Source organism: Panicum hallii, chromosome 5, assembly GCF_002211085.1.
Source record: "Panicum hallii strain FIL2 chromosome 5, PHallii_v3.1, whole genome shotgun sequence".
Taxonomy (NCBI): Eukaryota; Viridiplantae; Streptophyta; class Magnoliopsida; order Poales; family Poaceae; genus Panicum; species Panicum hallii.
The window spans coordinates 32,387,833-32,501,608 of NC_038046.1; the positions used below are offsets into that span (position 1 = coordinate 32,387,833).

Genomic DNA, 113,776 nt, shown 5'->3' on the forward strand with positions numbered 1-113,776 from the left:
TCGGGCTGTTTTGCATTGATTTATGTGCGGTGACGAAACGGTCGGAAAAGCACAAAAACATGAGTTCAGGGTCCAAAGGGGTGGACCGGGTGCGTTCGGTACGAAAAATTTCAACATGATTTCATTGGTCGAATTTGTCCACTAATTGCACCAGTTCGGCCCATTTTGCATCGATTTTTGTGCTGCGATGAAATGGTCCGAAACGCACCAAAACATGACTTTAGGGTCCAATGGGGTGGATCGGGTGCGTTCATTGTGAAAAATTCCAAAACAACTTCGTTGCACGAACTTGTGCACTAATTAAACCAGTTCGGCCCGTTTGCATTGATTTCTGTGCGATGATGAAATGGTCCGAAACGCATCAAAATATGAGTTTAGGGTCCAATGGGGTGGATCAGGTGCGTTCATTACAAAAAAATTCCAACGCGGCTTCATTGCACGAGCTTGTGCACAAATTGCACTAGTTCAGCCCGTTTTGCATCGGTCTTCGTGCGGTGACGAAACGGTCCAAAACGCACCAAAACATGAGTTTAGGATCCAATGGGGTGGATCGGTTTTGTTTGTTGCAAAAAATTCTGATGCGACTTCGGTGCACGAACTTGTGCACTAATTGCTCTAGTTCGGGCTATTTTGCATCGATTTACGTGCGGTGACGAAACAGTCCGAAACTTACCAAAACATGAGTTTAGGGTCAAGTGGGGTGGATCGGGTGCGTTCGTTGCGAAAAATTTCAACATGATTTCCTTGGTCGAATTTGTCCACTAATAGCACCAGTTCGGCCTATTTTGCACTGATTTCCGTGCAGTGATGAAACGGTCTCAGCCGCACCAAAACATGAGTTTAGAGTCCAATGGGGTTGATAGGGTGCGATTGTTGCGAAAATGTTTGACACGACTTCGTTGCATGAAGCTGTGCACTAATTGCACCAGTTCGGACTGTTTTGCATCGATTTTCGTGCGGTGACAAAATGTTCCGAAACGCACCGAAATTTGAGTTTAGGATCCAATAGGGTGGATCGGATGCGTTCGTTGTGAAAAAAAATCCGATGCGGCTTCGTTGCACGAGCTTGTGCACTAATTGTACAAGTTCGGCCCGTTTCGCATCGATCTTCGTGCAGTGAAGAAATGGATCAAAACGCACCAAAACATGAGTTTAGGATCCAATGGGGTGGCTCCGTTTTGTTCGTTGCGAAAAGTTTCGACGCGACTTTGTTGCACGAACTTGTGTACTAATTGCACAAGTTCGTCCCGTTTTGCATCGATCTTCATGCGGTGACAAAACGGTCCAAAACGCATGAAAACATGAGTTTAGGGTCCAATGGGTTGGATCAGGTGCGTTCGTTGCGAAAAATTTCAACATGACTTCGTTGGTAGAATTTGTCCAATCATTGCACCAGTTCGGGCCGTTTTGCACTGATTTCCATGCAGTGATGAAATGGTCTGAAACACACCAAAATATGAGTTTAGGATCCAATGGTGTTGATAGGGTGTGCTCGTTGCGAAAAAGATTGACACGACTTCGTTGCACGAAGCTGTGCACTAATTGCACCAGTTCGGCCTGTTTTGCATCGATCTTCGTACGGTGAAGAAATGGTCCGAAACGGACCAAAACATTGTCAGACCCGGGGCTACATGTCAGACCCGGGGCCATGGGACTGTGTACATAACATAGTTTAAACAGGTTTAAGAGATTAAGTCCATCTTATCTCTTATTCATCTCGTTTATCTCTTATTTATCCCGCATGAGTAGGAGATAAAACTAGTCGGTACAGAGGGAATCTACTCGAGATATGTTCTGGTACGATTCCTTGGCTAGTATCGGTTAGGATTCTTGTAACCCTGGCCTCCTGGATATATAAGGGGGGACAGGGACCCTCTCAAAACAAGATAATCAGATCATTCTACAACCAAGACAATACAAATCACCATACAGGACGTAGGATATTACGCACCTTGCGGCCCGAACCTGTCTAAGTTTTGTGTTCCTTGAACCTTTGACTTCCTGATCTCGGCGTCTCCTCACGTAAAACTTTCCACCTTGGGCATATCCCTCGGTTGGCAGCCGGTAAAACACCGACAGCTGGCGCGCCAGGTAGGGGAGCGCATCGAAGATCCACCGGCGAACTCGATGGCATCTTTCCGGTTCATCAATGATCTCGATGATTTGTCTATTCATGGGTCCGTGACGAGGATCGAGGAGGAGTCTGCTTCCAGCACGACTTCATCCGGCGCTGCAACAACTCTCCTTGGGTTGGACTTGTTCCAATCTGAGGACTCGCGTAGCCGATCATGACTCGGCCAACACGATTTGGCCACTGATCCTTAGGAGGCCAACAGCTCCGAGTCCCTCTCCATATTGGAGGAGGACTTGGATTCTCTACTCCAAAAACCTGAAGCCACCGCATGTCGGGGGGCTTCGGGTTGTTTTGGTGCCAACAATCTAATGATCACCTCCACTCCGGAGGGGCGCTTCGTGCATTGGAAGGGCATGAGCCTTTCTGATCTACTTGAAGCTGAGGGTCGACTTGTGGCACACCTCGAGCCTTTGCCTTTCCAGGAGGGCAGGCCATTGGCCACCGTGGCGGAGGAGTCGACTGAACTAGTCTGATGAGCTCGTCTCTCGCCAGGTGCTGATGGCGGAAGAAGGCGAGGACGATGGCGATTTCCCCATCGTGAACATCTTGGAGGACGACATCATCGATTGCGTCTACAACGGCATCACCGACCCAGGCATCTACAGAGACTTCGGGCGGAACAGGCCAAAAACTGTTGCGGGCCTTCGTGATATGATGCGCGACTGGTCTGAACAGGAGGAGAAGATCCGGGAGCGGTTCCTGCGGCGCCAAGATAGCAATCTGAGGCATCCAAACGACAACCGCAACAACAAAAGCCAGCGGGACTATTCAGGTCCACACCGAAAATGCAAGCCAGATGATCTCATCGCGGCTGTGGATCGTCCCTCACGCGGCAAGAAGTCGACAACGCAAGAGGAGTTCGAGAAGCTCCTGCAGAAGAAATGCCCATGGCAACCAGGTGCCAATCACGCGGCCATCGACTGTTATCACCTCCGGAGGACATGCAGCAACTCCGGTGGTGGCAAGAAGAACAAGAAGCCAGTAGACAAGGAACCCGAGGACGATGACCAAGAGGATCAAGGGCGCAACGTTAAGTTCCACGATGCTTCGAAGACCGTCAACATCATCTTCGGGGGCGATGGAGACTTCGGCTCCAGGCGGGATCAGAAGCTGCTTCTCCGGGAGATCATGTTCATGGAGCCGGCGGTACCACGACCACTCCGTTGGTCGGAGGTTCCCATCTCGTTCTCCCGCGACAATCAGTGGACGAGCTTCTCGTAGCCCGGTAAGTTCCCCCTAGTCCTGGATCCAGTGGTGGCAGAAGTCAGGCTCACCAAGGTGCTCATTGACGGTGGGAGTGGTCTCAACCTCATATTCGCCAGCACTCTGAGGAAGATGGGCCTGGACTTCACGGACATGCTGGTTCCGAGCAAGTCCCCTTTCTATGGCATCATACCAGGTAACGCGGCGCACCCACTTGGTATGGTGGTTCTTCCAGTCACCTTCGGCACGAGGGAGAACTACCGCACCGAGTTCATTAAATTCAAAGTGGCTAACTTCGAATCTTCTTATCATGCCATACTGGGCCGTACGGCACTCGCCAAATTCATGGTAGTGCCGCATTATGTTTATCTGCTTCTCAAGATGCCAGAACTAAGTGGAGTACTCACTATTCGAGGCGACTTGAAGAAGTCGTATGATTGCAATCAGGAGGCGATCCAGTATGCTTCGACTACTCGTGTGCCAGATGCTTCAGGGGAAGTACTCGCGACCGCGCAGCAGCTTTCCCAGTCCGGGCTGGAGATCCCTTCGAGAAAGGCCAGCAAGTCGAGCATTCAATCGACTGATGACATGGCCCTCAAGTCGATCCAGCTCCAGGAGGGTGACTCATCTAAGACTGTCGTCATCGGCGCAGGCTTAGGTGAGAAATAGGAACTCGCGCTTGTCTGTTTTCTTCGGGCTAACCGAGACATATTTGCGTGGAAACCAGGGGACATGCCAGGGGTGCCCAGGGAACTAATCGAGCATAGTCTGAATGTAGACCCACAGGCCGTGCCCAAAAAGCAACACCTGCGAAGGTTTGTTCACGACAAGCGTGAGGCAATTAAATGGGAAATAGCTAAACTCCTCGTGGCTAGATTCATTAAAGAAGTAATCCACCTAGAGTGGGTAGCTAATCCCGTTCTTGTAAAGAAAAAGAATAATGAATAGAGAATGTGCGTTGATTACACCGATCTCAACAAGCATTGCCCGAAGGATCACTTCGGGCTACCGCGCATTGATCAAGTCGTCGACTCGACGGCGGGATGTGTGCTCCTCTATTTCCTTGATTGTTATTCAGGTTATCACCAGATTGCGCTCAAGGAGGAAGATCAAATTAAGACCGCGTTCATCACCCCGTAAGGGACATATGCTTACAAAACTATGTCCTTCGGGTTGAAAAACGCAGGAGCTACCTATCAGCGCGCGATCCAGATGTGCTTTGCTGATCAGCTACATCGGAATGTTGAAGCCTACGAGGATGACGTGGTCATCAAGACCAGGAATTCTGACGACTTGATTGCAGACTTGGAAGAAACGTTCAGCAGCCTGTGCAGATTTCGGTGGAAGCTCAACCCAACCAAATGCATTTTCGGAGTACCATCAGGGAAATTGCTCGGGTTCATCATTAGCAACTGGGGAATTGAAGCCAATCCTGTGAAGATCACGGCCATCACTGGTATGGAGGCTCCGGCCACAATCAAAGATGTGCAGAAGCTAACAGGATGCATGGCAGCCCTGAACAGGTTCATTTCCCGACTTGGGGAGAGAGGACTACACTTCTTCAAGCTCCTGAAACACCAAGATAAGTTCCAATGGACGGAGGAGGCCGAGTGGGCCCTGCAAGATCTGAAACGTCACCTTTAGTCTCCTCCGGTCCTTACAGCACCACTGCCGGGGGAAGATCTACTACTCTACATCGCGGCAACAACTCATGTTGTCAGCAGTGCTATTGCAGTCGAGCGAGGCGACGAAGGCCATGCATTTGGAGTGCAGAGGCCTGTATATTTCATCAGTGAGGTACTCTCCGAATCCAAGGTACGGTACCCGGCAGTTCGAAAACTTTTATATGCAATTCTGATTGCCTCAAGAAAGTTGCACCATTATTTCGATGAGTACAAGATCACTATGATTACGGATTTCCCTTTGGCGGATATTCTTCATAATCAAGATGCCACGGGGCGTATATCAAAGTGGGCAGTGGAACTGGGGGCTTTGTCTATCGACTTCAAGCCATGCACTGTAATCAAGTCTCAAGCTCTAGTCGATTTTATGGCTGAGTGGAGAGAGAATCAAATTCCAACTCCAGTCGACAAGCTAGAGCATTGGACCATGTACTTCGATGGATCTCTCAAGCTCGACGGCGGCTGCGTCGGAGTTCTATTTATTTCTCCACGGGGCGAACAGTTGAAGTATGTCCTTCAGATCCTTTGGGAGGTATCCAATAATGAAGCCGAGTATGAAGCCTTGCTTCACGGGCTACGTTTGGTGATATCACTAGGGATCAAGCGACTACTTGTATATGGCGATTCTCTTCTTGTCGTTCAGCAAGTCAATAAAGAGTGGGACTGCAACAAGGAGACGATGGACGCTTATGTACAAGAAGTGCACAAGCTGGAAAATAAATTTTCCGGCCTGGAAGTTCATCATGTGGTACGGGAGCATAACGTTGGTGTGGACATACTGTCCAAGCTAGGATCCACCCGTGCATAGGTTCCAGCGGGAGTTTTCATCCAAGAGCTGAAACAGCCATCCATTAAGTCCTCAGCTCAGGTAACCACTGATGATGGCCTTCAACAGCCTGATCGGGAGGTTATGATGCTTGGGGAGGACTGGAGAGAGGCTTACATCGACTTCATCCGGGATCAAAAACTTGAAGCAGGGATGGACGCAAGAAGCGCAGAGGTAGCTCGTGTCATACGCAGAAGCAAGGGTTTTGTCCTGGTCGACAGCAAGCTCTATCGGCGTGGCGCACGATCAGGGGTACTCATGAAGTGCGTCACGAAAGAAGACGGCTATGACATATTGCAGGAGATACATGAGGGCGTTTGTGGCAACCACTCAGCTTCGAGAATGCTGGTGGGAAAAGCATACAGAGCTGGTTTCTGGTGGCCCACTGCAATGACCGATGCTGAAGACCTCGTGCGGAGATGCCAAAACTGCCAATTCTTTGGAAAGCAATCTCATATCCTGGCTCACAGTCTCATCACCATACCGCCATCTTGGCTGTTTGCTTGCTGGAGCCTAGATATGATTGGGCCCTTCACAATAGCGCTAGGTGGTTTCACCCATGTATTGGTGGCTATCGACAAGTTTACCAAGTGGATCGAGTACAAGCCGATAGCCAAGCTCACGCCAGATCGGGTTGTTGATTTTATCTCTGATATCTTGCATCGCTTCGGCTTCCTGAATACCATCATCACGGACCTGGAATCAAACTTCACAACTAGCCAGTTCTGGGAGTTTTGTGAAAATGTGTGCATCGAGGTCAAATATGTCTCTGTTGCACACCCAAGGGTCAATGGTCAAGTCGAAAGGGCGAATGGCATGATAATTGAGGGCCTCAAGAAAAGACTTTATGATGAAACAGCAAGAAAGGAGGAAAGTGGATACACGAGTTGCCACATGTTGTCTGGGGGCTCCGGACTCAGCCATCCAAAGCCACAGGACAAACTCCGTTCTTTCTCATCTACGGCTCTGAAGCCATCTTACCGGCCGACATCATGTGGAAATCCCCACGGGTTGAAATGTACAATGAAGGCGAGGCGGATGAAGCGAGGTAGTTAGAGCTCGATTCTATCGAAGAGGCTCGCTGCACCGCTCTTGTTCAGTCAGCTCAATACCTATAGGGGATTCAGCAATATCACGATCGCAACATGAGGGAACGGTCATTCAGCATAGGCCACTTGGTCCTACGTCGCATCCAAGACGAGTCCGGCCTACACAAGCTCAACTCAAGGTGGGAAGGTCCGTTCATCGTCAATCAGGTTACAAGACTGGAGCCGTATCGACTACAATATCCCGAGGGCCAAGATGTTCCGAACTCTTGGAACATTCAGAACCTGCGCAAGTTCTACCCATGAGAAAATGTTTGGTGCTAGCTGATCTCCGGGCGCTCGGGTGGTCTTTTTCTTCCGAATCAATTTGGAGGCTACGTGTCACAAGATTCGGATTGTAAATTTCTCTGTGAACATACGGAGGCTACGGCCACGTGCATGTTTTATATAAATTGACTTCTTGTCATGAGTTTCACAGAGGCTACGGCCACGGTCATGATACATCAACTTCTTGTCATGAGTTTAACAGAGGCTGCGGCCACGTCCACGCTTTGTCGACTTCTTGTCGCGAGTTTGATGGAGGCTACAGCCATGTCCATGCTCTATCGACTTCTCGCCATGACCTTTGATGGTCGTTTGCGATGATGATCGCATCTTTCCCAACAAGATCTATCCGTTCGATTGGTTTATACCTAACTTGTTGGATGGGCTCGCATAAGGAGCTATGTCGACTACACCCAGAGTCGTTGCACTCGAGGCAATTTTGACTCCTTGCCAAAAGCATGGCAACTGCGCGATGATGCTCACGTTCTTTCCCAACAAATTCGATCCGCTCGATTGGTTTCTACCTAACTTGTTGGACGCGCGCTCATGAGGAGCGATTTCGACTACACCCAAAGTCATTGCACTCGGGGTAGCTTCGTTTCTCCCTGCCATATGTACAACAATCCTGTGATGATGCTCGCGTTTTTTCCTAACTAGTTAGGCCCGCGCGATCGGGTTGTATCTAACTTGTGGGATGGTTTCCTACTCGGAGCTATGGCTACTTCCAGGGTCGCTGCACCCGGGGTAGTGTCTACTACTTAAGCTTTAAGCCTGGGTGACAATTCAGCTAAGGCACATTCAAGCAGAGACATCAAATAAAATATATACACAAGGAAACAAGTACTTGTTTTTACATCCTACTCTTGCAGTACATTTTCTACTATTTGTTCTGCTACAAGTTGGGCTTCTTGGAGGTACTCAGTGAATTGGTCTTCGGTGCACTCCACAGCCACTCCCTGAGCAAATGTCTCTAGTTGAGCCTCCGGCACAAAGGATTTTATGAAGGCGAGGGCGTGGTTGACACACGCGACTGGGGCTTCTGAGAGGAACTTGACGACCTTCTGCAGCGCTCCGCGAAGTCGCTCCAGCAAGGGCCGCTCGCCTGCTTCGCCTTCTTCTGGTGGATCCACCATGTCCACCACCTCCTAGGCGGCCCCCCTGAGGTCCTCTAGCTCTTTCTTCCGCCGCTCGTCCTTCTCGCTCAGCGTCTTGATCTGCTGAAGGCTACCGACGAATTGTTGTTCGGTGTCGACGATGACCTTCTGCAGCCTCTCGACGTCATCTGTACGGTGATACAGCATATTCTTCACATCAGTAAGCAGCTCTTTCTTATATGTTAAGATTTTCCTAAGCTCTGCGGTGAAGATGTTTTCAGAATTCAAGACAAATTGCTAAGTGGAAGTACTCGAGGGAAGAAAGGGCTTGCCTTGGTGCGCTTTCTTTTGTTCTTTGAGCTGCTCATGGTGCGCCTTCTTTTCTCCCTCAAGTTGTTCCCGGAGCTCGTAGTTGGCCTTCTCGAGGTTGCGGAGGTCGTTCTTGAGGAGCCATGTCTCCCGAGTCCGCTCCGCCTTCAGCTTGTCGAGTTCTCTCCTGAGATAGATGTTCTTCATTAGCTCCTCGGATACGCGCTTGTCCTCGGCAGCAAGCTCCTGGTGACCACTCACGACGGCTTCAGCTTCTCGGATTTCATCTGTGAGTGCGTGATCATGTTCTGCATAGAGGGGGAGATTAAGACAAGCCATTCGACAATGCATACATGCAGAGGAGTTGTCACGTCTTACCATGGCACAATTGTACAACTCCTTGTAGGCCCTCTTGAAGGTTTCTATGTTACTGGCCATCAGCGTGGGCTCCTCTCGGGCTACTGGCTTGGGGGCTGGAGTAGTGGCAGCCGGCTTCGGCTTGAGCTTCACGGCGCTTCCAGACCTAATAAAGCCGAGTCAGTTATCATACAAGTCGAAAAGAGCAGAATGTTTACTATGCAACAAGACGCAAACTTACAACGTACACTTCTTCATGACAGCCTTCTTCACCCGCATAGCCTGTCGCGGGGTACTCGGCACCGGCGGCGGGGTCACACCAGCTGATGGCGCAGTGCCCGCCACGGCAATGGTAACAGTCACAGAAGCGGGAGGACGGCAATGTCAGCATGCAACAATATTGATGTATGACAACATGGCAGCATGATTATACCTGGAGGACTCGACTTCTTGCGCTTTTCATTTGCGCACAACCCGGCGGCCCTGCGGGACCGCAGGCAGAGTGTCGGCCAACTCCACAGATGGTCCGGGGGAGTTGCCTCTACTTGCCTTCCCCTCGGCTCCCTTCTCCGCCAGGGGGCTTCCGCCTTCGGTGGACTCGCTACCGAGCAGAGCCTTGGCTACTCGAGCCCTCTTGGCTTCAGCTGTGGCGCTGGGAGGAGGTGGTCCGGCCGAGGGATGTCGGGTTTGGGCGGGTAGCTCCGGTACAATTCTGTGTGTCCCTACAGAAGGTTTTCAGTTAGCAGCGGCAAAATAGAGTTTATTTTCAACAAAAGTAGTCGAATACTTACCGGTTTCAGAGGATTCTGTGACACGAACAGCTGCAGGACATAGGGGACTGCATCCATGTCCAATAGCACCCGCTTGACTCAGAGGAGTGCGGCTTCGTCTGACAGCTCCTCTGCGCATATGCGAGACGGATCTTCAACGCCCATGTACTTGAATCCAGGTCTGTGGCGTTGTTGGATTGGCTGGACTCGGCATTTGAAGAAGGAAAACATAACGGATGCGCCGGTCACTCCCGTCAGCTTATACGCTGCTATGGTGTCTAGCAGTTCCTCAACTTGATCCATGTCCCCCCTGGAAAGCTCGATATTCCACTGCGGCCTCACAACAAGTGGACTATTTGATTTGTCTGGGAGTTGGGGGCATGATTTTCGATATATAACTAGTGATTTTTCCACCCGGGGATGTTGGAGGGGAATTTGTACGCAAGGTACTTGTCGCCGGCCTGTTGTCTAAGTTGGATGCCGGTGCCCCCTACAATAGAGGGACTCTTGGAGGTGGGTTGTAGTTTGACTCGGAAGAGGAAGTGGAAAAGATCCCAATGGGGTTCAATTCCGAGAAATGCTTCACAAAAGTGAATAAAGATGGAAATATGGCAAATGGAGTTTGGATTGAGGTGATGGAGCTCAAGCCCGTAATTGTAAAGAAGGCCACAGAAAAACGAGCAAGAGGGGAGGGCCAGACCCCATTAGGCAAAATGAGGGGCGCCAATTGACAAGATTCTTGTCTTGGAGCAACCCCTCAGAAACAAGCCTATTAAGATCGTTGAGGGAGCACTTACTGTGTGTCCACTCCCCGGATGGCGGCTGCGCCTCCTTCTTCTTCCCATCCTTCTCCGATTTCTTGGGCGCCATCTCTGGATCCACTCGCCACGAGTTGCTCGGGGGCTGCAGGGAGAGGGGCGGGGAGATTTTGGAGGATTGGGGTTCTTCAAGAGGATGAAGGCGGAGCGCGGTTCTATTTGGGGGATTTTGGCGGCTCTTGGCAAATTGCATATTGGAAGCACAGTTTTTACTCAATGTTACTGCAGGGTTAAATAACCAGCGGTTGGATGCAGTTTTACTGTTTTGAAGCTGAAGAGTCATTTCAAGGAATGTTTGGAACTTGAGGGTCATTTGATGGATTGTTTAGATAAAATATTCGATTAATCATTTTTCAGGGTTAATTGTCCTGAAAAAAGGGGTTTTTTGAATTCCAGATCTAACTTCCATCATTTGTGCCATCACACCAGTTCTTTACCATATGGACATTTTTACACTGCATGCCATGACTTTTGGATCCTTATTTTCAAACTTGAGAGATTTGGATTTAAGGCTCGAGGGCTGCAGGATACGTGGCATCGACTACTTATTTTTTCGAATTTATTTGAAAAGGTAAGTAAGGAAGATTCAAGACTAATGCGACCCTCAGCCTGATTCTCCGATTCAACCTAAGGCTCGGGGGCTACTCCATATGGAGTGCGATTTTTCAATCGCACACCATAGCAAAAGTATAATTCGGGGCATGAGCATCTCATAGCTTCGATGCAGCCAAGTGAGTACTCGAAGAAGGATTTCAAGACGGAGCTTCAAAGAAGCCGAAGACTACTTCGAAAAGTACTCGATAAGCCTGCAGTATTCAGCTATGAAGAGCTCGGGGGCTTGTCAGACCCGGGGCCACGGGACTGTGTACATAACGTAGTTTAAACAGGTTTAAAAGATTAAGTCCATCTTATCTCTTATTCATCTCGTTTATCTTTTATTTATCCCGTATGAGTAGGAGATAAAACTAGTCGGTATAGAGGGAATCTACTCAAGATATGTTCTGGTACAAATCCTTGGCTAGTATCGGTTATGATTCTTGTAACCCTGGCCTCCCGGATATATAAGGGGGGACAGGGACCCTCTCAAAACAAGATCATCAGATCATTCTACACCCAAGGCAAGACAAATCACCATACAGGACGTAGGGTATTACGCATCTTGCGGCCCGAACCTATCTAAGTTTTGTGTTCCTTGCACCTTCGAGTTCTTGATCTCGGCGTCTCCTCACCTAAAACTTACCATCTTGGGCATATCCCTCGGTGGGCAGCTGGTAAAACACCGACACTACAGGACTGTGTACATAACGTAGTTTAAACAGGATTAGGAGATAAAGCCTGTCTTATCTCTTATTTATGTTGTTCTCTACTCGTATGAGTAGGAGATAAAGCCAGGTCTCCTCTAGAGAGTTCAGTGTTCCACTCTGGCCTCACGACAGGGGGTTTACTGGATTTTTCAGGAAGCTGGGGGCATGGTTTTTGATGTAGAACAAGTGGTTCTTCCATCCAGGATTGTTGGAGGGGAATTTATAGGAAAGGTACCTATCGTCGGCTTGCTGTCTAAGCTGGATGCCGGCGCCCCCTACAACGGATTGATTTTTTGCTGTGGGTTGCGGCTTTACCCAGCAAAGGAAGCGGAAAAGATCCCAGTGGGGTTCAATTCTGAGGAAAGCTTCGCAGAAATGGATGAAGATGGCAATATGGCAAATGGAATTCAGATTGAGGTGATGGAGCTCAAGCCCGTAGAAAAAAGAAGGCCACGGAAGAAAGAGCAAGAGAGGAGGGCCAGACCCCGTTCGGCAAAATGGTAAAATGTGATGATTTCATCTACATTTTCCATGGGAAAAGGTTCATGAAAAGAGGGGCGCCAGTTGACAAGACTTTTTCTTGGAGCAAACCCTCGGAAACAAGTTTTCTAAGATCGTTGTTGGAGCACTTACTGTGAGTCCACTCCCTAGATGGCGGCTGCGACTTCTTCTTCTTTCCATCCTTCTCGTTGGACCTCTTGGGTGCCATTTCTGGATCTGCTCGTCGCGAGTTGCTCGGGGGCTGCGGAGAAAGGGGCGAAGAGATTTGGCTAGGTTGGGGCTCTCTAAGGGGGTGAAGGCGGAGTGCGGCTTTGTTTGGAGGATTTGGAAAGTTCTTGGCGGATTGACGATTGGAAGCGCAGATTTTACTTGGCGTTACCGTGAGGTTAAATAACCAGCAGCCGGATACAGTTTTACTGTTTTGAAGTTCAAGAGTCATTTTGGGGAATATTCGGAAGATGAGGGGTCGTTTGGTGGATCGTTTAGATAAAATATTTGATTAATCATTTTTTTAGGGTTAATTGTCCCAAGAAAAGGGGTTTTTCGAATTCCAGATCTAACTTCCATCATTCCTACCATCACACCAGTTATTTATCATGGAAACATTTTTTCACTGCATGCCACGACCTTTGGATCCTTATTTCCAAACCCTAAGAGATTTGGATTCAAGGCTCGGGGGCTGCGGGATATGTGGCATCGGCTACTTATTTTTTCTAATTTATTTGAAAAGTAAGTAAAGAAGATTCAAGACTAATGTGACCCTCAGCCGGGATTCTCCGATTTAACCTAAGGCTCGGGGGCTACTCCATATGTAGTGCGATTTTTCAATCGCACACCATACCAAAGAAGTAATACGGGGCATGAGTACCTCATAGCTTCAATGCAGCCAAGAAAGTACTTGAAGAAGAACTTCAGGACGAAGCTTCAAAAGAAGCCGAAGACTACTTCGAAAGTACTCAAGAAGCCTGCAGTACTCAGCTACGAAGAGCTCGGGGGCTTGTCAGACCCGGGGCTACGAGACTGCGTACATAACGTAGTTTAAACAGGATTAGAAGATAAAGCCTATCTTATCTCTTATTTATGTTGTTCTCTACTCGTATGAGTAGGAGATAAAACTAGTCAGTATAGAAGAAAACTACTCGAGCTATATTCGGGTACGATTCCTTGGCTAGTATTGGGCTAGGATTCATGTAACCCTGACCTCCCGGATATATAAGGGGGGCAGGGACCCATTCAAAATACAACATCTACACCCAAGGCAATACAAACCACCATACAGGACGTAGGGTATTACGCACCTCGCGGCCTGAACCTGTCTAAGTTTTGTGTTCCTTGCACCTTCGAGTTCCTGATCTCAGCGACTCCTTACCTAAACTTACCACCACGGGTATAACCCTCGGTGGGCAGCCGGTAAAACACCGACAAACATGAGTTTCGGGTCCAATGCGGTTGATCGGTTTGTTCGTTACTAAAAATCCTGATGCGACTTCATTGCACAAACTTGTGCACTAATTAAACCAGTTCGGCACGTTTTGCTCGATAACCGTGCGGTGACGAAAGGGTTCGAAATGCACCAAAACATGAGTTTAGGGTCCAACAGAGTGGATCGATTTTATTCATTGCGAAAAATTGCGAGGCAACTTCATTGCACGAGCTTGTGCACTAATTGCACAAGTTCGGCCCGTTTTGCATTGATTTTGGTGCGGTGATGAAATGGTCCAAAACGCACCAAAACATGAGTTTAGGGTCCAATGGGGTGGATCGGGTGCATTCGTTGCAAAAAATTCCAACATGAGTTCGTTACACAAACTTGTGCACTAATTAAACCAGTTTGGCCCATTAGCATCGAATTTTGTGCGGTTACGAAACAGTTCGAAACGCACCAAAACATGAGTTTAGGGTCCAATGGGCTGGATCGGGTGCCTTCATTGCGAAAAAATTCCAACGCTGCTTCGTTGCAGGAGCTTGTGCACTAATTGCACAAATTCGGCCCGTTTTGCATCGATCTTCATGCAATGGAGAAATAGTCCAAAATGCACCAAAACATAAGTTTAGGGTCCAATGGGGTGGATCGGTTTTGTTCGTTGTGAAAAATTCTGTGCGACTTCATTGCACGAACTTGTGCACTAATTGCTCTAGTTCGGGCAGTTTTGCATCGATTTACGTGCGGTGACGAAACGGTCCGAAAAGCACAAAAACATGTGTTTAGGGTCCGAAGAGGTGGACCGGGTGCATTCGTTGCGAAAAATTTCAACATGATTTCGTTGGTCGAATTTGTCCACTAATTGCACCAGTTCGGCCCATTTTGCACCGATTTTTGTGCAATGATGAAACGGTCCGAAAGGCACCAAAATATGAGTTTAGGGTCCAATGGAGTGGATCGGGTACATTCGTTGCGAAAATTCTGACACAACTTCGTTGAACAAACTTGTGCACTAATTAAACAAGTTCGGCCTGTCTGCATCGATTTCCATGCAGTGACGAAATGGTCCGAAACCCACCAACACATGAGTTTAGGGTCCAATACGGTGGATCGGGTGCGTGCGTTGTAAAAAAATTCCGACGCGACTTCGTTGCATGAACTTGTGCACTAATTGCACTAGTTCGCCACGTTTTGCATCGATTTTCATGCGGTGACGAAATGGTCCCAAATGCACCAAAACCTGAGTTTAGGGTCCAATGGGTTGGATCGGGTGCGTTCGTTGCGAAAAAAATCTGACACGGCTTTATTGCATGTGCTTGCGTACTAATTAAACGAGTTCGGCTCGTTTCCATCGATTTTTTTGCGGTGTTGAAACGGTCCGAAACACACCAAAACATGAGTTTAGGGTCCAATGGGGTGGCTCGGGTGCGTTCGTTGCGAAAAAAAATTCCGAGCGGCTTCGTTGCACGAGCTTTTGAACTAATTCACAAGTTCGGCCGTTTTGCATCGATCTTCGTGCGGTGACGAAACGGTCCAAAACGCACCAAAATATGAGTTTAGGGTCCAATGGGGTGGATCGGTTTTGTTCGTTGCGAAAAATTCTTACACGGCCTCATTCCAGGAACTTGTGCACTAATTGCTCCAGTTCGGGCCATTTTGCATCGATTTACGTGCGGTGACGAAATGGTTCGAAAAGCACAAAAACATGAGTTTAGGGTCCAATGGGGTGGATCGGGTGCGTTCGTTACAAAAAATTCCGACGCGGCTTCGTTGCGCGAGTTTGTGCACTAATTGCACTAGTTCGGCTCATTTTGCACCAATTTTTGTGAAGTGACGAAACGGTCCGAAACGCACCAAAATATGAGTTTAGAGTCCAATGTGGTGGATCGGGTGCGTTCGTTGTGAAAAATTTCAACATGACTTCATTGGTCGAATTTGTCCACTAGTTGCACCAGTTCGGCCCGTTTTGCACCGATTTCCGTGCAGTGATGAAACAGTCTTAAACTCAGCAAAACATGAGTTTAGAGTCCAATGGGGTTGATAGGGTGTGCTCGTTGCGAAAAAGTATGACACGACTTTGTTGCACGAAGCTGTGCACTAATTGCACCTGTTCGGCCTATTTTGCATTGATTTTCGTGCTGTAACAAAATGGTCTGAAACGCACTAAAACTTGAGTTTAGGATCTAATAGGGTGGATCGGATGTGCTCACTGTGAAAAATTCTGACACGACTTCATTGCACAAACTTGTGCACAAATTAAACCAGTTCGGCCTGTTTTGCACGATAACCATGCGGTGACAAAACGGTCTGAAACACACCAAAGTATGAGTTTAGGACCCAATGGGGTGGATCGGGTGCGTGCGTTGCGAAAAATTTTGACGCGACTTCGTTGCACGAACTTGTGCCCTAGTTGCACCAATTTGGCCCGTTTAGCATCGATTTTCATGTGGTGACGAAACGGTCCAATGGGGTGGATCCGTTGTGTTTGCTGCAAAAAATTCAACACAACTTCGTTGCACGAGCTTCTGCACTAATTGCACAAGTTCGGCCCATTTTGCATCGATATTTTTGCGGTGACGAAACGGTCCAAAACGCACCAAAACATGAGTTTAGGGTCCAATGGGGTGGATCGGTTGTGTTCATTGCAAAAAATTCCAACGCGACTTCATTGCACGAGCTTGTGCACTAATTGCATTAGTTCGGCCCGTTTTGCATCAACTTTTTTGCAGTGATGAAACAGTCTGAAACGCACAAAATTATGAGTTTAGGGTCCAATGGGGTGGATAGGTGCGTTCGTTGTGAAAAAAATCCGACGCGGCTTCGTTGCACGAGCTTGTGCCCTAATTGCACAAGTTTGGCCCGTTTTGCATCAATTTTCGTGCGGTGATGAAACGGTCCGAAACGCACCAAAACCTGAGTTTAGGGTCCAATGGGGTGGATCGGGTGTGTTCATTGCGAAAAGTTCCGACACGACTTCTTTGCACGAACTTGTGCACTAATTAAACCAGTTCGGCCCGTTTGCATCTATTTCCATGCGGTGACGAAATAGTTTAAAACGCACCAAAACATGAGTTTATGGTCCAATACGGTGGATCGGTTTTGTGCGTTGCGAAAAATTCCGACGCGACTTCATTGCATGAACTTGTGCACTAATTGCACCAGTTCAGCATGTTTTGTATCGATTTTCATGCGGTGACGAAACGGTCCGAAACGCACCAAAACATGACTTTAGGGCCCAATGGGGTGGATCGGATGCGTTCGTGCAAATGAAAGAAAAATATTCAAATGCATTTGAATTTAAATTTAAATGGAAGGCAAGCAATAGAACAATGCAATGCGGCATGAAATGCACAAGATCTATATTTCCTTATATTTCTTTTTATGGTTAAGTAAATTACTGTTAATTCACAGTAAATGCTCCAAAATCAAAATAATTTGAATAAAAACCTTATGGACCCTGAAAAGAATCTAGCAACATTTATTTAGGTTCCTAATTTGAAAATTAGGGTGTTACAAACCTACCCCCCTTAAAAGGAATGTCGTCCTCGAGATTCGGCTGGGCTAGCAAAGAACTGGGGAATTCTGCCTGTCACTCATCCTGTCGTTCCCAAGTAGCCTCTCCAATGTGTCCAGGATTTAGACCCGGTACTCTGTGTAAGTCAAATCATCCTGTACATTCAACTCCTCCAGTGGCAATTGTTCCTCTGGTATCCTCAAGCACTTTTTCAAGTGGGATATATGGAACACGTTGTGCACATCTGACAGTCGCGCAGGTAGATCTAGCTGGTAAGCTACCTTGCCTTTCCGTTCTAAGATCCTGAACGGGCCAATGTAACGAGGTGACAACTTCCCTTTGACCTTGAATCTTCGCAAACCTCTAATAGGTGACACTTTCAGATACAAAAATTCTCCTTCTGCAAAAGTCAACTCTCATCGTCAAGTATCTGCGTAACTTTTCTGCCTCGACTGAGCCACTTTTAGATGCTCACGGACAACCTGTACCTGTCGTCCGGCCTCTCTAATGACCTCAGGCCTGAACAACAAGCTTTCACCTGTCTCACTCCAATACAATGGAGTTCTGCACTTCCTGCCATACAAAGCCTCAAACGGTGCCATCTTCAAACTGGCCTGATAACTATTGTTGTAAGAGAACTCCGCAAACAGCTTATCCCAGCTCCCTCTGTGTTTTAGGGAAAAAGCCCTAAGCATATCCTCTAATACTTGATTTGTCCTTTCTGTCTGCCCATCAGTCTATGGATGATAAGCGGAGCTGAAATTCAACTTCATGTCCATTGACTCATGCAACTTCTGCCAAAATCGAGACGTGAACTGAGTACCTCTGTCTGACACTATCTTCTTAGGTACCCCATGCAAACACACAATTTGGGAGATATATAACTCTGCTAATCATGCCCCTGTGTAGGTAGTTTTCACCGGAATGAAGTGAGCTACTTCTTCAGAACCACACAGTTCCATGTTCATCTTCAGTGAAGTCAGGTGCCTTGCCTGCTTCTATCATCTCCTTTATCTCCTGACTCTTAGCATCCTCAAGCTGACCCTTCTGTATCTCCTATTAAAGAGTCGGCTCCACTTCTATAGTGATCCCTTCCGCATAGGCGACGAACCCAAGGTTGAGTTGTTCCAACTCTTTATACAATTCCTAAGGCATCCGGCTAACCATTGTCGCATTCACATAACTCTTGCGACTCAAGTCATCGGCAACCACATTTGCCTTCCCTGGATGATAGTGTATCTCCAAGTCATAGTCCTTTATGAGCTCTAACCACCGCCGTTGTTTTAGGTTGAGGTCATTCTGAGTGAAAATGTACTTCAGACTCTTGTAATCCGTGTATATCTGACATATGTGACCCAACAAATAGTGCCTCCATATCTTCAGAGCATGTACCACTGCTGCTAATTCCAGATCGTGTGTGGGATAGTTCTGCTCATGTTTCCTCAACTGACGAGATGCATATGCAATCACGTGTCCCTCTTGCATCAATACACAACCAAGACCTTGTTCAGAAGCATCACAGTAGATGTCCAAACTCTTGTGAATATCAAGCATAACCGATACTGGTGAGGTAGTCAACCTTTTTCTCAGCTCATCAAAGTTGTTCCAACATGCCTCTAACCATATAAACTTCTTTTTTTCTCTAGTAGTGATGTAAGGGGTTTCACTATCTTAGAGAAGCCCTCTATAAATCTCCTGTAATATCCTGCGAGTCCTAAGAAACTCCGGATCTCTGACACTGTTGTTGGCGGTTCCCACTTCAATACATCTCTGACCTTCCCTGTATCCACTGCAATACCTCCATCTGTGATAACATGACCAAGGAACAGGACCTCACTCAACCAGAATTCACACTTGCTGAGCTTGGCATACAACTAATTTTCTCTGAGTTTCTGCAGAACAAGCCTCAAATGTTCCTCTTGTTCCTCCTCATTCCTGGAGTACACCGAAATATCATCAATGAACACCACCACGAACTTGTCAAGATACTCCATGAACACTTTATTCATCAGATACATGAAGTAGGCTGGAGCATTGGTCAACTCGAATGATATTACGATGTATTCATAAAGTCCTATCTTGGCAATATCTGAGGGTTGTATCCTTAGCTAATGATATCCTGACCTCAAGTCAATCTTGGAGAATACTCTAGCTCCCTTCAACTGATCAAACAAGTCTTCTGTATGAGGCAACGGATACTTGTTCTTGATGGTAACCTCATTCAACACCCTATAATCAACACACATCCTCTGTGTACCATCTTTCTTTTTAGAATATCACGGGTGCTCCCCAGGGTGATGAACTAGGATGAATGAACAACTTATCTAGCAATTCTTTTAGCTGTTTCTTAAGTTCCTCTAATTCACCAACTGACATTCTATATGGTCTCTTAGCAATAGGTGATGTACCAGGTAAAAGATCTATGAGGAATTCAATGTCACGCTCAGGTGGCATACCTGGCAAATCATCGGGGAAGACGTCCGGGTATTCACACACCACTCTGATGTCCTCAATCAAATCTGCCTTCAACTAATTCACTACACAGTCTGCTGCGGGCGGAAGTGTTGCAACGAACTCAAATCGTTCACCTTCTGGGCTCGTGAGGATCACTAACATTTTGGCACACTGAATAACTGCGTCAACCTTGCTCAGCCATCCCATTTCGAGTATGATGTCTATTCCCATAGAATCCAATACTATGAAATTGGCACAAAATTTCCTACCCACAATCTTGAAACTGACACCAAGACACTAATACATGGCCTTCATATTTCCCCTAGGCAAACTAACTATCATGTGGTTTGACATAGAATGCACGGGAATAACATGTTTTATGACAAACTGAGCAGAAATAAAGGAATGCGATGCTCCAGAATTAAATAAAACTGATGCAGGGGCTGAGTTGACTAGGAACATACCGAACATAATGTCTTGAGCCTCCTGAGCGGTCTCCGTGGCCACGTGATTCACACGCCCGCGGACGTGGTTCTGCTAGCCCTTGTTGCCCTGCGCCATCTGGTTATTGTTCCTGGGTTGTTGCTGCTGTGGGATCTGCCTCTATCCACTATTGTTGAACTGGCTTGGAGTATTCTGCGCGTTCCTCTTGGGACAACCATTGGCATAGTGTCCCGTCTTGCCACATCTGAAGCACGTATTACCACCAGTGGAAACAGGGGTATTGTTCCTCACAGCTATTCCAGTTGGGGTGTTCTAGCAATTCTGCGGAAAGCTGGGATGCTGTGCTGATTGACCAGCACACTGAGCTTGCTGCTGCTGCTAGTTCTATTGGTTGGGGTGCTGATATTGATTCTGCCCGTAGTTGACACTCTGTCCTCCAGTGCGAAATAGTGTTCCTTGTGGGGGTGCGAAATGAGGGCGTGAGTTGTTGCTAAAGTGCCCTGGCGACTCAAACTTCCTCTTCTGCTCACCCATCTCCTTGCGAGCATGCTCCACCACAATGGCATTGTCCACCATCTTCTGAAAGTTTTTAAAAATGTGCACCATCAGCTGATACTTGATAGGACCAATCAGAACATCCCTGAAGTGATCCTGCTTCTCTTCGTCATCTGCTACCTCTGCGGGGGCGTAGCAAGACAGCTGGATGAACTTGTTCCAGTACTCACTCACAGACATTGCTCCCTATTTTAGTGCAAGGAACTCTTGCTTCTTAAGCTTCATCAGACCTTTGGGTATGTGTTGCTCCCTGAACTTGCTCTTGAACTCCTGCCAGGTGATGGTGTTGGGGGTGTCATGAGCTGCGGTGTAAGCATCCCACCAATCTGCGGCGGTTCCTTCCAGTCTGCCTGATGCATAAAGGACCTTCTTCCTGTCAGTACACTAGATGATGTTTAGCATCTTCTCCACCATCTTGATCTAGTCATCAGCTTGCAAAGGATCAGGTGAGTGAGAAAATGAAGGAGGTTTGTGGCTCATGAATTCCCTATGCTTGTCCCTAGTTGGCGGTGGTGGCGGTGGTGGAGCTTGGTTCATCTGGGCCTACATGTTGGCGATAGTATTCGCCATGTTGGTTAGTAGCTGAGTCTGGGTGGCGAGGATCTGCTCCATCCCTACTGGTGGTGCCTGGTGCTGTTGACTCTACTGAGGATTGGGGTTGGTATTATTGCTTGTTTCCTGACGTGGTACTACAGGCTGATCAACCCCTGATCCGGACCTGGTGTTCACCATCTGATCGGTTAGGAAAGTGAGACTCATGAAATCAATCATGGAAAGCGGATAGGAGCAAGGATAAGATAAGGATAGCAAATAAAATAGATAACCCCAAGCTTTACTAAACTATCTATCTTTATTAAAAACTTGATATAATTGTGGTCATCACTCCATAATTTATCGCAATCATTACAAAAATCCAAATCAAATTGTTCTCACAAAACTAAGCACACAAGCACATTAACTAAGATTAAACAACTATGAAGACCGTTTGAACTAGCGATTACAAAAAGACACTTAAAGACACTCCTAACTTAGACTCCTATATCTAGCATCTCTAACGGTAGCGGGTGCGGTAGCTGGTTCTCTCCGTAGTGGACGCGCTTGCGGGGAGGTGACTCTGGCAGGTAGTCGACGGACTCATCGCTGTCATGCCCCGAGGTTAACTCCTGATCTCCCCTCAGCTGAGATTCCAGAATCGCCTTCTCTCTAAGCGTCTTCCTCAACTTCCTCTTGACCTCCTGGATCTCTGCTTCGGCAGCATCCAAGTCAGTGCTGAGAGTGGTGACCAACTCCTGCATGGTGTCCATGAGCAAACTTCCTTCCTCAGGTGGTGGGATAGGAATCTACGCACTGGTGGCACCCTTCATGCGGCGTGGGAACTGCTGAAACTCGATGCCCTAGAGCTCTTCTCGATAAGCATGGCAGAGATAGTAGAGAGCCCTTCTAGCAGCTTCACTGGTCCTTGCGTCCAAAGTCTTCCTGGGCATGTCATCAAAGTGCTTAAAGTACTCCATCTGGCTGCCATACTTCTCATCCAAAATACTGATCACCACTACCACTAACCACTCCTCCTTCTGCTGAGCATTCTTGAACAAGGAGGCTTCATAACGTGGCATTAGTGGGAGCCGATTCTCTACATGGCCCTCCAGAGAAGTGCTAGGAATGGACCTTCAGCAAAATCCAGGTGATGTATTTGCGTCTCATAATGTGGCTCTGGTGGCGGTTCATCTGCTGCGTCGGCTAGCTCTAGATCATCATCTGGTCCTCGTCACCACCATCGGGTGCAGCTGGGTCATCATCACCATCTTCTGCATAGTCTCCTCCTGCGGCACCTGGATCGGCACCGTCTCCTCCTGCAGCGTCCTCATCGTTGTCGCCTGCAGCGTCTGGGTGGTCCTCAGGCAGCTCCATGGGCTCCTCCTTAGTATCAGTGTCCACCCAGCCTCCTCCGTAATAGCCGTAGTAGTCATCATCATTGTCATCGACCTCCATGAACTCGGGAAAGTCTTCTGGCTGTTTGGGCTCCTCCTGGTCGGGCACTTCCTGAGGATGCTGGATCGGATGAGGTGGTCCACGGGTGCTCTTGCGGGCGGTCTGTCTGGTTCTGGCCATTTGTAGCAAAAGCGAGGACAGTGCAAGATAGAGGATATTTAGAAAATGCTATAGATGACCTTAAAGCAAGGAGTTTGGAAATATCAACACACTTGAGGCGCAAGCATGAAGTCAAGGATGAGATAATAGTGATATAATCAAGAAATAAGCAATTTTCAAAAGCAAGCAAGCAGAAGCTAGATTACTAAGCAAGATAAATCTTAAAATTTGACCATTACTAATTAGGCTAACGTCCTACAGTCAACACTGCTCTAATACCACTTCTGTCACACCCGGTTTTGGAAAGAAACCAAATGCATCTCATATGTGCGCCAGCATTAAGTTCCACACATATGATAGACGTTACAAGTGTGTACCTGAACCAATGTCATAACGAAAGAGAGTATTATAGTACTTTATTATATGACCGAAAGTCTTAATCTTAAGCGAATAAATAAATATTTATAACTAGCAGCGGACTTCAACTTCACAGACAGATAACTAGGAGACATACGACTAGAACTCCTCAAAATCTTCAGGGAACTCTAGAAAATTATCTTGTTCTGAGCAGCATTGATTTTAATAAATCAAGCGTGAGTACACTTATGGTTTGTACTCAGCAAGTGGAGTAAATTATATAGCATGCAAGGCCAAAATCAAGAAAAAGCTGACATGGTTTGACTGCGATAAGCCTTTTTTAGTTGGCCAAATTTTATTTAGCAAGCATTAACTAAATATAAGTATATACCAACCCTTAAATAAATAAAAGAGTTAAGAACACAACAATAAATAAAGAACCTCAATTTAGATCATTTTTAGGTTTAATTATCATGTGAGGGTTCAAGCCGCTCTTAACCGTGAGCACGGCTGATATATCAGTTTTCACTCTGCAAAGGTTGTATACTTTACCCACAACTCGTGTTTCCCTTGATGCTCGGGTTTGCAAGACCCTTAAACACTTCCGAGGTGAGTGGCAGGGATTCACTACGAGGCCTTTACAAAGATTCCCTAACTTATGACAATCCGCTGAGGTTTCAAGTCGAAGCGGTCATAACCCTCCCTAATGATGAAGTGCCTTAGCCAGGGACCACAGATCATAAAGCCTCAAGAGGACTAAGCTATACCCAGATGATGCAACCCCTCTTGCCCTTTCGGTAAGATTATCATAAGCTAAAGTTTCTAATTAATTAGCTAAGATCAGAGCCATGTAGTATTGTGGTTGCACTATTTTCCTGTGTGGTTCTCCATGTTCCAATTAACGCAATGATCTTAACTATCACCATAAAGGTATTCCAGAGCATGAGTAAAACTAGTGTAGCATGATTTTCAGGTTATCCAACCAAAGTCTAAGTAAAAGCAACTAGCATAGCTACAACATAGACATAATAACCTAGGTTTAATCAAGGAAGTTCAAAAGAAACTAGGCACATTCTTAGTTTGGGATCCATCATATTATAGACACATGCATGCATATAAAGTAAATGTGTGTATTTAGAAAGTTATTAGGATCCGAATATGATCAAGGACTACTTGCCTTCATCAAAGTACTGCTGCTGCTTAGAGATGTCTTCAAAGCCTTGCGCTTGCGGACCCTCGAACTGCTCACCGTCTATCACAACACACAAGTACATACAAACAAACAAGTACAATAAATAAGAAACAGTACACCAAACAATATAAATAGAGCAAAACAACATTATAAAGCTACTGTGTACATCGCAAGTGTCGCGGAAGCACGAGAATCGATGAAACCGGAGTTAAAACGGAGATGTTATAGCTAAAACATGATTCCAGGGGCTTATTTGTAAAGGATTTAAAACTAGAAGAGCTCTGAACAAAGAAACTGAGGGCTAAAACATAATTAAACCTTAAATCTAGGGTTTAGATTGACAAACAGAGGGCTAAGGACGGCGGGTTCTATTTTAGCAAAGGACTGGGGCTTAAACAGAAGAAAAAGGATCTACTTGTGAATACTTTTGAACTGCCATGGACTGCGGGTTGATTTCGATAAAACTCGGGGGCTAAAGTGCAAAAGATCCTAGGGTTGACCGGTATCAGGTTATTTGACCCCAGTCTAGATCTAATCCAGACCGTTGGATCTGGATCGGATGGTCGGGGAGCGGCTGGCGGCTTAGGGTGGCGGCGCTGGACGCCGGTGGCGACGACAAATGGTGGCGGCGGACTCGCCGGACTTGGTCGTAAACGGCCGTCCGGGCTCGGTTTCACGCGCGGGCTGCACGGGAAGAATGCGGACGCTGCGAGGAACGCATCTAGGGGCTCGGGTTGGTGAGACGAGGGCCTGAGAGGGGCTGCACGGGAAGAACGCGGACGCTGCGAGGAACGCATCTAGGGGCAGTGTGGCAACTCCAGCGAGGAATCGCACACAAGAAGGTGGTAAAGAGAAGGGAAAAGGGCCGGCGGTGATCCTTACCACGAAGCGGGGCTTCGACGGCAGCTTGCCGTCGGGAAGGGGCGGCGGAACGGTGGGGCGACTGGGCGGTTAAGCTCGGGCGGCGAAGGTGGCAGCGCAGGCGAGGGCTGTGAGGCTTGGGGCCGTGGCTGCAGCTTTGATGGGCTCCAGGGGTGCGGGGCGGCGCCTTAAAAAGGGGCGAGGGCCGGGGCCCTTGGCTTGCGCGTCCAGGGCAGCGTGGTGCGTTGCGCCTCAGTCGGACTCGGGTTCAAACTCGAGTCTGGCTCGAGGTAGGAGATGAGCTTGATAGGCGGGGCCTGCCTGACAGCGAGAGAGAGAAGGAAGAGAGAGCTGGGCCGTTGGGCCGGGAAAGGAGAGCGACGCGGCTGGGCCGGTTGGGCTGCACGGGGAGAAAGAAAAAAAAAGGGCTGGCTGGGCTGTGCCTTGCGGGAGGAAGAAAAAGGAACGGGAGGAAGAGAGGGAAATAGGCCAGGCCAAAAGAGAAAGAGGGGGCAAAAGAAAATATACAAATACATTTAAATTTGAATTTGAAATTTAAATTTAAATGGAAGGCAAGCAATAGAACAATGAAATGCATAAGACCTGTATTTTCTTATATTTTTTTATGGTTAAGTAAATTACTGTTAATTCACGGTAAATGCTCTAAAATCAAAATAATTTGAATAAAAACCTTATAGATCCTGAAAAAATTTAGTAAAATTTATTTAGATTCCTAATTTGAAAATTAGGGTGTTATAATTTTTGTGATAATATGAGATGTTATTATATGACGTGCGTTTTACTTTCGTCGTGGCTCCTTAGGGACTGAGGGCTGCCACTGATAACCTATGACGAAACTGGGATTTTCGTTATAGACGTGCTGTTCCATAACGAAATTTCAAACCACGCGAAAAAACGTTATGGAAGCTGCTATTTCTGCTAGTGTGAACTAGCATATTAGCTGGACCAAGCATCCACCGAAAACGTTGCTAACTGAATATATGTTGCTAACTGAGCCGGTCAACAAAGCCAAGCCAACCTGCATGGCATAGGAAGCGCATGGTTCGATATTCCAGAAAAATGAATATCAGGTTTACGCTTATACATAGCCTGGAGCAAGAATTAAAACTACTGTATCAACCCACGGTATCATCGTTCAATATGTACTAGAAATTTAACCGAAAAAATATTGTTGATAGAATATGCAAGTATCTATCATGATGCCAAGTTTGAGGTCGAACAAAAAACTTATGGAACAGAAAACCAAAAAACTGAAATTACTTTGTGAATAGTAGCCTCAACTAGTACTAGTCATTGCATTATTTCTCTTCTTTCATTTTAAATAAGTTTTTGTTTAAGTTAAAATTTAGCATGCACTTAGATGATAATGTGCTTATCCATCTATAATATTTGTGGCATTTTTTTATTATGCACATTTAAGGGCGCTACCATGCATAGTAGCATCTAGCGAACCGCTGGTAGCACTTGAATTCAGAGATCCCAACGCCAATCCTTGGACCAGTTTGAACCACTCATAGAGCTTTATGGATTATACTATACATTTTGCAAAATTAGTATATGCATAAGTTTCGAAACATGCAATCCAATTCGCTTAACCAAATTAAACATTGAAGAAACAATATTGAAGGCTCGCAATGTGCAAGATTCTACACATACAAACAAATTTACCAAGTGCGTGCAAAATACAATTGATAGGTTGCTTCTTTATACAAGGGAAATCACATCGAGGACGATGTGAAACTTTTTTTTTGTATGGAGATGTAGCCAATGAAGACATGACTAACTATGAAATAGTATTTTAATTCAACTTGTTTTTCACTGCATCCAGATGCGTATCTCAAGCACATTTCTAACGTACACACTGTCAGGGAGCTTTATGTGATTTTTTCTTCCATGTAGTTCTCCCTCGCACAATCTCCTCGTGCTTATCACCTGCTTTCAGTTGCAGAAGATGCGTGTACTTGGTTGGCCATTGTTGGAGCGCACCTGCCAAGCTGTGGTGGCCACTGATGATCTCTGGCAAAAGGGAAGGCCCAGTGACCATGCTGACATGTTCCTCTGGTGGAACTGAGTCTTCGTCAGGTTGGCAAATGGACTGCACCACATCTGAGCTCCCACATTCCTTCCTGTACTCCAGGATGATGCTGCTAAGCTGGTGCTGCTGCAGGAAGTGATCAGGAAGAGTCTGCATTGCACAAATAAGCTACAGTATGTAACTAGAAGATTTATCAGAAATAGCAGCTACCGGAAGGAATACATCAAGGCAATGTCTTGATACAGTACAAAATTGATGTGTTTTACCTCAAGCATCCACCTCACGTATTTTACATTGTTGACGTGGTGGTTCATATCCAGATCACTTCGCTTCGGCTACAAATAACAGAAGCATGAGATTATCATGAACCTGCGACTGTGACAGGCCGAAGAAATTTTAAGTACTGGAAGCAGACAACTATGAACAAAACAATTTCATTTGCATTCAATGACATTGTACAGTTCGATGGTTCTACATATATACGTCCCTCTAGGAAACTAAGATGGACCACTAACTTTTGTTCGAGCAAGACAAGTTGCATTGTGTACCTATAGTGAAGTTATTAGTAAGCACTAAGCAATGCAAATTGTGCTAACCTTGAGGTCCGAGTCGACATACTTGGCGTTGCTGTCGAGCTTGATGATCTTCTCCGCGGCTTCCTCCTCGATGGCATGCCGGTCGATGAACCACGGCGCGATCTCGCCCCGGACCTCCTTCGGCATCTTTGACAGCCTCCTCGTCACCTTGTTCATCATCACCCACGTACTTCAAGATGGGAGAAAATTAACCTTATAAATCCTCTGCTCATTTTGATTGCACAGGTTGCTCCATCTATCCACTGATCATTGGGGAGGATGGCTTGCCTGGTTGCTCGCACGAAGATGTCGCCGGAGTTGCGGCCGCGGATGAGCCAGTCGCGCCGCATGCCGTTCTTCCCCGACGAGCCCACCCACGTGTCGATGTCCAGCACCTCTCCCCTGCAACGGGACCGATCCAAGCAAGCCTGTCAGATGCTGGGCCTCCGGTGGACAGACAGGATGCTGATCAGTTACCAGATCGGGTACTGATCGACTTGGACGTGCATCCTGGAGACGACCCAGATGAGGTTGTTCTTGATCATCCCGTGCGTCGCGCCGAAGCCGTCGCCCAGCAGGCCTGACATCCACACGTGGTTCAGCGCTGTCTCCTGCGTGCGCGCAAATTGTCTCGTCATCGATCAGCTGCTAAATCATCAAGCTGGCACATTCTGAAAACGTTGCAGACGCTTCCGTACCTGGAGAAGGTTGAGCACGGTCTCCATGGTGGCCGTCTTGTCGGGGCCAACCTCGTAGGACCGCACCACCAGCGTCTGCTGGTACCGCACGCCGCCCTCCACGATCAGCGCCTGCCGGAACGGGTCCACGGTCTGCTTCTCCGTCGGTATGTTCTGGCGCCGGACGCGGTCCTCGCCGCCCCCGGTGAGCGGCGGCGGCGGCGGCGTCAGCACAGGCGCGCTCAGCTCGGCCAGCGACCTGTTGATGGACGTCTCCAGCGCCGCGCCCACCTGCAACGGCGCACGGTGCGCCGCGCCGTTCACCCTGACCGCATTACTGCTGCTGCTCCGGTGCTGCCCGCCGCCCTCCGAGGCCGAGCACCTGATGGAGACGCGGGAGCAGTGGAAGGCACACGACGAGGAGCTGGCCATGCAGCTCCGCGATCAGACGACGGACTTCCTCGATCGCCTCGACTCGGCTTGCAGTCCACTAGCTAGGATGGGATCGGAGGAACCGTCAAAGATCACCAGCGCCAATGATTGGGAGATGGAAGGAACACGGCGATCATCGGGCGACGGATGCGTCTTATACGCGCCCGGCGGCGGACGGGCCAACAGAGCCCTTGTTTGGCAAACGTTCCAGACGACAAGGAGGCCGAGAGCAACGTCCTTGTACTTTGCAGCACGCCATCGAAAGAAACAAGGCAACAAGGGGAATGTCAAAAGAGCCCTTCCGACGCGAGGAGATGGAATAAACTAGAGGGGACAAACGGGGAGGCGCCAATGGGGACGAGGGTGGTGGGCTCGCGGGCACTTGTTTTTGTAGTTCTTGGAGCTAAGCTTCGCATGCGGCGGTCATCAACTTTGACGCCTATATGCTGCGGACCACCTTGTTGTTTTCGTAGTACGAGCAGTGACAGCTTAGATTCGTCGGAATGAATAGAGCAGAACAGAAAAGTCTTGGAATGATGAGCAATGCATAGATGGGTGCACGTATACTTCCTAGAATTACTTGCTACCGGGACCCTGAGAATTGAACTTTTTGCTTGTGTGCACGATTGGCGGTTTTTTACATTAGAGCCAGTAGATGAATTGGCAATTAGCACGGCGCCAAATTTAGGACTACTAGTATAATGCTCGTGCTAACGCTGTGGCAACAATATTTGGTAATGCAAATCAAAAGAAAATATATGTTTTGGTAATAAGCATAGAATGAGATAGAATTAAGTCCAGGCAATCAAAGGGGGTCAGCTCTGAAGGTCCTGCAATCTTGTGACCATCGGTATATACCTCAAGAAGTATAATTATTGTGTGATTTGAACACGTTTAATCAGTTCAACCTATCAATCACTAAATATAATAGATTGATCAACAAAAAGTCTATGATGACCCAACACGTGTCAAGAGTTCTTTCCCTAAATTAAACCTCTTATACTTGTAATCACAATATTTTTCTATAACACAATGGTGTACTTAAATGCCAATGTGCAATTTGTACAAAACTCAAATTATATAAACTGGAAAATTGGCTCCTTTCTAACCTACAGAATGATGGCACATACAGCAAGAAATAAATTAAGAGGCAATGGACATATCTAATACACATTCCTAATGCAACTGTGAGTGGACATACCTAATACACATTCCTATCTGAAACAAGTATTTCTCCTTTTTTCTACCCCAGGCTTTGCAACATTTTGAAATCGGGAAATTGCGACAGGAGCAGGAGATTTCTGGATGTGTATCTGATCAAATGTGAGTTTATGGCATATTACCATTATGGAGGACAGGAGGGAATAAGTGACCTATCCTTCTATTCTTGTGTAGCTATCTGTCTGACAAAAAATTACGTGGGCATAACAAATTCAGAGCATACAGGTAAACAGATTTTGACATAGTTAGAATGAAAGCCTTGGTAACTCTCAATATGAAGAACTCATAAATTTCAGAAGTGTGGCAGAACCTACCAAACATAAGCAATAATCTTTTTTCTCGTTTAATGTATAAAAGCAAGAACTGTAATGAGCAAGTGGCAAAATCCAGCTGTGCTATTGGTATTCTGAATCACTACAGTCAATTATTTAAAATAAAGGTAGTATCTATTTCTACCTTGATGGATCATCATCAGATTAATTGGGCATGAAACCGGCCTTGTAAATACAATCAAGGTAGGAATTTCTTATCAATCTTTTTACCTTGGTACACGTGGACGCAGTTTTTGTCAGCAGGTAACAGGCTAGCAACCAACAAAGCTACCTGCAGTAGAACACTACAAGGACGGTATAAGTTACAGAGGAGAAGACCGCTGATAGATCTAAATTGGAAGCAATTATATGGTCCAAGGAGTGTGCATTTAGAATTTTCAGGACCTGCGATTTAAATCTAGGATGTGCCGCACCGTATAAACTACCAAATCATCCTCTGGACATGGAATCTAGGCCACAACAGCACCTGCGTATCGAGCCAACTAAAACTCACCCATGAAATGTTATCTTACAATACAATTCCATATGGTAACCCAAAAGAATAAGGACTTTAGAGAAGCTTAAAATAAAGCAACGCAGCAGCTACAAAATTATGATTTGATCCTAATTTCACCAACCAAAATCGTGATCTTGGTCACATGTACAAGTCCTCTACATCTAAATCGCCACTCCAACGCACCTATCCTACCTGTTGAACTACAAAATTTGCAACCAAGAACCCACGGGCAAATTCAGCATCAATCGGCACTCAACTAGGTGGAACTCATGGCCGCAGTGCAGCCAGGCGATGGACCTCTCCCCGACACTGAAAAGCACTGCATTGAGGTAGATCAAGCAGGACACCATGGCCGCCTTCTCCCCCTTCCCACTCATAGCCTCCTCCACCGACGCCCCAACGTTGGGAATTCTTCTGCGGCCGTGCAGGTGAGGCCCCAGTGCAGCCAGATTGGAAGGAGCATTAATTATTTTATTCTAAGTTCCAAATATGGGCCATCAGTCCTGCAGTTACTGCAGGGAAGACTCACCCCATCAGTGCATGTCTGCATAAGTCGGTCAGGGTACAAGCTCCACTTAAATCTTGTATGAGAAACAACAAGAGGTGTGCTAATATTGTAACTGAGACAGGTGTACAAGGTTGCAGATTATTAGACAAATCAAAGAGAATGGATAAGCATTTCTATTATGAACAACATCCGGCTCCATGGTGTTCAGTCATTTCTCAACATCCCATACAAATACACTCCATCCTATAAGAATATTGATGTATCAGAATTCAATTTATTTTTCATGACATGGATATGCTTGGCCTTCTTAGTTCTGCAGTAAAACACTGATCCTTGGTATCTTTGGATTATGGCAAATACAATATCAAGATGCAGCACATACCAAGTAGAATGAGTCAGGTGTACTGAAGAACCACATTAAGCTGTTGCATTGGTCAAAAAACAATTGTAAATAGAGTAGGAAAACTTAGGATCACTAGCCCTTAGACATGAAAGAACACCTAGAACAGAAGCACTGGTGCTGATGAAGTCTGATCACGTCCAAGGATAGACATGAAAGAACACCTAGAACAGAAGCATTGGTGCTGATGAAGGCTGATCACGTCCAAGGATCGTATATTCGTATTGATCCTGCCATGGCCCCAGGTCATCATGAGCTCTACTCAGCAATCCCTCAATTAGACCTAATGCACATATAGAAGACAGGGTTTAAACCTATCTGCGTGTTAGTGTCATAATAGTACATGTCAATGTCACAGTCATGCATGTGTTCCCTGATACCTGTTGCGCATTGTAAATGTTGGTTCAATAAGATATTGCCACCCTCATGCACTTTGTGTGAAGCACTTCAAAGAATGTATCGACATCTTGGAGTTGCAGGTGCAGGTGCTCACCATCACATAGAAGTAAATCAGATCAGCAGGGAACTGGTACACCTTTGTTAGCTTAAATGCACCAAAATGTCACTGATGCACTCATGTTGCAGATGTGTGCGGCTATAGCTCCAATGCTCCATCCAACCTGCAGGGCGCAGGAGCCCAATATGCAAATGTTCCAACAGAAAATAAGATGGAGACCACACATTTTTGAAGAATGCAGATTTAGTCATAGGTTTGTAATACAGTAGCAGTGAATTTGGAACCTTACACTGATGAGAGGATGCAATGTCCACCAAACCAAACTCATCTTCATTCCGGAGGGCAACTAGAAAAGCAAAGCAGAAGTGAATTCTGAAAACTCCATGTCAACTCCAGGAACACTTCAGTTTTCATGCTATATACCTTTATCCTAAGATACAACAAATGTGCTTTTCATAAATTTTCCCTACCGCCAAAATGTATTAATGTTCAGAATTTCAGATACCTTCAAGACTTTTAGCAATCACAAGTTACCTTCCTTCCAAGTGTTTGATCCCTATGGCATGGACTTCAAGAGTTTCTTCCAATTCCAGTGCCATAATCTTTACACAAGCGGTGACTGAAACAAAACATCAGTTCTGTTTGCTCATGAACTTCACGAGTGAAGATTTCACCAATAGTCTCCGCAAGAGCAGCTTCCGTCGCTAAAGCAATGGAACCGGTGTGTATCTCTGACAGTGATCTCCCTGTGAGGTATAGCAGAGATGATTTTGATAGCATTATGACAATCTCCACATATCCTTAGGTTTTTCATCACAAGTATAGGTTCTCCTTCTTTTGTGTTCATTAAACCAAAGGCCACAGCAAGCTTCTCACTATGATGCCTCAGCCTCACCTCCCCTTCTTCTGTCTGATCCTTTGCCAAGGCCCATCTTACATCTGGAACCTACCCTGCAAGCCTCATTTTCTCTGACATCACCTCCAAGAATCTGTATACCTCTTTGATTCTAGGATGTGAAACTTCATTGGCAACAAATATATGAACTGTTCTTCCTAGCTCTATCCAACTGCAGCCAGGTTTTTTTTTCTAATGCCCTGATCTCTCATGAGCTTCCTTATTTTTGCAGCTTCTTCCCACTTGTCAGCACTAGCATACATATTCGAGAGCACGACAGGTGCCGATGCATTGGAAGGACTCAAATGAAGAATTTCTTTGGCTGCTCTTGCTCCAAGCTCCATGTTTCCATGTGTCCTGCATGCACCAAGCAAGGAAGTCCAGCCAACTGGGCTGAGGCTAAAAGGCATTTCGTTATAAGTTATAACACTCTAATTTTCAAATTAGCAACCTAAATAAAATTATTTACAGGATCCATAAGATTTTTATTCAATTATTTTGATTTTAGAGCATGAATTAATAGTAATTTACCTGACCCTAAAAAGAAATATAAGGAAATATAGATCTTGCATTTCATGCCATTGCATTATTTTATTGTTTGTCTTCTATTTGAATTTAAATTTTAAATTTAAATTCAAATGCATTTGAATGCAATTTTTTCCTCCATCTTTTTCTCTTTGGACCTGGCCCATTCTCTCTTTCTCCTTCCCTTCTCTCTTTTTCTTCCACACGGCCCAAGCCCAGTCAGCCTTTCTTCCTTCCCCTCCCTTCCTCCCGCATGGCCCAACTGGCCCAGCTGCTTGCGCCTCCACCGGCCTAGCTAGCCCGCGCGCCCCTCTCTCCTTCCCTCCTCTCTTGCTGACAGTCGGGACCCACCTGTCGGGGTCTTCCCTGACCTCGAGCTCGAGCCGGGCTCAGACTCGCATTGAGTTCAGCCGTGGCACGGCTTCCCCCGCCGCGCGACACCCGAGTTCCGCACACCAAGGCACCCGCAGCCGCCCTATAAAACCGCCGCCCCATGCCCTAGGACCCGCAAGACCCGCAGCCGCCACCTTTTTCTTCGCAACCCTAGCCACGCTGCCGCCTTCGCCGCCGCTCCTCGGTCGCCGTCGCCGCCTCGCCGCTTTTCTGTTGCCGCAAGCCACCACCGGAGCTTCACCTTGGGGTGAGGAATCTCGCCGGCCTCTTTTCCCTTTCTTCCCCGCCGTCCCGCCGTGAAGATTGCTCGCCGATGCTGCCGGGCCACGCCTCGCTGTCGTCCGCCTTCCTCAGCCCCCGGCGCCTCGTCTTAAACCCCTAGACACATTCCCTCCTCAATCTCTTTCTCCCCAACCAAACCCGAGTTGAAATAGTGGCGGGATTCGCGTTTACGCGATTTTCCCGACGAGCCGCTGCCGCCCGCTGCCACAAGAACTCGCCGCCGGCGCTAGCGCCACCAGCCGTTCCCCGCCGTCCGATCCAGATCCGACGGTCTAGATTAGATCTAGACCGCAGTCAAATAACCGATACCGGTCAACCCTAGGAAATTTTGCACTTTAGCCCCTGAGTTCTATCGAAATCAACCCGCAGTCCACGGCAGTTCAAAAGTATTCACAAATAGATCATTTTTCTTCTGTTTAAGCCCATGTCCTTTTCCAAAATATAACCCACCGTCCCTTGCCTCTCTGTTTTTCAATCTAAACCCTAGGTCTAAGGTTTAATTATATTCTAGCCCTCGGTTTCTTTGCCTAGAGCCCTTCTAGTTTCAAATCTTCTACAAATAATGTGGCAGAACCAACCTGAATTACACCGGCTCAAGTACGCAAGTCCTCTCTCAAGGGCTCCAATGTGCTTCAAATGGTGTAACCCCTTGGCCTGTCGGGTAGAGTCCCGATGAAACCACCTAACTTCTGGGATCGAATAAGGTTACCTCACATGAAGGTGAGTCCAGAGATACAGTGACCATCATAATTTACATCACAGGGAATTACATTACAAGAGTTTCCAAAAGTAGTACTAAGTTCCACATTTAGTAAAATTATTACAAACCGTTCTTGGCAGCGGAAAATAAACGCGACGATTTACCACACGTCGTCAAGACGGATGTCATGCTAAGCCCGGGCACGACATCACTCGGTATCATCAGTGTTGGCCGGGGATGGATCCCATTCCACGGACCAACCATCTGGAAGAGCACAGGGCCAAGACAGGGGAAGAGTAGGGTCTTCAAAGACATTACCTGAAAAACATATAACTAGCAAGACTGAGTATACTAATACTAAGCAAGGCTTATCCGGGTCATGGTATACTTAGCCATGTAGCTAGACTCATGCTGGCTTGTAATGGTTCCGTGTTTAATTTCAGCTGAAAAGCAACAAAGAGTATGATCTACTTTCATATTTTAGCTTTCAGATTCTAGTCTCATTAATCATTCTAGATTAGCACCTATACTAGACAATCAATGTAGAGATTAACATCCATTCAGATTATTCCAACAATAGTTACTGTTATTACTCTATGTGGGAGAAGGAATAAGCAGTCTCAATCTCCGCGAGAAACGGACGATTCTGAATCGAATTTCCAAACCTTGCAAGGCAAACCTAACTCACACGCTTGGAACATCCAGCGATAGTTCCGAAGCAACCATTTGCCTTTTATTCCGACTCGTGGAACACGGCCACCACAAGCGACTGTAGGACCGTACGCACACCAATTGTGCAGGACATACGTCTGTAGCGCGACTACATGACCGTATTACTCTCCGCTGTGCGGAACGTACTCCCGCACGTCGGAGCGTGAGAAAAACCAAATTACGAGTGGTGGGAGGTATGTCCACTCCTCGGGCCGATTGGTTACTAGGCTTACCGCTTACCATATTTCGCGGCATGTGGCTAGTACTGTCAAACGCTTAGCCACCACTACTACACACTGCGACCTTATCAACTTTTATCAACACAGACGGGGTAAACTTCCAGGTCATGTTACTGCACATGACCCCGTCCATGATCCTTATAGTGATTGCAAGATAGTAAACATTCAACTCCTATATCGCGCGAGTGATAGGAAATCACTCGACTTCTGCCGATCCTATTAGCAGAGCATCTAGCTGATATGGACTCAGGCACATTACATAGGTTCCTAGCATCAATGCATCTAAGGTTCCATTTCAACTCCTAGACTTAATGCAGGATATAATTTATAAGTATAAGATTGCATAATGTAATAATTTGAAATACTGGGTTATGCACCGGGGCTTGCCTTTGCTGGTGGGGCTGGAGTCAGGGATGTTAGTATTATTATCTTCTAAACTTTGGTTCGGAGCTTCAGATAATCCCTTGGTAACGTTCACTTGGTCTTCAGAAACATCCTCTGCAGACTCCTGGGAGATCTCATAGGTACCATTTGCGGAAGTAGTTGTATCTACATGCAATGCAATATTACATTCAAAGTGTACACATAAAACTATCTTACTTTGCAATAAAGTTGTAATCCAACACTCATTTAACATACTACTCACATAATAATCAAAAAGATCAGAAACTAACTTGGGTAGAGCTTTAGTTGGACAACTGATTAAAATCGGCTATTTGTTGAAGGTTACAGCAGAGTCGATTGGAAACAACCGGGGTTCAGTCGATAGAATCGGTAAAGGAGGGAGCTATCTACACAGCATTAGGAAATCTGCTGATTTCTGTTTAGAAGAGAAATCGGCATGAGTAGTTTCTGTATATGAGCAGAAGACATTAACTGATTTAGTTTCATCTAAGGTTAAAACGACTGATAGAGGTAGGAATATTAAAGGTACAGTGTTTCAAGGATAGAACAAGGAAGGATCTTGCTGATTAGATCTAGTTATCAGCATATTTTTGCCTAACTAATGGTTGGTGTATCGGCTTGCCTTAGTCGACGAGGGTGCATCAGGTTTAGCCGATTAATGTGCCTTGGTTGTGCCTAACAGAGGCGTGTCGACTGTGCTATCTTACTGATCTAGGGTTGGGTACTTTGGCTTGTGTAGCCGATTGATAGGTGTATCGACTTCCTAATTGATCGACGAAGGTATCGATTATTTTAGCAGAGGGGTGTTTCCTAAAGCAGCTGTGTCTTAACTGATCTGTGTGAGTATCGGCGTATCTAGCCGATCGCGTGCGTATCGGCATAGCCGACCTATGCTTTAACAAAACTAGTTGATTGTGTGAACATCGGCTGAGCCGATTTGTGTACGTGTTCTAGTCGATCTGTGAATTGGTATACTAGCCGATTTACACATCGGGTAGAACTAGTCGAGTTATGTATCGGCATAGCTAGTTGACTAGTGCGAGTAACTAGCCGATGGTGTATTGGTAGACTAGTCGAACTATGTATCCGTACGGTCTATGTCTCGGTGTATTCAGTCGATTGGTGGGTTGGCTGTGTAGCTGGTTTTCACCCTTAATGTTCTCCTATATCTACTGGGGCATATCAGCCGTGTAGCTGATTTGTCCTACTCTGTAATAATTGTGCCTAACTAAGATGTGCTTAATGTTATTCTAGGTAACTAGATGTGGTTGCATCGGCTTGATTACGTCGGTAAAACAATCGATTGACATCTAGCCGATGGGGCCATCTAAGCTGGATCCGTTACACGAACCAGGTGGAACAGGATATTAACATCGGACTTAAGCTGATGAGACTACAAACATGGAACTAGACTAAAGAGAATGTGGCCGATGGGCTGATGTCGATAGATGGGTAGCTGTCGGTGTTTAACCGGCTGCCCACCGAGAGGTATACCCAAGGTGGTAAGTTTTGGGTGAGGAGACGCCGAGATCAGAAACTCGAAGGTGCAAAGAACACAAGACTTTTAGACAGGTTCAGGCCGCACGGAGCGTAACACCCTACGTCCTGTATGGTGGTTTGTATTCCCTTTGGTGTAGAATGACCTAATGATCTCTTTTTTTGAGGGGGGTCCCTGACCTCCCTTATATATCCGAGAGGTCAGAGTTACAAAGATGCTAACCAACCTCCGTCGAGGGATCATACCAGAGCATATCTCGAGTAGATCCTCTCCGTGTTGGTTAGCTCTATCTCTTATTTAAACGGGATAAACAAGAGATAAACAGAATGAATAAGAGATAAGACGGGCTTAATCTCTTAGACTACGTAACGTGCCCAGCCCGGTGGCCCCGGGTCTGACAAGCCCCTGAGCTCTTTGTAGCTGAGTACTGCAGGCTTATCGAGTACTTTCGAAGCAGTCTTCGACTTCTTCTGAAACTTCATCTTGAAGTCCTTCTTCGAGTACTTGTTTGGCTGCATCGAAGCTATGAGGTGCTTATGCTCCGATTTTTGTTATGGCGTGCGATTTAAAAATCGCACTCCATATAGAGTAGCCCCCGAGCCTTAGGTTGAATCGGAGAATCAGGCTGAGGGTCCCACTTGTCTGTGACTCTACTTATCCTTCAAAAGATTTGAAAAAATAAGTAGTCGATGCCACGTATCCCGCAGCCCCCGAGCCTTGAATCCAAATCCCACAAAATTTGGAGATAAGGATCCAATAACCGTGGCATGCAGGCGAAAAATGACAACATTGCAAAATTACCAAAACGATGGTACAGATGATGGGTATTAGATTATTAATTCGAAAAAATGCTTTTTCAGGCGAACAAACCCTGAAAAAATGATTAAACGAATATCCAATCCAAATAATCCATCAAACGACCCCTCATATTCGGAATATTCTCGGAAGTGACTCCTGAACTTCAGAATAGTAACTTTTCCCACCCCGCTGGTTATTTAACCCCGCGATGACGGAAGGAGAAAACCACGCTTTCAATCTACATTCCATCAAAAGCCACCGAATTCCCCAATCCGAGCCAAGCACCGCCGCCATCCCCCCAAGGAGATTCTCCCGCTCCGACCTCCCCGCCCCTCTCCCCGCAGCCCCCGAGCATCTCGTGGCCAGCGCATCGGAGATGGCATCCAAGAAGTCAGAGATCGAGGGTGTGGCAGAACCAACCTGATTTATACCGGCTCAAGTACGCGAGTCCTCACCGAAGGGCTACCTCGTACTTCAAACGGTATAAAACTATTGGTCTGTCGGGTAACGTCCCGATAAACCACTGAACGCAGGATCCAACAAGATACCTCACACAAAGGTGAGTCCAGAGATACAATGCCAAAATATCTTACACCACAGGCAGTGATATTACAAAAATGTACCAAGCATCATTAGCTCCCACGGATGAGAGATTATTACAAGACAGGTTTTAGTTTTCAGACAAAGCAGCGGAGTTTGAAAAGTGTAGTCATTATACACGTCATCTTTACAGATATTATGCTAGCCCTGGCATAATATCATTCGGTGGAATCTATGTTGGCCGGGGACGGATCCCATTCCACGGACCAACCATCAGGCAAAGGGTAGGGCCACGGTGTAATGAACGCTGGCTCATCAGGAGGATTACCTGGATTAAATCAACAAAAGCAAGGCTGAGTATCCTAATACTCAGCAAGACTTACCCAGAATTGGGTATACCTTAGCCCATAGCTAAACTCATGATGGCTTTTAGCTTTGGTTAGGGTTTTCAGCTGAAAAGCAACAAAGAGTAGATCCTTAATTTCAACTTTTAGCTTTCAAGTTCTAGTTGATTAACCATTCTAGATAAGCACCTATAACTATTCAAACATGGTAGAATCTTTACTCAAACATCATCTTTGATAATCACATAAGTACTCTTGTTACTCTATGTGGTAAAGGGAATAAGCAGTCTCATACATCGTGAGAGGCGGACGATTCTGAATCGAGATTCAAACCTTGCAAGGTAAACCTAACACACACGCTTGGAACACCACAGGGTCATTCCGAAGCAACCGTTTGCCTTTCATTCCGACTCGTGGATCAGATCCACCACAAGCGACTGCAGGTCATACGCACTTCTAAAGTGCAGGACATACGTCTGTAGCGCGACTACAAAACCCGTATTCCTGGTCGCCCAGCAACACGTATGCCTACACGTCGAACAAAGTAACCAAAAGAAGCAAATACATGTGGTGGGAGGTATGTCCACTCCTCGGGCCGATCGGTTACTAGGCTTACCGCTTACCATATTTCACGGCATGTGGCTAGTACTTTCAAACGCTTAACCACTGCTACCACACACCGCGACCTTATCCAATTCAATAGCACAGATGGGGTATCATCTCAACCATGATACCTCACAAACTCCCGTCCGTCATCCTTATAGTGATAACAGGAATGTAAACATTACAACTCCTATATCGCGCGAGTGACAGGAAATCACCCGACTTCTACCGGCCCTATTAGCATAGCAGCTAGTCGGACTCGAGTTCTAGTGTTCAATACATTGGTTTCTGGAACAATGCAACTAAAGTTTCCAAACAACTCCTAAGAACCTAATGCATAAAGATATATAAATAATATAGGTTGCAGTGTAATAAAGTAGGGGTTATGTCCGGGGCTTGCCTTCGCTGGTGGGGCTGGGGTCAATCAAGTTAATATTCTCCGAACCTTGGTTCGGGACTTCAGAGAATTCTGCGACGAGATTCCCGGAGTCTTCAGAATAACCTCCTTCTTGATCCGGAATCAGCTGATAGTCCCCGTCAGCGAGAGTGGTCGAGTCTACATGATATGCAAGATGAAGTTTAATGGATACATACATTTGTATTTCAATTCACGATAAAGTTGCAATTCAATGTAAAGGATGTTATATTTCGATAAATAACTTAATTACCCTGTACTGGGCAGTCATTTATCGAGCATTATATGTTTTATCTAAACCCATTAAACAACAGGGTTAGCTATACTAATTACATAACTAGTGGCATGGAACAACAGATGGGGTAGTTCTTAAAAACTTTATTCATTGACTATACTAATTTTTCACATGATCTTTGTATTATTATTACATTATGGATTAATTAAATTATGTCTAATATGTTTGACATCTAATTCTTAGTTGGAAATTTAATCACAGGTTAAACTACTAAAGCATAGCACCCTAAAATATTTTCTTGATTTTTGAACCATTAACATATATGAAAAATTAATTATGTAAGATGAACTATATACTATTTCTATTTAAACTTGTACATTAAGGAACTAATATTAGAATACTAGGATAATTATTTTTCTTCAATTCTATATGTTGAAAGAAAATTAACAGAATTGGTTTTACTATTTTATCATTTTTCTATGAATTACTAGGCATTTCCTAAGCCTACCAGCAACTAAATTTGATATTTAAATTAGACCATCAAACATTCAAAACCTGAAGTTGACCCTTTAAGTAAAGTTGTAGATCTTTATCTAAGGATTCCAACAAAATTTAGTTTACATTTTTATGATTTTTCCTGGGAGAGATATAGTATTTCTAAGTTGACAGCATGATTTACATAAGGAGGTCCCTGGTTACTATTCAACTGAGTCTTAGGCTATGCACTTAACCCCCTGGATTTCTTTTCCTTCTAACCCGAGGTCCTTGGCCGTAAACCCGAACAGAGCAAAGCGGGGGCGACCGTGTTCCGGCGACGGTGGTCACCGGCGGCGAGGTTCAAGGGCAGGGAAAAGCTCAGGGTCTTACTGTGGTCTAGTTGCACTACTTGTCGTGGACGGGGATGGCCGGAATGGTGGAGTTCGACTTGAGCCCGAGGTGACGGCGGAGGGGTCACCGTCGACGGCGGAGCTCCGGTGGCGAACGTCGGCAAGTAACCTGCGCACGAGAACCAGTGAGTCGTGGGGAACGTGTACATGCCATCCATTGGATGAAAACATGCTGAATCGAGGGGAATCGACGGAGACCGATGCAGTGGCGGCGAGGAAGAACGCCGGCGAGCGTCGGAAAGGCACTGTGGTGCACAAGAGGGCCAATGGATGGGTCGTACAGCTTTAGGGTGATGATGTGGTGCTGGCCAGGGGGTCGTGGTGGCGTGGGAGTACCCGGAGCGAACTGCCCACGGTGGAGGCCGAAGGCGGCGGCGGCGGCGCTCGTCGGGGACAAAGCTTCAGTAGAAATTGAGGAAGAACAGTGGGTCGTCGAGCACGAGCAAGTCACGGGAAAGCTTGTGTAGATGTTGATTGAGGCGGAGGAGGTCCGGTGTAGGCTGCCCACGGGCGTGCTGTGCGCGGCCGGAGCGGAGGAAGACGGCGGCGAGGAAATGCGGCTCGGTTCCTCAGAATTGGGCTCTGGAAGTAACAGAATAGGCTGTGTGTGTTGAAGTGGTGCTGTTGCGCGCGAGAGGGAGGAGGTTATGGCGCTGCAGTGAGCTGTCCACGACGGCAAGGAGGTGGCGGCCGGAGATAGCTCGGGATATCGTGGCGCGCGCGCGTGCGGCCAGGAAGGGAGAGGAAAACGGCCGGAACCGAGGGGAGGTGACGCGTGGATGGTGTAGCAGCTGGAGGTGGAGCTCTGGAGGTCTGCGCCGGCGGTGAACGGCGGTGGCAGGGCGGAGCAGAAGGGGGAAGCGGCGCGGTCAGAGGAAGACGAAGCAGACTGGAGTCAGAAGGACTAGTTTGTGATTTCTAAAAAGTTCAGGGACTCCTCTGTAAACCAAAATTTCCCACTGCTACAAAATCCTAATGAAGAAAATGTCTAAAGTAAAGTTGTAGAGAATTTCAAATACTACAAGAATGCTTTAGAGCTTGAGTTCAAAATCTCAAAGGGTACGGTTTTATTTTGAACTTTTGATCACAACTCAAATTATAAACTTTGTTTTATAATTTTTAACAAAATGCTCTAATGTTTGGGGTCTCTTTGTAAGTTTTTCTGCAGTAATCATGACTAGCTCTTTTTACACTTTAGCCCTTAGGTAAAACTAAGTTTTACTTTTATCTTTCAACCATTTTATATGTAAGTCCTTATATTTTTGTATTAATCACATAAAGGTCCTTAATTGCATATAAAGTCTATTCCCCTTAGGTTTATTTAACTTTTGCTCTTTTCTTTTCTATAGCCATCTGAATTTGACATTTAAGAGCATTTTTACACACTTGCACATAAGAATTTATAAAACTCATAATTTACAAATATACCCTTATTGCTTTGTACAACTTGTATACACTATAACATGCTTACATATAATACACCCAACTTAGTATCTAGTTGTCTAACTACCTGGATTTTGCAGCCTTCCCCCCTTAAAAAGAATCTCGTCCCGAGATTCCGAAGCTGAGCAGAAACGGATGATTAGATTTGGGGATTGGCTTGAAGAAAGTCTGGGAAATTCCGTTGAAGATAAGACTCAGTTTCCCAAGTCGCTTCTTCTTCGGTGTGATGATCCCATAAAACTTTGTACATCTTAACTGCCCTTCTGCTGGTGAGTCTTTCCTTGATATCCAGGATTCGAAGAGGTTGTTCGATGTACGAGAGATCGGGTTCAATCTCAATGGCACATGTCTCAACGATTTCCGTGGGTACTTTGACACACTTCTTAAGTTGAGAAACATGGAAGACATCGTGAATAGCCGCCCATTGAGATGGAAGACGAAGTCTGTAAGCCACTGGGCTACAAACATTAAGAATTTCAAAGGGTCCGACATACCGTGGTGCTAGTTTCCCTTTTATGCCAAAACGTTGGACACCTTTGGTAGGAGATACTCGGAGATAGACAAAATCTCCTATTTGGAATTGTAGAGGTTTCCTCCTCTTATCTGCATAACTCTTCTGCCTGGACTGTGCAGTTTTAAGATTAGATCGAATAACTTTAACCTTATCTTCGGCTTCAATGACTAGGTCTGGTCCGAAGATTTTGCGTTCACCGGTCTCAGACCAACTCAAAGGAGTTCGGCATCTGCGACCATATAACGCTTCGAAAGGAGCCATTTGAAGATTAGCTTGATAACTGTTGTTATAAGCAAATTCAGCTAGAGCAAGGCACTTGTCCCAACTTGTACCATAGTGAATAATACAAGCTCGGAGCATGTCTTCAAGGATTTGGTTAACTCGCTCAGTCTGCCCATCAGTCTGGGGATGATACGCAGAGCTTCGAATCAATTTGGTCCCTAGAGCTGATTGCAATTGCTCCCAAAATCGTGCGATAAATTGGGGCCCTCGATCAGAGATGATGGTTTTTGGAACCCCATGCAATCGAACAATTTGTTCTAGATAGACTTCGGCATACTTCTTAGCAGAGTAAGTGGTATGCATAGGAAGAAAATGAGCTGTTTTTGTGAGTCTATCAATGATCACCCATATGGAGTCATGCTTTTGAGATGTGTTGGGAAGATGGACAATGAAATCCATGCTAATGTCTTCCCACTTCCATGACGGAATGGGTAATGGCTGAAGTGTACCAGAAGCCTTGAGATGACTAGCTTTGACTCTCTGGCACGTATCGCACTCAGACAAATATTTAGCAATTTCTCTTTTCATTCTGGTCCACCAAAAATGTTGCCGTAGATCTTGATACATTTTGGTGCTACCAGGATGAATAGAGAACTTGGATAAATGTGCTTCATCAAGGATTTGCTTGCGAAGCTGATGATCTTTAGGTACAACAATACGATTGTTGAACCACAGGATTCCTTGATGATCAGTGCGAAAACACTTATATTTAGCTTCTCCCTGGGATAACTTGGATTTGATAATTTTGACACCCTCATCATTAAGTTGAGACATAATGATTTTATCTTGGAGAGTGGATTCAATAGATAACAGATTCAGACTACCTTGAGAAATGATCTCTAAATTGAGTTTTCTCATCTGATGGCAAAGAGTGTCACTGAAAGTTGCTATGGATAAACAATGACAGTGTGCTTTGCGGCTAAGTGCATCCGCAACCACATTAGCTTTGCCCGGATGATAGTGTACCTCAAGGTCATAATCTTTGATCAACTCTAACCAACGCCTTTGCCTCATATTTAGATCAGCTTGAGTGAAAATATACTTGAGGCTCTTATGGTCAGTGTAAATGTTACACTTAGCCCCCATAAGATGATGTCTCCAGATCTTGAGAGCATGGAGAACTGCTGCCAATTCAAGATCATGTGTTGGATAATTTTGTTCATGAGTCCGAAGTGCTCGGGATGCATAAGCAATAACCCGGTTGTTTTGCATAAGAACACAACCAAGGCCAACTCCGGAAGCATCGCAATAGACATCAAAAGGCTGTGTACTATCTGGCTGAGCTAATACTGGAGCGGTTGTCAGAAGTTTTCTCAAGGTGTGAAATGCTTCCTCACACCTATCATCCCAACGGAACTTAACTTCTTTCTTAAGTAGCTCAGTCATGGGTTTAGCTATCTTGGAGAAGTCTGGAATGAATCGGCGATAATATCCTGCCAATCCAAGGAAACTTCGGATTTGATGGACTGAAGTTGGAGGTTTCCAGTCCATAACTTCTTGAACTTTAATTGGATCAACTGATATGCCTTGACTAGAGATAGTATGTCCCAAAAATTTCACACTATCCAGCCAAAATTCACATTTCGAGAATTTGGCATAAAGGCGATGATCACGTAGTCGTTGAAGAACGACACGTAAATGCTTAGCATGGTCTTCTTTAGTTTTGGAATATATCAGAATGTCATCAATGAAGACCACGACAAATTTGTCTAATTCCGGCATAAATACTGAATTCATGAGATACATGAAGTATGCCGGTGCATTAGTAAGTCCAAATGACATAACCAGATATTCATAAAGTCCATATCTGGTTGAGAAAGGCCGTTTTTGGAATATCAAAAGGCCTAATCTTGATCTGATGATAACCAGAGCGTAAGTCAATCTTGGAGAAGACCTTAGCTCCGGCTAGTTGATCGAACAAGATATCAATGCGGGGAAGAGGATACTTATTTTTAATAGTAACCGCATTGAGTGGACGGTAATCGACACATAGCCTCAGACTATCGTCTTTCTTCTTGACAAAGAGAGCAGAACAACCCCAAGGTGAAGCACTTGGACGTATATACCCCTTATCAAGAAGATCTTGAAGCTGAATTTTCAGTTCTGCTAATTCATTTGGAGGCATGCGATACGGCCTCTTTGAAATAGGAGCAGTGCCCGGTTGAAGTTCAATGATGAACTCGATGTCTCTATCTGGTGGCATTCCAGGCAAGTCGTCTGGAAAGACATCGGGGTACTCACATACTATAGGAATATCCTTGACTTTGATATCTGTGATAGCATAAGTACAAGGATGTAGATATTCTGGCTGAGGCAAATAAAGAGTAATGGCCCCACGATACGGTGAATCAATTTCGATAACTCGGGAAGATATGTCTAACCGGACTTGATGTTCAGTCATCCAGTTTATCCCAAGTATAATATCGATACCCTCCAAACTTAGTAAAACCAAATCAGTTTTGATTTCAATGCTACCTATTGAATTGGCACACTTTTAACCATTTTGTTGGAGGTGATTTTTCCTCCAGGGGTAGAAATCATGTATGACCCCTGGATAGGACAAGAATCAAGTCCTAGTCGGGTACCACAGTTATTACTAATAAAGCTATGTGTTGCTCCAGAATCAAATAAAGTAACAACTGGTTTGTGGTGAATAGAAAATGTACCCGACATGACGGGAGCTCCATCTGGAGGTTCTGTCAAAGTGGTGAAGTTAATCCGTCCTTGCCGGACTTGCATCACCGGCTTCTTGCCCTTATTCTGGTTACCCTGGGTAGAGCCTTGTCCTGGATTAGGTTTCTTGGGCCGCGGACAATCCCGGATGAAATGATCCGCACTTCCGCAATTGAAACAGCGATAGTTGCTGCCTCTCTGTGGTACTTGTTGAACATTTGGCCGTGGGCCAGATGGTTGTACTTGTTGCGGAGGAACGGGAGGTCTATACCTTCCCTGCTGTTGGGGCGGCCTAAAAACCAATCTACCCGTTGGGGCATTGCGCTGTGGTGCTCTGGGCGGCGTATTGGAAACAACCCGATACCTCGATGGTTGAGTGCTCGAGGGTCCAGCAGGGTTCTTCCGCTTTTTTTCGGCATAGTGCGCCACAATACAATCTTCTTGAGTTAAGGCCATGTTAACCAACTCACTGAAAGTATTAGCCCTCACAAGATTCAGGCGTTCCTTGAGTTTGGTGTTAAGGCCCCGACGGAAACGGTCTTGTTTCTTGACATCATCATCTGCATGATATCCGGCATATTGGCACAGATGATTGAAATTCTGTGAGTACTGCAGAACTGTATTGGCACCTTGAGTAAGAGCCAGGAACTCATTAAGTTTTCGCTCCAACAGTCCTGCGGGAATATAATGCGCTCGAAAGGCAACCCGGAAGTCATCCCATGTGATGACATGCCCTGCAGGTTGCATGGCATGGAAATTGTCCCACCAGATTCGAGCAGCACCACGAAGTTGTTGAGCAGCAAAGGAAGCTTTGCTAGAGTCCGCACAAGGTATGGTCAGGAGAGCGAACTTCGATTCAATAATATGGAGCCAGGCATCGGCATCCAATGGTTCTTCGGCCTTACTGAAAAAGGGCGGCTGGGTACTAAGAAAATCTTGGTAACTAGCCACAGGAGGATTGCGATCATCACGGCCTCCTCGGAATTGATGCTGCTGGTTTTGCTGGGCTTGTACCAGCAGGTTGAGCAGCTCCGTTTGCCGAGCCATGACTTCGGCAAGGTTGGGAGGAGGTGGTGGCGGTTGTTGGGAACCGCTGGCCTGATCAGCCCGGAAACCTTCCGGGGTTCCGCGTGTGGCTCCAACCATCTGAAACAAAGGAGATGTCCATCATTAACCATATAGCCTTACTCCCAATTTCAGAAGATATAAACAAAGCACATACTCCATTCAATCATCTCATTTCAGAATCATAAGGATAATGAACAGGATGATAAAACAGGAAACTTATATTACAATATTGGTTCTGTTTGTTCTCCGCATCGTACATCCGAAAGATCTCTACGCAGGCCATCTATGTTACAACAATTGGCATGAGATCTAGCTAAGTTACACACTCCTTAAGTTATTACACTCCCCATAGGTTACATCTAGATAGTCGACGATTTGCTAAACTAAAAATCGTCGAAGTTGCCTACAGAAGATTGACTGCCAGAAGAAGAGTGATAGGGACTAAGAACTGGATCCCCATGCTCAGAGTCAATCTCTGAAACACCCTCAATCTCTTCTGGATCTTCTTCTTCTTCTTCAGGCATTATGGGTATAGCGTGAAGTATCGGTTGTTGCTGCAATTCCTCAATGTGAGCCTGAGCATCATCAGCTGCAAGTATCAGATCATGAATTTGTGCCTGTAGGAACTCAATAACAGTGTCACGCCGAGTGATAATATGATCACTCTCATTGATCTGATCTTCTCGATGAAGGATTGTCTCATCCCTTGCGGCGATGATTTCATCCTTTTAAGTCACCAAGGCTTGTAATTCTTCTATTTGGGTTACTTGATGGTCAGCATTCTGATAGTGGCTTTGAGCCACACCAGTTATCTGACTCACCCCATGACGCAGTAGCATCTGGTAATGATATTGCACATCCATAAACCTGGTAATGATACGGACGGTTTCTTCAGCCAGATCTCCTAGCAGATGACCATGATGGTCTGTCCGAAAATCCCAGTCCAAATTACCCGAGTCTATGGTAGGAAATAACCCAATAGGATATGCAGCAACTTCAATCGGATGCTGATTGCAGAAGAGTTTAATAGCTTCTAAAGCAGCAGTTTCAAGAGTATCCACTAGACGATATCCAACCACTTCCACTTCTATGGGAGGCCATAAGGAGCGGAAAGGGTGTTGAGGAATTATCATCTTAACCCTGCAGCGGGGAACTCCTTCTTCACGATACTCTACCCCATCATACAGAGGAGGTTCTGTATAATGAAACATACTCAAGGATTCCCACAAAAGACGAGGAAACCCTTCCCAATGTAAACCATTGGTGTGAAAGTGCCCTTCCTGATCCCAAAAGGTATTGGAAGGAGCAGCCATCTGCGACAACAATGCAAATGGTAAGATATATTTACCCTGCGGAAAGCTCACAAGGTAAATGGATTAAGAAAGTTAATTCTGATAACAGCAAAGGCTGGAAATCAGAGGGATGCCTAAGATACCCAACTAAAGATTCTACTTACCAAAATTAAGAAATACCAACATGTTGCCTATTTCTTAGGAAGCATCAATTTAAGCATTCAATTTAGTTGATTAATGGATTATGCATGCACGTACTAACCGATCTCACAAACAAAAATTAACTGCCAAGTAATCTTGGTCTTACGTGGTTAGTTACGGTGGCACAATATAAATACATCTCTCACTATTAACTAGTCGATAAACCCTATCCGTCCTAGTTTCGGAATCGTGGTTAGTGTACCTGCAGAAAACCACAATGCATATATATATATATTCAATGAACCTTTCATGCCAGCATGTCATGAAAGCGTCCCCATTCATTACTGCTCACTATAGAAACAGCATCTGTACAATTACCGCCGTACAGACAACGTTAACATACGTTATCGAGATAACGTATTCACGGGGGTACCGCAAAATGCGGGGGTATGAACAGCGATCGCCATACCCTGCGCCGGACCATATACTCCCAATGTAGTCAACCGAAATTGGTACATTGGCAGCATCTCAAGTAGGCCACTGCTTGAGAAACAGCGTTCGGTTCGCATCACCGACAGGAAGGCCAAGCTCCCTCAGTTGGCTGAGGATCCTTACCTTCTTACCTCACGATCGAAGATGTCGTTACAGAAAGTAAGGTTGGGTTGTGCATAAATTTAAGTTTCAACAGAAAAGTAATGCTGGAAGTTAGAGTTATATATATATGTTACAGCCACCTCTAATTTTCCCTTAAATATCACCCTAGGGCTTTACGTACTAAGCACAACCTTAACGAATCCAACGTACCTTTTGCAAAATACTTTGTTGGTCAAATTTTATACCAAAAGTATTTTTAAGGCACTTTATATCTCCAGTATACCTTGTTAGCTCTGATACCAGCTGTGGTAGAACCAACCTGATTTATACCGGCTCAAGTACGCGAGTCCTCACCGAAGGGCTACCTCGTACTTCAAACGGTATAAAACTATTGGTCTGTCGGGTAACGTCCCGATAAACCACCGAACGCAGGATCCAACAAGGTACCTCACACGAAGGTGAGTCCAGAGATACAATGCCAAAATATCTTACACCACAGGCAGTTATATTACAAAAACGTACCAAGCATCATTAGCTCCCACGGATGAGAGATTATTACAAGACAGGTTTTAGTTTTTAGACAAAGCAGCGGAGTTTGAAAAGCGTAGTCATTATACACGTCATCTTTACAGATATTATGCTAGCCCTGGCATAATATCATTCGGTGGAATCTATGTTGGCCGGGGACGGATCCCATTCCACGGACCAACCATCAGGCAAAGGGTAGGGCCACGGTGTAATGAACGATGGCTCATCAGGAGGATTACCTGGATTAAATCAACAAAAGCAAGGCTGAGTATTCTAATACTCAGCAAGACTTACCCGGAATTGGGTATACTTTAGCCCATAGCTAAACTCATGATGGCTTTTAGCTTTGGTTAGGGTTTTCAGCTGAAAAGCAACAAAGAGTAGATCCTTAATTTCAACTTTTAACTTTCAGGTTCTAGTTGATTAACCATTCTAGATAAGCACCTATAACTATTCAAACATGGTAGAATCTTTACTCAAACATCATCTTTGATAATCACATAATTACTCTTGTTACTCTATGTGGTAAAGGGAATAAGCAGTCTCATACATCGTGAGAGGCGGACGATTCTGAATCGAGATTCAAACCTTGCAAGGTAAACCTAACACACATGCTTGGAACACCACAGGGTCATTCCGAAGCAACCGTTTGCCTTTCATTCCGACTCGTGGATCAGATCCACCACAAGCGACTGCAGGTCATACGCACTTCCAAAGTGCAGGACATACGTCTGTAGCGCGACTACAAAACCCGTATTTCTGGTCGCCCAGCAACACGTATGCCTACACGTCGAACAAAGTAACCAAAAGAAGCAAATACATGTGGTGGGAGGTATGTCCACTTCTCGGGCCGATCGGTTACTAGGCTTACCGCTTACCATATTTCACGGCATGTGGCTAGTACTTTCAAACGCTTAACCACCGCTACCACACACCGCGACCTTATCCAATTCAATAGCACAGACGGGGTATCATCTCAACCATGATACCTCGCAAACTCCCGTCCGTCATCCTTATAGTGATAACAGGAATGTAAACATTACAACTCCTATATCGCGCGAGTGACAGGAAATCACCCGACTTCTACCGGCCCTATTAGCATAGCAGCTAGTCGGACTCGAGTTCTAGTGTTCAATACATTGGTTCCTGGACCAATGCAACTAAAGTTTCCAAACAACTCCTAAGAACCTAATGCATAAAGATATATAAATAATATAGGTTGCAGTGTAATAAAGTAGGGGTTATGTCCGGGGCTTGCCTTCGCTGGTGGGGCTGGGGTCAATCAAGTTAATATTCTCCGAACCTTGGTTCGGGACTTCAGAGAATTCTGCGACGAGATTCCCGGAGTCTTCAGAATAACCTCCTTCTTGATCCGGAATCAGCTGATAGTCCCCGTCAGCGAGAGTGGTCGAGTCTACATGATATGCAAGATGAAGTTTAATGGATACATACATTTGTATTTCAATTCACGATAAAGTTGCAATTCAATGTAAAGGATGTTATATTTCGATAAATAACTTAATTACCCTGTACTGGGCAGTCATTTATCGAGCATTATATGTTTTATCTAAACCCATTAAACAACAGGGTTAGCTATACTAATTACATAACTAGTGGCATGGAACAACAGATGGGGTAGTTCTTAAAAACTTTATTCATTGACTATACTAATTTTTCACATGATCTTTGTATTATTATTACATTATGGATTAATTAAATTATGTCTAATATGTTTGACATCTAATTCTTAGTTGGAAATTTAATCACAGGTTAAACTACTAAAGCATAGCACCCTAAAATATTTTCTTGATTTTTGAACCATTAACATATATGAAAAATTAATTATGTAAGATGAACTATATACTATTTCTATTTAAACTTGTACATTAAGGAACTAATATTAGAATACTAGGATAATTATTTTTCTTCAATTCTATATGTTGAAAGAAAATTAACAGAATTGGTTTTACTATTTTATCATTTTTCTATGAATTACTAGGCATTTCCTAAGCCTACCAGCAACTAAATTTGATATTTAAATTAGACCATCAAACATTCAAAACCTGAAGTTGACCCTTTAAGTAAAGTTGTAGATCTTTATCTAAGGATTCCAACAAAATTTAGTTTACATTTTTATGATTTTTCCTTGGAGAGATATAGTATTTCTAAGTTGACAGCATGATTTACATAAGGAGGTCCCTGGTTACTATTCAACTGAGTCTTAGGCTATGCACTTAACCCCCTGGATTTCTTTTCCTTCTAACCCGAGGTCCTTGGCCGTAAACCCGAACAGAGCAAAGCGGGGGCGACCGTGTTCCGGCGACGGTGGTCACCGGCGGCGAGGTTCAAGGGCAGGGAAAAGCTCAGGGTCTTACTGTGGTCTAGTTGCACTACTTGTCGTGGACGGGGATGGCCGGAATGGTGGAGTTCGACTTGAGCCCGAGGTGACGGCGGAGGGGTTACCGTCGACGGCGGAGCTCCGGTGGCGAACGTCGGCAAGTAACCTGCGCACGAGAACCAGTGAGTCGTGGGGAACATGTACGTGCCATCCATTGGATGAAAACATGCTGAATCGAGGGGAATCGACGGAGACCGATGCAGTGGCGGCGAGGAAGAACGCCGGCGAGCGTCAGAAAGGCACTGTGGTGCACAAGAGGGCCAATGGATGGGTCGTACAGCTTTAGGGTGATGATGTGGTGCTGGCCAGGGGGTCGTGGTGGCGTGGGAGTACCCGGAGCGAACTGCCCACGGTGGAGGCCGAAGGCGGCGGCGGCGGCGCTCGTCGGGGACAAAGCTTCAGTAGAAATTGAGGAAGAACAGTGGGTCGTCGAGCACGAGCAAGTCACGGGAAAGCTTGTGTAGATGTTGATTGAGGCGGAGGAGGTCCGGTGTAGGCTGCCCACGGGCGTGCTGTGCGCGGCCGGAGCGGAGGAAGACGGCGGCGAGGAAATGCGGCTCGGTTCCTCGGAATTGGGCTCTGGAAGTAACATAATAGGCTGTGTGTGTTGAAGTGGTGCTGTTGCGCGCGAGAGGGAGGAGGTTATGGCGCTGCAGTGAGCTGTCCACGACGGCAAGGAGGTGGCGGCCGGAGATAGCTCGGGATATCGTGGCGCGCGCGCGTGCGGCCAGGAAGGGAGAGGAAAACGGCCGGAACCGAGGGGAGGTGACGCGTGGATGGTGTAGCAGCTGGAGGTGGAGCTCTGGAGGTCTGCGCCGGCGGTGAACGGCGGTGGCAGGGCGGAGCAGAAGGGGGAAGCGGCGCGGTCAGAGGAAGACGAAGCAGACTGGAGTCAGAAGGACTAGTTTGTGATTTCTAAAAAGTTCAGGGACTCCTCTGTAAACCAAAATTTCCCACTGCTACAAAATCCTAATGAAGAAAATGTCTAAAGCAAAGTTGTAGAGAATTTCAAATACTACAAGAATACTTTAGAGCTTGAGTTCAAAATCTCAAAGGGTACGGTTTTATTTTGAACTTTTGATCACAACTCAAATTATAAACTTTGTTTTATAATTTTTAACAAAATGCTCTAATGTTTGGGGTCTCTTTGTAAGTTTTTCTGCAGTAATCATGACTAGCTCTTTTTACACTTTAGCCCTTAGGTAAAACTAAGTTTTACTTTTATCTTTCAACCATTTTATATGTAAGTCCTTATATTTTTGTATTAATCACATAAAGGTCCTTAATTGCATATAAAGTCTATTCCCCTTAGGTTTATTTAACTTTTGCTCTTTTCTTTTCTATAGCCATCTGAATTTGACATTTAAGAGCATTTTTACACACTTGCACATAAGAATTTATAAAACTCATAATTTACAAATATACCCTTATTGCTTTGTACAACTTGTATACACTATAACATGCTTACATATAATACACCCAACTTAGTATCTAGTTGTCTAACTACCTGGATTTTACAGAGGGAATGAAGAAAGATGCAGAGCCATCGACCGCGGAGTGGACACACAGTAAGTGCTCCCTCAACCATCTGAACAAACTAGTTTCCGAGGGGTTGCTGCAAGAGAAGAACCTTGTCAATTGGCGCCCCTCTTTCCGTGAACCTTTCCCCATGGAGAATGTTGACGAAATCATCACATTCTTCCATTTTGCCGAACGGGGATTGGCCCTCCCCACTTGTTCCTTCTTTCGTGGCCTTCTTTATTATTACGGGCTTGAGCTCCATCACCTCAACCCTAATTCCATTTGCCATATTTCCATTTTCATCCACCTCTGCGAAGCATTTCTCGGAATCGAACCCCACTGGGATCTATTCCGCTTCCTCTTCCGCGTCAAACCCCAGCCTACCACAAAGAAACTTTCTGTAGTAGGGGCCGCTGGCATCCAACTGCGACAGCAGGCCGGCGAGAAATACCTTTCGTACAGGTTCCCCTCAAACCTTCCTGGGTGGAAAAACCAATGGTTCTACATCGAAAACCATGCTCCAAATCTTCCGACGAAGTCAAACAGACCGCCTGTGGTGAGGGGGGAATGGAACCTTGAACCCTCCGATATGGAGATGGTCCAAGTCAGAGAGCTACTGGACGCCATCGAGGCATAGAAGAAGAAAGGGGTGACCGGCGCCTCCGTCATGTTTTCATTTTACAAAAGCCGCATCCAGCCCATCCAGCAGTGCCATTATTTGGGCTTCAAGTACACGGGCCCCGCTGATCCCTCTCGCATGTGCGCAGAGGATTTACCAAATGAAGTCTCGCTCCAGCGAGTTCAACGGGTGCTACTTGACGTGGATGCCGTGCCATACGTGCCCACATTGTTCTCCGCACAAAATCCGCCCACACCGGTAAGTATTCGACTTCTTTGCGCTGAAGATATCTGTTATTGCACCGTTACTGTACTGAAGAACTCTGTGCAGGGACACACGGAGCTGTACTGCAGCTACCCGCCGCGACCGGACATCCCCCGCCCCCATCATCTCCTCCCCTCTGCTGCCGCTGCAGCCAAGAAAGCTCGACTTGCTGCAGCTCAAGGCAGCAGCGAGTCCACCGAGTGCGTGGGCTCGCAGGCGAGAGAAGAAGCCGAAGAAGGACCGCGCCGGGACAACTCCTCCGATTAGAGCGTGGAGTTGACCGGCGCTCTGCCACTGGTGCCCAAGGGCCAACGACTGGTGCTCAAGCGCAAAGCGCAAGAAGTCGAATCCGCCAGGTACTAACTTTGCTGTTTTGGACGAGTTGCTAAGTGTTAATGATACTGAATACTAACAGTGTTCACTTGTAGTCTTCCTGCTCTGCCACCCGGGACCGAGCCCGAAAGGGTGGAAACAGGCCCTTCCGCCACCGCTGCGGTGACTATTGCCGTGGCGGGGACCCCTCCATCGGCTGACCAAGCCTCGCCGCCGGCAACAGGTATTCCTCGACGGGCCTGGCGGGTGAAGAAGGCTGCCAAAAAGAAGTCGACACTATGAGTTTTCCTCCTGCCGCTTGAAGATCTTGCTCTTGCCCACTTGGATAACAATGTCTTTGGTATCATCAGGGCTGCAAGCCCCGTACAACTTCAGATGGACCCAGGCACGGCTACCGCCACCCCAGAGCCATCAACCCGAGCTGATTCCTCCGGTGCGGAGCCTGCCCCGACTGCTGCAGCCTCCGAGCCCTCGGCGCCTGGGGGGCCAGTACCCACGGAGGTGGCCCCTGAGGCAGATGCGGCGCTTCCCGACTTGCCGCCTCCCGAGCCCCGGCAAGAAGGAGCCGGACCTGGTGGCGGAGAACAAGTCGTGACCCCTGATGCCGCTCCTACCGATGGCACAGTTACGCGCTTATCTGCCCGCGACTGGTTACCGAAGGTCTAGGCACAATGTGTTGACTACATTGTATACTTGCAGGTGTACCGCAGCCGCCGCCCGGAGGTATCGCCGGGTCCTCGGGGAATCCCCGTGAGGTGCTGAGGGCCGGGCCGGGGCACCAGAACGTCATCACCACCGACTTGGTGGACGACCTCCTGCTGACGGTAGAAAATCTGAAGACCTTCAAGAGCACCTTCAAGGAGTTATACGACTTCTCCATGGTAGTACTTGGGTAATGTTCCAGATGTGCACATTGGTGAGTTGTTTATGACTCAATCTCCGTCTTTTGCGCAGCATGTAATCACCAAATCCCAGAAGAAGTCGGAGAAACTCCGCGCGGTTGTGAGTGACGCGCGAGAGTTAGCTGCCCTGGACAAGCGCGTCTCCGAGGAAATTACAAAGAATTGCTATCTGCAGCGAGAGCTGGACATACTGAAGCAAGAAAGAACTCGAGAGACCTGGCTGCTCAAGAATGACCTGAAGAACCTCGAGAAGGCCAACTCCAAGCTCCAACAACAGCTCAAGGAGCAACAAGCAGAGTACCAGGAGCAGCTCAACGCAGAGAAGAAGGCGCACCAAGGTAGGCCCTCGCTTCCCTCGAGTACTTTTCCTTAGTAACTCCCCTTAGATGCTGAAGTACCCTTACCGCAGAGCTTAGGAAAATAACGAAACACAAAGAGGAGCTGCTTACTGACGTGAAGAATATACTGTATCGTCGTACAGATGATGTCGAAAGGCTGCAGAAGGTGATTGGCGATACTGAACGTCAGTTCGTCGACTGCCTTCAGCAAGTCAAAGCGCTGGGCGAGAAGGACGAGCAGCTGCGCAAGGAGCTGAAGGACCTCCGGGGGGCCGCCCAGGAGCTGGTGGACATGGTGGATCCCCCAGAAGAAGGTGAAGCGGGCCCGCAGCCCCTGCTGGAGCGACTCCGCGAAGCCCCGAAGAAATTGCTCAAATTCTTATCTGACACTCCAGTCGCATGTGTGAGCAATGCCCTCGCGTATGTGAAGTCCTTCGTGCCGAACGCGCAGCTGGGCATTTTTGCGCAAGGGATGGTGGCGGACTGCACGGATGAGCGATTCGAGGAGTACCTGCAAGAGGCCTAACCTGTAGCAGAACAAATTGTACACAGTGTACTGCAGGATTAGGGTATGAGAAACAAGTAATCATTCTCTTATGTAAATACTTCACTCGATATCTCTACTTGTTTGCGTGCCTTAGCTGAATTGGGATCCAGGCTTACAAGGCTCAAGTAGTAGACGCTTCCCTGGGTGCAACGACCCGAAGGGTGGCTAATACTTGTCTAACAGATTAGCCATGACTCAATCGAGCGGGTCTAAACTTGTTAGGAAAGAACGCGAGCATCGTCGCGGGGTTGCCGTGCATAGGGCAAAAAGGGGACTCCCCCGAGTGCAGCGACTCGGAGTGTAGTCGAAAGTCGCTCCTGCTGTGAGCGTGCTTTGTAAGCTAGGTAAGACCCGGACGGACGGATCAAGCTTGCAAGGAGCAGGTGCGGGTGGTGCCGCGAGCTTGCCATTCTTTTGGCAGAAACAAGACTGTTCTGAGTGCAGCCACTCAGGATGTAGTCGAGATAGCTCTTTATGCGAGCCTTTCCAGCGTGCTGCTGTTAAGCTAGTCGAGCGGATCGACTGCGTTGGAAAAAATGCGACTGCTGTCACGTGCGACCATCCGAGGTTGCGGCAGGAGTCGGTGTGTAGAGGAGTTAGCCGGAGCCGAGGGTTCCGTCAGGAACTGAAGTCGAAGGGGGATGAACGTGGCCGTAGCCCCCGCATTATTCACGACGAGAAGTCGATTTTTGTATAAGTGTTTGCACGTGACCATGGCCGTCGTGCAAGTAGGAAGGAATGTACAACCCGAGTCATGTGGCTCATAGCCTCCAAATTGATTCGGGGAAAAGAGATCTTCTCAGCCCCCGGGGATTCAGCTATCACCGGGCCTCGTCTTAAGGGTAGAACTTGCGCAGGTTCTGAATGTTCCAAGAGTTCGGGACGTCCTGACCCTCAGGATATTGTAGTCGATAAGACCCGGCCCTTGTAACCTGCTTGACGGAGAACGGGCCCTCCCACCTTGAATTGAGCTTGTGTAGGCTAGATTCGTCCTGAATACGACGCAAGACCAAATCACCAACACTGAATGACCGCTCCCTGACGTTGCGATCATGATATCGCCAGATCCCCTGCAGGTACCGAGCTGACTGGACAAGAGCGGTGCAGCAAGCTTCTTCCACGGAATCGAGCTCTAACTGCCGCGCCTCGTCCGCCTCGCCTTCATTGTACATTTTGACCCTTGGAGACTTCCACATGATATCGGCTGGTAGAATAGCTTCAGATCCATATACAAGGAAGAATGGTGTTTGTCCTGTGGCTTTGGACAGCTGAGTCCGAAGTCCCCAGACGACATGTGGCAGCTCATGCACCCATTTGCCTCCCTTCTTGCTATTTGCATCATAAAGTCTCTTCTTGAGGCCGTCGATAATCAAGCCGTTCGCCCTTTTGACTTGTCCGTTGGCCCTTGGGTGTGCAACCGAGACATATTTAACTTCGATGCAAGCATTCTCGCAGAACTCCCAGAACTGGTTCGCCGTGAAGTTTGATCCCAAGTCCATGATGATGGTGTTGGAGAAGCTGAAACGATGCAAAATATCTGAAATGAAGTCGACGACCCGATCTAGCGTGAGCTTGGCTATCGGCTTGTACTCGATCCACTTAGTAAACTTGTCGATAGCCACTAGAACATGGGTGAAACCGCCTGGCGCCATCATGAAGGGCCCGATCATGTCAAGACTCCAACAGGCAAAAGGCCAGGATGGCGGTATAGTGATGAGGCTGTGAGCTGGAACATGCGTCTGTTTGCCGAAGAATTGACAATTTTGGCACCTGCGCATGAGATCCTTCGCGTTGGTCACTGCGGTGGGCCACCAGAAACCGGCTCTGTATGCTTTCCCCACCAGAGTTCTTGACGCCGCATGGTTGCCGCAGACGCCATCATGGATCTCCCGCAGTATGTCGTAACCGTCTTCCTTTGTGACGCACTTCATGAGAACCCCTGACCGAGCGCCTCGCCGATAGAGCTTGCCGTCAACCAGGATGAAACCCTTGCTTCTACGTAAGATGCGAGCTGCTTCTGCGCTCCTGGCATGGACTCCCGCTGGTAATCGTTGATCTCGAATGAAGTCGATAAAAGCCCCTCGCCAGTCCTCTTCCAGCACCATAACCTCTCGATCGGGTTGTTGGGGACCCGCGTCGATGGTTACCTGCGGAGAAGACTTGATGGATGGCTGCTGGAGCTCCTGAACGAAGACTCCCAGTGGGACCTGGGCACGCGTGGACCCTAGTTTGGACAGGGTGTCCGCGCCAACATTGTGCTCCCGCAATACATGATGAACCTCCAGGCCAGAGAATTTGCTTTCCAATTTGTGTACTTCCTGTACATAGGCATCCATTGTCTCCTTGTTGCAGTCCCATTCCTTGTTGACCTGTTGAACGACAAGAAGAGAATCGCCATATACAAGTAGTCGCTTGATCCCTAGTGATATCGCCAAACGAAGCCCGTGAAGCAAAGCTTCATACTCGGCTTCATTATTGGATACCACCCACAGGATCTGAAGGACGTATTTTAGCTGCTCACCTCGTGGAGAAATAAGCAGAACCCCAGCGCCACCACCGTCGAGCTTGAGAGACCCATCGAAATACATGGTCCAGTGCTCTGGCTTGTCCACTGGGGTTGGGACTTGATTATCCCTCCATTTAGCCATGAAGTCGACTAGAGCCTGTGATTTGATTGCAGTGCGTGGCTTGAAGTCGATTGACAGAGCCCCCAGTTCCACTGCCCACTTGGATATGCGACCCGTGGCATCTTGATTATGAAGAATATCCGCCAGCGGGATGTCCGTGATCACAGTGATCTTGTACTCGTCAAAGTAATGGCGTAGCTTTCTTGATGTGATTAAGATTGCATACACGAGCTTTTGAACAGCTGGATACCGTACCTTGGATTCGGAGAGGACTTCGCTGACGAAGTAGACAGGCCTCTGCACTCCAAACGCATGGCCTTCTTCGCCTCGCTCGACTACAATAGCACTGCTGACAACATGAGTTGTTGCCGCGATGTAAAGTAGTAGATCCTCCTCGGGCAATGATGCCAAGAGGATCGGAGGTGACTGAAGATGATGTTTCAGATCCTGCAATGCCCGCTCGGCCTCCTCCGTCCATTGGAACTTATCTTGGCGTTTTAGAAGCTTGAAAAAAGGTAGTCCTCTCTCCCCGAGTCGGGAGATGAACCTGTTCAGAGCCGCCATACAACCCGTTAACTTTTGCACATCCTTGATTGTGGCCGGAGCCTCCATATCAGTGATGGCCGTGATCTTTACAGGGTTGGCTTCAATGCCCTGATTGCTGACGATGAACCCGAGCAACTTTCCTGAAGGTACTCCAAAGACGCACTTGGTGGGATTGAGTTTCCACCGAAATCTGCGCAGACTGCTAAATGTTTCTTCCAAATCTGCGATCAAGTTATCAGAATCTCTGGTCTTGATGACCACGTCATCCACATAGGCCTCAACATTCCGGTGCAGCTGATCCGCGAAACACATCTGGATCGCACGCTGGTATGTTGCTCCTGCATTTTCAACCCGAAGGACATTGTTTTGTAGGCGTAAGTCCCGTACGGGGTGATGAAAGCAGTCTTGATTTGGTCCTCCTCCTTGAGCGTGATCTGATGATATCCTGAGTAACAATCAAGAAAACAAAGAAGGACACAACCAGCCGTCGAATCGACAACTTGGTCAATGCGCGGCAGTCCAAAATGATCTTTTGGGCAATGCTTGTTGAGATCAGTGTAGTCGACACACATTCTCCATTCATTGTTCTTTTTCTTTACAAGAACGGGATTTGCTACCCACTCTGGATGGATTACTTCTTTAATGAATCCAGCCGCGAGGAGTTTAGCGATCTCCCGTTTAATGGCCTCACGCTTGTCATGGGCAAACCGCCGCAGGCGTTGCTTCTTAGGCGTAGCCTCCGGGTGTACATTCAAAGCATGCTCGATCAACTCCCTGGGTCCCCCTGGCATATCTGCTGGTTTCCATGCGAATATGTCTCGGTTAGCCCGAAGGAAGTTGACGAGCGCGAGTTCCTATTTGTCACCCAAGCCCGCACCGATGACGGCGGTCTTAGATGAATCTCCCTCCTGAAGCTGGATCGTCTTGAGGGCCACATCATCAGTCGACTGGATGCTCGACTTGTTGGCCTTCTTAGAAGGAATTTCCAGCCCGGTCTGGGAGAGCTGCTGCGCGGCCACGAGTACTTCTCCCGAAGCATCTGGCACGCGAGTAGTCGAAGCGTATTGGATCGCCTCCTGATTGCAGTCGTATGACTTCTTCAAGTCGCTGCGGAGGGTGAGCACTCCACCGAGTCCTGGCATCTTAAGAAGCAGATAGACATAATGCGGCACTGCCATGAACTTGGCAAGTGCCGGACGACCCAGTATTGCATGGTAAGAAGAGTCAAAAGTAGCCACTTCGAATTTGATGAACTCAGTATGATAATTCTCCCGCGTGCTGAAGGTGACTGGGAGGACCACCGTACCAAGCGGGTGCGCCGCATTACCTGGGACGATGCCGTAAAAGGGGGACTTGCTGGGAACCATCATATCCTTGAAATCCAGGCCCATTTTCTTCAAAGTGCTAACGAAGATGAGATTGAGCCCGCTCCCGCCATCGATGAGGATCTTGGTAAGCTTGACCTCCACCACCACAGGATCCAGGACCAAGGGGAACTTGCCGGGCTCGGAAAAGCTCGTCCACTGGTCATCACGAGAGAACGAGATGGGGACCTCCGACCAACGGAGTGGTCGTGGTACCGCCGGCTCGATGGACAAAATCTCCCGGAGGAGCAGCTTCTGATCCCGCCTGGAACAAAAATCCTCGTCTCCCCCGAAGATGATGTTGACAACCTTTGACGCGTCCTGAAACTTCGGGTTGCGCCCGTGATCCTCTTGATCATCATCCTCGGGTTCTTTGTCAGCAGGCTTTTTGTTCTTCTTTCCGCCTCCGGAGTTGCTGAACGTCCTCCGAAGGTGCTAGCAGTCGATGGCGGTGTGGTTGGCGCCCGGGTGCCACGGGCACTTCTTCTGCAGAAGCTTCTCGAACTCCTCCTGCGTTGTCGACTTCTTGCCCCGCGAAGGACGATCGATAGCTGTGATGACCTCATCTGGCTTTCGTTTCCGGGGTGGCCCCGAAAAGTCCCGCTGGCCCTTGTCGCTGCGGCTGTCGTTTGGGCGCCGCAGATTGCTGTCTTGACGCCGCGGGAACCGCTCCCGCATCTTCTCCTCCTGCTCGGACCAATCGTGCATCATATCACGAAGGCCCGCAACAGTTTTCGGCCTGTTCCGCCCGAAATCCCTGTATATGCCCGGGTCGGTGATGCCGTTGTAGAAGCAGTCGATGATGTCCTCCTCCGAGATGTTCGCGATGGTGGCGCGAATGTCGAAGAAGCGACGCGTGTCGGACCGCAGAAGCTCATTACGTTCTTGCTTGCACTGGCCAGATCGTGTCGAGTACCTGCACGGGTAATCGCTCCCTGGAAATTGTCGATGAAGACCTTCTTAAGTCGTTCCTAGAAGTCGATGGAGTTGCTGTCGAGGCTCTCCAGCCAAGTGAGCGGTGCAGGGTCCAAACCCATCGGGAAGTAGACGACTTTGGTGACGTTTGAACCCCCTGCGACCTCAATGGCCGTGGAGTAGCAACGGAGCCACTGCTGATGTCACACCCGATTTATAAGAACATAAATCGAGCAATCATATATGCGCCAGGATCAAGTCACGCATATATACAACAGATTATCAAGATATCACAACACATGTCACGAATAAAAGCGTATAAATTATAAAATGAATATCTTTATTATAACTGAATCAAGAATCAGTTCAAGGAATGCGGAAGCGTAAAATGAATACATGAAGAGCTGGGCGCCACAGGGACGTCGACTGGGTGACAAACGCTAGAAGTCGTCGATGCCGCTGACGTAGTCCTCCACGTTGCCGGGCACTGAGCAGCAGTCGAAGATATCCGAAATAGAACATAAGAGTAGAGAGGCAAGTGTAAGTACAAACTAGTACTCAACAAGTATAACACGAGCATGAGGCTCTAAGATTAGCTGACTCAACTGCATTAGCTTTTAGTCTTGGCAAATTTTATTAAAGCTAATTACTACAAGTGGATGAATTACCATAACCCAAATTGCATAAGATTTAATCAATATTAATTAAGAACTACTGAGAACCATCCAAACCAAAACCACCCCGGGGAATCTCCCTAATCAAAGGTTGATAACCCCACTAATCAGACGGAGGATCTGGGCCGCTCATGACTGTGAGCACAGCTGATATATCAGTTTTACACTCTCGAGAGGTTGCACAACTTTACCCACAATTTGTGAGCTATGCTAGGTGTTCATCACACTTTCTTAGGTGAGATGGCTAGCAAGCACACTACGAGACTGTTACAAAGGATCACGTTGGTAAGGTGTAACCGCTAAGGATTCTGGATCAGCGACGATGGGGCCCACCGCCAGGGGTACAAGACACACAGCACAGACCAAGCCGGAGGAGCAGGGACCATTGAAGCTTACCACCCCTCTTGCCCACGCAGGTAAGTTACTCCCGAACCAAAATGACCTAATTAGTAAGTCAAGACCGTCCCATTCCAGTCTTGTGGTTGCGCGGTTGTCGCAGGTTGTCGCTCTATGAATCGGTCCTTAGGGAGAGTGGCCAACCAAGCACTAAGCACCGTGCTGGCCCCCTAAACCATGTTTCTAACAAAAACATCTTTTAAGGACGCACAAACCACTCAAGCACACAGCACAGAGGGCCGGCTCCAGACCATTAATCAAATTAATTAAAAAGGACCAAGATTTGTTATAGCGCAGCAACCTAGCACAACTAACCAAAATGCAACCCAAAGGATATATGCAAAGATATAAAGGTGGCTAGGAAGTCCTTATAGGTATACAGTATTAAAATGCAGTATGAAATTGTATTTAAAAGTGATAGGAGGTTCATGTTATACTTGCCTTCCTCGTACTCTCCCGGCTGCTGCTCGAACGGCTCGGAAGATGGCTGCTCCTGGTACTCGTCCAAAGGCTCCGCGTCTACTCACGATCATCAAACATAGTCCATACATACACACATGCACAAATAATGGCAAACTATAAGAAACAGTACAACATTACATAGAAACAGCACACAAAACTATTCTATGCGTTACAACGATCGCGAGGATATAAAGGACACCTAAAACGGAGCTAAAACGCGAAAACTACGCTTAAAACAAGATCCAGGGGCCTATTTGCAAGAAAAACTGGACTACAGGGGGTTCTGGATGAAAAACCAGGGACCTAAACGCAATTAAAAGGTAGATCTAGGGGTTAGCACGAGAAAACCCAAGATATGGACTGCGGGTTCAAAATCCAGGAAGCTCAGGGGGTCAAACGTGAAGGAAAGGACCTGCCTGTAAATACTTTTGAGCTAGGGTTGGACGGCGGGTTGATTTCCCAAAAACCCGAGGGTTCTTCAGCAAAAAGACAAGGCTGAAAGGGTACGTTTTAATCTGGATCGCCGGATCTAGCATCTACGGCTCAGATTAGATTCTAACAGCGAAGGGGTACGCGCGTCTAACTGTCATAGGATCTAGATCTAACGGATCGGCCGCTAACTTAACTGGATTCAAATCCAAACCGTTCAACTCAGATCTGACGGCTCCGCCTCACACTTAACTCGAACCGGTACGCGCGAACTCAGACGCTCGGATCTCAATCGCACGGTCCGGATCAACGAGTTTCCAATCTAATCCTAGACGCCAGTAGCGGATCGAACGGCCCGGGACAAAGGGGACGCGAGGTGGCGGCGCTGGGTCACCGGAGCTCGGCTCCGCGGCGGCGCCTCACCGGCGTAGACCGTTCCCGGCCGTCTGAGCTCCTTCTGAGATGAGGTCAAGTCCTGGAGGACGCTGGCAGCATGGGTAGTCCATCTGGGCAGTTGTGGTGGAGGATTTGGGCACGACTAGGGCGGAACGGCGGTGAGAGCGGCTCGGGGCGACGGCGTAACGACGGCGCGCGCGTTCTGGGCGCTACGGGCGGCTAAGGGCTACTGCATCCGGTGCAAAAGGACCAGGGTGATGGAGCGAAGCTCACCGAGGGGATGTGGGGGTCGACGGTGCAACGGAGGAAGGACGGCGACGACGACCGGCGGCGGAGGGGTCGGGTTCCCACGGAGGAGGACGATGCCGGGGTGGCCGGGCCCTCTGGATGGTGGGAATCGCTCCGGGAGGTTCCTGCGAAGGGAATGGGGAGGTCAGCACGGCTCGGGGAACACCGTGGGCCGGCAATTGCTTGGAGGCGACTCACCGGCGGCAATGGTTCGAGTTCAAATCCGGCGAGCTCTAGGGCACGGGGAAGACTGGGACGAGCAGTGGCAGCTGGGCGAGACACGAGAGAGCGGACGTGGGCAAGAAAAAGGGGTGAAGGGGCCTTGGCGTGCGGGTCGCTGGCAACGGATCCCGTGCCTTCCGCGGTTCGTTGCGACTCGGCCTCACCCAGGTGTGGGTGAGCTTCTAGAAGGGGAAAGAAGGCTCGGGGGTTGGCCAGTGGGGCCACGCGAGCGCGAGAGAGGGAAGCCCGGGGTGCTGCGAGGCGGCCCTCGGTCAGCGGCAGGACGACCGGACCGGCGAGAGGGGAAAACAGAGGAGGCGCGAGGAAGGGGGAAGAAACGCCTGACCGGTGGGACCGGCCTGGCAGAGGCCGTGAGTGGCTGCTCGCGTGAGGGAAGAAGGGCCGGCTCGGGCTGGGCCGCGGGAGAAAAGAGAGAGAGAGAGAGAGAGAGACGCTGGGCTGGGGAAAAAGGAGGGGTCGGGGCGCGGCCCATGCGGGGAGGAGGAGGGGCTTCGGGTGGCCCATGCGGGGAAGAGGAAGGGAGAGAGGAGAGTGGGCCGGGCTGAGAGAGTTGGGCTGGTTTCTTTCCCTCTCCTTTTCCTTTTTCTTTTCTACACTCAAAACCATTCAAACAAATCTATTTGAATTCAAATAAGTTTGAATTCAAATCCTATAAATTCAACACAAGAAAAATAATGCTCCAGCATGAATGCACAAATATGTTGACCCTACAATTAATTTTATTTCCTTGTGTTATAAATTGCTTTAGATGCGAGATAATTTAGAGAAAACCCTAAAAAATTTATTTAAGCCCAAATAAATTTCTTAAAAAATTAGGGAAATTGCATTAGGGTGTTACAAACCTACCCCTCTTACAGGAATCTCGTCCCAAGATTCGAATAGGCTAGCTAGCAAAGAGATCGGGATATGTCTTTCTCAGCTCATCTTCTCGCTCCCAAGTAGCCTCATCCTCCGTGTGGTGACTCCACTGAACACGGCACATCTTGATCTTCTTGTTTCTAGTAACTCTCTCCGATGTCTCCAGAATCTTTACCGGATGCTCGATGTAAGTCAGATCCTCCTGCACATCTAACCCTTCTATCGGTGCTTGCTCTTCTGGCACCCTCAAGCACTTCTTCAGCTGAGACACGTGAAACACATCGTGCACTCCAGAGAGACTCGGAGGCAACTCCAAACGATATGCCACCTCACCTTTCCGTTCCAACACCTTGAACGGACCGATGTATCGAGGGGCTAGCTTCCCTCGTACATTAAACCTGCGAATTCCCCTCATCGGTGAGACCTTCAGGTATACATGATCACCCACTGCAAAGGTCAGATCCCGACGACGAACATCCGCATAGCTCTTCTGACGAGTCTGAGCGACCCTCAGATTCTCTCGCACCTGCTGTACCAGCTGTTCGGCCTCCTCAACAATATCCGGACCAAACACCTGCCTCTCACCAATCTGATCCCAATACAGCGGAGTCCTGCACTTCCGACCATATAGGGCCTCGAAAGGAGATTTCTTCAGACTGGCCTGATAGCTGTTGTTATACGAAAACTCTGCATACGGCAGGCATTTATCCCAGCTGGTACCATACTGAATAGCACAGGCTCGAAGCATATCCTCCAACACTTGGTTGGTTCTCTCTGTCTGCCCATCTGTCTGAGGATGATAAGCAGTACTGAAGCGCAGCTTCGTATCCAACGAATCATGCAACTGCTCCCAGAACCGCGAAGTGAACTGAGATCCTCGATCAGATATAATCTTCTTTGGAACACCATGCAGATAGACAATCCTGGAGATGTACAACTCTGCGAGTCTAGCACCGGAGTAAGTAGTGTTCACCGGAATGAAGTGAGCAACCTTCGTCAACTGGTCTACTACTACCCATATGGAATTGTACCCTTTCTGAGTACGAGGCAAGCCAACAATGAAGTCCATAGTGATTTCCTCCCATTTCCACTCTGGAATCTTCAACGGCTGCAATAACCCTGCTGGCCTCTGATGCTCGGCCTTGACACGCTGACAAGTGTCACAGATAGCCACGTACTCCGCAACGGAACGCTTCATTCCATACCACCAGAATCGTTCCTTGAGATCGTAATACATCTTCGTGCTGCCTGGATGAATGGAATATGCCGTATCATGAGGCTCACTCAAGATCAGCTTCCTAAGATCCGCAACATCCGGCACACATATCCGACCCTTGTACCACAAGGTACCCTGATCATCCTCTCTGAAATGAGGAGCTTTACCAATCTTAAGCAATTCACGAATCTCCTGCAGCTTCTGATCTTCCTTCTGATGCTGCCTGATCTCTGTCTCTAGAGTGGGTTCTACCTCGAATGACGTACCCGAGGTGTGATGCAAGAAACCCAGGCTCAACTGCTCAAACTCCTCGCATAACTCCTGAGGCATCTGAAAAGCCATGGCCATGTTAACATAGCTCTTCCTGCTCAGAGCATCTGCTACAACATTGGCCTTGCCCGGATGATAGTGAATCTCCAAGTCATAATCCTTGACCAATTCTACCATCTTCTCTGCCGCATATTCAGCTCGCTCTGAGTGAAAATGTACTTGAGGCTCTTGTGATCGGTGTAAATATCACACCTCTGCCCAAACAAGTAATGCCTCCATATCTTCAGAGCATGCACAACTGCGGCTAACTCCAGATCATGAGTGGGATAGTTCAGCTCGTGCTGGCGCAACTGTCGCGAAGCATAAGCTATCACTCTGCCTTCCTGCATCAGAACGCAACCAAGACCATCCCTCGAAGCATCACAATACACTGTGAACCTCTTGCTCTGGTCTGGCAGAGTAAGGACTGGCGCCGTAGTCAACCTCTTCTTCAGCTCCTCGAATGCCTTCTGACGCTCATCAGTCCAAGAGAAACCCACGTCCTTCTCCAGTAAGGAAGTCAAAGGCTTCGCAATCTTGGAGAAATTCTCAATGAACCTCCGATAATAACCTGCTAAGCCCAAGAAAGAGCGGACTTCCTTCACTATCTGCGGTACAACCCAGTCAAGCACATCCTTCACCTTTCCGGGGTCCACAACAATACCTCCCTTGGAGATAACATGACCGAGGAATGGAACCTCGTCAATCCAGAACTCGCACTTGCTGAGCTTGGCGTACAGCTTGTGCTCTCTGAGCCTCTGCAACACGAGCCTCAGATGCTTCTCATGCTCTGCTTCTGACTTGGAATATATCAGGATATCGTCAATGAATATCACCACAAAGGTGTCCAGATAATCCATGAAAACCTTGTTCATCAGATGCATGAAGAAAGCCGGAGCATTGGTCAAGCCGAAGGACATGACCGTATACTCGTATAGCCCATACTTGCAAGTGAATGCCGTCTTCTGAATATCCTCAGGACGAATCTTCAGCTGATGATAACCCGAACGCAGATCAATCTTCGAGAACACACAAGCACCCTGGAGCTGATCAAAAAGATCCTCAATACGAGGCAATGGATGCTTGTTCTTGATGGTGACTGCATTCAGATCCCGATAATCGACGCACATTCTCTTCGCACCATCCTTCTTCTCTACGAGCAGGACAGGAAAAGCCCAAGGAGAGAAACTGCAACGGATATAACCCTTAGCTAGCAACTCGTCGACAGTCTTCTTAACCTCCTCATGCTCGACGAGAGCCATACGATAGGGCCTCTTAGCAATAGGAGCTGTGCCAGGCAAGAGATCAATAGAAAACTCAATGTCGCGATCAGGCGGCATACCTGGCAAATCATCCGGAAAGACATCCAGGAATTCAGACACCACGCGAATACCATCCGTGGGTCTAGCCTCCATCTGATGAAAAAATCCAGAAGGCTCTGTGGCACCAACAGTGACCTCCTGACCATCCGGTGCTGACAGAAGAACAGTCCTCTGAGCACAATCTATCCGGACTCCCCACTTAGCAAGAGTCTCCATCCCGAGGATCACATCAATGCCCTTGGAGTCTAGCACCATCAGATTCGCACTGAAATCTACCCCCCTTATGGCCACACTGACTCTGGGATAGAAGATATGAGACCTCAACTGCCCTCCCGGTGAAGATACTAACATGCACCTCTTTAACGTGCTAGTAAGAATGCCATGATGCTCAACAAAAGACCGGGTGATGAAAGAATGTGTAGCACCAGTATCAAAAAGCACGGTAGCAGGATGGGTATTAACCATGAACGTACCAATGACCACGTTAGGAGCCTCGGCTGCTGACTCGGCTGTCACGTGGTTCACCCTACCCTGAGCTGGGGCCTTGGGCTGAGCTGCACGCCCTTGCTGTCCTGCCTGCGCCTTCCGAGGACAGACATTGGCGTAGTGCCCCGGCTCGCTGCAGTGGAAGCACACTCGCGGAAATGCAGCGGCCTGCTGCCCAGGAGGAGGAGTGGGCGCTCCCTGCCTCTGAGCTGGTGGAGCCGGAGGCGCCGGAAGCCTCCGACTCGGTCCCGCCTGCTGCTGCTGCTGAGGACGAGGCGGAAACTGCTGCCGCTGCTGGTACTGCTGGGGCAGCCTCTGCTGCTGCTGTGGTGGATGCTGATAGCGGGGACGAGTGTTGCTGCCCGAAGAGGATGGAGCCATCTTCCTCTTCTTATCCTCAATCTCCCGGCGCTTGCGCTCGGTGTTGAGGGCAGCATCAACCAACTGGTTGAAGTTGTCGAAGCGGTGGTTCAGCAGCGCATAATGGATGTGATCATCCAGTCCCTCCTTGAAGTACTCCTGCTTGTCGCTATCACGAGCGACGTCAGCAGGGGCATAGCGGGCCAGCTGAAGAAAACGGTCACGGTACTCCGTCACCGTCATCGATCCCTGAAATAACGAACACAGATAACAAGGATAGAAATCGCTCAATGTGTCAGGTTTACGAAAGAAATCAAGGATAGATCAAGCTCGAAAGAATTTGTAGAGAATTCCATTCAAATTTACCTGCCTAAGAGCACGGAACTCCTTCTGCTTCATCTTCATAATGCCCTCAGGAATGTGATGGTTCCTGAAACGCTCACGGAACTGGTCCCACGTGAGAGCATCACGATCCCGAGCTGGGTAGGACTCCCACCAGTCAAGAGCGGAGCCTCGCAGCTGCCCTGCTGCGTACAGGACTCGCTCTCGATCGTCGCACTGCGCAACAACCAACTGGCGTTCCACCGAACGAAGCCAGTCGTCCGCCTGGAGTGGGTCCGTGGCGTGAGAGAAGGTCGGAGGATGACCTCTCAGGAAATCCGCACGCCGATCACGAGGCTGAGGTGGCGGGGGAGGCGGCGGCTGGGCATGGATCTGCTGCAGGGCCTGAACGGTGTTGTTCAGGGTTGCCATCATCTGCATCTGGAGCTGGAAGAACTGCTCCGGGGTCAGTGGTGGAGGCATCGGCAGCGGCTGACCAGCACTCTGGTTGTTCTGCTCCTGCTGGTCAGAACCGGAACCGGTGCGCCTGGTGTTCACCATCTGATGGCAACAAACGAAAATTTTTTTTTTATGAGAAGGAAACATTGTGCAGCTGCGGAAATGAAACTTCGATAGGATATAACAGAGAGAAAGGAATATAGGTTTTACCCCCGACGATCTAACTCAAATTTTATTATTTAGTTCAAGTTGGGTTAGGGTCGATTTGCATGAACAAGTTTAACTACTAGACTATGCAATCAACCAAAAATCCAAATCAAACATTTGCACAATAACAAACATTCAATATTCACAACTTAGTCGAGTTTTCCACACTACTCGACTAACACTCTCGTTCTAGCGTATATATATATATTATTTTTATTTTTATTTTTTTTTACCGGGACAACCTAAGCTTATAAGTTACAGGATTAGGCGACTCAGGCCAACGTCTACGGAAAGCTCAAACTATATCTCAGAAAGGATAGGAGAGATAGCAAACCAAGAGCTTAAGACTCAAGGAATAGAAGCAAAAGTGAATGTTTGAGTTTTGCGGAAGCAGAGCAAGCGAAAAGAAATCCCTAAACTCGACCCATTTCTATCTAGGCTTCGTCCTACAGTCGACACGGCTCTGATACCAATCTGTCACACCCGATTTATAAGAACATAAATCGAGCAATCATATATGCGCCAGGATCAAATCACGCATATATACAACAGATTATCAAGGTATCACAACACATGTCACGAATAAAAGCGTATAAATTATAAAATGAATATCTTTATTATAACTGAATCAAGAATCAGTTCAAGGAATGCGGAAGCGTAAAATGAATACATGAAGAGCTGGGCGCCACAAGGACGTCGACTGGGTGACAAACGCCTAGAAGTCGTCGATGCCGCTGACGTAGTCCTCCACGTTGCCGGGCACTGAGCAGCAGTCGAAGATATCTGAAATAGAACAGAAGAGTAGAGAGGCAAGTGTAAGTACAAACTAGTACTCAACAAGTATAACACGAGCATGAGGCTCTAAGGTTAGCTGACTCAACTGCATTAGCTTTTAGTCTTGGCAAATTTTATTAAAGCTAATTACTACAAGTGGATGAATTACCATAACCCAAATTGCATAAGATTTAATCAATATTAATTAAGAACTACTGAGAACCATCCAAACCAAAACCACCCCGGCAAATCTCCCTAATCAAAGGTTGATAACCCCACTAATCAGACGGAGGATCTGGGCCGCTCATGACTGTGAGCACAGCTGATATATCAGTTTTACACTCTTGAGAGGTTGCACAACTTTACCCACAAGTTGTGAGCTACGCTAGGTGTTCATCACACTTCCTTAGGTGAGATGGCTAGCAAGCACACTACGAGACCGTTACAAAGGATCACGTTGGTAAGGTGTAACCGCTAAGGATTCTGGATCAGCGACGATGGGGCCCACCTCCGGGGGTACAAGACACACAGCACAGACCAAGCCGGAGGAGCAGGGACCATTGAAGCTTACCACCCCTCTTGCCCACGCAGGTAAGTTACTCCCGAACCAAAATGACCTAATTAGTAAGTCAAGACCGTCCCATTCCAGTCTTGTGGTTGCGCGGTTGTCCCAGGTTGTCGCTCTATGAACCGGTCCTTAGGGAGAGTGGCCAACCAAGCACTAAGCACCGTGCTGGCCCCCTAAACCATGTTTCTAACAAAAACATCTTTTAAGGACGCACAAACCACTCAAGCACACAGCACAGAGGGCTGGCTCCAGACCATTAATCAAATTAATTAAAAAGGACCAAGATTTGTTATAGCGCAGCAACCTAGCACAACTAACCAAAATGCAACCCAAAGGATATATGCAAAGATATAAAGGTGGCTAGGAAGTCCTTATAGGTATACAGTATTAAAATGCAGTATGAAATTGTATTTAAAAGTGATAGGAGGTTCATGTTATACTTGCCTTCCTCGTACTCTCCCGGCTGCTGCTCGAACTGCTCGGAAGATGGCTGCTCCTGGTACTCGTCCAAAGGCTCCGCGTCTACTCACGATCATCAAACATAGTCCATACATACACACATGCACAAATAATGGCAAACTATAAGAAACAGTACAACATTACATAGAAACAGCACACAAAACTATTCTAAAGCTATTCTATGCGTTACAACGATCGCGAGGATATAAAGAACACCTAAAATGGAGCTAAAACGCGAAAACTACGCTTAAAACAAGATCCAGGGGCCTATTTGCAAGAAAAACTGGACTACAGGGGGTTCTGGACGAAAAACCAGGGACCTAAACGCAATTAAAGGGTAGATCTAGGGGTTAGCACGAGAAAACCCAAGATATGGACTGCGGGTTCAAAATCCAGGAAGCTCAGGGGGTCAAACGTGAAGGAAAGGACCTGCCTGTAAATACTTTTGAGCTAGGGTTGGACGGCGGGTTGATTTCCCAAAAACCCGAGGGTTCTTCAGCAAAAAGACAAGGCTGAAAGGGTACGTTTTAATCTGGATCGCCGGATCTAGCATCTACGGCTCAGATTAGATTCTAACAGTGAAGGGGTACGCGCGTCTAACCGCCGTAGGATCTAGATCTAACGGATCGGCCGCTAACTTAACTGGATTCAAATCCAAACCGTTCAACTCAGATCTGACGGCTCCGCCTCACACTTAACTCGAACCGGTACGCGCGAACTCAGACGCTCGGATCTCGATCGCACGGTCCGGATCAACGAGTTTCCAATCTAATCCTAGAGGCCAGTAGCGGATCGAACGGCCCGGGACAAAGGGGACGCGAGGTGGCGGCGCTGGGTCGCCAGAGCTCGGCTCCGCGGCGGCGCCTCGCCGGCGTAGACCGTTCCCGGCCGTCTGAGCTCCTTCTGAGATGAGGTCAAGTCCTGGAGGACGCTGGCAGCATGGGTAGTCCATCTGGGCAGTTGTGGTGGAGGATTTGGGCACGACTAGGGCGGAACGGCGGTGAGAGCGGCTCGGGGCGACGGCGTAACGACGGCGCGCGCGTTCTGGGCGCTACGGGCGGCTAAGGGCTACTGCATCCGGTGCAAAAGGACCAGGGTGATGGAGCGAAGCTCACCGAGGGGATGTGGGGGTCGACGGTGCAACGGAGGAAGGACGGCGACGACGACCGGTGGCGGAGGGGTCGGGTTCCCACGGAGGAGGACGATGCCGGGGTGGCCGGGCCCTCTGGATGGTGGGAATCGCTCCGGGAGGTTCCTGCGAAGGGAATGGGGAGGTCAGCACGGCTCGGGGAACACCGGGGGCCGGCAATTGCTCGGAGGTGACTCACCGGCGGCAATGGTTCGAGTTCAAATCCGGCGAGCTCCAGGGCACGGGGAAGACTGGGACGAGCAGTGGCGGCTGGGCGAGACACGAGAGAGCGGACGTGGGCAAGAAAAAGGGGTGAAGGGGCCTTGGCGTGCGGGTCGCTGGCAACGGATCCCGTGCCTTCCGCGGTTCGTTGCGACTCGGCCTCACCCAGGTGTGGGCGAGCTTCTAGAAGGGGAAAGAAGGCTCGGGGGTTGGCCAGTAGGGCCACGCGAGTGCGAGAGAGGGAAGCCCGGGGTGCTGCGAGGCGGCCCTCGGTCAGCGGCAGGACGACCGGACCGGCGAGAGGGGAAAACAGAGGAGGCGCGAGGAAGGGGGAAGAAACGCCTGACCGGTGGGACCGGCCTGGCAGAGGCCGTGAGTGGCTGCTCGCGTGAGGGAAGAAGGGCCGGCTCGGGCTGGGCCGCGGGAGAAAAGAGAGAGAGAGAGAGAGACGCTAGGCTGGGGAAAAAGGGGGGGTCGGGGCGCGGCCCATGCGGGGAGGAGGAGGGGCTTCGGGTGGCCCATGCGGGGAAGAGGAAGGGAGAGAGGAGAGTGGGCCGGGCTGAGAGAGTTGGGCTGGTTTCTTTCCCTCTCCTTTTCCTTTTTCTTTTCTACACTCAAAACCATTCAAACAAATCTATTTGAATTCAAATAAGTTTGAATTCAAATCCTATAAATTCAACACAAGAAAAATAATGCTCCAGCATGAATGCACAAACATGTTGACCCTACAATTAATTTTATTTCCTTGTGTTATAAATTGCTTTAGATGCGAGATAATTTAGAGAAAACCCTGAAAAATTTATTTAAGCCCAAATAAATTCCTTAAAAAATTAGGGAAATTGCATTAGGGTGTTACAGCTAAGGAGCTTGCTTGCCGTCGTACTTGGTGATGCCGATCGGCTTGAAGCCCTCTGGGTACTTGTAGCTGTTAAAACGAGCAGAAAAAGCAGGAAATCGATCGCTACAGTCAGTACCTTCAGCTTTGACTTCTTCACGGGTCTTGCGCCTGGAGGAGATCACGGTAAGCGCATCGCGACCCTCATTGATGTGCTGGCGCAGGTCCCTCGAAGAAGGTCGAAGATTGACCTGTCGCGGGTGACCCCCTTGCGGTGGTTGTTGCTTCCCGCCAGGGGCCTGGCTCCCACGCGCATTGTCGTTGCTGATCTGGTGTCGAGGACGGCCGCCAGCCGTTCGGCTGTGAGCCTGACTTCGACTCTCGCCCACGCGCTCCTCCCTGATGGTAGGCGCCGGGTTGTGTTGATCCAACTGGATCCAAGCCCTCTGCGCGTAGAGGAGTGCTTGACGTACCTCTGGATCGTGGCTGTGCTCAAGGATGGCCGTCACCCTGGCGATGTTGGCCACCGGAGTCCGGAAACCCCGTTCACTGACGGCGGTGAACTCAGGGTCAAGCTCGCGATGCATAGATCGCCTGCGCTCATTGGCCCTCCTCCGCCGGATTGTGCGGGCCCTGTTCCTGGCCCTCCGCGCCTCACGATCGGCGTCGTTCTCGTCACCAACGTTGGCCGTGATCTCATCCTCGGAGATCACTTCAAAGTTGTCGATGGGAAAGTCCGCACCGTCCTCGCCATCTTCGGCCATTAGCACCTGGCGGGAGGAAAGGTCATGAGAGCTTTCGTCGACTAGTTCAGTCGACCCCTCCGCCGGGTGGCCAATGGCCTGCCCTCTTGGAAGGGCAATGGCTCGAAGTGAGCCACAAGCCGACCCTCTGCCTCGAGTAGACTGGAGTGCATCATGCCCCTCCAGTGCACAATGCGCCCCTTCGGCTAGGAGGTGATCACCAAATCACCGGGACCAGAACAACCCAAAGCCACCCGACACGCGGTGGCTTCAGGATTTCCGTCCTGGAGCAGTAGGTCCAGATCCTTCTCTGACATGGAGAGGGATCCAGATACGTTGGCCTCCTGGAGATCAATGGCCAATTTGCATGGTTCGAGTTGAGTTCGACCACGCGGATCCCTAGATTGGAACAAGTCCAAACCAGGGGAAGCTGTCGCAACACCAGAAGAAGTCGAGCTTGGAGCAGATTCCATCTCGATCTGTGCTACAGAAGTATGGAGCGGCAAGTTGTCGATTTCGTCGACGAACTTGTCGAGGCCGCTGCGGGGATCCACAGCGAAGGTTTTTGGCATCATGTCGACGAGAAATCGCCGAAAGTTGCCCGCACCATCTGGGATGCAAACCCACGAGCCAAAGACGAATGTCGTGCCCTGGGAGGGGACTGACTTGATGAAATTGAAAGACGCCATCGAGCTCGTCGGTGGATCTTCGACGCGCTCCCCCTACCTGGCGCGCCAGCTGTCGGTGTTTAACCGGCTGCCCACCGAGGGGTATACCCAAGGTGGTAAGTTTTGGGTGAGGAGACGCCGAGATCAGGAACTCGAAGGTGCAAGGAACACAAGACTTTTAGACAGGTTCGGGCCGCACGGAGCGTAACACCCTACGTCCTGCAATCAACCAAAAATCCAAATCACACATTTGCACAATAACAAACATTCAATATTCACAACTTAGTCGAGTTTATCACACTACTCGACTAACACCCTCGTTCTAGCGTATTTTCATGGGGATAGCTTAAACTTATAGCTTATAGGGTTAGACATTCCGGCCAACGTCTACGGAGACTCAAGCTATTTCTCAGAAAGGACAGGAGAGAGATAGCAAATCAAGGACTTAAGACTCAAGGAATAGAAGTAGGGAATGATGTTAGATGATTTGCGGAAGCAAGGCAAGAGAAAAGAAGTCCTAAACTCGACCAGTTCTATCTAGGCTTTGTCCTACAGTCGACACGGCTCTGATACTAATCTGTCACACCCGATTTATAAGAACATAAATCGAGCCATCATATATGCGCCAGGATCAAGTCACGCATATATACAACAGATTATCAAGATATCACAACACATGTCACGAATAAAAGTGTATAAATTATAAAAGGAATGTCTTTATTACAACTGAATCAAGAATCAGTTCAAGGAGTGCGGAAGCGTAAAATAAATACATGAAGAGTAGGGCGCCACAGGGACGTCAACTGGGAGACAACGCCTAGAAATCGTCGAGTCCGCCGATGTAGTCCTCCACGTCGCCTAGTACTGAGCCGCAGTCGAAGATATCCCAAAGAGAACAGAAGAGAGGAAGAGGCAAGTGTGAGTACACAACTTGTACTCAACAAGTATAACACGAGTATGAGGCTCTAGGGTTAGCTGACTCAACTGCAGTAGCTTTTAATCTTGGCAAATTTTATTAAAACTATTTACTATAAGTAGATGAATTACCATAAACCCATATTGCATAAGAAACTAATCAATATTAGTTAAGAACTACTGAGAAACCAACCAAACCAAAACCACCCGGGGAACCTCCCTAATCAAAGGTTGATAACCCCACTAATCAGACGGAGGATCTGGGCCGCTCATGACTGTGAGCACAGCTGATATATCAGTTTTACACTCTCGAGAGGTTGCACAACTTTACCCACAAGTTGTGAGCTACGCTAGTTGTTCATCACACTTCCTTAGGTGAGATGGCTAGCAAGCACACTACGAGACCGTTACAAAGGATCACGTTGATAAGGTGTAACCGCTAAGGATTCTGGATCAGCAGCGATGGGGCCCACCTCCGGGGGTACAAGACACACAGCACAGACCAAGCCGGAGGAGCAGGGACCATTGAAGCTTACCACCCCTCTTGCCCACGCAGGTAAGTTACTCCCGAACCAACACGACCTAATTAGTAAGCAAAGACCGTCCCATTCCAGTCTTGTGGTTGCGCGGTTGTCCCAGGTTGTCGCTCTATGAACCGGTCCTTATGGAGAGTGGCCAACCAAACACTAAGCACCGTGCTGGCCCCCTAAACCAAGTTTCTAACAAAACATCTTTTACGGAGACGTGAACCGCTCAAGCACACAGCACAGAGGGCCACTCTCAGAATTAAGTTGCATAAGACCATTAATCAAATTTAATTAAAAAGGACCAAGTTTGTTATAGCGCAGCAACCTAGCACAACTAACCAAAATGCAACCCAAAGGATATATTGAAAGGATATAAAGTGGCTAGGAAAGTCCTTATAGGCATACAGTATTAAAATGCAGTATGAAATCTGTATTTAAAAGTGGTAGGATGTTCATGTTATACTTGCCTTCCTCGAAACACTCCTGCTGCTGCTCAAACTGCTCAGAAGATGGCGGCTCCTAGTACTGGTCCAAAGGCTCCGCGTCTACTCACGATCGCAATGCCAAAACATGGTCCAGCACATACACATACATGCAAACGAGGACAAAATATAAGGAACAGTACAACATTACATAGAAACAGCACACAAACTATGCTAGAACTATTCTACGCACTACAACGATCGCGTGGATATAAAGAACACCTAAAACGGAGCTAAGACGCGAAATCTACGCTTAAAACAAGGTCCAGGGACTAAACTGCGAGAAAACAGAACTTCCAGGGGGTTCTGGGCTAAAACCAGGGACCTAAACGCAATTAAAGGGTAGACACAGGGGCTAGCACGCGAAAACACCGGACATGGACTGCGGGTACTAATTCCAGGAAGCTCGGGGTCAAAATGGAAGAAAAGGACCTATCTGTAAATACTTTTGAACTAGAGATGGACGGTAGGTTAATTCCTCAAATGGGCAGGGGCTCTTTAGCAAAAGAAACGGGCTGAAGGGGTACGCGGCTTCTAATCTGGGCGGTTGGATCTAAATCGAACGGTTCGGACGCATTCCGGTTCGGACGGTCCGATCTGAACAGCGGGGTCCGGACGGTCCGATCTGGATCGGACTGGTCCGATCTGGTTGGGCTCGCGGGGACGGCGGGTCTGCACGGCGGCGCACTCCGGCGATGGCGTTCCGGCTACGGAAACGGGCTAAGGTCCACGGCATCTAGCGCAAAAGGACCGGGAAAACGTGCTGTTGCTCACCAAGGGCTCGAACTGGCCGGAGAGGCAGCGCAGGGGGTCAACGTCGATGGCGGGCGGCGGCGCACGGACGGAGTTGGGGAAGAAGTTGCTGCAGAGGTCCTCCTGGCTTCTAATCACTGCGGGTCGGCTCGGGGTGTTCCTGCAGAGGTGCCACGGGGTTAGGGCAGCCCGAGACCGGCCGGCGATGGGGAAATTGGGGCGGCGGCACAGCTCACCGGCGGCGGTTTCTTCGCGAAATCCCAATGATGCAGGGCTCAGAATACAAATACTGGGCTCGGGAAGCTTCTGGGCAGTGAGAGGGAGTGGGCACGGGGTTGTGGGGGTCCGGGGCGCGGCAGAGCAACGACTCCACGGCGAGGCAGAGATGGCGACGCGGCGGAGCAAAGGGGGCGGCGGCGCTGCGGGTCTCCAGAGGTGCTGCTGCGGCTAGGTTTAGGGTTCTAGGGCGCGGAACCTTCTTGTAGGGCAGCGGCCCACATTGGCGTGCGGGCCCGAAGCGAGAGAGCTCGCCGGAAGTTTCGGGAACCGTTGCGCGGCCGGTAGAGGAAGAAGGAAGAAGGGGCTGACAGGTGGGGTCGAGCTGGGGAAATGACTGAGAAAGAAGGAATGACTGAGAATAGAAGGAATGACTGAGAATAGAAGGAATGACTGAGAATATAAGGAATGGCTGAGGATAGAAGGAATGACTGAGAGAAAAGAAAGAATGACTGACCTACTTTCCTGTTTCCTCCCTTTTCTTTTTCAAACCAACTCGATTCTATTTGAATTCAACCCCTATGCACTCAACCAAATAAAACTTATGCACCAGCATGAATGCGCAAACATGTTGAACCTAAAATAAATTTTAATTCTTTGTGAATTAAATTATAAATAAATGCAAGCTAGGCAAAATAAATCCTTAGAAAATTACTGGAGCCCAATTAAATTCATTATAAATCTCGAAATTTTACCTTAGGGTGTTACAAACCTACCCCCCTTACAGGAATCTCATCCCGAGATTCGAATAGGCTAGCTAGCAAAGAGATCGGGATATGTCTTCCTTAGCTCATCTTCTCGCTCCCAAGTAGCTTCGTCCTCTGTGTGATGACTCCACTGAACACGGCACATCTTGATTTTCTTGTTCCGTGTAACTCTCTCAGATGTCTCCAGAATCTTCACCGGATGCTCGATGTAAGTCAAATCTTCCTGCACATCTAACCCTTCCAGCGGTGCTTGCTCTTCTGGCACTCTCAAGCACTTCTTCAGCTGAGACACATGAAACACATCATGCACTCCTAAGAGACAGGGAGGTAACTCCAAACGATATGCCACCTCACCTTTCCGTTCCAACACCTTGAACGGACCAATGTATCGAGGGGCTAGCTTCCCTCTCACATTAAACATGTGGATTCCTCTCATTGGCGAGACCTTCAGGTACACATGATCACCCACTGCAAAGGTCAAATCTCGGCGACGAACATCCGCGTAGCTCATCTGACGAGTCTGTGCGACCCTCAAGTTCTCGAGCACCTGCTGCACCAACTGTTCCGCCTCTTCGACAATATCTGGACCAAACACCTACCTCTCGCCAATCTGATCCCAATACAGCGGAGTCTTGCACTTCCGACCATACAGGGCCTCGAAAGGAGATTTCTTCAGACTGGCCTGATAACTGTTGTTATACGAAAACTCTGCATAAGGCAGGCATTTATCCCAGCTGGTACCATATTGAATAGCACAAGCTCGAAGCATATCCTCCAACACTTGGTTGGTTCTCTCTGTCTGCCCATCTGTCTGAGGATGATAAGCAGTGCTGAAACGCAGCTTCATATCCAACGAATCATGCAACTGCTCCCAGAACCATGAAGTGAACTGAGATCCTCGATCAGATATAATTTTCTTCGGAACACCATGCAGACAGATGATTCTGGAGATGTACAACTCTGCGAGTCTAGCGCCGGAGTAAGTAGTGTTCACCGGAATGAAGTGGGCAACCTTCGTCAACCGGTCCACTACTACCCATATAGAGTTGTACCCCTTCTGAGTACGAGGCAATCCCACAATAAAGTCCATAGTGATCTCCTCCCATTTCCACTCTGGAATCTTCAACGGCTGCAATAAACCTGCTGGTCTCTGATGCTCTGCCTTGACACGCTGACAAGTGTCGCAGATAGCCACATACTCCGCAACGGAACGCTTCATTCCATACCACCAGAATCATTCCTTTAGGTCGTAACACATCTTCGTGCTGCCTGGATGAATGGAATATGCCGTATCATGAGCCTCACTCAGAATCAGCTTCCTGATCTGCCACATCCGGCACACATATCCGGCCCTTGTACCACAAGGTACCCTGATCATCCTCTCTGAAATGAGGGGCTTTGCCAACCTTCAGCAGTTCACAGATCTCCTGCAGCTTCTTGTCATCTTTCTGATGCTACCTGATCTCGGCCTCTAGAGTGGGTTCTGCCTCGAATAATGTACCCGAGGTGTGATGCAAGAAACCCAGACTCAACTGCTCAAACTCCTCGCATAACTCCTGAGGCATCTGAAAAGCCACGGCCATGTTAACGTAGCTCTTCCTGCTCAGAGCATCTGCTACAACATTGGCCTTGCCCGGATGATAGTGAATCTCCAGGTCATAATCCTTGACCAACTCTAGCCATCTTCTCTGCTGCATGTTCAGCTCACTCTGAGTGAAAATGTACTTGAGGCTCTTGTGATCGGTGTAAATATCACACCTCTGCCCAAACAAGTAATGCCTCCATATCTTCAGAGCATGCACAACTGCGGCTAACTCCAGATCATGAGTGGGATAGTTCAGCTCGTGCCGGCGCAACTGCCGCGAGGCATAAGCGATAACTCTGCCTTCCTGCATCAGGACACAACCAAGACCATCCCTCGAAGCATCACAATACACTGTGAACCTCTTACTCTGGTCTGGCAGAGTAAGGACTGGCGCCGTAGTTAACCTCTTCTTCAGTTCCTCGAAGGCCATCTGACGCTCATCAGTCCAAGAGAAATCCACACCCTTCTCCATCAAGGAAGTCAAAGGCTTCGCAATCTTGGAGAAATTCTCAATGAACCTCCGATAATAACCTGCTAAGCCCAGAAAAGAGCGGACTTCCTTCACTGTCTGCGGTACCACCCAGTCAAGCACATCCTTCACCTTTCCAGGGTCCACAGCAATACCTCCCTTGGAGATCACATGACCGAGGAATGGAACCTCGTCAATCCAGAACTCGCACTTGCTGAGCTTGGCATACAGCTTGTGCTCTCTGAGCCTCTGCAATACAAGCCTCAGATGCTTCTCATGCTCTGCTTCTGACTTGGAATATATCAGGATATCATCAATGAATATCACCACAAAGGTGTCCAGATAATCCATGAAAACCTTGTTCATCAGATGCATGAAGAAAGCCGGAGCATTGGTCAAGCCAAAAGACATGACCGTATACTCGTATAGCCCATACTTGCAAGTGAATGCCATCTTCTGGATATCCTCAAGATGAATCTTCAGCTGATGATACCCAGAACGCAGATCAATCTTCGAGAATACACAAGCGCCCTGAAGCTGATCAAAAAGATCCTCGATGCGAGGCAATGGATGCTTGTTCTTGATGGTGACTGCATTCAGATCCCGATAATCGACGCACATTCTCTTCGCGCCATCCTTCTTCTCTACCAGCAATACAGGGAAAGCCCAAGGAGAGAAACTGCGACGGATATAACCCTTAGCTAGCAACTCGTCGACAGTCTTCTTAACCTCCTCATGCTCAACGGAAGCCATACGATAGGGCCGCTTAGCAATAGGAGCTGTGCCAGGCAAGAGATCAATAGAAAACTCAATGTCGCGATCAGGCGGCATACCTGGCAAATCTTTCGGAAAGACATCCGAGAATTCAGACACCACGCGAATACCATCCGTGCGTCTAGCCTTCATCTGATGAAGAAATCCAGAAGGCTCTGAGGCACCCACAGTAACCTCCTGACCATCCGGTGCTGATAGAAGAACCATCCTCTGAGCACAATCTATCTGGACTCCCCACTTAGCAAGAGTCTCCATCTCGAGGATCACATCAATACCCTTGGTGTCTAGCACCATCAGATTAGCACTGAACTCTACCCCCCTTATGACAATACTGACTCTGGGACAGAAGATATGAGACCTCAACTGCCCTCCCGGTGAAGATACTAACATGCCCCTCTTTAACATGCTAGTATGAATACCATGATGCTCAACAAAAGACTGGGTGATGAAAGAATGCGTAGCACCAGTATCGAAAAGCACTGTAGCAGGGTGGGTATTGACCATGAACGTACCAATCACCACGTTGGGAGCCTCGGCCACTGACTCGGCCGTCACGTGGTTCACCCTGCCCTGAGCTGGGGCCTTGGGCGGTGCTGCACGCCCCTGCTGTCCTGCCTGCGCCTTCCGAGGACAGACTTTGGCGTAGTGCCCCGGCTCACCGCAGTGATAGCACGCCCATGGGAATGCTGGAGCCTGCTACCCGGCAGGAGGAGTAGGCACTCCTTGCCACAGAGCTGGTGGGGCTGGTGGAGCAGAGCGTGCCGGAGGCGCTGGAAGCCTCTGGCCCGGTCCCGCCTGCTGCTGCTGCTGAGGACGGGGTGGGTACTGCTGCTGACGCTGCTGGTACTGCTGGACCTGCCTCTGCTGCTGCTGCGGGTACTGGTATCGAGGCCGAGTGTTGCTACCCGACGCAGCAGGAGCCATCTTACTCTTCTTATCCTTAATCTCCCGGCGCTTGCGCTCGGTGTTGAGGGCAGCATCAACCAGCTGGTTGAAGTTGTCGAAGCGGTGGTTCATGAGCGCGTACTCCAGGTGGTCATCCAGTCCCTCCCTGAAGCGCTCCTGCTTATCGCCATCATGGGCGACCTCAGCGGGGGCATAGCGAGCGAGCTGGAGGAAGCGGTCACGGTACTCAGTCACCGTCATAGCTCCCTGAAATGATAATCACCGGGAAAAGAGGATGGAATTTTGTTCAGCATTTCCAATTTCACGAAGATAAGCAAGAGTGGGCTTGAGCTCAAAAAAAAATTGCGGAAAGATTTTACTCGAATTGTTACCTGCTTAAGCGCAAGGAACTCCTTGTGCTTCATCTTCATCACTCCAGCAGGGATGTGGTGGTGCCTAAACCGCTCCCGGAACTGGACCCAAGTGAGGACGTCGCGGTCCCGAGCTAGGTAGGACTCCCACCAATCGAGGGCTGAGTCTCGCAGTTGTCCTGCTGCGTACAGGACTCGCTCCCTGTCATCGCACTGAGCGACATCCAACTGGCGCTCCACCTGACGAAGCCAGTCGTCAGCCTGAAGTGGATCAGCCGCATGAGCAAACGTCGGAGGGTGACCCCTCAGAAAGTCCGCGCGCCTGTCGCGGGGCTGCTGCGGTGGAGGAGGTGGCGGCTGAGCGTGGATCTACTGCAGCGTCTGAACGGTGTTGTTCAGGGTGGCCATCATCTGCATCTGGAGCTGGAAGAACTGCTCCGGAGTCAGGGGTGGAGGCATCGGCAGCGGCTGGTCAGTGCTCTGGTTGTTCTGCCCCTGCTGGCCAGAACCGGTGCCGGTGCTCCTGGTGTTCACCATCTGTTTGCAGCATAGCGAAATTTATAAGAGATAGATATGGTATAACTTCGGGAAGGAAGACTCCGACAGGATAAAATAGGGAGAAAGGAATGTACGGTTTTACCCCCACGATCTATCTAAATTTTATTACTCAATTCAAGTTTGCGTTAAGATCGATTTGCATTAAGAATTTTACTTCTAACCTATGCAATCAACCAAAAATCCAAATCACACATTTGCACAATAACAAACATTCAATATTCACAACTTAGTCGAGTTTATCACACTACTCGACTAACACCCTCGTTCTAGCGTATTTTCATGGGGATAGCTTAAACTTATAGCTTATAGGATTAGACATTCCGGCCAACGTCTACGGAGACTCTAGCTATTTCTCAGAAAGGATAGGAGAGAGATAGCAAATCAAGGACTTAAGACTCAAGGAATAGAAGTAGGGAATGATGTTAGAAGATTTGCGGAAGCAAGGCAAGAGAAAAGAAGTCCTAAACTCGACCAGTTCTATCTAGGCTTTGTCCTACAGTCGACACGGCTCTGATACCAATCTGTCACACCTGATTTATAAGAACATAAATCGAGCCATCATATATGCGCCAGGATCAAGTCACGCATATATACAACAGATTATCAAGATATCACAACCCATGTCACGAATAAAAGTGTATAAATTATAAAAGGAATGTCTTTATTACAACTGAATCAAGAATCAGTTCAAGGAGTGCGGAAGCGTAAAATAAATACATGAAGAGTAGGGCGCCACAGGGACGTCAACTGGGAGACAACGCCTAGAAATCGTCGAGTCCGCCGATGTAGTCCTCCACGTCGCCTGGTACTGAGCCGCAGTCGAAGATATCCCAAAGAGAACAGAAGAGAGGAAGAGGCAAGTGTGAGTACACAACTTGTACTCAACAAGTATAACACGAGTATGAGGCTCTAGGGTTAGCTGACTCAACTGCAGTAGCTTTTAATCTTGGCAAATTTTATTAAAACTATTTACTATAAGTAGATGAATTACCATAAACCCATATTGCATAAGAAACTAATCAATATTAGTTAAGAACTACTGAGAAACCAACCAAACCAAAACCACCCGGGGAACCTCCCTAATCAAAGGTTGATAACCCCACTAATCAGACGGAGGATCTAGGCCGCTCATGACTGTGAGCACAGCTGATATATCAGTTTTACACTCTCGAGAGGTTGCACAACTTTACCCACAAGTCGTGAGCTACGCTAGTTGTTCATCACACTTCCTTAGGTGAGATGGCTAGCAAGCACACTACGAGACCGTTACAAAGGATCACGTTGGTAAGGTGTAACCGCTAAGGATTCTGGATCAGCAACGATGGGGCCCACCTCCGGGGGTACAAGACACACAGCACAGACCAAGCCGGAGGAGCAGGGACCATTGAAGCTTACCACCCCTCTTGCCCACGCAGGTAAGTTACTCCCGAACCAACACGACCTAATTAGTAAGCCAAGACCGTCCCATTCTAGTCTTGTGGTTGCGCGGTTGTCCCAGGTTGTCGCTCTATGAACCGGTCCTTATGGAGAGTGGCCAACCAAACACTAAGCACCATGCTGGCCCCCTAAACCAAGTTTCTAACAAAACATCTTTTACGGAGACGTGAACCGCTCAAGCACACAGCACAGAGGGCCACTCTCAGAATTAAGTTGCATAAGACCATTAATCAAATTTAATTAAAAAGGGCCAAGTTTGTTATAGCGCAGCAACCTAGCACAACTAACCAAAATGCAACCCAAAGGATATATTGAAAGGATATAAAGTGGCTAGGAAAGTCCTTATAGGCATACAGTATTAAAATGCAGTATGAAATCTGTATTTAAAAGTGGTAGGATGTTCATGTTATACTTGCCTTCCTCGAAACACTCCTGCTGCTGCTCAAACTGCTCAGAAGATGGCGGCTCCTGGTACTGGTCCAAAGGCTCCGCGTCTACTCACGATCGCAATGCCAAAACATGGTCCAGCACATACACATACATGCAAACGAGGACAAAATATAAGGAACAGTACAACATTACATAGAAACAGCACACAAACTATGCTAGAACTATTCTACGCGTTACAACGATCGCGTGGATATAAAGAACACCTAAAACGGAGCTAAGACGCGAAATCTATGCTTAAAACAAGGTCCAGGGACTAAACTGCGAGAAAACAGAACTTCCAGGGGGTTCTGGGCTAAAACCAGGGACCTAAACGCAATTAAAGGGTAGACACAGGGGCTAGCATGCGAAAACACCAGACATGGACTGCGGGTACTAATTCCAGGAAGCTCGGGGTCAAAATGGAAGAAAAGGACCTATCTGTAAATACTTTTGAACTAGAGATGGACGGCGGGTTAATTCCTCAAAAGGGCAGGGGCTCTTTAGCAAAAGAAACGGGCTGAAGGGGTACGCGGCTTCTAATCTGGGCGGTTGGATCTAAATCGAACGGTTCGGACGCATTCCGGTTCGGACGGTCCGATCTGAACAGCGGGGTCCGGACGGTCCGATCTGGATCGGACTGGTCCGATCTGGTTGGGCTCGCGGGGACGGCGGGTCTGCACGGCGGCGCACTCCGGCGACGGTGTTCCGGCTACGGAAACGGGCTAAGGTCCACGGCATCTAGCGCAAAAGGATCGGGAAAACGTGCTGTTGCTCACCAAGGGCTCGAACTGGCCGGAGAGGCAGCGCAGGGGGTCAACGTCGATGGCGGGCGGCGACGCACGGACGGAGTTGGGGAAGAAGTTGCTGCAGAGGTCCTCCTGGCTTCTAATCACCGCGGGTCGGCTCGGGGTGTTCCTGCAGAGGTGCCACGGGGTTAGGGCAGCCCGAGACCGGCCGGCGACGGGGAAATTGGGGCGGCGGCACAGCTCACCGGCGGTGGTTTCTTCGTGAAATCCCGATGATGCAGGGCTCGGAATACAAATACTGGGCTCGGGAAGCTTCTGGGCGGTGAGAGGGAGTGGGCATGGGGTTGTGGGGGTCCGGGGCGCGGCAGAGCAATGGCTCGACGGCGAGGCAGAGATGGCGACGCGGCGGAGCAAAGGGGGCGGCGGCGCTGCGGGTCTCCAGAGGTGCTGCTACGGCTAGGTTTAGGGTTCTAGGGCGCGGAACCTTCTTGTAGGGCAGCGGCCCACATTGGCGTGCGGGCCCGAAGCGAGAGAGCTCGTCGGAAGTTTCAGGGGCCATTGCGCAGCCGGTAAAGGAAGAAGGAAGAAGGGGCCGACAGGTGGGGTCGAGCTGGGGAAATGACTGAGAAAGAAGGAATGACTGAGAATAGAAGGAATGACTGAGAATATAAGAAATGACTGAGAATATAAGGAATGACTGAGGATAGAAGGAATGACTGAGAGAAAAGAAAGAATGACTGACCTACTTTCCTGTTTCCTCCCTTTTCTTTTTCAAACCAACTCGATTCTATTTGAATTCAACCCCTATGCACTCAACCAAATAAAACTTATGCACCAGCATGAATGCACAAACATGTTGAACCTAAAATAAATTTTAATTCTTTGTGAATTAAATTATAAATAAATGCAAGCTAGGCAAAATAAATCCTTAGAAAATTACTGGAGCCCAATTAAATTCATTATAAATCTCGAAATTTTACCTTAGGGTGTTACAGATCCCTAGATTGGAACAAGTCCAAACCAGGGGAAGCTGTCGCAACACCAGAAGAAGTCGAGCTTGGAGCAGATTCCATCTGGATCTGTGCTGCAGAAGTATGGAGCGGCAAGTTGTCGATTTCATCGACGAACTTGTCGAGGCCGCTGCGGGGATCCGCAGCGAAGGTTTTTGGCGTCATGTCGACGAGAAATCGCCGAAAGTTGCTCGCACCATCTGCGATGCAAACCCACGAGCCAAAGACGAATGTCGTGCCCTGGGAGGGGACTGACTTGATGAAATTGAAAGACGCCATCGAGCTCGCCGGTGGATCTTCGACGCGCTCCCCCTACCTGGCGCGCCAGCTGTCGGTGTTTAACCGGTTGCCCACCGAGGGGTATACCCAAGGTGGTAAGTTTTGGGTGAGGAGACGCCGAGATCAAGAACTCGAAGGTGCAAGGAACACAAGACTTTTAGACAGGTTCGGGCCGCACGGAGCGTAACACCCTACGTCCTGTATGGTGGTTTGTATTCCCTTTGGTGTAGAATGATCTAATGATCTCTTTTTTTGAGGGGGGTCCCTGACCTCCCTTATATATCCGAGAGGTCAGAGTTACAAAGATGCTAACCAACCTCCGTCGAGGGATCATACCAGAGCATATCTTGAGTAGATCCTCTCCGTGTTGGTTAGCTCTATCTCTTATTTAAACGAGATAAACAAGAGATAAACAGAATGAATAAGAGATAAGACGGGCTTAATCTCTTAGACTACGTAACGTGCCCAGCCCGGTGGCCCCGGGTCTGACAGTAGCTAAAGAGGGCGTGAGGTTAATGGGCATATAGCTGATGGGTGTCCTACGGATGCGTAGCCAAAAGGCATATGGCCGATAAGAGTGTGTCCTATGGGTATATAGCTAAAGGAGTGTGTGGCCAATATCTTAGTCGATAAATCGGCTGGTATAAGTGTGCTGACAGAGAAGGGTAACTAAAATGGATTGGTTATATCTGGCCGTTATAGAAAACGACTAGAATTGGCTTGGATCAGCTGATAGCAAGAACCCTAAGATCGTGTGTGCATCTCCGATACATCGACTATGTGCAGCCGATGTAGGACAGAACAAAAGAATTGTATCGCCAGTAGCCGATATTAGAAAGATAACAGCCGTATCGGCTAACCAGCCGATGGTAGAAGCATATCAATCAATTGCATCGGCTGACAGCCGTTACAATGAAACATCATAGATTCAAATGAAATGGATGCTTAGCGGCTGAGCTAATAGCCGATGCTGACTTGGGTAGAGCTTTAACATACTACTCACATAATAATCAAAAAGATCAGAAACTAACTTGGGTAGAGCTTTAGTTGGACAACTGATTAAAATCGGCTATTTGTTGAAGGTTACAGCAGAGTCGATTGGAAACAACCGGGGTTCAGTCGATAGAATCGGTAAAGGAGGGAGCTATCTACACAGCATTAGGAAATCTGCTGATTTCTGTTTAGAAGAGAAATCGGCATGAGTAGTTTCTGTATATGAGCAGAAGATATTAACCGATTTAGTTTCATCTAAGGTTAAAACGACTGATAGAGGTAGGAATATTAAAGGTACAGTGTTTCAAGGATAGAACAAGGAAGGATCTTGCTGATTAGATCTAGTTATCAGCATGTTTTTGCCTAACTGATGGTTGGTGTATCGGCTTGCCTTAGTCGACGAGGGTGCATCAGGTTTAGCCGATTAATGTGCCTTGGTTGTGCCTAACAGAGGCGTGTCGACTGTGCTATCTTACTGATCTAGGGTTGGGTACTTTGGCTTGTGTAGCCGATTGATAGGTGTATCAACTGCCTAATTGATCGATGAAGGTACCGATTATTTTAGCAGAGGGGTGTTTCCTAAAGCAGCTGTGTCTTAACTGATCTGTGTGAGTATCGGCGTATCTAGCCGATCACGTGCGTATCGGCATAGCCGACCTATGCTTTAACAAAACTAGTTGATTGTGTGAACATCGGCTGAGCCGATTTGTGTACGTGTTCTAGTCGATCTGTAAATTGGTATACTAGCCGATTTACACATCGGGTAGAACTAGTCGAGTGATGTATCGGCATAGCTAGTTGACTAGTGCGAGTAACTAGCCGATGGTGTATTGATAGACTAGTCGAACTATGTATCCGTACGGTCTATGTCTCAGTGTATTTCAGTCGATTGGTGGGTTGGCTGTGTAGCTGGTTTTCACCCTTAATGTTCTCCGATATCTACTGGGGCATATCAGCCGTGTAGCTGATTTGTCCTACTCTGTAATAATTGTGCCTAACTAAGATGTGCTTAATGTTATTCTAGGTAACTAGATGTGGTTGCATCGGCTTGATTACTTTGGTAAACAATCGATTGACATCTAGCTGATGGGGCCATCTAAGCTAGATCCGTTACACGAACCAAGTGGAACAGGATATTAACATCGGACTTAAGCTGATGAGACTACAAACATGGAACTAGACTAACGAGAATGTGGCCGATGGGCTGATGTCGATAGATGGGTAGCTAAAGAGGGCGTGAGGTTAATGGGCATGCAGCTGATGGGTGTCCAACGGATGTGTAGCCAAAAGGCATATGGCCGATAAGAGTGTGTCCTATGGGTATATAGCTAAAGGGGTGTGTGGCCAATATCTTAGTCGATAAATCGGCTGGTATAAGTGTGCTGACAGAGAAAGGTAACTAAAATGGATTGGTTATATCTGGCCGTTATAGAAAATGACTAGAATTGGCTTGGATCAGCTGAGAGCAAGAACCCTAAGATCGTGTGTGCATCTCCGATACATCGACTATGTGCAGCCGATGTAGGACAGAACAAAAGAATTGTATCGCCAGTAGCCGATATTAGAAAGATAACAGCCGTATCGGCTAACCAGCCGATGGTAGAAGCATATCAATGAATTGCATCGGCTGACAGCCGTTACAATGAAACATCATAGATTCAAATGAAACGGATGCTTAGCGGCTGAGCTAATAGCCGATGCTGAAGCATAGTTACAGAGATGTATTAGCTAAGCAGCAGATACACACGAACTAACAAGGATCCTTATACGAAAAGGACCTTAAGGAGACTGCAATCAAGACAAGGATAATGTCTTGATGGCAGGGACATGAGCACTCGTGTGAAAAGATTAACTAAACATCACACATCTCTATCACAAAAATATGAGCTAACACTACCAAACTTATCAACAATGCAACACGAAAGACATTCTATTTATCAAACATGTTATTCACTCTTTTACTAGGCATTCATTTATCGGGTATTATCTAAATTGTTTAGTTACATTAGGTAACAAGGTTGGTTACCCTAAACATCTAAACTAAATACATTAGGTAGTATACTTGGTTAGCTTAAGCAAACAAAATAATTACACTTAACATCTTTATGCAACAGATTAATCAAAATAAATAATTTAGATTAACAACATGTAAAACTTAAATGAATTTTATAGAGCAATGCACTTTAAAACTAAGGCTATAAAAATTACTAAACATTGCTTTAGTCTAATTACATGTACTGTAAATTTATCAGGATTTAATTTAAACAGGAACTATGCCACAAAATTAAACAAGAACACACATTGAATGATTAAGATACATTTATAACTATAGTTCTATACTAGATCTAGGGTTCAAAATTTATGGACATGTTCTACTGTACAAGAGTAACATTCCAGCATATTATCATAATTATTCATGAACCAGAACTATTGTTCATGAATTTCCTTTGAATCTAAGCCTATATTCATAACTTTAGTTACACTAGGTTTCTGACTCTCAAACTTTTATCATGAACTAAACATGTTGAAGGAATGCTAAGGTTAAATTTTAAGCTACAAACATGAACAGATGCATCGGGAATTAATTTATGAGATTTTCATCAACATACATCAAAAATACTCAAACATCACAGCTAAACAATAGATCTTGCCCTGCAAATTTCACACAGAGCTATTCAAGACATGCACAACTTATGTTCCAAAGTTCAGCTATAGCACAGCTGTGAATTAAAAGATCTAATTAAAGCATCCATTTTCTACTAATTAAATCACGGCACAAAATACACAGATTCATCTCATGATCATAACACAAAAGTTGCAGTATTTAACCCAAGGATTCAAACCCAACTGGTTTGATATTTTTATGATTTTTCTATGATTTACTAAGATTTTCCAAAGTTTCAGCCATAAATTTCAAAAAGGTCCAGCGCGACACTATTCATCTGAGTCATGGGTTGTGCGGATAGGCCCCTGGAATTCTTCCTATTGTTCTGTGGAGTCCCTGGTCGCGATTTTTGGAACAGAGAAAACTCAGGAAGCTCAATTCCGGTGATAGGGTGCTTCCTGGCAACGAGAGAGAGGTGGGGAAGCATGAGGGACACGAGAGCTACCTTTGGATTGGCTCGGTTGAAGCCGGGTGGCCGGAGGAGGGCCGGCGGTGGTCGGGCTTGGTCACGGCGGCGATGTTCCGGCATGCTGGGGGTCAAAGAGGCTCGGTGAGGTGGTCTAGGGGCTTCCTCGAGGTGATGTAGTCCTGCTAGAGTAATCGGCGAGCGGTGGGAGCTGCTGGACGGCCGGGTCGACGGGGAGGCCGAAGCGGCGGCAGAGGAAGGTCGACGGTGAACGTCAGTGGGACGGTCTGGTTAGGGGTTTGCGCTGGGGTGGGGTCGGGGAGCACCGGTAGGAAGTGGAGAAGCTCGGCAGGGGGTCGAGGAGAGCGGGGAGGGGCTGATGATGGCTGCCCACGGCGAACAGGGGCGGCGGCGGCCATGGCAGCGGGTGGTTCTATTCGAAGAAGCAGAAGGAAGGAAAGGAAGAGAAGGGCGAGAGCAAGAGAGCAAAGGAGATGTTTGCGGGCTTAAATAGGAGGAGAAAGAAGAGGATAAGGGCACGGCACAGGCGACAGCGGCGGTGATAGAGCAGAGAGAAAACAGAGAGGAAGAAGAAAGGGAATTTTCCCAAGGACCTGTGCACAATTTCAGAAGATACAGGGACCTCTCGGTAAAGTAAAATTTCTCATTAATCTAAAACCCTAATAAGGAAATGCCCAAAATAGAATTTGGAGAGTTTTTCAAATCCTACAACATTGCTTTAGGGTTCAAGTTCAAAAACCCAAAGTATACAGCTTTACATTTTAAATTTTGAACAAAAGTGGTATTTGAATAGATTTTGTCCTTACTGAGGTAAAGTTCTTATAACTTTGGACCTATCATGATGACTCAAGCATTTATGACAGCATGACTCAAGCATTTATGACAGGATGACTCAATCATTTATGACATATCATGATGACTCAAACATTTATGACATGATGACTCAAGCATTTATGACATATCATGATGACTCAAGCATTTATGACATGTCATGATGACTTGCCACTTTTTACACTTTAGCCCTTAGTAACTTTGAAAGTTAATTTTACAATTCAACTACTTGCATAAAAGGACTTGTATTTTTGTGAAATTACATAAATACCCTTATTTTCACAACTTTACTCAAATTTCGCACCATTCAAAATATACATTTCAAATGAAACTTTTGGGTAAATACATTTTTTTACAGAGGTTACAGTAAGAAAATATGTTTGTAAAACCACCCTTCACCTATTTTGAAGTTACCTCCATCCAAATATATTTTGCAAAAACAACCCTAGTTTTTCCGTAATTATAAAAATACCCCTTTTACTTGTATTTAAGTTTTTTTAAAAGCTTCACATAAACACACACAAGCTTTACACTAACAAGCACATACTTCACACTAACAAATAATGTGCCTAGCTTACCAGTACATGAACTGTCACAAATAAGCCTCTAGAATCATGTTTTAGCCATAACTTCTCCGTTTTAACTCCGTTTTCATCGATTCTCACGCTCACGCAACCCTTGCGACGTATACAGTAGCTTTATAATGATATTTTGCTCTATTTATATTATTTGGTGTACTGTTTCTTATTTATTATAATTATTTATTTGTATGTACTTGTGTGTTAGGATAGACGGTGCGCAATTCGAGGGTCCACAAGAGCAAGGCTTTGAAGATGTTTCCGAGCGGCAGCAGTTCTTTGATGAAGGCAAGTGGTTCTTGATCATACTCTAGTCCCAATAACTTTATAAATACATATATTTACTTTATATGCACGCATGTGTCTAGAATATGATGGATCCCAAACTAAGGATGTGCCTAGTTTCTTTTGAACTTCCTTGATTAAACCTATATTGTTATATTTATGCTGTAGCTATGCTAGTTGCTATTACTTAGACTTGGTTGGATAACCTGAAATCACGCTACACTGGTTTTACTCATGTTCTGGAATACTTTTATGGTGATAATTAAGATGATTGCATTAATTGGAATATGGAGAACCAATTAGGAAAACAGTGCAACCACATTACTATATGGCTCTGGTCTTGACTAATTAGTTAGAAACTTTAGTTTGTAATGGTCTTACCGAAAGTGCAAGAGGGGAGTGCGTTGATGGGGTATAGCTTGGTCCTCTTAGAGGCTTTGTTTATGGTCCTTGGCTAAGATACTGTCTCATTAGGGAGGGTTATGACTACTGCAGCCTGAAACCTTAGCGGACCGTTACAAGTTAGGGAATCTTTGTAAAGGTCTCGTAGTGAATCCCTGCCACTCACGAATTGGTGTTTAAGGACCTTGCAAACCCGGGCATTAAGGGAAACATGAATTGTGGGTAAGTGTACAACCTCTGCAGAGCGCAAACTGATATATCAGCCGTGCTCACGGTTAAGAGCGGCTTGGACCCTCACATGATAATTGAATTAAAGATGATCTGAATTGATGTTCTTTATTTATTTGTTGTTATCCTATATTTTTTTATCTATTTAAAGGTTGGTATATACTTATACTTAGTTAATGCTTGCTAAATAAAATTTGATCAACTAAACATGCTTATCGCAATCAAACTATGTCAGCTTATCCTTGATTTTGACCTTGCATGTCATATAATTTACTCCACTTGCTGAGTACCAACGCTTGCTTTATTAAAACCAATGCTGCTTAGAACAAGATAATTATCCGGAGTTCCCTGAAGATCTTGAAGAGTTCTAGGCGTATGTCTCCCAGTCATCTGCCTGTGAAGTTGAAGTCCTCTGCTAGTTATAAATATTTATTTGACTTTTAGTCATGTAATAAAGTACTATGATATTTTCTTTCGTTGTGATATTATTTCGGATATACACTTATATTGTCTATCATATATGTGAAACTTGATCCTGACACACATATGAGATGCATTCGGTTTCCTTTTCAAAACCGGGTGTGACATAAGCTCTTCTGCTTCGTCAAACTTCCTGGCACGGGCAAGTAGGTCAATCATGCAAGAGTAGTGCTCTTCACAAGGGTCAATTTCATATTTCTGCTTCATTGAGTTGAAATAGTCCCATCCTTCATCAATTTTTCCGGTGTGAGAGCATGCTGACAACACTGAAATGAAGGTGATTTCTGTCAGTTCATATTCTGAATTCAGCATGCCTTCAAAGAGCTTGAGTGCTTCAGCAGCATGTCCATGTTGTGCAAGGCCTGCGATAATTGAATTATACGACACAGTGTTCCTTTCTGTCATCCTATCAAACAACATCTTGGCTTCGGCTACCTTTCCACATCTCGAATACAGCGTGATCATTGCGTTATGAACAGAAATTCGGTTGCTCCGTATATCGGACTTTATCATCAAACTATGTAGCTGTTGCCCTTGTGATTGTGATGATATGTTGGAGCAGGCACTGATTACACAGACAAAGCTGCAATCATCTGGGCAGAACCTAGCTCTTTGCATTGCACGGAAGGAAAGGAGTGCTTCCTCGGAGAAGTCCTCATGCAATGAGTACCCAGATATAAGTGTGTTCCATATAGAACCAGATCAGGCTTGTCAACCTCACTGAATGCCTTCCATGCATCCTGAACACTACAAATCAACAAGGCCACTTGCTACATGTGGATCACGGGTGAACTTACTCTTGATCAGCCTGCAGTGGAGTCCAGTCCCAGCAACCAAGTCCTTTGCTGTGGCAAATGCTTACAGTACGCTGGCCAGAGTGCAAGCGTCGGCAGTGAAGCCCCGTCTTGCCATGTCCTGGAACAGCTCCATAGCCTTGCGGCCATGTCCATGCTGTCCATACACAGCAATCATGCAGTTCCATGATACATGATTCCGCACGCTTGTCACCCATATCAGCGAACACCCTTTCGGCCTCTTCCAAGAGCCGAGCCTTACCATATCCACTCATCAATGAGTTCCTGACGAAGACATAACCATGCAGCTGCGCCACTGAAGCAATGTTGCCGGCCACAGCCGAGACGGCAGATGATACAGTGAAGCCGTCAACGGCAGGGCCCCCGCGCCGCATGCTCGATAGTAGCCGGAGCGCGTCCTCGGCAAGACCGGCCGACGCGAAGGCGGCGAGGAGCGTGTTGTAGGACACAACATCCGGATCGGGATGCGCGCGAAGAGCTCCGAGGAGAGGCGCGGATCGCGTGCGTGCGCGGCGAGGAGCGCGTTGTGGGAGAAGACGTTGGGCTGCGATATTTCGTCGAGCAGGCGGCGGCGGGTGAGCGCCAGAAGAGCGAGCCGCGAGTAAAAGAGCAGCAGATGGTTGGCGAGGAAGGTGGTGGGCGAGACATGCGCCTTAGCGAACCGCGCGTGCAGGGCGGCGCCGGAGAGCAGGTCGCCGGCGGCCGCGCTGGCCGTGAGGCGGGCCACGAATTGGGCCTCGGCCGTCGGGCTGCGGGCGCAGCTAAGGGCCATCAAGGCATGAACGCTGATTGCGACTTGCGAGAACTTAGTGCATTGTTTAGTGAATTGAAAGCTTAATGTACTTTTGAACTGCATATATATAAAAATATTGACAAGTAATGGAGTAGTGGCGTCGTAGCATGTTATTTATCATTCATTTCTCATACCCTTTTTTCATATAGTCCATAAAGCATGGCTTGTCTTCATAATGGTTTTAAACTTCTAAATAAAGTAGAAAATAGTAGTAGTCAGTAGATAAAACAGTGAGCAGCTTAAGTGGTAGTAGATTCATTAAGAGGACTTTTTCCGGTACACTATGTCACTGTATTCAACAAATCAATATTTAAGGTTTCTATGGGAAAATGATAGAAGTATTCTTCAGATCCTTTTTATTTTGATATTTTTTTACTTTTGCTGTCTCAACTCTCGTTTATGTGACTTTGACCAATTACACCTTTTTTGTGCTAGGTGCACATTCCGCACACCTCGCTATGGTCAGGAGCTGTTAGGGCAACCTGCGTGTCGGTGTTTTACCGCCATACCCACCGAGGGATACCCCTGAGGTGGTGAGTTTATAGATAGGGTGTCACCGAGATCAGAAACTCGAAAGTGCAAGAAACATAAAGTTTAGACAGGTTCGGACCGTCGAGAGCGTAATACCCTACGTCCTATGTGATTTGTATTACCTTAGGTGATGATCAGGTGATCTCTTGGGTGATCTGTTGCATGAAGCATGAGTTGTCCCTCATGCTCCTGCTTGAGGAGGATCTCTGACCGCCCTCATATAGTCTGGGGGGATAGAGTTACATAGAAGTCCTAGTCGAATACGAGCCCTAGACTCCTACCCGAGTGGTTTTCAGGTAGATTCCTACTGTCTCCGACTAGTTTTAGTACTGTATGAGTAGTTCTACTACGCTACGAGTAGTTACGACTGGTGAAGGGCGTGGGCTATGCCCCACCCCTTATCTTGTAAGATATAGACCATGTGCGCAGTCCTGTGGATCTGGGTCTGACAAGCTCCTGAGCTCTACGTAATCGAGTACTGCAGGCATCTGAGTCTTTTTGAAGGTGTCTTAAAGTTCTCCCGAACTCCATCTTGAAGGTGTCTTCCGAGTACTTCCTTGACTACATCGAGATTGTGAAGTGCTCATGCCCCGAGTAGTTGCCAAGTCTTCTTTTATATGGGGTGCGATCGAACTCGCACTCCATATGGAGTAGCCCCCGAGCCTTAGGTTGCCTCGTAGAATCAGATTGAGAGTCATTTGAGTCTTGAGTCTTTTGCCCTTATCTTCCAAAAGATTTAAAAAAATAAGTCACTAATGACACGTGTCCCGTAGCCCCCGAATCTTGAATCCAAATCCCCAAGGTTTGGAATAAAGGATCTAAAGAATCGTGGTATGCAATATATGACGGTAAAGATTTGATTGTTAAGATGGCAAACTGGTTCAGAAATCTAAAAAACCGCTTTTTTGGGGATGATTTTCCCTGAAAAATGGTTAAATAAATAACTTCACCAAATAGCGCTCTAATTTACCACTCAAATCAAACCTTGTTTGCTGAGAGCTGTATCACATCCAGCCCCCGAGCCTGGGAGCTAAATGAGTCACATAGTATATGCCTAGTAGCCGGTGGCACCAGCCCCCGAGCCTAGGCATCGGCCAAGTTGCTGTTGAATCTTGAACCATCGATGAAGCCAACTAGTCAGAGTTGATTCCAACTAGTTTTGTAGGCAAGACGAGTAGGCAAAGTAGTCGCCAGCATGTCGCCGAGCAGAGTTGATTCCGACTAGCTTTGTAGGCGAGGCGAGTAGTCGAAGTATTCGTTGGCGATTGTTGATGAAGCCAACTAGTCGGAGTTGAATCCGACTCGCCCAGCAGTATGGTTCAGATCAGGTCCCCTGCAAAATAAACATAAAAGTATATCGTAACTGATATACATGAGACCGTGTTGGGAGCAATGCCCTTGCAGTAAACTCCATGTATAACTAGTCGAGAACTAGTAAGCGGAGTAGTACTAGAAGTATGGGAGCGAAGCCCCTTTAGTAACATAGAATACTAGTCGAAAACTAGTAATCGGAGCGTTACTAGAACTATGGGAGCGAGGCCCCTACAGTAAACTTGCATGGATACCAGTCGTGAACCAGTAAACGGAGTTGTACTGAAAATATAGGAGCGAAGTCCCTTTGGTAACATAGAGTACTAGTCAGAAACTAGTAATCTGATACTGGAACTATGGGAGCAAGGCCCCTTTAACAAACTTGCGCGTAATACCGGTCGTAAACCAGTAGAACGGAATTGTACTGGAAGTATGGGAGCGATGCCCCTTCAGAAACATAGAGTACTAGTCGAAAACTAGTAATCAGAGCGTTACTGGAACTATGGGAGCAAGACCCCTTCAGTAAACTTGCACGAATACCAGTCATGAACCAGTAAACGGACTTGTATTGAAAGTATGGGAGCGAGGCCCCTTCAGTAAACTTGCACGTAATACCGGTCGTAAGCCAGTAGAACGGAGTTGTACTGGAAGTGTGGAGCGAGGCCCCTTCAGTAGCATAGCATACTAGTCGGAAACTAGTAATTTGTTACTAGAAGTATGGGAGCATGGCCCCTTCGACTAGTAATCTGTTACTGGAAGTGTAGGAGCGAGGCCTCTTCAGCAAACTTGCACGTAATACCAGTCATAAACCAGTAAACGGAGTTGTACTGAAAGTATGTGAAGGTGACTAGAAGTCAATTATCAAGGGAGAAATAAATCTTGCTGGTAGCTGCAGTCGATTCCTTGGTTGGACCATGAGAATTCACATGTTGACTTGTGAAAACATCATGGTTGGCTCGAAGGAATTGATGACGAGGTCCTTCACGGGGAGGTGATCAGGTCCTATGGCGGGCCAAGACAAGTCGAATGTTGACATGCAACGATGTCTCGGTTGGCCCAAAGGAAGTGATGACGCAATCCTTCACTTGCGTTGTTACGAGAGTGGTCGTTGTGCGAACATGACATGGCCAGCCCGAAGGAATTCCTTGGGCAGGCCAAGACAAGTCGTATGTTACCATGCGAAGATTTCAAGGCTAGCCCGAAGGAATTCCTTGGACGGGCCAAGAGAGTTCGTACGGCGCTGAAATATGGATGAATGAACAAACCCTATTTTGGGTAAATTTCTTAATTCCCTGACCAAGTGGTTGAACGAATTTTTTGGGAAAAACCCTTGTTTCAAGATAAAACTCAAGACAATGGTTAAGTAAATTCCCCAAAGATCTCTGTAAAACCTCCTTGAATCAGGTCTCAGTCTTCACGTGGGCAGCCACTAAAGATGGCAATGGATAAAATCCACGCGGATATCAACTTCGTAAACCCGTACTCGCGTGCTAAAATCCGTGCCTGCACCCACGCCCACAACCCGCCACGGGTAGGAAACGACGCCCGTACCCGCTACCCGCAGATACCCGTACCCGCGCGCTGGAGCAGGACGAAGAGCACCTGGCCAGCATGTGGCCTGGGCGCAGGCATCAGGCATCGCCAGCGCAGGGACTAGACGTTGCTGGCGTGGGTGCCTGGCGCCGCCGGCCCGGGCGCTGTGGCATGTGGCCTGGGTAGCTTGGAGGACTCCGTGCCCTTCCCATGCCCGGGCCCGCCCAACTAAGTTGGAGGCGCCATCAAGCCCTGGTGGCCGTTTGATAAGGGTGGTGCGTCGTTGATGAAATCTGAGTAGCCAATGGGGACGGGAGCCCTTTGATGGAGGGTGGCTTGACCTCCTCTGACATATGGTAGACTATCCAAATCCTCCTCTGACTTGTGGTAGATGATCCAAATCCTCCTCCAACTTGTGGTAGACAATCCAAATCCTTCTCCGGCTTGAGGTAGACGATCCAAATCCTTCTTCGACCAAGAGAAGAACTTGTGGTACAGGACCTCGAACCAAGACGGATTCGGTTCGAGGGGTTCCATGTTGTTGATCAAGTCGTCAATTGCACGGTTGACATCCATGCGGGTGGTATGGGTGCTTCAGGCTGCTTCTGGTCGAAAAAATCGATTTCCGGCGAGACCATTGGCAAGGTCGTACGGGAGCAAGGCCCCTTCAATAAACTACATGTAATACTAGTCGGAAACTAGTAAATAGAGTGTTACTGGAAGTTTGGGGTCAAGGCCCCTTCAGTAACATAGAAAACTAGTCGGGAACTAGTAATCTGAGCGTTACTGGGAGTGTTTGATAGATAATCACATAAGTGCTTTAATTGGCTAATTAACGGGTTCTACTAGTCATTGCCAAATGGGGCGACCACTTTTGGCAGTCGCATGGCTCGGCTGTGACAGGGTTCTCTGAGTTTAGCGAGAGAGTCATGATTAACTTGAGTAATAAACATAAATGGTGACCCTGATTAAGTGGTAAAAAAGGGTTCTTTTAAGTGTACGGAAGCCCTTGTTTTGAGATATAGTCCCAAAACAATGGTTTAAACAAGCAAAACACCTAAAAGACCCTCGTGAAACCTCCATAGATTGGGTACTTAATTTATGTATAAATTATTATTCGGGTAGTCCGTCGCCTTTCTGCAGAGTTTTGGTGGAGCTCCCAGGGCCCTCCGAAGGTTTGACATTCAAACACGGAATGCTTGCTCTTCGGGTGCCATGGGAATTGCCCGTGGAGGGCTTCCTCGAATCATTCCTTCGAACTGAGAGTCTTCTTTCTACGGGTGGACTGTTCCCTAGCTTCTGGCTTGCGCTTTTGAGTTGTCTCCAGGTAATCGAGTGGGAGTTGATAGTGGGTGGGGCTGTAGGCTTCTGCTTCTTCACGCTCCTACTGCCTAGCAATGATGACATTGCGGGTGTCCCAGCCAGCGTTGATGATGGCACGAAGGTCACCCGTGGAGGAGTCATGGAGGTTGCCGCTCCCCTGCTGGTCCATCTGGAACGCGCGGCGCCTGCGTTGGGCATGCTTCGCATTGATGAGCCTACGGTGTTCCTTCTGGATGTCATCTGCATCTTCTACCTTGATGTTGTCCGGGATTCACTATCCATTGTTACGACCACATCTTCGTCGAGTGGGTCAGTGAGGTAGTCATCGTAGTCATCTTCCTGGACTCGCTCTAGGCCGTCACGGTCCTCGTCAGCGTGAATCATGAACACTTCTCGATTGGGGGCGAAGCGTTTGGCACTCCGCACCACCTGGCCCTCATCTTCATCGTCGGAAGGAGGGAGGGGTCTGCCTTCTTGAAAAGGGAGTTCGCCGTGTGTGGTAATGGATCATGGTGGACCTGATTTAAGAAACCTAGAGGTTTTTATGCCCTTCCGAGGTCCAAACCTACTCGACTAATCTGATCCCCTTACCAGACTCTGGGTCATATGAGCAGCTGAATCCGAGTAGTTGTCGGAAACCATAGCTCCCAACAAGCAGTGGCTTCTCCTTCTCCAAGTGGTGGTAGATGATCCAAATCCTCTTGCACTGCGGAGAGGGTCCTGGGTTGAACCGCCTCAAACTGATATGGACATGGTTTGGGGGTTTCAAGTTTGCTAATGGAGAGAGTGTGCGTTGCGCAAAAAGTAGGCAGCGAAATGTAGCTTTGATCCGTGGGCGAGATTTGTCGATGAAGCCAACTAGTCGGAGCTGATTCCGACTAGTTGTTCACCGTGCGGAGCTAGTCGCCGAGTAGTTTAAGACTCATACCCAACTAGTTTCTAGTTGAGACGAGTAGTTAAAGTTGTCATTGGCGCAGCCGATTTATCGAAGAAGTCGTAGCTGCGGCGCAAGTCGAGTAGTCGAGGCCGTCACTACGGCGTGTCGATGTTGTGACATGAGCTGAAGCTGAGCGGAGTAATCGAAATCTTCCAGCTTCCTAGGTTTGAAACGCCCAAGGGTGGATTTTTCCACAAGGCAGTAGTCGTATTTGAGTAACTCAGAGGGCTCTAGACCCTTCCAGTACATGAAACATCCTTGCAACATAGATGTTATTGTTAAACCTGGATGATTACCCAAAAATGATTTGGGGTAATCATCGGGTTGCAAGTGGTTGTTGAGAACTGGGGCCTCCAGACGAGCGGTGGCTCCCTCATCCTCAAGTCCTCCTCGGCTCCAACTTGTAGTTAACGGGTACTGTCGGTACATACGGACAGGGGCACCTCCTGCTAGGTTGTCCAACCCGAAGGGTGCGAGGTTATCCGTAACCTCGCCCTAAGCCTTTGGGTGACGGGGCATACAGCCCGGGCCTGACAGCTGGGGTCACAGTCTCCGGACCACACCCCATGCTCTAGCAGGTCCGGTGCCTCCACGTGCCCACAAGGACAAGGTGCTCAGGAACGGCCACCGCGGGCCCTCACCACCGCGGGGTGGTCCGGTGCCGCCACGTGTGGAAGTCGGACCCCCTGGGGGCCTGTGCACCTAGGCCGGCCTCGGGGGCCCGGACCTCCCTTCCCTCCGGGGAGGAGGTCCGGTGCCACCACGTGCCCCTGAGGAAGCGGCTGCTGGGCCAGCTCTGCCACGTGTTTGGTGGCAGCCAGCCTTCAGTTGGACGCCAGCCCAACTATCGCATTAAATGCAGATAGGTGGAGAGCGCGTGCCCAAGACAGGGCATGGGCTGCCCACTGACACGCTGGGCAGGTATGCTGACACCACGGTAAGCCCGCCTAATACCGAGGCGGTGCGTCGCATCACCGCACTGTACGCGCGGGCGGGCGGTGTGTAGTCACATCACAGTGCCGCGCGCGTGAGCAAAGGGTAATTATAATCTGCTGCAGGAGGGCTACGACGTGCGCTGCTACATTGTGCGCAGAGGCTATAGCACGGCAGGTCAACATAGCCCCTTCGCCTGTCAGCGGGAATTGACCCAACAGTGATAGCACATCTTCCACTGTGCATGTCACTGGCAGCAGGCACTGTGCAAGCGAGACGGCGCATGACCATACCCTGGTAGAGGATACGCACGGGGGTCGAAGAGCAGAATTTCCAAATCTGTAGCATTTAAGGCTCCAATGTGTACGTTATTTAATATGTCGCCGGGTCCACCTATGGGGACCCCGCTCAGTGTACGCGCTTCCCTTGAGCCTATAAAAGGGAGAGCATGCACGTTAGAACACAGGTTCTCTTAAGTTCAGACAAGCTCTCACAAGCAATACAATAGGGTTTTACACTCCGGCGGCCTGAACCACTCTAAATCCTCGTGCGTTTTCTTGTGTTCTTACGCCCCTTGATCAAGCAATCCTAGATTTTCCCCAAACTCATCCTAGACTAGGATTAGGTGGGTGCATTCCGCCACTCGGCTGGAGATTTCCTCCGACATTTGGCGCGCCAGATAGGGGGCGAACCTACGGGTCAACCAACCCGTCGGAATTCCTGCAGGTCTACATCACCGCCATCATGGCGGCTGGGGGTAACGACGCCGTAATGGCGAGTTACTTCCATGTAGCCTTGACCGGACCAGCCCGGACGTGGCTCATGAACCTCACTCCGGGATCCATCCAATCTGGGGTGAGCTCTGCGCGCAGTTCACGGTGAACTTCGCCAACGCGTACCAGCAACATGGCGTGGAGGCCCATCTCCACGCCGTGAGGCAGCAACCCGTGGAAACCCTCCGGGCCTTCATCTCCCGCTTCACCAAGGTACGTGGAACCATTCCGCGTATCTCCGATGCATCTATTATCACGGCTTTCCATCAGGGGTTCCGTGACGAGAAGATGCTGGAGAAGCTGGCGACACACCAGGTGGAAACTGTCACCACCTTATTCGCCTTGGCGGACAAATGCGCCAGGGTTGTAGAGGGCCGCGTATGGCACTCTGCCCCTCAAGGAGGGCTTGCCCAGACGGGGGGCTCCAGTGGCGCTGCCCCTGGCAGTGGCAAGAAGAAAAACAAGAAGAACCGGGGCATGAACAAGCCGTAGTCTAGGGTTCTGGTCGCTGCGGCGGCAGCGGCCGAGGCCCAGAACTCGCGCGGCAAGCGCCCGCGCCAATAGCGTACCCACCCCAGGTCGTGTCTTGTTTATCCTGGGGCCCACCACAGTACCGCAGAATGCCGCGAGATCCAGAAACTCGTGGAGCGTCTTTGCAAGAGGCGCGACCAGGCCTCCAAGGATGGCTCCTCCCCGCCGCGGCGGCCCGGCAAGGAGAAGGTCTCTGATGCCGATGCTGCCGCGACGGAGAGGGAGTTGGGGTACCAAACCCCAAAGAAGGACCTTACGGGTCTCTTCCACCAGTCCGACTCCGAGTCCGGGGGAGACGAGCACCGCAAGAAGTTGTACGTCATGTACGGCGGCAGCTTGGAGCTCGTCCCTCGGAGGGACGTCAAAACCCTTCACCGAGAAGTTTTCTCGGTGAGGCCGGGAGCACCAAAAGCGGCGCCCCAGCAGCGGTGGAGGAGTACCACCATCTCCTTCAGGCCATCCGACTACCCGGAGAACATGGCGGGGGCCGGGGCGTTACCACTTGTCACCACCCCCACCATTGCCAACATCAAGCTCCATCACGTGCTGATCGACGGAGGCGCCGGCCTTAGCGTCATCAGCTATGCAGCATTCAAATAGCTACAGATCCCGGAGTCCAAGTTGGGCCCATCTCGACCATTCTCCGGAGTGGGCCCTCATCCCGTCTACCCGGTGGGGATCATCTCCCTGCCGGTCACTTTCGGGACGGAGGTAAACTTCCGCATAGAGAACGTACAGCTCGAAGTTGCGGAGGTGAACCTCCCATTCAACTCCATCATTGGCCGACCGGCTCTGTACCAGTTTATGGCCGTTGCCAATTATGGGTACTTGGTCCTCAAGATGCCGTCCCCTGCAGGCGCCCTCACCATGCAGGGTGATCGGACCGCTGCCGTGGCGGCGGTAGAGAAGCTGCATGCGTTGGCAGCAAGTCTCGCCCCGGCCGCCAGCGCAGAGGGGTCCGACCCCTCACACTCATGCACCAAGGTGCCGGCCAAGGCACCCAAGGTCTGTCCATCTGATACGGACGATGTTCCCATGAAGACCATCCAGGTCGGAGTGGAGCCCTCCGAGACCACCTGCATCGGTGGGAACCTGGGAGAGAAATAGGAAAGCGCGCTCGTCACCTTCCTCCGGGCAAATGTCGACGTGTTCGCCTGGGAACTGTCACAGATGCCTGGGATCCCAGGGAGGTGATTGAGCACCATCGGAAGATCCACCCCGACGCCAGACCAGTGCGACAAAAGCCACGAAAGCAGTCCATCAAGCGGCAGAACTTCATCCGTGAAGAGGTCCGCAAGCTGCTGCAGGCTAGCTTGATCGAAGAGGTCCACCACCCAGTGTGGTTGGCCAATCCGGTCGTCATCCCGAAGGCCAATGGGAAGCTTCGGATTTGCATCAACTTCACCAACCCCAATAAGGCATGTCCAAAAGATCCCTGTCCACTTCCGCGTATAGATCAGATTGTAGATTCCACCTCCGGGTGTGACTTGCTATCCTTTATAGATGCCTATTCTGGTTTTCATCAAATCAAAATGGCTAAAACTGATAGGAAGCATACAGCTTTTGTAACAGTGGAGGGTTTTTATTGCTATGTTGTAATGCCATATGGACTGCTTAACGCTCTACCCACCTTTGCTCGCGCAATGAATATTACATTAGGTGATTTGGTTAGAGACATAGTTGAGGTGTATGTAGATGACATCGTTGTCAAGACTAGAGAATTGAATTCCCTTTTAGAAAATTTAGCTCAAGTCTTCGACAAACTACGCGCAAGCTCTACGAAGCTTAACCCCGAGAAATGTGTTTTTTGCGTTTCGGCGGGGAAGCTTCTTGGTTTCTTGGTGTCACACCGGGGATCGAAGCGAACCCGGATAAGATCCGAGCGATTGAGGCAATGAGACCCCCGCACATCTCAAGGATGTGCAGAGGTTGATGGGGTCCCTTACAGCCCTCAACCGCTTCATCTCAAGGCTGGCGGAGAGGGCCCTCCCCTTCTTCAAGTTGATCAGGGGGTCCGGTCCGTTCACATGGACTGAGGAGGCTGAGCAAGACTTCCAGGAGATGAAGCAGTACCTCACCTCTCTGCCGGTCCTAGTGGCACTAGACCTAGGTGAGACCCTATTTCTATACCTTGCAGCGATGACTGAAGTGATCAGCATTGTGCTGGTCGCTGAGAGGTCCAAGCAACTCCTGCAGGGGGCCCCCGTGGTCCCCCCTGTAGGGAGTGGAGGTCCGGCCTCCACCAATGTGACAACCGGCCCTGCTTCGGGGGGTCCGGCCGGGTCCTGACCCGGGAAAGAACCAGAGGGCCTGGGGTCCGGTGTATCCCCAGCTCAAGGAGAAGAACGCAGTCCCGCTGGCAAGGTCAAGACCGTCCAGAAGCCGGTCTACTACGTCAGCAAGGTCCTGCATGAGGCAAAGGCCAGGTATCCCGAGACGCATAAGCTCCTTTATGCTATACTCATTGCATCTCGGAAGCTCCACCATTATTTTCAGGCCCACAAGATTGTGGTGGTGACCTCTTACCCATTGAGGGCTATCCTCCACAATTCCAACGCCACGGGCAACATCGCCAAGTGGGCTGTAGAGCTTGCTGGATTTAAACTTGACTTCCAGCCCTGCCACGCCATCAAAAGCCAAGTCCTTACTGACTTCGTTGCAGAGTGGACTCCTGCGCCAAGCATCCCAGGGGGTCCGGACCATGGTTCGGGCCCCCCACCTCCAAAAGTTAGGGCTCTGGTGTTCACCGGACCCCACTGGATGCTCTTCTTTGATGGGTCCACACGCAAAAAGAAGGCTGGAGCTGGCGTGGTGCTTATTGACCCAAGTGGCAAACAACTGAAGTATATGGTACTCCTCGACTTTGAGGCCACCAACAACATGGCGGAGTACGAGGCCTTGATCTTCGGACTGACGGTGGCCCTATCCCTAGGGGTCCAGGAGCTCCTGGTCAAGGGAGACTCTCAACTCGTCATCAGGCAGGTCCGGGGGGAGTGTTGTTGCAACAATCCCCAGCTCGCAGCATACCTCATCCATGTGAGGAAGATGGAGAAGGACTTTGACGCACTGGAACTGCAACACGTTCCATGTGAGGGCAACTCAGCGGCAGATGCACTCTCTGCGAGGGTATCAACTCAGGCATCCATGCCAGAGGGCGTCTTCCAAAGACGGCTGCTGAAGCCATCCGCCCAGCCTGCCGAACTAGGCGAAGGGGGTCAGACTAGCACCTCGAAGCTAGCAGTCCCAGCGGCGCTCCATCCGTGGGGTCCACCAAGGTTCATGTGCACCCTCGAGGGTCCCGAAGACCTCAAGGAGCCGCACCCAGTTTCTCAGGGTGGTCCTAATGCATGGATCTCCGAGATCTGGGACTACCTGAAAGACAACTTCCTTCCTGAAGATCAAGCATCCGCTGAGCGCATCGTGCGATTGGCTAAGCGATACACGGTGGTAGAAGGGGATCTCTACCGCCGTGGCGCCAATGGCATCCTCATGCGGTGCATCACCCAGGAAGAGGGCTGCGACTTGCTCGCAGAGATCCATGGAGGCGAGTGCGGAAGTCATTCTTCATCCCACACGCTGGTCGGTAAAGCCTTCCGGCATAACTTTTACTGGCCGACAGCGCTCCAGGATGCAACTAAGTTGGTAAAGTCCTGCAAGGCATGCCAGTTCCATGCAAAGCAGATACACACTCCAGCTCAGGCTCTGCAAATGATTCCACCCTCTTGGCCTTTCGCTGTATGGGGGTTGGATATCTTGGGACCTTTTCCCAGGGCCGTCGACGGGTACCAGTACCTCTACGTTGCCATCGACAAGTTTACCAAGTGGCCGGAAGCAACCCCTGTGGTCAACATTACCAAGGCATCAGCAATTGCATTCCTCAAGTCAGTTGTGTGCAGGTTCGGGGTCCCGAACCGAATCATCACCGACAACGGGACCCAGTTCAAGAGCCAGCACTTCCAAGAGTACTGCGAGGACATCGGCATCCAGCTCTGCTTCGCTTCTGTGGCACATCCTAGAAGCAATGGCCAAGTGGAGTGGGCTAATGCCGAGATCCTTAGGGGGCTCAAGATTCGCACCTACAACGATCTTGAAAAACATTGTGCGAAGTGGGTGGACCAGCTTCCAAGTATACCATGGGGGAACCGGACCACACCCAGCCGAGCGACCGGGGAAACCCCTTTCTTCCTGGTCTACGGGGCTGAAGCATGCCTTCCCCCGGAGATCACCATGGGCTCACTACGAGTCCAAGCCTTCGATGAGGAATTGCAGGAGTGGCAGCGTTGCCAAGATGTAGACCTTGTCGATGAGCGAAGATGGCGAGCAGCGGTTTAAAATGCACGATACAATCAAGCGCTCCGGCGTTACCATCAACGGTTCATGCATAGTAGGGAGCTCCAGGTCGGGGACCTAGTCCTGCGGTGAATCCTGAACTGAGAGGGACTCCACAAGCTCTCTCCCGGCTAGGAGGGCCCCTTCAAGGTGTCGAAGGTGTGCCGGCCCGGATCTGTTCGCTTAGCTACGGAGGAAGGCATGCAACTAACCAACCCGTGGAACATTGAGCACCTCCATAAGTTTTATCCTTAGAGGCTCAGCTGAGAGCAAATTCTTTCCTTTGTAAATGGTAGCATCCTTGTGCGGACCAAGGCGGTGGAGGTCCGTCCTCGTAAACCTGGCCCCTAGCATCCATCGCACATTCTATCTGTACCAATTTATCAAGGAAAAATTTATTCTCAGTATGTCTTTGAGGTTCATGCTATTCAGTTCTTTCTCTTGTTTCCCACTTACCCTAACCCCCACGTGGTCCTTTGTTCCCGTGCTGTGCCTAAGGCCTGTATTGAGTTGTTGCGTTGTGTCTTCGCCCAGGACCTCTGCTTCACAGTAAGAAAGGGTCCGATCTTCTGGGGACTGGCTTTAGGGAAGCATACTTGTCCTCTGCGGGGTCCAGAGTTGTGTAGCCGCTTAGCCTAGTTCCGTACCCTAAGCCTACACGCTCTACCTTCCTAAGATAAGTGCCGTAGTACCTAGAACCGCGGACCCGAAAGCCCGGACCCTTTCAATCCTTGAACCTAGGCCCTGGTGCTCTGATTCGCTAAGCATCTCAAAGGACTCTCGCCGGCAAGGTCCAAGACCCCGTGGGAACGATTGCTAAGCATCGATTCTAAGTCATCTGCAGGGCTACACCTTGTTTTTATGGTAGCTAGCCCCAATCCATTGCGACTACCTTCCAGGGGGCCAAGGAACCTCGGTAGTCCGGGAAGCACATGATAGAGCAGGCAATTGGAAAAACGGCTAAGTTTTTCTTGTAAAACAGCTAAGTTTTTATTGCTTGTCATATATAGAAACATTACATTACTTACAATATATACAAAAAACTACTCCTATTCTATTGGTGGTCTGGAGGGGCCTTCCTCTTTTTGCAGGTCCGGCCCTGTGAAGCGCTCGAAGCGGGCGGCCACGATCTCCATCGCCTCTTGTACTCCTTCCCGGGCAACGGCCACCGCTTCTGGTACGGGGCCAACCAAGACTGGAGTCAAGGGGATCGCGGGGTCGTGGCTCCGGAAGCAGGTGAGGATGTAGTCGACCACCACCCGGGCAAGCTCCTGCCCTTCGGTCTCCAGGCGCCTGACGACGGTGGACTCCAGGTGTTGCAGACACTCAGTGGAGGAGTCTAGCACCAGAAGGATGGCGTTGAGTGAGGAAGGGGCCTCTGCAACCTGGATGGGACTCAGCCCAAGAGTATCCAGGGTGGTGTTTGCTTCACTGACCCACTTCGCAACCCGCTCGATCCCGGTGCTCTGCTCTGCCAGGAGTCCCTCCACCTTGACCTCCCGCTCCTTGAGGTCCCAGGTCCGGGCCTCCAGGTCCGTCTGGAGGGCGATGAGGTGGGCCTCCTCCTGGACGGCCACCTCCCACTCCTTGAGGTCCCGGGTCTGGGCCTCCATGTCTCTCTGGAGGGCGGCGAGGCGGGCCTTCTCCTCCTGGACGGCCACCTCTTGTTGCTGGAGGGTGGCTCGCTCGTCGTCAATCATCTTTGCCGCAGCCTTGCGTCGTCGATTGTGTGACGAGTGGTCCGCTCCTTCAGCTCCACCTCCTCCTCCTTTCCGGGTCGCCGCCTTCTCCGGTCGGGCGACCGCCATCTCCTGGTCGATGACCCTGTGCATCTTTTCCCGCTGGTCATCACGCTCCCGCTCCAACTGGGCCCGATCCTCCATGGCGCAGGAGGTCACCACCTGGATGCGCTCCCCCAGACGGTGCTCCCAGGTGGAGAGCTGATCGAGTTCTACCTCCAGCCCCCCCCACTCCTGCCAGAAGCTCGCTTCCACCTCCTCCATTGCCCGATGGGCCTTAACCAAGAGGCGGGGGAGAGGGACCTTCACTGGGTTTGGGAGGAGGTGCCTCCCGTGCACCACCTCTGGCTTGTCCTCCTGTGTGGGCTGGGGGCCTGAGCTGGGAGCCTCTGCGACCTCCGCTGCGGCTGCCTCCACCATCGCTGCAGCCTCCTCTGCAGCCGGCTCTGTCGAGGGGGCCTCCGCTGTGGCTCCCAATGCAGCCGCCGCGGCTGACTCTCCCCCCGCCGTGGCTGGTGGGGTCGCCTCCTTCTGGGGTATGGCTTCAGCCTCCGGGGCTCCGGCTCGGGCCTCCGCCGACGTGGGCGGGGACAGTGGTGCTGCCGACGTTGCCGCCGGCCCCCAGCGGAGGTAGAAGAAGCCGGCTGGGGGCCGGACCTCCCGGCCAGGGATTCGCCAGAGGGCACGGAGGTTGTGGCAGGGCAAGCAATCTTGGCAAACATCATCAAGATAAGGATCCGCAAATTAAATGAAACAAAGAAAAACATGAGGAGTTAACCACTCACGTGTAGCCTCGCACCCCCCATCCTGCCTGCGTAATCGGGGATTCCCTCCTTCCTGAGGAGGATGCCCCGGGTGACTGGTGGGGCCTTTTCGCCGACGACGCCTCAGGCGGCGGTGGCGGGGCCTCTGGCATCCACCTCATCGACTTTGCTCAAGCACGGCAATCCCTGCAACATGCCATCCATCTTATCTTTTCCCCTTTCTCCACCTATCCAGGCTCCAAGCCGCTCTTTCAATTCGAGTGCTTGTGAGATGCAAGCAACGGAAGCAGATCTGTGTAATGAGTTGTGCGCTATAGTAGTGATTTTCTGCTTGAATCTCGATTTTTTCCTTCAATTGGCAATGCAGTCAGAGCTTGCGGCCGAAGAGCTCACCACTGCTCGCGCGTGTACTCGCTGCCATGACCCCCATCGCCCACTGCTCGCCGTCGCGGTCTGCTTGGCCTCGCCGCCCGCACAGAGCGCAGCCACCGCTGGGCCAACCGTCATCCGAAGCTCGGCCTTGCTGCGTGCCGGAGTTGCCGTGCCTGCTCGCCGCCACAGCCTGGAAAGAGCGCGTGAAAAGGAAGAGAAAGGGATCGCTAGAATTGATTACGGACCCATATGAAGACTTGATGCATTATATGCTGTGATATCTAAATAGAGTTTCCTTCTGATATGGCACTTATGGAAACCACTAAATAGTTTCAGGGTTGGGATTGCCTTGATATCTGCATTAAAAAGGGAAAATGATTTATTGGGAAGGAAAAATCTTTAATAAATGAAAGAAGTATCCACATATTTAAAATATTGAAAGATATATAGTATGAGACTCAATGAATTACGGGGCAAATTTAGCAGAATCCACAGGATATATCCTACTCTTGCGCTGCTGTCCTACGGAGGGGGCTGACCGGCCGAGTGACCCGTTCTCCTGGTGACGTGCCAACTAGTATAGTACGTTGATATGTTCTATAGCGCAAATACTTCCATACTGGTCATACTGGTCAAGTTCTTTTACGATCGGTCATCCTATGTGGGGCTGGAAAAATTGCTGGTGGGTTGTTTAGCTGGCTCGACTTGTAGCCGGCACGGTTCGGCTCGGTCCAATTCCAAACGAGCCGAGCGCAAACTTGTGCTCGTTAGTATAACGAGCGAGTTCGAGCTAGCTCGCGAGCCGAACGAGCTACGCATATAATATGATTTTCACCTAATGACCGTCTAGAAGCTAAGACTCAGTATTTTCTTTATACCTCTGTGCTTGTCTAATGTTCATTGAATGAACCGTCCAATTTATGTATCTGAGAGACAAAAGACTCTTGTAACCGGCTTACGAACATATATTATTGATGGAACATGTATGGTTGATGAATTATGAAAGTATCATCTATGGAATTATATATAGTTCTGAAAGTATGGAAATGAAATCATATATTATCCTAATATTTTTTATTTGATCTTTATATCATCTAAGAGAGTATATAAGTGTTTGGCTTGCGAGCTGAACCGAGCTAGCTCGTTACCTTATCGAGCCGGACCGAGCCGAGCCGAGCTGGCTTATTATCCAGCCATAATCCTATGAATTTCCACTAGCTTGAGAGCATACTAGCTGATTAGGCATAGTTTTGAGTTCTAATCAAGATAATTACACAGCCCCGGTGGAAGACTGCAAGGAATCAAACGTTCAAACGGACGAGGGGGGGGGCTGCTCGCGTCCGTTGTTTGACGACGCTAACCAACCCCTCGTTTTATTTTTGAAGGA

The 113,776-nt window shown here is 48.3% G+C and overlaps 2 protein-coding genes and 1 pseudogene across 2 annotated transcripts; all 3 read right to left on the reverse strand.

Annotated features, from left to right (window-relative positions):
- Window positions 1–22,501: 22,501 nt before the first annotated feature.
- LOC112892603 (prostatic spermine-binding protein-like) lies at window positions 22,502–22,867 on the reverse strand. The gene has a single exon (XM_025959737.1). The coding sequence runs from the start codon at window positions 22,865–22,867 to the stop codon at window positions 22,502–22,504; it is 366 nt and encodes a 121-aa protein (XP_025815522.1).
- Window positions 22,868–27,141: 4,274 nt separating this feature from the next.
- Window positions 27,142–28,996, reverse strand: LOC112892604 (palmitoyl-acyl carrier protein thioesterase, chloroplastic-like). The gene is made up of 6 exons (XM_025959738.1): window positions 28,586–28,996; window positions 28,365–28,498; window positions 28,176–28,289; window positions 27,909–28,077; window positions 27,579–27,647; window positions 27,142–27,462 (listed from the first exon to the last, which is right to left on the reverse strand). The coding sequence occupies exons 1-6, from the start codon at window positions 28,994–28,996 to the stop codon at window positions 27,142–27,144; spliced, it is 1,218 nt and encodes a 405-aa protein (XP_025815523.1).
- Window positions 28,997–33,080: 4,084 nt separating this feature from the next.
- Window positions 33,081–97,292, reverse strand: LOC112892605 (annotated as a pseudogene).
- Window positions 97,293–113,776: the final 16,484 nt, after the last annotated feature.

Coding starts and splice junctions, on each gene's coding strand:
- LOC112892603 (XM_025959737.1), bottom strand. CDS start 22,867: ATGGCCAGAACCAGACAGACCGCCCGCAAGAGCACCCGTGGACCACCT.
- LOC112892604 (XM_025959738.1), bottom strand. CDS start 28,996: ATGGCCAGCTCCTCGTCGTGTGCCTTCCACTGCTCCCGCGTCTCCATC. Junction 28,290..28,364: donor GTCGATCAGTACCCGATCTG/GTAACTGATCAG, acceptor GTCCCGTTGCAG/GGGAGAGGTGCTGGACATCG. Junction 27,463..27,578: donor ACGTGAGGTGGATGCTTGAG/GTAAAACACATC, acceptor TGTGCAATGCAG/ACTCTTCCTGATCACTTCCT.